The 144,179-nt window shown below is 33.2% G+C and overlaps 1 protein-coding gene and 1 long non-coding RNA gene across 2 annotated transcripts in view; one reads left to right on the top strand and one right to left on the bottom strand.

Annotated features, from left to right (window-relative positions):
- The first annotated feature begins 19,700 nt into the window (after nucleotides 1-19,700).
- Stt3B (catalytic subunit 3B of the oligosaccharyltransferase complex) lies at nucleotides 19,701-94,642 on the top strand. Its single transcript, XM_035367955.2, has 17 exons — nucleotides 19,701-19,907; nucleotides 22,603-22,711; nucleotides 32,251-32,360; nucleotides 39,859-39,947; nucleotides 40,064-40,152; nucleotides 48,884-48,949; nucleotides 49,054-49,153; nucleotides 64,059-64,157; nucleotides 64,268-64,414; nucleotides 67,803-68,006; nucleotides 71,428-71,657; nucleotides 72,687-72,874; nucleotides 74,823-74,994; nucleotides 77,098-77,271; nucleotides 77,565-77,678; nucleotides 78,291-78,497; nucleotides 93,987-94,642. Exons 1-17 carry the CDS (start codon nucleotides 19,729-19,731, stop codon nucleotides 94,065-94,067), a joined length of 2,358 nt encoding a protein of 785 aa, XP_035223846.1. The 5' UTR covers nucleotides 19,701-19,728; the 3' UTR covers nucleotides 94,068-94,642.
- A 49,206-nt stretch (nucleotides 94,643-143,848) lies between these two features.
- Nucleotides 143,849-144,179, bottom strand: part of LOC146993201 (uncharacterized) — an 8,184-nt gene continuing 7,853 nt past the window's right edge. The window contains exon 4 of the long non-coding RNA XR_015038515.1: nucleotides 143,849-144,179. This exon is cut by the window's right edge and continues 59 nt beyond it. This is a non-coding gene — a long non-coding RNA (uncharacterized LOC146993201).

Below are 144,179 nucleotides of genomic sequence, written 5' to 3' on the forward strand. Positions count from 1 at the left end.
ATAAGTTCTCTTTAAAATTTCATTTCCAGATATTGACATCTAAAATCTATTTCCTTTGCTCTTTTTTATCTTTTCATTCATTATTATATGCTTTTCATTGCCTGAATCGAGCAGCTTGGCGACTTTCCAAATTTTCAAATTTGCATTTTAAAAATTTTGAATATTGCCAAATAGCACTGTATAGGTAAATCATGTTATTTTTTTACAATTTAGATTCTATAGAATGTTAGCAGTTAATTTTTTTTTTCTGCTGTTACGTATTTCTAGATGAGTAGATTCACAGTTGTATACATTTCAGAAAAACTGAGACCTTAAAAGTTAGAAGACCTCTCTTGTAAGTAAATAATGTAGAACGATGTTTGATATAAAAAAGTTACGGGGGATCACGATCTCTTTAAAAATGATATGTAGAATCGTAGTACGAATCAAAATTTTGAAAACATTATACAGCCATTAGGTATTTATTGGAGGAGGAAACATCAGCGATCCTTCCCCGTGATTTGAGACAGGACTTGCCGCGCTTCCAGTTAGACAACGAAGGTATGAGGTAAGGAAGGAGAGATTGCCGTAAAACACTGCAAAAAGACTGTCAAATAATGTCAGTATCATTTTTCACTAAATTCGAAAGAGAACAAAGAGCTTAATGTTAAAATAAACGACATTGTATATGTCAAAAACTAATGCTAAATAATATTTTAAAACTCATAATTTTTAAATGTAATAAGAAGCACTATATTGTCGTTAAAGCCTTCATTTGCTTAAGTAATATATAACTCTAATTTTAAATCTAAATTAAAGATTTTACGTCATGTCGAATGGCAACATTACTGAAAGCCAATAAGCGCTATCAGGCTGCGTGGATAATAATTTGAAGATCTTATGCTGCTTGCAACGTCACATTATTTTGGAAATAACAGAGAGTTTTTATATTGAAATTATCACTCCTGAATAATTTCGGAGAAAAAAGAATATGAAATATTTAAATGAATAAAACGTTTCTTCTTTTAGTTAGCATTATTTCTTATATTGCAACACATTCTGAAATATTGCTTAAAAAGTTAAGGAAAGATGCATAGCAAAGCATTTCTTAAGATAGAACAGACTCGTTTTGAACATGCTTCTCATTAAAATAAGGTTCAAAATAAAATCATCAAACTTTTTAACTACTTTGCTCATAGATTCTAATTAGATGACTAGCGTTGCCATTAGATAATTCCAGAAATAATAATTGAACGTATACATGAGAAACTTTGAGCTTTATTTCAGCAGAAAATTTTGAAAAATACTGCTGCTAGAATAATTCTGAAGTTTATGCTGATTAAAAAAAAGAAAGAAAGAAAGAAAGAAAACTCTGCCTCTTTAAAAAAAAAAAAAGGCCAAAAAGCAGAACTCATCGACTCATTGAGACATACGGGTTACTAATTTGAGCATACGCGAACAAAATACGATGCTTAGAAAATCAGGACCCCTATCTAATCCTCGAAGCAGGTCACGTATACTGATATGTTTATGAGACAGTGTTACCAAGTTTTGAATCCAGATGCATAAGTATACAATGCGGTTGCTATGAATAATATGATGCAAGGACAATTTAATGATCGATTTTTTTTTTCTTGATTAGTATTGCTAAAGCATTTCGTGCAAATGTGTTAAGACGAAGTACTATGCTGTGTTTGTGTGGCGAAGAGCTACTTAAAAGATCCGTAAGTTTATTCTTTAGGTTGATTGGTCTGTGGGCTGATCTGCGAAGAAGAAATAACAACCCAATTCATTATTATTTAATAAGAAGAGAAACTAAGAGTTCACATCTTTTAATAACTTAAATGCTTTCTTTTCTATAATGGAATGTAATTCTAACAAACATATTCTAACACTTCGTGCAAAATTATAGCGGGAAATTTGAGACTAGCTTCTGTCACTTTCACAAAGTCATTCTTTTTCGCATAGCAAACTTGGCCAAGAGAGATTTTTCAAAATATAATTTAAGCATTGAACTCAAATATCTTAAATTTTAAGAAAGCAATTGGCACTTCCTCATCAACAGCAGCATATCTTTTTTTTTTTTTTTTTTTTTCATGTTTAACTGAAATGGATCCGTTCCCAAATTTATGAAAAATAATAAAGCTGGCTGGAGGAAAAAACGCATTTTATTTTGACATAATAAATAGAGGAATTAAAAGGTAATTTTACGCTTATTTCAATAAAAAGGAGCTCGACCTAGTTCGAACAGGAATACAAGTCCATTTTCATGTCATGAGAAGGAAAAGAAGTACGGTGCTTAAATGGGAAAGGGGAAAAAAAAAAGACAGATGTACCCAGTATTATTTTTTCAAGCACTTTTTTTCTTAAACGTATTTAAATTTCGTATGAATAAAATAATACATTTAACGAAAATGTATGAGAGTAATATTTGGAATAATTATATGATCAGAATCTCTTGAATTTCGGATGACATATCATCGCGCTTATCAAAACACTGTTTCTCAAATTATCTCACTTAAATATCCTTAGAGCTTAAAACTGACATTCAATAAATTTTAATCCAAACACATTTGTATGAGATAAATATCCAAAATAACCTCTTCAGTTTACTGCGTAGTTTCCATAGACTTCAATGCCATTAACCCTTAGATCAGCCATGAGCCAAATTCTAACGAAAAAACTTTATATTTTGTCATAGAATTGAAACCTTTCCTGAAAGGCATCTTTCAAGTCATTGTTGTCGCTATAATTTTAACTCTGTTCGCGCTGATTCAGTGTTTGGAAAAACAGATAAATTCATTTAGAATTAGGTGAGTAGTGTACATGCTGAAATCTATGTTAATGAATGCTAAGTTGGAAAAATTGAGCTTTGCTTGTTAGAGCACTGTCAACCGCTCTTCGTCCAAAATTGTGGCTTATATCATCTTCCTTATAAGCTTCTAGGTTTTGAACATGTGGGGTCAAGGACATCCACTCAGCTTCTATACCATACTCTTTTGTTTCGTTTATAGGTCATAGTTCTAAATTCACGTCTCATCTGTTGACCACTAAACTGGAATATAAAATATTTTCATTGATGTTTGTGGACAAAAGGCAGTCCTTGAGAATAATTAATCCGATTTTCCTTCATTTATGGCATCAGCATTTGAAGTATCCACCTAATACATACTTTCAAAATCCCCAAGTTTAATGCAAGACATTTTCAACGACCCAGCTCTGACGCCCATTTTCCTCGCAGTTTCATAAAATATCACATGTCAGTTGTCTGTCACATATTCATTTTCTATCACATATTCATATTCATTTTCAGTTATTTATCTTCGGTGCGATCATGTCTAGGGTCATCCTAGAGTGAGGTTTTTTTTCTTGTCTGAACATAGGAAACCACCATTTTTTGACAGTGGCACAGTAAATGTACATATCACTCTAGGTTGCAACTATTTGTTCGTTAACATTGGCTAATATTAAGCCTTCCTGTTGTCAAGATTTCAGTCACTGAATGATATTAGTGTTTCGAATTTGCAGATATTGCTAACTAACAATATTTCGTACTTCATGAAAATTAACTAGTAATTCTCAGTGGTTATTTGCATTTGTTTCCGACTCCAAAAGGATCATAAAATAGTTTCCAAGCCTTTTGTCATTCCACAAGTGTTCAGTCGTAATTAGAATTTAAAGAACACTCTGCATGCTCCTTTTTTTCGTTCAAAAAATGCTCAAAGAAGAACTCCGTTTACTATATCACTTTGAGCTTGTACTAAATATCATTGTTATTTTTTTATAGCAAAACAATTCTATTTCCAAATCTGTTCGCCTGATAGTATTACACTAGATATGAGAGTATGTCAGAATCTAAATTCCTACAGTTTTCTCCTCTTTAGAAGATTCTCTATGCGCATTTAGAGTGTCAAATTTAAAAAAAACAAATCTGATTCTTTTCCTCATTATTACTTCTTGAAATTTCCTAGTAATGAGCCCCCACGTTATCGTGCTTTTTGCTGCTTCTAATTGAAATTTTACAAATAAAGCAGTTTAAATAACAGATGATGATGCAACTATGAAAATATTAAAGATGGATCATGATTATTTCAATTCTCCTTGTTTAGACTGTGAATCTGGTAAGTAAAAATCGATTCAGGTAAACATTTTTAAGCACTTAATGCTTTATTCCATTCTATGCAAAAAATATCTTTATTAAATATTAGAAAAATCAAAAATTGTGCGTAAGAAAAGATAACAATACTGACATTAAAAAAGAGGCAGAGATAATGAATGCTCGCCAAAAGCCATCAATTCTAGAGACAGCTTATGCTAAAGTATGCCCCAAAGCCCTTTTCTAACACTATTATTTCTATTAAAGATAAATTTCTAAAATCGATACAAATGGAAAGAGGATAAATGTTTTCAATCGAACTTTGAGGAATTTGGAACAACTACAGTTGAACTGAACTGACTCCGTTGATAGATATACACATAAACACGTTAAAATAAATGAAAGCGCTCTGAAATTTATCATGTTTGTTTAACATAGCGACACTCAAGCGCTAATCTCAAAATGCTCAAAAAAAATGCTCAAAGAAGAACTCCGTTTACTATATCACTTTGAGCTTGTACTAAATATCATTGTTATTTTTTTATAGCAAAACAATTCTATTTCCAAATCTGTTCGCCTGATAGTATTACACTAGATATGAGAGTATGTCAGAATCTAAATTCCTACAGTTTTCTCCTCTTTAGAAGATTCTCTATGCGCATTTAGAGTGTCAAATTTAAAAAAAACAAATCTGATTCTTTTCCTCATTATTACTTCTTGAAATTTCCTAGTAATGAGCCCCCACGTTATCGTGCTTTTTGCTGCTTCTAATTGAAATTTTACAAATAAAGCAGTTTAAATAACAGATGATGATGCAACTATGAAAATATTAAAGATGGATCATGATTATTTCAATTCTCCTTGTTTAGACTGTGAATCTGGTAAGTAAAAATCGATTCAGGTAAACATTTTTAAGCACTTAATGCTTTATTCCATTCTATGCAAAAAATATCTTTATTAAATATTAGAAAAATCAAAAATTGTGCGTAAGAAAAGATAACAATACTGACATTAAAAAAGAGGCAGAGATAATGAATGCTCGCCAAAAGCCATCAATTCTAGAGACAGCTTATGCTAAAGTATGCCCCAAAGCCCTTTTCTAACACTATTATTTCTATTAAAGATAAATTTCTAAAATCGATACAAATGGAAAGAGGATAAATGTTTTCAATCGAACTTTGAGGAATTTGGAACAACTACAGTTGAACTGAACTGACTCCGTTGATAGATATACACATAAACACGTTAAAATAAATGAAAGCGCTCTGAAATTTATCATGTTTGTTTAACATAGCGACACTCAAGCGCTAATCTCAAAATGCTCAAAAAAAATGCTCAAAGAAGAACTCCGTTTACTATATCACTTTGAGCTTGTACTAAATATCATTGTTATTTTTTTATAGCAAAACAATTCTATTTCCAAATCTGTTCGCCTGATAGTATTACACTAGATATGAGAGTATGTCAGAATCTAAATTCCTACAGTTTTCTCCTCTTTAGAAGATTCTCTATGCGCATTTAGAGTGTCAAATTTAAAAAAAACAAATCTGATTCTTTTCCTCATTATTACTTCTTGAAATTTCCTAGTAATGAGCCCCCACGTTATCGTGCTTTTTGCTGCTTCTAATTGAAATTTTACAAATAAAGCAGTTTAAATAACAGATGATGATGCAACTATGAAAATATTAAAGATGGATCATGATTATTTCAATTCTCCTTGTTTAGACTGTGAATCTGGTAAGTAAAAATCGATTCAGGTAAACATTTTTAAGCACTTAATGCTTTATTCCATTCTATGCAAAAAATATCTTTATTAAATATTAGAAAAATCAAAAATTTCTTCGCAACTTAAAACGCAAAACTTCTCAAATTTCATTACAGAAAAAAATGCACAATAAAATATATCACTGATGAATTATGAAATCGTTGCCACATGTTGGATGCAAATACTACAATGTATAACAGGAACTGAACAAATAAAAAAAATAATTTTTCGCAGATGACCAGCAGCGCCTATAATTAACGCGAACGCGCCGTTTCTAAACGTTCTTCTCCGTCTACGACAGTCTGGCGACAATAATTTTCTGCTATTTCATAACAACAGTGTCTAACAAGTTCCTCTTTTATGTGTAAAGAGGGATATTCTTAGCTCATAGTGGAGATTTAGGGCTCTATGAAGGATGTTGACCTATGCATAAGTCAAGCTTTGGAAACGAATGTGGAAAACCTTAGGATAAATGTAGGCGTGCATATACCAGTTACAAAAACATATGATGTAGGTATACCATGCAACATGTGTACATTTGCGAGTTCATTTTCTCTTCGAAATAAGCATAGTTTGAAACTGAATGTGTAGCAAATTGTATACATACAGGTTAAACAATGAATTTTTCCACGACAAATATAAATGGCTTATGCACTTCCAATTGGGAAACTTGAATGATTTCAAATTTTCTCAGCAGTAGCAGTAAGTTTGAATTTTCAGCGGTATTAGAGGTACTGACTTCAAAGATTAGGACTTATGCAATATAAAAGCTTTATATTAAATCAAAAAGCTGTCCAGCCGGTATAGTAGTCAGTGACCCTGACTGCCGTAGCGATGGGCTCGGGTTCGAATTCCGGAGAAGGCATGGTTGTAATAGTCCGTCCCTTCAGAGGAGGCAAGAGTAGCCACCTATTAGGTGCTTCTAATAATAAATTTGCCACCACTTCCGGCTCTTGTAGTGGCGCAAGGTTGGCTATTAAATAAAGCGCGCGGCTCTTAAAAAAATCTTAGATAAAAAAATTACAAATTGTTAAGGCTCGTCTAGCTGATGCATCTGCATCCAAGACAGCAGAACCTAAGAACGAAGAGCGCCATCTAATCGTAATAATTCTTACAAATCTGTCCAAATGTAACTGAGTCAACAGTCCTTGTTTGACAATGCAGCCGGTTAATACTTAAAATTAACACCGAAATAGTTGCCTCCTGAGCTCAAACAAAGTGTTGGTTCTGCAGATAGTGATAGACGCGAGACAGATACCTTAGATACCAGGTTTCTCCATCCTCCGTTACCTTATATTGGAAAGTACAAGGCATATGACGCGTTTAGGCACAAACACAAGAAATAAGACATGAAGGGAAACTTAAATTGCTTACTTACAGCATGGAAGAGAAGCCTTTCTTTACAGCAATGTTTACAATATTTGATCAAACACAATTGCGTTCACCAACAGTAATACATCCCTGGTAGCGTCGATAGAAGGATTCGCTTTACAATTTCAAACATATGAAGTATTTTTTGCACACGTCTACTGGGCAAAAGATATTCGGAAGACAAGGACCTTAACAGAGTCAACTGGGTCACTTTTAAATGAAAATTCTGCAGATGTTAACATAAGAAGTAATCCAGACTCGATAAATCGGGCATACGAGAGACCAACGTATTGGAATACAAAAGCCAATCCTTTGCCCCAAAGGATTGGCAACCCGATAAGTACTCAAATGGGCCGGCATCCTGAAATGGATCAGCACTTCATCATGCTGAAACCATAGTCAGTTATGAATGGCTGTTGGAGCAGTTTGAAGCAGTTTGGGTAAAATCCTCTTCCCGAAAAATGAGATATCTGCCATCAAGTCAGGTTGATATAGTAGATAGGTGCAGTCAGGAATTACTTCACTTTACGCTCCCACAGATTCATAGAGAATCTTTCTTGGAACGCATGTGGATATGAAGGATGTGTGTTTGAGGTTACTCACGCAGGACAAATGAGAAGGTCGGAAATACCCTCGTGAATAAAACGTGTCTCATGAGTGAATAGTATATATATATGAGCTGAGAAATCTGAATGTAATGTATTCTGTTAAAAACCATGGTAAAAGTCTACGTGCAGTGCAGTGTGTTGCTTTTCGTTTTCAAATCTTGAGTTCTTTAAAAAGGGAATGGGGTTAAGCATTCTTCGTTTAACATACTTCAGGTGGTGGGTTGACTCACAATACATGCAACAGCTCTTGTGCCTCTATTGAGGCTGTCTTCCACAAGTTTCACGAAGAAGTCATCCATGTACACTCATGTCCATAAATTAAGGATAATTCATGCGGAAATCGAAATCTAAAATAAATATATCACCTGTAAAATCACTACACACATCTTCAAGAATCATATGCAAATTTCAGGAAGTAACTAGATGACACCGATGGTACGTCACAATGACGAGAGTGTAAGAGAGTGATATATAAGGAATACAGGCAAAGAAGTAAAATTGTTCGCAGGCGCTTTATAAGCATTTCAGTGCAATAACCGAATAGTTAGGACACAAAGGACGCATTTGGATGATTTTTTACGTGGTAGAATTATCGGCCGTCTGGATTGTGTGCGTACCCAACTGGAAGTATCAGACGAACTTGGAATTGCCCAAGAGTGTCATCTCCAGGCTTTGGCAACGATTCCAAGATGATGGTAATGTGAGCAGACGTTACAGCACAGGTCGCCCCAGAGTTACAACGCCGAATGAGGACCGGTATTTGGCAGTTACTGCCAAACGAAACAGGCGGAACACAGCCTCAGACCTGTCTCGTCAGCTCTCTTCAGCCACTGGTACGACAATTTCAAGGCAGACCATGTACAGACGCTTAGGGCAGATTGGTCTATATGCTCGTAGACCTGTCAGATGCGTTCCACTTACTGCAACTCACTGTCGCCTGCGGTTAGCCTTGAGTAGAGAGCATGCATTGTGGACACCGCAACAGTGGGCTTGTGTGATGTTTTCCTAGGAGTTCAGGTTTAGCTTGCAGTCTGATTCTCGCCGGACTTTCATATGGAGAGCTCCAGGTACCCGTTACCACCAAGAAAACATCATTGAACGATACCGTTACGGTGGTGCAGGAGTACTCGTTTGGGGTGGAATTATTCTGGGTTCCAGAACTGACCTGCATCTTCAAATTGGAACCATGACAAGCCAAATCTATCGGTACGTCATTCTGGAACAACATTTACGTTTGTTTCGGGGCGCCATGGGCGCACAATTTGTGTTTATGGATGACAACGCCCGTTCTCCCAGTGCAAACATCGTAAACGAATGCCTTCAATCGGAGGATATCACCCGTATGGACTGGCCAGCATTCTCACCGGACTTGAATCCAGTAGAGCACGTGTGGGGCATGCTTGGCCGACGAGTTGCAGCCCGTCAACCTCCTCCTTCATGTCTACCGGAACTTCGGAGAGCATTGCTTTTGGAGTGGTGTAATATCCCCCAAGATGAGATCGATAATTTGATACTCAGCATGCCTAGGCGTTGTACGGACTGTATTGCATCGTCTGGGAGACATACAATGTATTAACAATCATACCAACCATGTAATATTGGTTTTTTGTAAATAGGTGTTTTTTGTAATTTGCTCCAGGGAGAAAAAATCGCTAATTTTTTAATAATATCAAACATATAGCATCTTTTTTTGCTCTTTACCTTTTGTTTAATAAATAAGCTTTACAAATAAGTCAAATTTGTTTTGCTTCTAATTCTTCCTTTGCCTGATTTTGCATTATCCTTAATTTATGGACATGAGTGTACGTACATTATACAACTCTCCGTTGACTTGTGTTTTGCCTGCTGACGATGAAAGAGTTAGTTTGACAAAGTTGGGGGTGTAACTGTTCAAACATTTGTGGTCCGACTTTCGTCTGCTGAGAGAGTGTTCCCGTGACATACCTACAGCTGCTCTGCCCTTAACATGTACATCCCCATACGTTAGGTGTGTGTTTGCCTTCTTGGCATTCTTAGTTTTCTATCACGGACAAAAACACAGTCACAAATGGCATGTTCTCGCAAATGCATTATATTGACAAGTGGTAAGCCAACTACTCCTCTCTGTTGACAACATTACAAACTAGTGTCTCCATCGACGCTGCCAAGCGAGGTCTATTAATGTTAGTGAACGCAGTTTTGATTATTCCTTGTGCCTGTGCATCGACGCATCACTTGTGCGGAGAGATTTCAATACAAAAAGTGTTTGTTGTTAGGTATGCTATATCACACCTTAAAATTTGTCCCACGAGTTCTGAATCACTCTGTATGGGGAAATTTCCTTCAGGTGCATATGATCTGGAATTTCTTTGGCCCGACTAAAGCATAGAGATGGGCTGGTGAAGGTTTGGACTACAGTAGTCTCTGGAAGTTTCTGTAAACACTGCTTGTGTAATCAGAAGAGAAAACTGCAACTAAAGATGAAGGATCTTTGTTTAATTTCCCTCAAAATCGAAAGAGTTTTATTCAAAATCTGCAACAATCTAAGTTTTCCTTTTTTGCCTAGCTATAAAACAAAAGAAGTTTGCTTTATCTTTCGAATTTAAACCGTCTGTAACGTCTTAACAAACTGAATTACATTAAAAGTAATAAACGCTTTTAACAATTTAAATTTTATTTCATATTTTATATCATTGTTGTAAATTGAAGTATATTATTATTAACGCAGTGATACTGTAGCTATTAAAAGATGATCGTAATACTATATATTGAGTGCCTGCATATCTGATGCAAAATTATTTTTTACGGCTTTTTCCTCATATTTCATTATTTTTGGGCCAAGAACTGAAAATGTTAGAAAGCAAAGTACATAAGATCAGCTATCAGCTTAATAACTCTCATTTTCCCTTGCTGATCAATCAAGATCTGTATGATCAAAAGCATAGTGATGCACTGAAATGTTGGTCTTTTGGTGCCTATTATACAAGTTTACAAGCTTTACAAGATTTACGAGCCGAATGCTTCTTTAAGCATGGACAGAATCAGATTAAATTAAGTTAAAGATTTTGCTTCTCTGCTTGGTAAAACATATTACCTCCAATGGGTTGTAGTGAAGAATGTAATTCATAAAAAATTCAGATCACAAAATGTATTTTTCCTCTTTCGCTACTCTTCTTTTCTCCCTCCAACCTCTTTTCACACTGATAATATCAGTACCTGCCTTCGTCAACATAAATGTTTTTGTGTGGAGTTTGAGAAGAAGTAATTTAAGTTGAGTATTTTCCCAAAATCAGTTAATCAATGTCCTACATATCACAAAGATTTTTAAATGTTACGAATGAGTTGGTTTAACAGGTCATTATGAAATCTGTGTCTTTTTTTTTCCCTGACAAAATTATCCTAACTTATATATTTATGAGCAAGACAAAACAATGTCTCATTGTGCGGAGACCTGAGTTGTGTCAACTGAAATATTTAAACATTTTTGGTGACTGGCTAAAAACGAATTTAATATATTAACTAAAACCTAGTCAATGATAATTTTGATAACTTTATGTTTTCAATAAATCAAATTTTACTGTAATAAGAGCCCACCAGCAGCCGAGCGGTAAGATCGCTGAGCACCGAGAATTCGACTCGAGTTCGAATCTCAGTGACCGGGTTGGCTGCATGGGTGATTTCGTGGGTTTCCCTATGTATAACGAGCCAGTTTCTCGAAGTTGGTCTTCCCTTAGGCAGATATCTTTAGTACATTCTACCGTTATTAAATAAATAATATCTACTGTTGTAAAAAATTATTATGCAGATGTTAATTTAATCACTGAATATCCTGTGTTGCAAAATAAAGGATATTGTTTATTATTAGAGAAAATGCTAATTGTTAAATAAGATACATATATATATATATATATATAGCCATTACTGAATCCATATCTTCTAGAATAAGATTTCTGCCTGTTTAATCGTAACTTCTAGGAGTGTTTCAAAAGTGAGAAAATGTCACTATTCGCATGCAATAAAAAGAACCCGACAGGATCATATATCACATCTTAGAACTTAAGAGTTTCTAAGAAGAAATTACCAGAGCATATTTTTTTTATACCTCATAATTAATAAAAAGCAGAAGAAAAAAGAGGGTAAAAGGAACTACTGGCAGATTCACCCTTCCTGAACTAAACGACTGAAGATATTAAGCTCTTAAAAATTTACCACCTTTGCGTTTTCTTCAGTTAGTTTGGCTGTCAGCCAAAAGAGCATTTTAGTCGACTCCTAATAACACATATACACGCAATCTCTTTTTTGTTATGTAGAATTTTCCTTTTTTCTGTTCTTTCCGAAGATTTAGAAGATAAATATTTTTTTTTTTTTTTTTTTTTTTTTTTTTTTTAAATTTAGGAAGGCTTTAGTTTTATTGATAGAATCGTTTTCCCATAAAAAACGCGGGAATTATAACTTACCTCTTAACGTCTTAATTACAAGAAGTAACGATGTTTTGTTATGCCATTACGCGATATCATATTGAATTAGATTATCAAACACTTAATGAAGTACTAATGCGTAACATAAAACACGTATTTGTAATATGTTTAGGCACTTTTCAAAATATATTCTTTAATTCTTCTCAGCCCCTCCCCCCAAAAAAAAGATACATCTTGAAGAACCAATCAAGAAAAGTGAAAAATGATGCCGGTTATACTGTAGTTTTGCGATTTTTGTTTGCAGTAAAACACACGGAGGCTGTTCGCTTCAGGGACATATTTTGACGAAAACTTCGTTTTGCAAGCATATTCACGTTATGCATAAGGAATGCCATGTATGCCCCAAGCAGGCAGCCCGCTTCTAACCATGTCAACGACACTGTCCACTCGGTCTCTAATGGGCCGAGTAAGAAAGAAAATCAGTATAATTTAAAAAGTGTGAATAGTTTCTGTTCAAACAGCTACGAAATTAAAATGAATCAGTATTCTGCAAATCGAATATAAATGATTTCTTGCTAAGAAAGAACGCTTACAGTTCACAGACGGTTGTTGTTGTTGTTGACATATGCTCACCTGACTGACCTATAGTCAGCTCAAGCCACGAAATTCCACGTTTCAAGCAGCACAGGATGGCGCCTGTTGTTGGCAACAGCCTTGAGCACCATACAAGTGACAGTTCGACTTTACTCAGTTCCGCCTTCAATTTTCATAGAGAGCACCCGAAGGGGGGACGGATCCGAGGGTTTACCTCCCCTCTTCCCCAACCTTTAACCTCTCGAGGGGACTTTCGGCTCGGCGTATATTTAGAATGCGCTCATGCCGCACGGACACTATACATTTGCAAACACCCATGCCTTCTCCGGGATTCGAATCCGGGCCTTTCGGCGTGGCAGTCAGCGACGCTAACCATTCCAGAGTTTGTGTAACTGGGATGAAATTCTAGAACGAGTTGAAAGAGCATTCTTTCATCAACTCTGATCAGAGGATCAGAGTGAAGTTGAGCGTCTAAATTAACAAGGTAATCAACACTCTGGAGTCTGCTCCGAAAGAGCTGCACCACGTGGGACCCGCCACTATCTTTTTTAAAAATAGACTGGAAATGGTGTTATAAGAATGGTAACAAAAACTGCAGGCTGAATTATGTGCTGCCCTAAGAGTGTTATGGAAGATACTAAAGATACCCGGCTGTCTTTGGAAAAGGCTCTCATGAAAACCACTTTCATGGCAGGCAGAAAGTTATACAGTGATTTGAAAGTTATTTAGTGATTAGCTTCCTCGAAACCTATATGCGTTACTCAACCCATGCCCAGTAAAAACTGTGACTTATCTCTAAGATTATACAATCCGAGAACTCTCTCGGGATAAGAGGACCAAATGCAGATGAAATATATGCTAAGGATGTCCGCTGGTCATTTTTAATAGTATATTTTCTTAGAATTTAGTTTCATTATGCAAGTCCTTTGGTAATGGCCGGATAGACAACTCTGTAAATATAAACAGCAGCATGACCATAGATGGTGAAACATAACATGAGCAGTTCTGTTTGTGCTGTTGTTACATGCTCTCCATCCACACATTCTGGCATTTTCTCAGTCCGTCTACTTTGATTGTGCATTAACGCCAACATCATTTGTAACGAAATGCCACAAAGTAATGTCTAATGATATGACAACTGAACTAACCAGACTCTTCCAGCCCAAATATATGGCCCTCCTCTCAGTATCGCTCAGGTGCTCATATTAAGCTTGTATTCGAAATCGAGGTCCCTTGCACTCTGTAGTGTTTCACCCAGCCAGTCTGTTGTCAAAATAGTCGACATTTTTTAGCTTTATTTTTGATATGCCTTCGGTACTAAGCCTCTTTTCATGCGTTGCGGTGGGCAACTGTTCGACCATTGGGTCTGATTTCTTAACCGTTTGATTTAATCTCACAGTATGTACATTAAGAGTTTCATATGACGTAAACGATGTTCTTCCTCTCCCCGCCTTGTTAAACAGAAATATAAGTTCCTACTTTAGTCATAGATTTCTTCTGTCACTTTTCATAATAAATTATTTTTTTGTTTGTTTGTAGTGAGTCTTCATAATTATAGCTTCTAATTCGTATATACAAATAGCAAGGCAGTATCTTTAAAAGCACTAAGGCAATTTTGTAAGTGGATTAAATGGCGCATCTCTTAGCTCAGAAAACTTATATACGTTTTGCATTTCCTTCATTGTTACTAACAGTTCAGTTTTTAGTACTTGAGCTACTTCTACAATTTTCAATTAAAAAAAGAAAGTAAATTTCGATTGGAAACGCAAACTTAACATTAGTAGATAGCCTGGTTAAGGGCTGACAAGAATAACAACTGCATTCGAAGGCAGTTTTCTATCACTGTCGCCTCGAAGAAACTATAAAACGACAACACAAAAGTTTTTTAGACCTTCTAGCTGCCACAGTTACTCGAAACAGCCATTCTACTGCTAAACGAAGTTTTCACAAGGTTGGATTTTTAAGGGCGGAAACCAATGGTCTTGAATCCACTCATTTTTTTTCATTAGCATATTGCACTCTTTAAACAGAAATGGAAAGATTTCGCCTTCTCACTCAGAATGAACACGACATTTAAAATTTAAATGGCCGTTCAGTGTAAGCAAAAACTCTTTTTCCCTCTCTTTCATTTCTCTTAAAATGCATTAGCTATATATTTATTTTCATTTGTTCATTTATGTCAATCTTCTAGAGTGAAGTGGCGACAAGTATTAAGTATGTTGAATTAAGAGGAGAGTGTTTTTTCAGATGACTATTTAAAGTTATGTGATTTCTGACAGTGCTAAGTAATCATTGGTTACGATTCAAAGTCATCATTTAAATAAAGGGCAAAAGTGTGGTTATTCTGTAAACTCGAAGGGGACGTCACCCAAGTGGAGGTCACCCAAGGTCTGAATATTCTTCAAAAAGTTATACCCAGGATTTGGAGCTACCTTTCAAACACTGAGTTCATTAGTAGATAGCCTGGTTAAGGGCTGACAAGAATAACAACTGCATTCGAAGGCAGTTTTCTATCACTGTCGCCTCGAAGAAACTATAAAACGACAACACAAAAGTTTTTTAGACCTTCTAGCTGCCACAGTTACTCGAAACAGCCATTCTACTGATAAACGAAGTTTTCACAAGGTTGGATTTTTAAGGGCGGAAACCAATGGTCTTGAATCCACTCATTTCATCTTTCAAAAGAATCCATCTAAATTCATATCGTTGTCATATTCAAAGGAGCTAAGAGGAATGGGACTATATAGTGTTTACTGGCAATCCCAGATGTTGGCTAAAATGCGATTCTAGGCATGTTTTGACCTGAAAGAAGCGAGGAATACTTGCCTTCCCCTTTTCATGAAAGGTCCTATTTCCACAGAAGCGGTATCATGTTTTGGGGTAAAATGAGCAAAGATGTTTGCACCGAGCTGTGGATCTTTGATTTAAGTTCTATAAGTTAATAGATATATGGACGATGTCTTGGAACCCCACGGAAGACTCGTTAGTGATGCTGCTGACCAAGAGAATTTGGTAATGGAAAGCAATGATCGTCTGCATTGAGCATCTACGGTGTCAAAGCACTTAGAAACAGAACATATCACATGAACGGATTGATCAACTTACTAGACTTGAGCACTACTGAATTGAGAGGGATACATATATTTTGAATATATACATATATTACATACATTTTGAAGCATGCCATGTGCCTTCTTGGCCCTTGCATGGTCTGAAAAGAGAGCTTTCAGAAGAACAATGTGCAATTCCAAAAGACTTTATCAATAGTTTTCTACATTCTCTAAAGTCAAATTTGAAGTCTGCAATTTTGTCAGAGATGAACATCATATTAATGAACCAAAACATTGTAACCAAAACAGGCAGATCATTACTCGATAATTTCTAAATTTTCCATATCGAATGTCGAGCATGTAATTTATGTTAAATAATTCTTTTGTATAAATCGTTTATAATTTGTTTTCATCAACAGTTAACTTTTACTTTTGTGTTATTATATCAGTATTATTTAAGTTTGGTGACCGGTGTATATATCACGTAACGTAATAATAAAAAGTAAAATATTACGTAATAATAAAAAGTAAAATATCACGTAATAATAAAATGTAAAATATTACGTAATGATGAAAAGTAAAATACTCTTACCTAATAATAAAAAGCAAAATATTAATTGTATGAATAAAATTTAAATAAAATTTAATATTACCTTACGTAATAATAAAAAGTAAAATATTAATTAAATAATTAATTAAATTTAAAAAAAACTAAATTTTGTCAGATATCTAGGCGTTTAGAAATTTATTTGACGTAATAGAAATAAATAAAGGATTTTTAGAAAGTCTGATGATAGAATCAAGTACTTAAGATAATTATTATACCCACTTTTATTAAAACTGATATCAGACGACATTTGCTTAAAAAATAATCGTCAAAGAAAGATGAAAATAGAATTTAATATTCGCTAACTCACTGACTTTCAAAAATACAAAGCGGAAGCCAGGGAAACATAAAATTTATTATCACAAATAGATAAAATAATTTTAATTCCTTTAGATCCTCTAAAGCAAGTTTGTAGCAGTTTTGACAAAAATAAATATACTTAAAATTATATAACTGCAGGGTTTTCTGCAAGTTTAAATCACAACTGCATATTTTGACATAGCTTACATGGAACTGTGAAATGATGATGAAGATAATGCAATTTGAAACGTGAAGGAAGGGGTTTCAAATGTTTAAACTGTCACTTCACAAAAGCACGTCACAAAACAATTTATGTTAAACTTAAGAAATCAGATATAAAAAAGGAATCTGAGTTCCTCAGTTAAAAAGAGAGGTTCCGGAAAACTTAGCAATATTTTCGAATGTGATTTATGGAAATAAGAACAACAAAAACGCAAACTCAATCTTGCCAACGTGCAAAACCATAGTTTAAAGTCCTTTTTAATAGGAATATGTTCCACAGCCCTTCTTGAAAATCATTTATCATTTTTTCACTAACCATATTAGTTTGTATCTAGTTATGTTTGAGCACCAAACAAAGCGTGCGAATCTTTACCAATCAGAATGGGTTTCTATTTTATTGACAATTTTGCGAAGTGAGATAGTTTAGCTGATTATGCGAGAACCAGAGCAGCAGACTTATGACTACGCTTACGTAAAAGGGCTACTGCTTAAAAGGTTTAAGCTTAGTCCAGAAAAATTTTGCATCAAATTTGTGCAATCCCAGAAAGACACTCAAACCACTTGGAGAAATTTTGCTTATGAAGTAAGAAATTATTTTGAAGAATGGATTGCAGGTCTGGAAATTAAAGATTTTGAACTTTTAAAAGATCTTATGGTAACGTACCAAATGAAGCGTCGTGTAAATTTCCAAGTCTGTCAACATTTTATTGACGAATTTTCGAAGATAACGTCCCCAAATAAATTTGCAGAATTATTAGAAGAGTAGGAAAACGTACGTGAACACCGGAAGATCTCCCCAGTTCATAGTTCGAAGTCACAAAAGGTCAATAAAAATCATTCAAATTCAAGGGATTCGCAAAAGATCATCAGTCTGGAAGGAAAGCTAGATATGCCTCCGGAAAAAAAAAAAAAAAAATTGAAATCAGAATGAACGTCAGTTTGTTGTACGTACTGCTGAAAACGCTCATTCGCAGAAATAAATGTTTAAAAATGCTAAGTACAGTTGCAGTGCTTGCTCTGCTTTACTGCGATAAACTTTGAGATAGTTTAACCAAAATAATAGTTTATCCCTCTTCCAAAATCATATTTAGCAGCAGAATAATTTTTAATTTCCAAATCTTGCTCTTGTAGTGTTTCTAGCAGCACACCTCTGTCAATGTTAAAAGGCTCCGTCGCTAATCTAGATCAGTTCCTTAGGGAAGTAATATTTGCATTCATCAGTGAGGTACTGCAAATTATTTTATATTTTATTCTTAGTAGGAGAATCCTTGAAAACCTCCCTAAAACGAGTTTCTTCTAGGATTCCAAATAATTTAGGAAAGCAGGAATAATTGCAGGCTAAAACTTTATGTTCCCAGAGTTGCAACTTATGAGTATACGCTGTGAAGCATATACTGGCTGGGCAGTTGCTCTGCCCCCCCCACATCACAGAAGGGCCCCCAAATCGAATAGAAAGTTTGTTATTATAAAAATTTAAATCTCTCCAAAAGGTTCGCTTTTTCATTACTGAAGTAGTGAAGCAGAGGGGGCTCCCAAAAAAGTTTTTGCGCTGGGCTCCAGTTAGGCTAAGTCGGGCTCTGCTTGTAGTTTCAAGTTCAATGAGTCTAATGAATCGAAAATATCTGATAGAAAAATCAATACAACTTGAACACTTCGCTTTCGGAATTCCATATACTGTTTGATTTTGAATTTCCGAAACTGAATCACTTCATCTTTCAAATAATCTTGCAAACATATTTCCTTTAGAAGGCCCGCGTATTTGTGTATGAATTAACAGTGTTTTATGTTCCCAAATCTTCACAAAAGGCCATAAAAAGTCGAATATTTAAAGCATTTTTTTAACATGACTGATAATTTGGGTACATAATTTTAAGACATCATTGAGTTCGTTTGGAACTGTTTCAGTTGCCAAGGCTTCATGGTGAATAGCAGTAAGATTGGGATATTTTTCTTTGACAATTTGTATGAATCGTGAACGAGATCCAAGCACTGACAGAGTGTCGTCTGTGCATACTCCTGTCAGTTTTCCCATGACATTTCATATTTGCAAAAGAATTCGGAGATTGTTACCATTATATGAATTGCTTTTGAAGTAATCGTTAAGTCTGTAGAAAACAGCATTTCGTCTTTAATTGCTTCATTTTTGCATTTTCGATCGAAAAATAACAGCTAACATTATTTTGCAACGTCTGTACTCTCGTCCAACGTAATGAATCTTGGTACATGTGAAATAATAAAAACACGAAAAACTGAAAACTGATTGTTCAACTCGGATGTATCTACTACAAGCACATTAAGAAATTCCATGAGAAACTGATAACAAATGTATTAATGCATATGATTATGTCATAAATGATGAAAGCAATGTTAATCTTTCAGGGGAAATTCTGAATATTAATATAACTTAACGGGTGGAAGTATTAGTTCTCTACTTGCCTTCTGCTAAAGTTTGTTTTGCTATGTAGATATTTTTGCTACTTAGATATTTGTGTCTTGTGAAATCGCTTTAGGACTTTTAAAAGGGTTTTAATCGAAGAACATTCTGTGAACTGATCAAATCACTGATCACTTTCTCATTAGTCATTCCATTGAGACTTCAGTCACGTTTGACAAAACGTAGGGAGTTTAGGGAAAATTGAAAGTATTATCGGGAAAAAGTTAGTTAAATTATCTGGCAACAGTGTTTTACTTTTGGTTCTTTTAGTTACTTCCGAGACGTGGCCGGTAACATAGAGAATAATGGCACACGGTGCGAAGGAAAACATGCGAGCTCCGCAACATAATTCATTATGGCATAATTTAGGAGGTTATAGTTTATTGAAATTTACAATTTTAGTCTTAGCCTATATCTTAGGATTCAGCACGAGACTGTTTGCAGTAATTCGTTTTGAATCTATCATACATGAATTTGATCCATGGTAAGCTGCATATTTTATAGCAGGCGTGTTCTTTCAAACGTTAATTGTTTGTGCCGGTTCTTTCTTCTTCTTAAATTAGACAATCTGAGCGATTGTTAATGTTATATCCCCTGAAATAGCAATCTAATCTATACATATTCAACGTTTTCTTTGTGTAATTCAGAAAATTATATATTCAAATTATAACGAAAAGTTTATTTTGGTGTAATCAAGCATTCTATTAGTATCTAAGCAATCATTATTATTAAGTGTTTCATATGTTAAAATTTCTGCATGTAATTATTTATTTTCGTTCAAGCGAGCTTTTGTCGCTAAATAATTTTATATTGATCGGTATATTGTTTGTTCTAAGAAACCAAAAATATTTGCGTTTTTTGAATTGGTGTCAGTTACTCAGCAACAAGCTTAAAAAAGGGGGGAGCGATAAATATTGTAAAATAGTAGCTGCTTAATTTCAGTTGTATTTGTAAAAACTTCTGAAAATTCAGTTCATGATACATGATCAGCTTTCAGTAAAGTTTATAAAGACTCTGTAATTAAAATATGCTGTGATATGAATCATATACGAATAAACCAAGTGAATTTATGGTTGGTTAATGCTTTTTTCAGCCTAAGGGAAGTCCTACCTGAAAGATTCTGTATTGTTTTCCTTTGATAATAACTTATATGTGCAAGCATGCATGTAATGTATTAATATATGAAATGTAAGAAGATGCTTTCAATAATTCCAGTGAGCTAAAGATTAACTGAAAATTATGAAACTTACCAGTCATCTTATATTTATACATGTGTGGTAGAAGCAATTTTTTGAAGAAATTTGCCTGATAGCTTCCGTTTGTTTCTCTAGGGTGAATGTATTCTGCATAAGAAATTTTAAAGCAATGGTTTTTCATGTTTTATTTAGAGAAATGATGAAAAGTGGAATGTGTTTTAGTCCACTACATGGTAAATAAATTTTTGCTAAGCTTGTCATTGATGAGCATGGAGGAATGGAACAAAAGTCTTAGGAGAGGAAAATATCATTGTGCCAAGAAATGAGCTACAGCGCCTTTTTCACAGTAGCCAATAACATTTGTATCATAATTAAAGGGCATGAATGAAATTACTTATAATTTTTTATATCCTATTTACAGGGTAATAATTTTTATTGGATCAATTGTTTTTCTGTTTATCATCGTAAGTAAGCATTCAGTATATTCTCAACCACGTTGAATAAATCAAACACATTGTGCCTCAGTATCTCAAGATTTACAGTGTGTCTGTTCTTATAAAATGGTTGCATTAAAGAAGCTTCACATGTGAAAAACATCAACTGTAAGTTCCGAAGGAGAAAAACTGATCAAAGTTAAAAAAAGTGGGAACACCTTTTTTTCTTCCTGATTTTAAGAGCCAAACAAAGAGGCACAATCAGGCAGAAAAAATTAGCTGGAATGTTAAGTCCTAATAAGTTTGAACAATGTGAGGAATATAGTATATGCTATACCAACAACATTTTGAGATAAAATGCTAAAAAAGCTCAAACTGAAATTTTGGCTTTATTAAAAGAAAATTTCATTGTTCTTTAGCCTCTTTCTCATTGCTGTGTTTTCTATTTTTGATAACCGAAAAATTTTTACGAGTGCTATTTTAAAAAAATCTGCTGTTATTTATTGCCAGTGTAAATACACTCATGTTATGAAATATAAACAGCCATCTGCAAAATGAATTTAAGTTGGAACATATGATGGCTAATCTTTGGAATATGGTAACAGGTAGTTTAACGACATTTTGGTAAGGCGATAAAGGTTATTAGCTAGGACTTTAGCAGTGTACATGGATAAAGTCAAGAGTGTGCACAATGCCATTTTTGTGCGATTCTGGGATTTTTTTAAAGTAAAAATAGGTCGACGTGTACATGGATGATACTGCGTATGTGCAATTCTTAAAAATGCAGTAAGCAGTTTGCGATTCTGCACTTTCTCCCAATTTCGCAACTAATCTTCGTCATGATTAAGCACTTTTGTTCCATAAAAGTTCTAGCATAAGTGTAATTCGGCTAGCAAATTGTTGGAAAAAAATGCTGAGTTAAAAAAAAAAAAAATGCCTTTACTTCGTGAAAACAAAATGGCATCCAAACAAAAACTAGCAGGTTGCTGTAGCAGGGTTGGTCGCCGAAAAATCGCCAAGGTACCATAATTCAAACATTAACCCATATGATGTCTGAAAAGTTCTATAGACAAATAAATGCTTGACACATGGCACAAAATTTTTAAATTAATTGACCATAGAAATGTAAAATTGTTATTAAAAAGCAATGGAATATGCACCCAAAGGTAAAAATTTGTTTAAAGCAAAAACTTTCTCTAGATTCATGATCTTTGTTGATTATAAAAGAAGAATGCTGGCACAGGAAAACCTAAATAATAAAATAAATTCACTTCTTCAATCGATGTATGCAATAAATATTCTGTATTTTTATTAAAAAGGTATCTTGTATTTATCTATGGAAAAAATTCCATTAAATTTGCCATGCTGAATTTTCTGAAGATCAAAATAACGTTTATTTATATTATAAATTAAATACATATTGCAGGTGTGTATACGCAGTCTAAAATTGTGGGAATGCTACTGTATCATTAAAACTGATTTTGGTATGAATTAAATTTTAACTTATTCAAAACACCTTTTAATAATTTTTTGTTTTGTTTTGTTCTAGGTTCAATTATAGAGCTACACATTATATGGTAAAACATGGCTTTTATAATTTCCTAAATTGGTTTGACGATAGAGCATGGTACCCTTTAGGACGCATTGTAGGCGGAACAGTAAGTTATTTTATCTTTATAACAATTTGTCAAACATTTTTTCTTCATTAAACTATTATATTTGTAATAAGAAAAATCCACTGCGTGCAAGGGGCCAAATATACAAGCTTACAAATTTGGTAATGGTACTCTGTTTTGGTTCTTGTGCCCCCCCCCATTGGTTGAATAGCTAAAAACCATGAAACATTAGTACTTTCTCCTAGCATTTATGACTATTGCTTGTGCAGGCTGGCTCTGTGAGGCTTTAGTGGCTTCTTCCATATGTGAAATAAGAGCTAGCCAGTTTTTTCTTAAAAAACTTCAGTGAATGCTTCTGTGTTTTTATCATATCAAATGATCCATTTAATTCTAATCAGTGGAATGTGTTGTCCGCATGGCTATTTTAATAGTTTTGCAGATAAAAGTATATTTACCCTTACCCCTTGGCAAAAATTGACGCTTTTTCACGGTACATGGATACCGAGTTGGTGTAATTCTTTGAATTGTTATTTTGGCTTTGTAGCAGCGATTTTAGCGCTAAAATTCTACACAAGCCAAAATAACAAGTCAAAGAATTGCACAAACTGTATCCATGTACTGCCGAAAACATCGCGGTTGATCTTTACAATATGGTAACTGGTAGTTTGGCGACATTTTGGAGGCGATAAAGGTTACTACCTGGCACTTTGGTAATAATGTGAGCAGTACTCAGTTCTGATTGCGCATTATTTTGTGTGAGGGAAATGAGAGATCATGGGATATGTCATGTGATATTAATGGACGAATTACGGTTCTTTAATCGGAAAAGGGGGGAAGTCGGGAAAAAATCTGGAAATTTTGTATTTGGCTTTATTCTGTGTTGTGTGAAACAGTGTTCGTGAATTTTTGGATCCCATGGCCGTAACTAAAGTGAATTCGAAATGGGTATTTATGTATGTATTAATTTAATGTATGTGCTCATTTATATTTTAAGTAGTGTTTTTGAATTTAATTATATTTTAATTAAATAATAGTTATTTTGTGAATTTTATGTTTGTAGGAATTTGGTATACGTTTTAGTTGAAGTAAACGTGCATGGAAATAATTTAAATATCTGACAATAAGTATTTGTAATGGTTGCGGTATGAATTCGTTGGTGACGTGTATAATGTAATAGATGATTTAGAGGTAAAAGTTTTTGGATATTTTATTTATTTTATATGTGGAAATGTTCATATTTGGAAAGGGTAAATACTTTTACGCGATCAGGTAATTTCATATATGTTCTTTTTACCGGGTTTAAAGATTGAGAAAATTGTCATGTATTTTCGTGAAATTTTTCTAATTTATGAGAAAAAAGCAGTGTACATGGATATAGTGAAGAGTGTGCGCAATGCCATTTTTGTGCAATTCTGGGATGTTTTTTTAAGTAAAAATAAGTCGGCGTGTACAAGGTTTTTGTGTATGTGTTATTTTGAAAAACGCGTAAGGAGTATGGTATTTTCCCCAATTTTGCAGTGAATATTTGTCATGATTAAGCAGTTTTGTTAGATAAAATTTCTATGGCGGCGGGGAAAAAAAATAGAGGGTTGCCATAGGAGAGTTCGTTGCCAAATTTTCGCCAAAAAATTGCCAAGTTACCATAATGTAAAGATCAACCAACATCGCCAAATTTCGCCAAGGGGTACCTGTAAATATACTTTAACCAACAGTTTTTATTTCTTCAATATGGATGACACACAGAATTTCTTAACAGCATCCAAAATCTATTTAAAATATCTAAACTAGAATCTGTATACTGCCATCACCACATTAATTCACAAAATTAAAAAAGAAAAGTATCCCTGAGACTGTCGGTAGCATTTCTTTCGAAAATCCCTTTTTATTACATCCCATTATACCTTCCATACTGTTGATATGAGCTCTGGTTTCAAAATCCTTAAGTCTCACTGCATAATTTACTGACAGGTAAACGAAGCCATTTAAATCTTCATTTACACACCAGTCATACAATGTTTTCTTTCCCAATCATTCCAAAATATTCAGAAACTTCAGGTTAATTATACCACTAGCTGGCATTTTACATTGTAAAGCAGAAAATAAGTAACTAACCAACATCCATACCTAAGTAAGGCCTTACAAATATTGGTACTATTCCGTTTTGAGGACTGTAAAATATTGCAGCGAAAATGTTTGCGCAAAAGCGCCAAATCTAGCAAACGCGCCCATTTAAACAGCGCCAAATCTAGCGCACATGCTGATTTCAATTGCGTAAGTTTAGATAGTTCTATATTTCTTAAGATGCCATTGAAATACTAGTTTAATTTTTAAATTCTCTTTTGATATCCTATGGATTTAACAACTTGGGAATTGTTTTAAGAATTGCACATACTCTGTATCCATGTACACATCGACCTATTTTCACTTTAAAAAAAAATCCCAGAATTGCACAAAATGGCACTGCGCACACCCTTGACTTTTTTATCTATGTACGCATCGACTTATTTTCACTCTAAAATTAAAAGAAAAGTGACAAAATTCCAATTGTTTTTAACCCTTGTAAAAAGCGCCAAACAAATAAGTGGGCGATGCTGCACTTTGTCAACGAAAAAGCATTCATTATAGAAAATTATCTTTGAACAACCAACGAGATGAAATTATGCTTTAGCGATAACTCGGTAGCGAAATAGTGATGCAGGAATCCATTCAGTTATGTTTAGCTTTTTTTTATATAAATTAGAATAATGATCTGAAATAGTTTACTCTTATGCTTCCATTCAGTAATGTTTAGCCTTTTTTATATAAATTATAATAATAAAAAAGTATTATATGAAATTAATCTTTCATCTAAATTAAAACAATAATCCTTAGATAGTTATTTACTATTAAACTTCCTTTCTTGCGTTAGGGTTGCCGCAATTATTTTTGGCAGCACTGACATCAAAAATAGTTTGGTGAATTTTGACGGTCCTCAAAACCGAATAGTACCCAAATATTTTCCCATTAGTCAAAATGGCTAATCTTTGGAATATGGTAACAGGTAGTTTGGCGACATTTTGGTAAGGCGATAAAGGTTACTAGCTAGAACTTTAGCAGTGTACATGGATATAGTCAAGAGTGTGCGCAATGCCATTTTTGTGCAATTCTGGGATGTTTTTTTAAGTGAAAATAGGTCGACGTGTACATGGATGATACCGTGTATGTGCAATTTGTAAAAACGCAGCAAGCAGTGGGCGATTCTGCACTTTGTCCTAATTTCGCTCCTAATCTTCGTCATGATTAAGCACTTTTGTTCCATAAAAGTTCTAGCATAAGCGTAATTCGGCTAGCAGGTTGTTCGGAAAAAATGTTGAGTAAAAAAAAAAAAGCCCTTACTTTGTGAAAACAAAATGGCGTCCAAACAAAAACTAGCAGTTTGCTGTAGCAGGGTTGGCCGCCAAATTTTCGTCAAAAAATCGCCAAGTTACCATAATCTAAAGATTAAATGTCAAAATCACCGCAATCATGCATTACAACCAATTACGTCATAGCAGGGTTTCCATAACATTCAACTACCCAGGTTTCCATAAATGAAACAACTTGGCGATAAAACAAAGGGTACCCTAAAATATAGATTAACTCACATTTGGCTTGCGACATCCGAAAACCTTCATATTCACAGCTATAATCTTCATCAACCATGAAATATGGTAGATGGCCATAAATTATAGCAAACGTTTTTAAAAGTATCTGGAGACACATCCTTCTACGATCTTGCGATGCTTTACACAGCAGATTTTATGCTAAAATATTAAAAAAATTCTTGCCATTATTCAAGAAATTTAACACTAATTTAAAAATGCTACTTAATATTTGCCTTTCAGCTCGTGCAGTATTCTGATATCCACAGGTTGAATGATGAGGGTGCGGTTTGGTGCAAAGTAAGATATGGATACATTATCTTTCACTAAAATCTTAATTGAAGTACAAGCTAAACAGTCTTCTACAATTGCGTCATCAGGTAAGCCAAACGAATTCAAATTTTGCTGAGCCACGGGTATGAAAGGATTTTTAAACCAATCATTCATTAACACTTGTGTCATCCATGCTGTTGTATTGGCACACTGTATAACAGGGAAAATCTTTACTCCTTCAAATGCTCATGGTCATGTATTTTTTGTGATTATAATAAGTTTACACTTGGGTGCTTCTGCAGTATTTGCACATGCCAAAATTGTTAGTCACGCTTTAGAATATTTGACACTAGTTAGAATCTTTTCTGTAGAGGTCAACAAGGTATTTCGTGGTATGTATTTTAGGAAAGACCAGTTTTATCAGTGCTGTAAATTTGTTCTGGAGATAACTTTCACTGTTAATGAGTTCATCTGCATATAGTTCATCACCTTCAGTATCAGCTGAAACTTTTTCACCTGAAATTTTTAATTGCCTTATAGCATGGCGATTTTAAAATTTGGTTATCCAACCTGTCGAATATGTGCACTAAGTTTTTAAGTTCACTTCTTCGTGAAGTATTTTGCCTTGAGCCATTAGCATTGGAACCGTCAATGGCACGCCTTCATAGCAACGCTGTCTGACCCATTCAATCATCACTTTCAGCATAACACATAATTTTTCTGTTATTTATTGCGAGAGGAGTGTCAGAATCCACAAAAAATTCAGAAAGTTACTTTTTTCTGTTATGCCATATTCTTTCCAATGCCATACGCGTTGCACAATTTTGAGATGGATATACCTTTATCAATTTTTTCCAGCAATTCCACTTTTTGTTTAATGGAGATCAAGACATGCTTTTGCTTTGTAGGTCCTGTTGCAACTCCAGCAATAGAAACTCTTTTTAACATAATCAAAAGTTAAAACTTTAATTTTCATGAAACTGGCTATAATAGTAACAGCATGCAAAAAATAATAAGCTGGATCAAATCAGAAAGTTTAAGAACAGCACAATCTGCTATATGAAATTCCTTAAAATCAGTAAAGTATGACTTTAGCCTAGCTTAATAGCGTCCGGTATACATTATTGGTTATGTATCATGAGATTTGCGATGAATGACAAGTTGTTCCGCTAAATTTTGTCTTGCTTCCTATCGCACACTGAAACAATTAAGTCTGAATTGTATTAATTGAGTTATTTGTTATACTTATGTCTATTTCTTGCACATGTTTTAAGGCTGAATCTTGAATAAATAAATTTCCCCATATACTTAAGGCTTATCAAGGGCCGGTGCTAGATATCTTACTGCCAGCCTCTGCAGGTCCTAAATTCTTCTACCACGTGCCTCCCTAAGTTCTGAATTTTTGCCACCTGTAAATTTTGAGCCCCAGTGCTTTCCCTTAATTCTAAAAATTTTGTTACTTGGTGTTTCTCTAAATTAAAAAAAAAAAGTTGTCTTCTTTAAATTCTGCTGCCCAGAGCGACCATACCAGCTGTGGTGCTACTTCTGGGTGTATGTGAATAACAAATAAGTTATTCTTAATTAAAAAATAGGACTAAATGTAATCTTTTGGCCTATAAGTGTCATTAATAAAATAAATTTTTAGCATATGAAACGAAATTTTTGTTAAATTTTTCCTCGTCAACGTTTCTTAGCACATTTAACAAATCTGTAATCATCGCCAAACGTAATGCCAACATTAAAAGCTACCATACTCTTTGTTATTCAGTTACTAATAAAAAAAATTGTGTAGACATTGCTGCATGAGTCATTACTCAAGTTGTCGTGTGTTGATAAACATGCGGTGATGAAAGTAAAATATATTAAATAATGATTGGCCAGGTTGGCGTCAGCGATATAAAATATTAGTAAGTGTAAAATCAATGAAGTTTCTCTGTAAAATGTTTCAGTTTTGAGACCAAGCAGATATGCAGCTACAGTACAAAGTCCGAGATCCGGAGTCCGATATTTGAAATTATCCACAATCCTGATGTTAAAAACCGCCAACAACTTTTTTTTAATGCTTTACACATGCGTATTTGATTCCCCCCCCCCCATAAATAAAACATGTGGAGAGTCTCAATTCTTAATTTCCCTTTGGCACTAAACAAATACCTCGTTATTTAAGAAACAATAATTTAGCATAAATTTGTGTGATGAATAATTTGGCTCCCTAGCTGCATATTTGCTTGACATACATGACAAACCGAAACATTCTAGATAGAAACATCGTTGATTTTACACCTACTAATATTTTGTATCTCTGACACCAACTTGGTGAATTATTATATTTTGCTTTCATCGCCGCATGTTTTTTAATACATGACAATTTGAATAATGACTCTTGCAGCGATGTCGAAAAATTTTTAGTATTAATAATTTAATAAATAAAGAGTGTGGTAATCTTTTATGTTGATGTTCCGCTTGGCAATGAATTCAGATTTAAAATTACCTATTATGTATAGGAATATGATCCTAAGCATATAGCCTTAAATATTAGAAAACGCAAAAAAATATGCTAAGAAAATGCACTAAGAAATACTGACGATTGAAAATTTAACAAAAATTTCTTTCCATGTGCTAAAAATAGATTTTGTTAATGATACTCATAGGATAAAAGATAAGATTACATTTAGTGCTATTTGAATTAAGAATAACTGATTTGTTTTTCACATAAACCCAGAACCGGCTCGAGAGCTCGTATGGCGACACTGGCGGGGCAGAATTTAAGGAAGATAAGTTTTTTGGAATTTAGAGAAGCACCGAGCAACAAAATTAAGGGATGAAAATATTTTTGAAATTTAGGAAAAGCAATGAGAGTGTAAATGTTAGCACAAAAAAGCAACTTAAACAACTTACATTATAAGAAATGTTTAATAAAGTCAACAAATAAACATTAAGCTTTTTTAAAAAGTTTTATTACCCTTTAGATCATAAATGCTTCACTATTTCATAAATCAGGATTTCATATTCTAAATTTTATAATTTCTACATTGCCATCTTAAGAGTTTTAAACTGATGATCTAATATCAGGGAAAATTGTAAATCTGGAATCGGCAAAGTCCTGACGAATCTAGATCTCAGACTTTTTACTGTACAAAGCCAAATTATTGAGCACAAATTTTTTTTTCTAAAATTATTGTTTTGTTAATAATGAGGTATTTTATTTAATGCTGAAGTGAAATTAAGAATCCGACTCTTTACATAATTTATTATGAGCGGATTAAAAAAAAATCAAATGTGCATGCGTAAAGCATACAACAAGAAAAAAATTTTCCTTACTAAAAAGGGGGTTGTTGATGGCTTTAAGGTCTGGATATTGGATGTCTGGATCACTCACATTGTACTGTATGTATCGTTCCCCCCCCCAGGTTGACTCAGGCGAATGCCTGGGAAGTACTGGTTAGGATCTGTACCTAGGCAGTCTCAACCACGGGGGCATAACAAAAGACTATAAAAGGCCTGAGGGCTCTCGGGACAGTGTAAGGCTCGGCAGGGACCGTACTGGTACTGCCTTGTCTGCCCTTGCTCTGTGGGATCGTTACATGGAGATTGTTCCAAGGGCGGGGCGGTGGTATTAATCCTGTTTGGCACCCTCGAGGTTGCATTAGGTCAGGAGCCGTCTCGCTCCAACAGCGTTGTATGTATCATTTGGCAATAAATTTTAAACCTAGTAGACAGATTGTGCATTAGTGCTTCCAGTTGACATCAAATATTTTACAGACTGTCTACCATAAGAAAAGCTCTCGCCAGTTAGTCTGCAGCTGTCTATTGCCGTAGAAACGAGCTTTGACCTATTTTCTGAAGGGGTGTCTTGAAGATTTACTTTTCAGTTTGCCATCTTGGCACATTTAAAAATGAAATGGCAACCATTGGTTCACCCCTATCTGAAATACATTAGTCCTGTTGCTATAGTGACCGCCACCTGCCATACACTATGGTGGGAACTGTTCTTCTCGTAGATAGACTGATTGAAAATTGCATACTGTCAGGAAGCTAAACTATAATGATCTGTTCAAAGCTAGTTCTATAATTCTGTTCTTAACTAATCATTAAAAACTGCTGTAAAATAGAAAAATATGCAGTGATCCACATTTATTTTTAGACACTTGTATCACTGAAATTTTATTTGCATAGATCTTGTTCTAAGTATTGAAACCTTGATTTAAATTTTTTCGAATTCTTCCCCCCTCCCTCCAGTTTAAGCCTTGCTTGTTGTAAAATAAATATAATAAAAATATTCCTTGTAATAAAGTAATTTATTCAAAAAGTGTTAATTGGTAGTTCTCATAATAATTTATACACCTTAAAGTTTTGTCGAAATGTTTTTGACATTCTGCCGATGAACTCAAATTTGGACGATATTCCAATCCAACACCAAAAAATCTGAGATTCACCCAATAAAAAATCAAACAAAACCCAATAATGAATGGTATAAAACTAGCAGTATATATAAAAATATTAGTTGAATGCATACCAGAGTACATGAAAAGTGTAATTTTAGCTAAAGAATATCGAACAAAATGTTGAATGTTCTTTATTTTTATGTTTTTATTAAATGTAAACTGTTTATTCAAAATATCTGAATATTAATGTGAATTCATTTCAGTACTTTTTGAATAAATTATTTTATTTACCAAAAATGTTTTGAATGATTTTTTTTAAAACAAACAGGTTTTTTTTTTTTTTTTATGTGATTGATAGTATTTGTGAAAGAAAAATAATTTGTATAATATTTAATAACTGATATTTGCAAATAAAATTGAGCACAGGTGCCCCAAGACAAATGTGAGCCACTGTAAATTCTTTCTAATTATCTGCACTCCCGCTGAAAATTTGCAGACATGTTGGTGGCTTATTTTTTGGGAAGCTAATATGTGAAAGCCAACAGCCCTTTTCAAAATGACAGCATACTAAGAATTCCATACCAGAGCAAACAGTCAGTAAAATTAAAAAAAGCAAAAAAGATTGACAACAAAACAAAATCTCTGAAAACTGGTAGTTTAACCTGGCTTTGCTTCCAGGCGAATGGGCTGCATGAGCAGTTTTGTGGTTTTCTCCGTGTGTAACATAGATGCGAGCCAGTTTCCCTTAAAAAGTCCCTCATCAAAGGCATCTATCCTCTTAAACAGATAGCCGTAGTGTGCTTGACCATAACCACATAAATCAAACCAAGCCTTTTCCCAGAAAGCTTTCATTTTTTTGCACTGTTCCTTCCTTGTATACTGTGATCTATTTTTGCTTAATGTCAGAGAATTTTAAAAACTTGGCATTGTACAGCTTTAGCATTGAGCATTAGCCAAAAGTGATGTGTTATGTGCATACGTGGGTTGACACATACATGCCATTTGGTGATATCCGTTGGTTGCAGCATAATAATTTTGCCATAATACTGCTGTGCCTTGTAAATACTTTTCTGAAATTTTTCGGTGGGGGTGCAGATAATCAGAAAGTACGAAAATATGTATAGCAATAGTTTAATAATTATAAAAAGATAAATGTTCTTCATTTTATGTAATTTTTTACTTTTGATAGAAAATGAGAATAGATATTTTATATACATGCATAAAGGGGAGTATCTCGCATTCATTTTGCCCATGTTTAAACTGATGCGTGTATATTCAGCTTTTCATTTTATTGTTTTTATAGGTTTATCCTGGTTTGATGATTACATCTGGGACAATTCACTATCTTTTAAGTTTATTAAATATTACTGTGCATATTAGGGACATCTGTGTTTTCCTTGCACCAATGATCAGGTATGTTTTAACTTAAAATCTTTATATCTTGCATGTTTTTCAGTTTTGAAGCTTTGTAACCATGCAACTTTTTTTTTGTACTAGATCATTTGTCACCAAATGTTTTTGGGTGATGGCAGGGTTGCCACACCACCTGGAAAACCAGAAAAAGTCGGGGAATTCGAAAATTGACCAAAAAAGTCTGGGAAAAATCAAGGAATTAAAATATTTTGGTCAAAATCTTGAAAAGTCGGGGAATATCGCACGACAATCTCCCTCAAAAAAGCGAGTTCTGCGCCAGTAAATCAGTTTCCTGTTACGCTGTTAGAAAGTGGAGGAGAAAATTCGCCAAAGGATTTGCCGACGAGAATTTTCCCCTCCACGATATGTACACAAAATTGAAGAACACGTTAAGAAGAAATGTTTTCTTTGACTTTTCGCAGTAATTTAAACTCGGATTTTCATCCATTTTTTTTTTCACTCAAAATAACTACTCCAAGAATGAATTTACTTGAATGAAAAAATATTTTCTTTTCCTTTAAAGTTTAAAGAAATTTAAAATGATATTCGTTTTATGAACTCTTGATAAACGTGACTTTCAAACTTCGACCCTGGCTTTGAGCTTTGGCGACAAATATTTCAGGCATGGCCAGTTGTTTCCCTCTACGTTGGGACGAAGGCATTCCTGTTGCAGAGAAGTTTTCCTTCTTAATGATACATATTCTTTGTATAAAACAAAATCGATTTAATCCTAGTATACGGTGCACACGGGATTTGGCGACATTATGATGAGCACTAAACGGGTCATTTTGGTGTTGGCGATAATTTTCAAAATTGTGCCAAGGCGGCAGTGTAAACTAGAATTTTAATAAGTGCTTTATTTGTCGTTTTGCAGCAAAATATATATAAAAAAAAATAGTAAGCAGTCTTAAAGGCTAACCATTTAATATAACTATATTCGCCAAAATATTGTTGATTATTATAATTCAATTTTTAAGTAATTAACATTATTTTGATGTTATTTGTACCATTTAATGTGGCTTCTTCCTCTAAATTTATTTATTATTATTTAATAATACTTCCAAATTTCAGGTAATTTTCTCTGGCATAATCCTGAAACTAATTCTAGCAGTATGATGACGTACTATTATGAAATTTAATGCACATATTTTTTGCTTATGTATTTTTTGCTAAATAAATATGAAATATCTGAATTTATTAAAAAATATCATTAAATATACTTCTGTCTTTTGTTTAGCTGCAAAATTTCTGAAAAAAAACAACATTTTTTAATCCACATTGGGCATATCTGGATCTAATCTCAGTCTTCAGTGGAGAAAACAACAATTATAGCTATAATAGTAATTCTTTGGGGATCATATTATATATATATTATATGCATCATGTGTAATTGGCAAATTTTTGTATTTTCAAGTGGTACCATAATTAATTTACCTCTCAGCACAACCTACACCCATTACGCGGTTAGACTGGAATTTTCTTAAAACACACCTGGAAAAGTCGGGGGAATTTCATTCTCCTGTTTGAGTGGCACCCCTGTGATGGGTATTAAAGTTATGGTGCCTAGTATGTTTATTGTTATCTGATATATATATTCTTTTCTTGAAGATTTTAGTTTGGTTATACAGTACAAAGTCCGTAATCCGGACATCCATTATTCGGAATGATCTATAATCCGGACCTCAAAGCCACAAACTTTATGCATGTGCGTAAAGAATATGCATACATTACGCATGTGCACATTGAAAGAAATGTTTAATAAAGTAAACAAATAAATAATCTTTTTTTTGTGTGTGTGAAATTTGATACCCTTTAGATCATAATTGCTCTTTATTTCATAAATTATGGTTTCATGTTTTTAATTGTATAATTTTTGCATGCCATCTTGCCAGATTTAAATTGATGATCTTTACTCCGGAAAAACCCTTAATCCAAAATCAGCGAAGTCCCGACGAGTCTGGATTACAGACTTTGTACTGTACCTGTATTATCGATTCATTACTATGAATTTGTTATTTATGTGTAAATAAAGTTGACATGGTTGTGTAGACATCCAGGAAGTGATCTTCCTTATTAGTGATCTTTTATTCAGTATGCAATTTATTGTTATGTTTAATGTTCTTAAGTGATTTTTGCGTGTTTATATGTAGTACAAGACATAGTTCTGTTGTTTGTTTCTTGTCAATATTTTTTTTTTTCGAATTTTTATAATTAAATGCATGCTGACATACTATTCCAGAATATTTTGCAGTTATATTCTTTCTATAATTTTTATATGGGTTATTGCCGTGTATATGTTCAGTTGACCATGCATACTACTCAGAATGAGAAGTAAATTTTGAATAGTAATAAATAATGAAGAGTAATAATAATTAAATAATGAAGAGTAAATTTTGTATGAACGAAAAGAATTTAGGAAAAGGATGCAATAGAAGAGTGCAGATATGCAGCCAGTGGAGCTAGAGGAGGAGCATAGAAAGGGACCATATGTATAACTATTTTCGAAGAAAGTAATAAATTTATTGTATTCAAAATTATGCGTTATATTTTTCTATGGCAACTATAATCTGTTTGTTAAAAATGCTTATTTGGAGGATGAAGGTTTGTACTTCTTTCTATTAATCAGTAACTGTAGTTTAGTAGTCTAGGCATATACATTGTTTATAGCCATAAACTACAAGGTATTATATTACATTGTAAAGCATGGAGAAGAATACTCAGCACTTAATTTCTAAAATTAGAAGTGCAGGAGGCCTATAGATTGGATTATTTAATTATGGCAAAGCACACGAGGGCTATCTGCCTAAAGGGAGGGATGCCTTTGTGGAGGACTTTCTAAAGGAAACTGGCTCGTATGCACGTTACACATGGGGAAAACCACGAAAACGCCCGTGCAGCCAGCCCATTCATGGGATTCGAACCTCAAAGGAGGCCTATAGAAGACTGTGAGGAACAAAAGAAAAAATAAATCGATAAAATAACTAAAAATTAAAATAATTGAATATTTAAATTTAAAGAAAGGAAGAGAAATGTAATAAATTACTATTAAATTAATTTTAAATGGTTAAATAAAAAATTATCAGAGCTGGTCTTATTTGGGTCTTCGGCTAGAATTACAATTCCACTCAGAAGCTACAAAGGTAAGGTGGAAAGATCTCGGCTTGACAATGAAAAACTGCGACTCTCAGTTTAAAAATTATTTTATTTTTCTACATAATCTCCGTTGATTTCAGCACACTTGGTCCAGCATTTCTTCCAACATCAGTATTCCATCCCGGAAGTGAGAATCTGGAAGGTTTTGAAAATATTCATCTACGACCCTCTCATTTTCTTCATTGGATATGAAGTGCTTCCCAGCAACAAATTTCTGTAAGTTTGGGAACAGATGGAAGTCTGAGGGTCCCAAATCAGCAGAACGGAGGGATAGCCGAGCAAATCGTACTCCACATTCAGCAGTTTTTCTATCGTTAATGTACCCTTGTGCACAGGTGCACTGTCCTGGCGGAAGATGATTTTTTTCTTCTTGAAGCCAGGCCTTTTCTCGCGAATTTCGGCATCCATCTGGTCAAGAAGGTTAGAGTAATATTCACCTGTAATTGTTCTGCCCTTTGCAAGGTAATCAATTAAAAAGTTACCTTTTGCATCCCAAAATACACTGGCCATGACCTTTCACGCAATGTGATCGACTTTGCTTTCTTTGGTGTCGAACCACTGGCTTCCACCCTTTGCTTGGACTACTGTTTCATTTCTGACATTAACAGGGATCCTTTTCACATCCAAAAATGCACTGACCATGACTTTTCTAGAGATGTGATCGACTTTGCTTGCTTTGGCACCAAACCACCGGCTTCCATTACTATTTGGACTGCTGTTTCATTTCTGGTGTGTAGTGGTGGATCCATGCCTCATCCATGGTGACAAATCACCACACAAAATTAGTCGGATCCCTACTGAATTATCCAAAGATTGCTGCAAAAATTGTTTGCGCATTTGCTTTTGATCGGCATTCAGCAAGTGCAGCACCCATCTTGTGCAGAGCTTTTGCATTCCTAATTCTTTGTGCAAGATGTTTCGCACCCTTTCTTCCGATATCCACATAGCTTCAGCTATCTCATTCACATGTCGTCCAACATGATATCATGCACTTTTTGTATGGTTTCCAGTGTGGTTGCAGTTTTTGGCTGTTCTCCACGTGAGTCATCTTCGAGGGATGTGCAACCACATTTTTAGTTCAACTGCCCACTTTTTAATGATTGACTTGGAAGGAGCAAAGTCCCTGTAAACTTCTGTCAACTGTGGATGAATTTCCTTAGGGGCTAATCCTTCCAAAACAAGTAATTTTATAACTGCACAGCATTCAAGTTTATCCTTTTTAACAAATAATATACAAGACATCTACTGCTAAAATTTGGGTAAACAAACTACTTGAGAGAACAAGTTGAAACTGGTCATATGAACTAATGACACAGTCACCCAGGCAGAAAAATAAAATTTTGCTGATTGGAGCGCTATCTCTGGATCAAGCCGAGAACCTTTCACCTTACCCTCATAAGAAGTAGCTCAACCGATCTCCATCTTGCGTATGATGCACTATTTCAAGGGATGCCAGATATAAAAGCCATTCCTTTTTTGCAGCATATCAATGAAAAAAAGATAAAACAAGTAAAGCGCCACTAAGGGAAATATTGACAATTCTAGAAACAATATGAGGATATGGAAGGAAATTTTAATGTAAAAAAAGGTAGCTTTAAAAATAAAGGGGAAAGAGTTCGAGACTTTCTGATTGCGATGCCCTGTCAATATTAGTCTAACAGTCAAGAAGAAATTTTTCCTGAATATGATCAAATGACGTGAGAATAAACGTAATACTTCTCCATCGAAGTGGCAGCAATTGTCTCCCCGTTTGGTTACATCATTCAGAAAGTCTGCAGTAGAAAGTAACTAGCGTGGATCGTGCACGACCAGGGTATCACTTTTAGTACTTTCAGGAGCACAAAATTTACCTGCTCTCATAAATTCATTGCGCATCCTGGAGGGTAACCCTTTGATATATGATTAGGGGCTTTTCTGCCCTTAAAAGTCTCAAACTTTGTGCAAGTTTTGAGTGTGAGGGAAAAACACTTCTGAATTCAGAAGTTAGAATCGACTTTTAAGGCATTTTTACTATTAAAAAATTATCTGCTAAAATTGCAGTTAACTTGCATAAAAAGAGTGTCAAAGCCCTTCTATTTAGGGCTCCAGGTGCAATTTAAGCTCTGAGGAACTCTATTAAGAAAACAGAATCATGAAATCAATTCAAGGGAAGTTCTGTTTGGTGGAATCATTTGCTTCTGAGCTTCATATTAGTAACTGAGGAATTACGGATGCTACATTCAAGTCTTTTTATCTCGTAATACTTTTGTGTTGGTTTGAATTTTTTGGCCTGTTGTACTAATTTTATACCATTGTAGAGACAGTACATAAATTCTTCTGCTTATTAATGTGTTTATTATATAGACTTGAACCCTGTAGTGTTTGATGACTTTCATCTGTTGAGCTTAAGCTCTGTGCTGAATGTTGCATGCCTCCGACCTGGGCTTTTGTTAGGGCTTTTGCCCCCTATTGCAATCACTGCAGGCCATAATTCTGCTGCTATAGATGCCTGTGTAAATTCAAAAAGATCTTCCCATTCCTAAATTCTGCCATCTAATACCTCTAAATTCTGCCCATGTCGAGCGTGCTAATGTTACACCAAGAAGGCATGCAAAAAGGATGGAAAAAATACCTTATATACTTCCCCTTTTAAAGAGCGACTGGGGTTTAGGGGACCCAATCGCTAATTCCTGGTGGTGAAGAATCATCAGCCACCAACTTTTAGTTCAGGCGCCACTGTAGAGTCATTAGGATTTTTGAAGTAGGGAAACATGAAGAATGAGCAATGTCTTCGATGGTACTCCAACATGGACCTCTGGAATATGTGTCATTTGTGCTACCGTTACACCACGAAGGCATGCAGAAAGGAGAGTGGAAATGCCTTATATTTAATGTATGAACTTAATTTGCATTGTAAGCTAAATAAATTAGTCAGATGTGAGACTGTTGGTTAAAACACAGATGCTATAGTAAGGTTTAAACCAGTAGTCTCAAAAGTGTAGTCTCCAAAGCAATTTAAATGGCCTTTGAATAAATTTTTTGTAAATTATTTCGCATTATTATCATAAGAATTTAAAGGAAGAGTTGAAGATATAAATGATTTCGAGTCCTATTTTTACTGCCAAGAATGAATGTGAGTAATGCCTCTTAACAAACTTTTCAGGTATGAAAAGTTTTCAACGTCAGATCAACTTTCATTTTCGTGAATGGGACTTTTAAAATAACTCCAAAAATCAAGCCACATACTTACATCACCAAAACATTTGTTTTTTTATAAGTTTCAGCATCTTAACAGTATTTCTTGCGCAGATAGCGAATGAATCATTAACCTCATTAGGTTTGAACTCATAATAAAATCGTTATTTCCTGAAAGCTTTTTTAATCATTTAGAAGTCCCACACTTCCATATTATTATCTTAATAATTCTGTGAAGTTTAATTTCTAATTCAAGTTCTTCTTTACTTAATAGATTTTCAATAACTGTTCAAGTAGTTCATCCAACGATTCTGAAACTGATAGAGGATCTTTTATAGCATTTTCATTTTTTTTTAACAGTTTAGTTGTTGAAGAACATATTGTTATTCTTTACTTTGTATGATATACTAATTCAAGCTCCATAGAACAAAAAATAATAATAATAATTCTCACTTACCCTCAAAATGAAAGCTTGGTGCGTCTTACTTCGTGCCCAACGTTTGTGGCAACAGAATGTTTTATTCTTTTAGAGCTTCTCGTTGTGGGTTGGCTTAACAGTTGTAATCCACATGAGCCATACATGAAGCTTGCATTCATGCATACCCCCCCCCCCAAAAATTGAGATAAGCAATTTTTCTCATTGCAGGCTGGCAACTTCCTTTTTTTCAAATCAAACATAAATAAAACATTCTCAGTACAGAGTTCCATCTGCATAAAATTCTCTGCAGCAGATTATGTGCATTGGTCTTTGTTTTTGCCAAAATTGAAAATCTCACTTAGAATGCCTTGATACATATTGATACTTTTTGTTTTTTGCTTATTATAATTTTTTTAAAGAAAATTCATTGCAAATTTTAAAGTGTCAGATTGTATTGTGATAAATTTAAATCAGTCTAAGAAAGTGCTTTATCTATAAGAAATTAAAATTCACATGAAGAATTAAAAAATTATTCATTAAAATTCACATTCTATAAGAAATTAAAACTCATAAACTAATCAAATAGCTATGCAAACGTGTATAATTTTAAGAATTAGACACTTTTGCAGATATGATCATTTATGTTCCATTAGATATACTTTTTGTAAAAAGTGGTGTAATTTTAGGAATAAGAGGTAAATATTTTGTAAAATATCTTCAGTTGTTGTTAAATTATATCTTTCTACCACGCAGTGGATTAACAGCATTGTCAACATATTTCTTAACAAAGGAGTTATGGTCTGTTGGAGCTGGCCTGTTTTCTGCCTGTTTTATTTGTATTGGTAAGCTTTATTTTTTATTGACATTATTTTAATATGCAGAGTAATAATAAATTGGTTCTTTTATTTTCACTTACATCATTCTTTGTTTTTACATGCTCAATTTTGTATTTTTTTAGTGCCTGGCTATATTAGCCGTTCGGTTGCAGGAAGCTATGACAATGAAGGTATTGCCATATTTGCTTTGATGTGTACATACTACTTGTGGGTACGTATTTTCTAATGTTGAGCTTTCTATTATGTTTTTGTTTGTTAAATGATTTAAACCACTTTGTTAAGGCTATCTTAAAATGAGTTTTTTGGGGGGGGGAGGGGAAAGCAGCATTTTTGAGTTTAACATGACAGATTTTTCTCATGGAAGATTTGCATTCCTTTCTTGCTTACTCTCTTTATAAGTAAAAATCAAAGTTCCAGAATTTCGCAGATTCCAGATTTTAGTACATCAATTTAATTCTGTAAGGTGACATGTAAAAATTATCAAACTGTAAATAAGAAATAGTTGTTTGTGAAATAATTAAACATTTATGACTGTGAAGGAATGAAAAATTACAGAAACTTAATATTTGTTTTATTAAATATTACGAGGGTTGGAACTTTAATAGTGGCAACTATTTATTTACAAGGAATACAAAAGTGATTCATGTCACCATGTTTTACAGTCCTTCAGTATAGTCGCCAGCATTGTATACAACCCGTTTCCAACGATGTGGAAGTCGCAGAATACCTGTAGCAGCGCCTGTTTTGTTGATAGTTTGAATGGACCGGTCTACTGCCGCAAGAATCTCAGGAACAGTTTGGAAGCGAGTCCCACGAAGTGGTTCCTTCATCTTAGGAATTAAGTCATAGTCACAAGGGCTTAGATCTGGAGAGTGTGGTGGATGGTAAAGCACTTCCCAGCCCCATCGCTTGAACAAATCAGTCACAGCTTGCACAGTATGCGGCTGAGCATTGTCATGCAAAATGAGAGGTGCGTTCTGCAGAAAGTGTCGCCATTTTTTCCCTCAAAGCTGGTCGGAGATTGTGCTCCAAAAATGAGCAGTAATACTGCGCAGTGACGGTCTGCTGTGGGGGAACGGTATGCGTTAGGATGACACCATCACAGTTGTACACGAGAATCACCATAACTTTCACATTGCTGGGGTTCTGACGAAATTTCGAACATCGTGGTGACCCGTGATGACGCCATTCGTTTGATTATCATTTCAGTTCTGCCTGGTACAATCGGGCCCAAGTCTCATCCAGCGTAATGATACGCCATAAAAAAGCATCTCCTTCATGCTCATAGCACTCCAGGTGGATTCGGGCAGCATCGTATCGTAGCCATTTCTGCATTTCCGTCAATTGATGTGGAACCCATCGTGAAGCAATTTTTCTCATGGACAGGCATTCCTTCATAATGTGCAGCACAGTCGTATGCGCTAATCCTGTTTGTCCGGCCAGCTGACGAATCGTTTGTCGGCGATCACTGTCCATTAGTGCGGCAACAGCTTGCACGTCTGCATCACTGACACTCGGACGACCTGGCCGCAGCATGTCTGCCACGTTTTGGCGTCCTTCATTGAATGCTTTCACCCATCTTGCTACGGTTCTGTAAGGCAATGCAGATTCCCCGCAAGCCTCTTGAAGCCCTTGATAACACTGTCGTGCTGTACGACCTCTGGCACATTAAATTTTTATCCAACATCGTTGTTCTTGTTTTGAAAACATCTTGACAACACTTACTTTAGACCGCGAGCTAATACAAGGATCCGTTCTTCGCGTCACTCCGCATGCGCGTGACATAGGCAGAACGAGTCTTTTTGCTGAGAGGTAAGGTAGGTGTGTAGTTCACGTGTGGTATACGCGATATTCTTTGGTTTTGTTGTGTAGCGTTTTTTCAGCTGCGTTGCCACTATTAAAGTTCCAACCCTCGTACTTTCTATACAAGTTGTTTTTTGTGCTAATAGTTTTTCTTTAATTTTATAGATAGCCTTAAGATTTTGTTCATTTACGAAGTTCTATTGTTCAAGTCCTATAATTGTCATGCCAACCATTAAATACATTTTCAGACATGTGCTCCTATGATCTTGCACAGCACAATTTATTGTAAAATATTTCAAATATTCTTGCGCAATCTTACCAGTGCTCAGAAAAATTTAACATTTTAAAAGAACTACCTTATATCTGAATTTTAGTGCACACAGTACTCTAATATGTATTGAGTGGATAATGAATGTACAGTCTGGAGGAAAGAATAAAATGGAGATGTTATCTTTCAAGTCAAATACGAGCCAAACAGTTGTAAATCAGCCGATCTGGATAATTTTTGCATAATCTTGCCAAACCTTGGGTATGAAATGGCATTCAAACCATTCGTTAATGTTTGTGCTATGCATACTTTTTAAATTTAGATGATGAGGGAAATATTTACTGCCGTACTAAATCTTTACTTACTTTTAATCTTTACTTAGCGTGTATATATATATATATATATATTTTTTTTTTTAAAGTAAAAGAAAGATTACGCTTGGGCATTTCTGCAGCATCCACAGATGCCAGAATCATTAGTCTCACTTTGAAATCCTTGAAACTAGTCTGGTACTTTTTTTGCAGAGATTGCCAAAGTATTTCAGTTCATAAATTGCCAGAAGATGCCTGTTTCATCTTGTTAGAAATGTGTTTCGGAGAAAACATTTCACAACCATTTAAGGGCCAAAGTGTGGTTTGTGGCTAAGAATACAGCATCAATATATTGCCATTAGCCAGAATGTGATGTGAACCTGGAAAAAATTCAGTCATTTGGCTTTGAACCTGTGTAGAATTACCAGTATTCTATGGCTTTATTGACTTCTTTTGAGGCAGGAGGAAAAGAACAACAAATATGAAATGCCATAAAATTACCAGATGTCAGAAATTTTTCCCAGGGTTTTTAAGAATTAGTATAATATTAATATAAAATAATATTCTTATGTATTAATATAAAAATGATAAATGAAAAAACTATGAACCATTAATTTAAAAATTTTTTTTTACATTTGAATTTAAAAGATTTTTGTAAGAGTAACAGGTGAAAAATATAATCGAATGTCAACAATATTTTGGTCTTTTTTTATCTGTTTAATTTAGGCACAATTCTGTTATCAGGACCATATAAAACTGCAGCAAAAATGCCAGATCTAGCTGCCTGTGTTAGTTAATATTTTTCTAAATGTGTGTGAATTTGGATTGCATGTAAATTTAAATAGTTCTACATTTTCAAGTTGCTATTGAAATACTGATTTAATTTTTTAATTCTTTGATAACGCTATGGATCTAATAATTCAGGTCTTGCCCAAGGATGAAAAGTCTGCAGTAGAATTTTTTCAATGAAAAGGCATCATTCGTGATAGAAAATCATGCTTTATCAATAACTCAACAACAAAATGTTGCAGTAGAGAATCCTGTAATGAGAAAAAAGGATTAAGAGCACAAAATTAGTTATGATCGAAAATCTCTTCCCTGCCTTTCAGCAGGAGGTTCATCTATTTTTGGGGTCAGGAGATGTGTATTAATTGTGAACTACATTTCAAGATAAACACAATACGACTGTAGACTGAAATAGTTATATGTGGGAGGTGCATGCCTGAGCTTTTAATTGCTCAGCTTTGTTGAAAATCGACGGATGTGACAAGACTGTTGAAGTAAATAAAAGCTTTTTCACTCAAAGAAAGAAATCATATTCTTCTGCCACATTGGTTTTTTGTTGGATTATGCAGGGAATCAAATGGATATTTTTCAGTCAGTGTTCCAAATCAGTCGGAAAATAAAACTGTATTTGATGTCATTAAGCCAAATATCACAGAAGGAAGCATTTTTTTGGGTCTGTGAAAACCATGTAAGTCAGATGAATTTCGAGATGCCGACTTTGAGCATTTTATTGTTAACCACAAGTATGAAAGCCCATGGACCCATCGTGGTCCCAAAAGTGGGTGTCATACACAAATGATAGAGCGGTTGTGGGGCAGTGCTACATGATGTGATAAATGTATCAAGGTAAGGTAAGGTAAATTTGGCTGTCCTGCTTCATGAACTTAATCACATTACAGGTTCACTCCCCCTTGGCACTGCTCAACAGCACCTCAATTTTTATTTTGTCTGAATTTATATGGAGATGTATACAAAAATAGGTACTTTTTCATTTTGTCAGCATCAGCGATAAGTTGCCAATAATGGTACAACTGATGCCAAACGGAATATCCCCGCTGGTAACCTTTTACGCCTCATTTTCAAAACAAGTCGCAGCCATTTCTTATCAGATTGAGTTTTTTTCAATAATGGCATAAAATTACATAGAATTTTTACCAGATAGCTCAATTTTATGCTTTAAGACTATTCGTGGTAATTAAGTCAATTAGGAAGCAATCACACCACTCACCCAAAGGTGAAAATATAGTAAAGGCAAAGTCAAAGGTTAAATTCATCAATTCTAATGGTATGCACCAGCGAAGTAAATACATTTACATAATTTCTAACGGATTTACATAATTTCTGAGTAAGCTATTCGTACGAATTGAAATAATTCTTGCATTTAAATTTGTATTCCAAACTAAGATTTAACTTGAAATTAATGTAGATAATTACTGAGAGAATTAGGTTTTTGTAGCATAGTTTACGTGAGATGAGATTTCTTGGGGTCACGTGATACAAATTGGTGCATCGGGATGTTGAACCGTGAAAGCGTAGTAAATTCTTAATGTCTTTTTACAAATTTATTGTCTTTATTTATTGGCTTTTTACAAAATTTTAAACGATATTAAAATGTTTATGCCTTCTAAATAAAAAATTCTTAGAACTAACGTTTGTTAAACATTTCTTATATGTATACTGTATGTTGTCGCCAATAAAGTGTGCTTGGCGAGATTTGTTCCGGCAAAACGGAAAAGTACCGATAAAAAATATGAAAGCAAACTTCTAATTTTAATTGGCTGTAACCTCTTTTATTTTTCATTTAATTTGTGGACTTATCTCTCTCTCAGTCTTAAAAATAGCGCTATAAATCTAAACTGCGTCATTCAAATTAATCATCAATTTTGAAATTAATCTTTCATCTAAATTAAAATAATGTACTTACATAGTTATTACAAGTAAAAGCTTAAGAATTCTAGATATGCAAAAATTCTGGATAATTGAACATATAAAAAAGTGCAGTTCATGGTAGAAAAGCCAAATAAATTAAGAAATTTTCGATCAAAAATTATCAGAAGAGTCATTTTGTTTGTTATTGACTTTAATATCAAATGCATATATTTAAATCATGAGATATTGAAAGAAATAAGTGCATTTTAGACATAAATGCTAAAGTAAGACGTCATATTCGATTATGAAACTCCATCAGCCATGAAAATTGGCAGAGACCTAGCCAAACTTAGTTGCCAGATAATCTGGTAGAAATTTGAAGGAACAGATCACTCTTTATTTAGCTAATTAACATATACAAGTTATGGGCATAAAATATAAAAAACTGTAATCGCTTATTACAATTTATTCCATTGCACAGCCATTTTTTATCCATTTAAGTCACACTTTTCTTGATGCCAGGATCCCATAAAGTTGAAAATAGTCTATCGCAGGCCATTCCGTTGAAGACGAGTTCCAGATTTTAATATTTTTTCAAAATGCTGTTAAAAGACAGATAAATAGCAGTTAATTTATCTTATTTTATGCAAAATTTAAAACAGCTTGTTGAGATGTTTATCCAGTATTGATGCTAAATAACACTGTTTGGCGACAATTTTTATTTAATTTGATTTGTAGACTTATTTATGATTAATAATAGAGTTAAAATAATATATATATATATATATTTGCTTAATTTTATGTTTAGAAAAGTTTCTAAAATTTGAAAATATTTTGCTCAATTAAGTGTCGAATAGTCAGGCTTTTACTATATTATGCTTCCTTCCTAGCATTAGGGCTATTATAATTATTTTTTGCTGTTGATGGTTTGACGATTCTTTACAGTTCCAATAACAGAATTGTATCATAATTTATGGAAAAGTGGAAAAATTGTCATACCATTATTTTCTCAAAGCGTTATTTATATTTTTAATGGCCAACTGCTTGAGTATAGCGTAAACAGTGCCTGTTTATTGGAGTAAAACTTGTCGTTTTTGTAAAATGAATCTGTGCTTAAATTATGAATTCTTCGCTCCAACTTGCTAGAGATTTCTAATAGTTAAATTTGATATGGATTAAATATCTCCTATTTGAAGATTTTAAAATTAGAGTGATGATTTTTTCTTTTATTGAAATAAATCTTACTAGCTTCAAAATTTTCTAATTTTATGCTAATTTTATTAATTTAATTTTGCTTGCATAAAAAAATCTAATTTTATATGTTTAAAAAAATTAAAGGTGTAATTAAATGTGTAAGTATGATCAGCTGGTATAATAATTGGCAGTTTGGTCTAATTTTTCGAAGTAATAAATTTAATAAAAGTATGAACTCCATTTCACTGTGCAGGGTAACTATTTCGTTATGCAATATTTATGAATTGTGATTGCATTGCACATTATTTTAAACTTTTTATGGATATCTGACAAGTATCTGCTTCTTATACAAATGTTTTCTTTGCATTAGCTGTTCACAAGGAATCAAATATGTAATGCATATTTTAAAATTCTGTAATTTGTTTTCTTAGAATAAAAATATGATGGAAAAATAATATTAAAATGGATTCAGTAATTTACTTTGGATGAACTACGCATTATAACTTTGTAATTGTTAAAACTAAAGGGAAAACGTTATTACACAATTGTTGTAATACCCATCAGGCTCTATTCTCACCTAACTAAAAAAATTATAAACACTTCTTCATATTTTCTTTAATGTTTATTCCACATGCACATTAAAACTATATTATTAATGAGAGAAATATGTACATTAGTTATGTAATTACATGTTAATTTCATTTTAACTAATGGCTGCCATGAACCTTCTTCTATTGTGACCTCTGTCTTTCACTCAGAAATAAACTTGGCACACCTCAGACTGAGAGCAGGCACTCCTTACGTATTTCATTAGTTAGCATTACCAATATATTACGGCTGTTTTATTGTGTGTCATTTGTATTTGAATTGCTGCATGTAAATTATCAGAATAGCTATGCCACTCATTTATTATAACTTCAATGTATTCATTTATTACAAAAGAATATGTATATATTGCATGGTGTAAAAACCAAAAGATCAAGAAGTATAAAATTCAGCAAGCAGAGGACACCTCAAACCAGTTTCTTCAATTTTTTATTAATGAAAAAGCTAGTCAGATCATTCTAAATTAAAAAAGCTTGTTTGATTTAGTCTGCTGGAAATGCATAATTTAGAAGGGGTTTTTCAGTTAATAGCAGCACTGGACAAAGATCGATCATTGCTGAGGAATTTATGCATTATTTCAGTTCAAATTTGCAAAGATTAATTTGTTTATGTATTCAAAACTACCAGAAAATTATTAGGTTATATTACAAAATCACATGCAGAATGTTCTGCTTATGTGGAGCTATGAAAAATAGATTTGAAGCAGGCAGCAGCAACAACAACAAAAAAAAAGGGGGGTGAAGTTGGTGAAGAAGCCTTTTCTGTTATAAACTGGAGGGAGAGAATTTTTGAGATAAGAGCAGGAAGGAATTGCAAAATGATGAGAGGAAGTTATTATATAACCATGATATTGCATAAAATTTTTTCAGTGAAGTGTCTGGGAAAAAAAGTAAAATTAATTGGTGTATATAATATAGTGGCAAATATATATATATATATATATATATATATAATGTTATATATATATATTTTCTGTGCACACAAATTAATTGAATTTTATACTCAAAGAACAACTGAAGTTGAAAATTTCAAAATGAAACAGGAATATGGATTAGGAACATTTTCCAATTGTTCCAAGAAGCTTTTAGTTTTGCTTTTTCATAATTTTTAAAAGATGCTGCATTTTTTCCATGTTACTTTTGAAAAGCAGATAAGTTTGCAAACCTTCCATTATATATAGAATTTTCGTAAGTTTTCAATCATTTAGCTAGTGATTTAAAGTTTTTTTCAGGAATTTTTAGCATGTTATTTAATTTTTTTATGTATATAACTATATTTTTTAATGAAATCACTTGAAAAACAAAGAATGTTAGAAAAAGAAGTATTTTAAGACTACTTTGACACTGCATGTTACATAATATGTATATATTGTTTGTTTAAATATTTTTTAACTAAATTAATGGATGTTACTTAAATGAAAGAAGAGGAGTGTAGAAATTTTTCTAAGAATCTAGGTTCTTTATTAAATTTCAAGTTGTATCTTCTCTTAAAATACAATTTCGAATGCTCTAATATTTTTGAAAAGTTGTGTATCTTAAAAATTTTTCACATTTTCCTAGCCCTTATATTTTTGCTCTTTGTTCTCAAAAAGAGGGACTTATACTGGTTTCTGTAGAATTTCAATGTACTGCAGTTCGATACATGAGTCCTTTTTCCTTTCTAACTCAAGTTCTAAGTACTTCATGACCTGTAGAACCTTCTTTTTCTCTATGCTACTATTATATGCATTGTTTACTGCATCCAGCAATCTCATGAAATGATAAGTATCTTTATTCAGTCCAATCATCTTTCCTTTTCCTATTTTCCTATTTTTGGCTTTGCATGTTTAAAGAATGCAGCAGATTTACTGGTGGAATGCTAAGCTATTGAAGCTGTCTTTTTATCCTTTTGAATAATGCCACTATATTTGCTTGTGTTTGCCAGTATTTGCTTATGTGCTTAGATTATTGATATTTACATCTTCTGTGATAGTATATCCATCTTGCAGATTTTAAGTCATTCATTATCCCTTTCATAGTATTGCAATTTCTATTGACAGGAATGTAGATCTGTTTAGATCAACTGTTCTTTTAGATTGGGCCAATGCTTACATTTACTGATTGCAGGTAAAAGCTGTGAAAACCGGAGCCATATTTTGGTCTGCTGTATCAGCATTATCCTATTTTTATATGGTGAGTAGGTCCATTATCTAATATAATAAAATAAAAATAAAATAATTTTATTGTAAAGGTTATGTATGTGTTGGCATTGTATAATACAAATCACCGATTGTTAGGTTTCGGCTTGGGGAGGCTATGTCTTCATTATCAACCTCATTCCTCTGCATGTCTTTATGCTGCTGTTAATGGGAAGATTCTCTGTTAAAATATATGTTGGTAAGTGCTGTTATATTGTTAATGAAAAATTCTTCTAATGTGCTAATTTCTGTTTTTAAAATTTTTAGCCACCTGGAATAACTCTAACTAACAGCCAAGAGTTTTCAGGATAATTCCTGGTCTTTTTTTTTTTTTTTTTTTTAAATCATTCTGAAATTAACTCACCAAAATTGCAAAAAATCAGACTGCGAGTCTTATTTTTCAGTGTTTTATGCAATTATTTACACTGTAATTCCCCCAGGCCTGTTGGTTAAAATTTTGAAAAATAACATTTTCTGTGATTTTTGCAAAGATCTGTGTCATTTGTGAAATTTTAATTTTCTTTTACCTTTGTTTTAACTACAGATTATTACAGTTATTAAAAAGGAAGTGTAAGATTTTACTGCTGTATAGCAAATTGTGCCACATGTTATGAGTTAGTTAATTTGTGGTCCGTGGCATAATTCTTGATCAGTGCTGCATTTACTTTATCAATTATTTATTACATTGCAACCTATTTTAAATTTACTTGAATCCAAATCCTGGAAGGTCCTTGAATTTCACAAATCTCTCAATATCAAAATAATGATTATTGCAGGGGGAAAAACTTTTATTTGTAAGTTTTTAATTAAATTCAAAGTCTGCTTAAGCCAAAAAAAAAAAAAAAAAAAAAAAAAAAAAAGTAGAATACAGTTTTTAAAAATACACAAAGAAGAATTCTGATAATCTGTGATGATTAATGCGGGAATACCGTGATCCACATTCATTTTTTTAGTGAAAACAAAATTACAATATCTAGAAAATTCAGCTTTGCTATTTTTTCTTCATATATATTAAACATTTTAAACAAAAATATATTATTATGTATCTGATATATGTTACAGAAGAAGGGAATTTTTTAATGTTGAAGTTATTTAGCATTTTTGTACATGCATCAGCATTATCTTTTTTATTATATAAAAGTGTTTATTATATAATTTTTATTATATAAAGTGTATCATTTATATCAAACAAATTTTTTGTTTGATATAAATCATTACTCTAAGGTTGCTTTTTAAATTTAATTTTGAATGTATGTGGTTGACATGTGTTGTAGAGACATTAGGTTAATTGGAAAAGCCGGAGAGATGAAAAAATAGCAACGCCTTCACCAGGAATCGAACCATGGATCTCTGAAATACCGGCTCATTGTGCTGACCACTACTCTATGAAGGCATGCTAGGAAGGGGGGAGAAATACCTTACAGTGTAAAAAATTTATATATCCATAACTTTTCAGACATAATGTTCTAATTTAATGCCCATTATAGCTGGTTTATCTTTGACACAACTAGTAAGCTTGTTTACATCAGTGGTGAATATAACAGTTGTAGATTAACAGTAACAGTTGTAGAGATTTTTCCTGTATTAAAAACGCAATTATGGAAATCAGAGACTGAGAAACAGAGAAATAAATCTTCTTTTAATAAATGTAGAATTTCGATTCTGCCTCCTTTTGTAAGTTGCTAGTAATGTTATTTATCCAGTTGTACATGTGTGGAACCTAATGACAAATTTAATATGAGGATTCAGTTTAAGGAAAACAATAATGCTGGGTGTTTTGTAAACAATTTACATAATTGTCTATATTACTGTGAATATAATTTTGGTGGTTTTATGCAATGATATTTTGTATTTTTACAAGCATTTTCTGCTTCTTTAAACCATTTCCCTATTTCTGTATCTCTTTTTCTTTCTGTCACAATTCTCTCTTGTACTACCTCTTTTTTTTTTTTTTTTTTTTTTTTTTTTTTTTTTAATGTGTGAATAGTTATATTTAAAGAAATATATATTTGTATTCAGTAAATCCATAGTAAAAATTCAAAGTATCTTTTGGTTAGCTATGATGTGCAAATGGTCTAGATTTATATAGAGAAAAATTTTAGCGAAATGTGGAGAGGCTGCCTATAATCTGTAAAATTCTCTAATCTGCACAGCCATTCATGCCAGTGTGTACAGATCATCAGAATTCTACATTGTTAAAAATTTTTTAATGAAATTTAGTAATTGAAGTGCTTTATTGAAACTCCTGAAGGCTGAGATTTGTTTTGTCAACGTAATTGAATCTCTATCTCAAAAAAGTTTTTCACTGAATTGTTTTGCATCATTCAAAAATCTCTCTATATTTAGAAACAATTGTATCAAATATTAGTAATCGTTACAAAATTATGAATGACCAAAAATATGTGAAGATTTTAAGTTTTTTTAGTCTTAAATCTTCAAGATATGCTGGATTTTGAGGGTTTGAAATTCCCATTCCTACTAAAAATAGTACATTCTGATTATCAGCATCCCCACTGGAAAGACGAATATGTTGGCCACTTTTGGGGAGCAACTGCAAACTTGTTGGTGTCTTAATTTTTCATCAGTCTAATGAGCGAGAGTGAGTCATTTTCAGAATGGCAGTGCAATGAAGAATTCCTCAAAAGAGCAGCCAATCAATAAAATTTAAAAAGCAAAAAACATTGATAATAAAACACTTATCTTTTTCAAGAAACCCTTCTATGATTTTTTTCTTGCTGTTGTTTTCACCATGTACACATCAGTCTGTTTTTACTAAAAAATAAGATCAAAGGGTTTCACAAACTCTGTGCTGCACCCCAGCCAACAATAAAGTGTATAACTGTTGTAAATGAGATACGGCTGTCTTCAAATCGATTTTCAGTCTGTGTTCTGGCCCAGCAGTGGCCAAGTGGTAAAATCACTGAGCACAGGTAGTTGTGTCCAGAGTTTGAATCCCAGTGAACAGGCTGGCTGCATGGATGTTTTCCTGGTTTTTCCTGTGCGTAATGTGTATATGAGCCAGTTTCCTTAGAAAGTCCTCCATAAAAGCATCCCTACCTTAAGATGGCCCTTGAGTGCTTTGCCATAGTCAAATACAGAAAAACCAGTTCTACATTCTAACACTTTGAATGCGTTTTTTTCACATTGCACTCCCATAAAATTTGGTCATTTAAGAAATACAACTTCGTAGATTGTGAATTTTTACATTCTCTGTTACTGGGCAAAATGCCATGTTTTTGCGAAAATTCAGTGCTTTCAGTTTCATAAGTTAGTTGGCAAACTGCAAGCTTCCATTACAGTTTGTTGTGAGAAAAGTAAATATACTCAATATTAAAAAGAAACAGTGTAGAAATACATTAACTGATGGTTGAATTTCAAAAGTGTAAATAAACATATGTTTGATACATTGGGGTATGAAAATAACCTGGGTTGCTGTTTTTGGTGATGTTGGTTGCTGCCTCACTATTTTGTGACACACTGCACTGCCTTATGAATATTTTTTTGAGTTTGTGGGTAATGAGAAAGTATAACATAAACTGTTGTCCTCCAGATTTTTTTTAGAATCTTAGATTGGGCAAACTAACTTTCACAATTACAAGTGCAATCAATCCATGCTCAGTTTATAACATTGAGTTCTGAAGAGCAAGGCCTTAAGAGAAGATTTTATTTTGAGTTATGTGGTGTCAAGAATATTTTATTAGTGAAAAGAATTATTTTTGTCTTTTAACTAAATATAACTTTAAAAAAACAAAAATAATTCTTTTAACTAAATCCACATAATGTAGAAAGTTTTTGAGTATTTTAATATTTAAATTTTGAAAGTTAAATGTGGTTATAGTGTTGCTGTGTTTGTGACATTCAGCCATCTTGGCAACTTTCTGGAAAATTTGGGTTAACATATTTTCGAATCCCTGCAGTAGACTTTTCCAAATTTCCAGAAGCCTATGTAACACTATGTGAATATGGCTCTGAGAACTAAGACAAGTCAATCAGAGAACCAGAAGTTAAAAAGAGCTGCATTACTCTGAATGATTTTGAAAGTATTCAGCATTTCTTGTGCACTTGGGAAATATTGTTTAATATCCGTATTCTTGAGTTATTCACAGCTCTTTATTTTGTTTTGTGCTTGTTATTTATAATAAATTGTCAATTCTTTCTGTTCAGAGTAAATATTCAAAGAGACCTATAGCTTGTGACACTATGAAGGAAACAGCAAGCTTTCAAGGCTCGTACTGGAGCTAGCTTGTAAAGTTTTCTACATATATAACTCCTAATGAATGAGTTGGCTGTCTAGCTGAAAAGTGAGCAAGAAATGGAAACGTATTTAAAAAGATTTTTTTTTTCTTTTTTAATTTGAAATGTTTCATCCAATTTCTGAAGTTAATAGAAGAGATGCTGTTTTAAGAGTAGTGAAAAATTTGATTTCCAACTAATAGTTTTAATGCTTTGTATGCTGAATTTTAATGAGTGAATTTAAAATTATCTTAGTCCTAAGTCTTATTTTTATAGTGAAGACAAAGAAAAGTATTGAACAGTTGTGTAACAACTTAATTCAACTGTCAAAGACAGAGCTGTCTTTACTGCTTGATTAGAGAATAAGATACTCTTGAGTTTGATCCCTGGGTAAACTCATTTTTTTTTTTTTTTCTCTTCAGTGATTTAACACATTAATTTAAACTTTAAAAGACTGGGGTGTTTGGAAAAGTTTTGCTTAAAAGGACGGGTAACCCAAATCCATTTCCACCCCCTTTAGCTGCCATTGTAAAGTGAAACTGTTACTGTTTTGAAACTTTTCCTTAAAGTCGCCTTTGTTAATTCTCAGATAAGAGACTGGGGAATCATACAGAGGAATTTTTTCTCTTTTCCTTAAACTAGGGAAGCATATGATGGTGAGATTTTGTAGCTAAGTAATTGTTGAATAGTAGATTATTGTAACTTTTGACTTTGTGTAATAATGAAAATACGCTTTACAAGCAAATACCTCTTAGGTATGCGAAAAATCGGTACACAGTCTAATCATTTTTTATTTATTTTCAAACTGAATTTAGTTTAGAATTACATGTAATGAATAAAAGTTTTAATTTATACTCGAAAATGATTTTTAACTATTTGTTTCTCGCATAAATCGGCAATTTGCATTCATTTTGTTAAAACATTTTGTAACAGCTTATACTTATATATTCAGAAATTCTCTTGTATTTTTGTGATATTAGTTTTGGTTTTTTTTAGGTGGGGGTTAATTTATTGATTCCCTCCCCATTGTATCGTAAATATTTCATCTTTCAACTACATTATTGTTCATTGTAATTCCTTGCATCTTTGTGATAAAAAGCTCTTTTTTTCCCTTTAGCGTGTTCTTTTTAATTGTTCTCCTTAACTATAAAAAAAAAAATTTTTTTTTGGATTATATTTTCATTGCATTGCAGTACATTTTGCATGTGTCAAACAGCAATATTAAATACTGATGCATAAGCAAAGATTAAAGTTATAGAAATCATTTAGCAGAAATAATTATCGCAATAGAAGCACTCTAAGATTAAGTACTGTGCAGACATAGATGACAAAAGTTTTAAACTTAACCAATTTATTAATGATATACAGTACGAAGTCTGTAATCCGGACTCGTCGGGACTTCGGCGATTCCGGATTAGGGGTTTTTCCGGATTATAGATCATCTATTTAAATCTGGTAAGATGGCATGCAGAAATTATACAATTAAAAATATGAAACCGTAATTTATGAAATAAAGAGCAATTATGATCTACAGGGTATGAAATTTTACAAAGAAAAAGCTTAATATTTATTTGTTTACTTTATTAAATATTTCTTTGAACGCGCACATGCGTAAAGCATAATGTATGCGCATTCTTTACGCGCATGCGTGAAGTTTGGGGCTTTAAGGTCCGAATTATAGATCATTCCAGATAATGGACGTCCGGATTACAAACTTTGTACTGTATATATAAAAATAAAAATACAATAAATAAATTTTAAAATTTTATCAATACCAGAAACTTAAAGTTAAGAGTGTAACATAATCATTGTCAAAAATTAAATAAATTTTATCAATACCAGAAACTTAAAGTTAAGAGTGTAACATAATCATTGTAAAAAATTACACTTAGTTAACTATTCATTAAACCCCAAGGGTTTTTCCTTTAAAGAATATTACACTATTTATTACTGATACAAAAAATATATTACCTGTTCTATGAATATTGGCATTCAATAACTCGCGAAAAACATATCACAGAACAAAACTGCACAATTAATTTGAATTTCACTTGACTAAAATAGGTCTATGCTTTTGGCCAAGAAGGCACTTGAAAACTTAAACCTTGAATTTACTTGAATTTGTAAATACTTCTCACTGCAGTTGTTCACGGGAAAATCACAGCTTGGAAAAACATCGCCGCTAGACCTGAAAAACACTGGTGTTAATAATGCTGCCTTTAGCAGCTGCTGACCGGAAACCACAAATTGAGATTTATCACCGCTTAACCTTGGAAAAAGATGCTGCTCATGGCAGTTGCTCACCGGGAACCACAACTTGAGATTTGTCGCTGTTTAACCTTGGAACAGGATGCCGCCCACGGTAGTTGCTCACCGGGAACCACGATTTGAGATTCATCGCCGCTTAACCATGGAAACAGGATGCCGCCGCCCACTGCAGTTGCTCACCAGGAATCACAACTTGAGATTCGATGCTGCTTAACCTTGGAAAAACCAACATAGCCCAGAACCAAGTCACTGAAGAGGCACTTAACACTGGATGACACGCATCACAAAAATATGTCCGAATGAGAGCCGGAACAGCACACAAGGAGCAATGGAAACAGGAACAAGAAGGGCTAAGCCCCAAGTTCCTCTTTTGCCATGATTATCAAGCAAAATGCATGATTTGTTCCAGCTGTCATCAAGTGATTGCACAAAGGGCACAGAAGGTAGACTGAATTTGAACCGTAGGTCCAAGAGGACAGGAGCTGATGGTGAAAGGGGCGTGACAGCTTGTCACATGAGCTGTAAGCAGACATGGCATTGGTCAGGATTCCCAGAGAAATTCTGCTGAAATAACATATTTACAAAATTCAAAGCAAGTAACAAAGAAATAATAATTCAAATAAGTGCAATTGACAATCTTGTGTGGTATTTACAACTATACAAATACCAAAGTTCAACAAGAAAATTAACAAGACATAATAATAGAGAGTCTGTAGGTCACGTGGGTGGTCACACACCCAAGTGAAGGCTCAGACGTATGCTGCTTGAGTTTGTAACTTCGCAGGAATGTTACAACAGTAAAGTAATCTAAGTGGGAACGTCATGATTTTTCTTTAATAAATATGCAGCATAGGGATGTAAAAATCTGTCCTCATCTAAAATCTCATAATTGAACAGTTCGAAGTCTTTGAGATGATCGCAGTTAACTGCTCCATGATTTTTCTTAAATAAATATGCAGCATAGGGATGTAGAAATCTATCCTCATCTAAAATCTCATAATTGAACAGTTCGAAGTCTTTGAGATGATCGCAGTTAACTGCTCCGTTAAAGAAATTAGTATTGATTTTTTTTGGATGAAATTTTCAAGAAAATCAAGATTCAAATCATTATGCAACTCTTGATTCCGAATAAAATATTGTGCATTCGTCATGATGCTGAGGAATTTATTTTGCACTGTCTGAAGCTTTTGTATGTCCTTTGTTGTTGCAGCGGCCCATGTGCGTATGCAGCTGCAGCGTACGTCATTATCGGTCTTAAATCAGTCTCTTTTCTTAGAGGCTCAGTTTGGAATACTTCCCAGTGATTGGATAGAGGCATTTCATAACTCTCAATGCTTGGTTTCGGATGTTTTGGATATGAGTATTCCAAGTTAGCCGGCTGTTAATTGTGATACCAAGGTATTTATTTAGCTTTACTGACAATCGGCACAGGTTTGTTAAAAAAATACAAGTCCTTCTTGGGGGGGGGGGCATTTCTCTTTTTCTTTTTCACAATGAGGAGCTGCACTTTTTGTGTGTTAATTCGCACTTTCCAGCGCTTGCACCAATCTTCAATGAAAGGAACATTGTCTTGCAGTGTTTTTATTGCATGATTAATATTTGCTGACCTAACTGCAAGAGCAGTGTCGTAAGCATAGCATACTAGAATTGCACTATTATTGTAGTGGATTATCGGGAAGTCAGCAACATAATATAAATAAAGAATCTGCCCAAGGACAGAACCCTGTGGAATACCGCTTTGCATATATCTCACAATAGAGAGCATGTCTCATATAGAGTCTCTAAACGTTCTGTTGGAAATAAATGAAAGAAGCACAAGGATCATTTCCCTTTCGAAATTTTGATCGATCAGCTTGGAAATTAGTCCCTCATGCCCAGACGCGGTTGAAAGCTTTCGCCACATCTAGCATGAGGATAGCTGTATTTAAATTTAAGTGGAGTGCTTGGCCCACAAATTCAGTGATTGTCACTAATTGTTTTGTGGTAGATAGCTGCTCCGGTTTAAGTTGTCTAAGGAGAGATTTCATCCTCACTAGTAAAATTCTTTCATTTATTTTAGCAAAGCCAGGTGATAGTTTAATGGGTCGAAATCCATCTGGTTGCATATGATCCTTTTTGGACTTGGGGATCGTGATAATTTTTGCAACCTTAAGGGCTAAGCCAGAGCGATGCGAGATATTTATACATGAAGTAGACACGACGTCATCTCACGGCAGCCAATCAGCTGTCGGCACGACTCTGCTTTCCAGATGATGTAACTTCGAGTTTCGTTTTTGCATCTTAATTAGGCTGGAACAGTCCATTCTTAATACAAGCAGTGGCAGTGAAAACAAAGAAAAAATAATTGCTATATCTCTTAAAATAAAAACTAAACCACATGTAAAAGTTAGAATTATTTCAAGGAGGAGAGATGATGCAGAAAAGGGGTTACAATAAGTCATATTTGCAACAAATACAAAAATTACAGTAAAAGGGGGAAATATAAAGAAAAAAAAAACTTTTTGATGACACTGAAAAATTGGTGAAATTAATACTAATACTGTACAATTTCAAGTGGCCTTTATTAACTTTATTTATTTATTTATATAGACCCACCAGAGGTCAAGCAGTAAAATCAATGAACACTGATAGCTAGGTTGGGTTCACATTTTGGTGAACTAGCTGGCTGCATGTGGCGTTACGTGTAACATGAGTACCAACCATTTTCCCTTAAAAAGTCCTCCAGAAAAACCCTTCTTCCTTGGGCAGATAGCCCTTTGTAACTTGGTCGTAATCCAAATATTCTGTCTCTTATTTTTATGCGCATATAAAAACTAGAGTTATCATGAAAAGATACTTATCCTGTTAAAAGGAAGATTATTCTGTTAAAATGGTCATTTCTGCAGGAATTTAGCTCATATTTTCATTATGCACAAGAATGTGAGGAATACCAAAATTACAAAAGTTATTAAAATAGTATTTCTTGTTATTACTTCACCACATTCAGTCTATCAGTAAAATATGAAATAAGATAAATTAGATAATATAGATAAAATTAGATAGTATGCAAAATTATGCTTACACTGTTTGCCTATATGGAAAAATAACATTTTTAAGGACTATAATTATTATTTCCACCATTAGGGCACTACACGGAAAGGGAGGGGCGCTTCATGGAAGATGTTTTAAGGGAAAGTAGCTCGTATGTACGTTACACATAGGAAAAACCTTGAAAACGTTCATGCAGCTAGACTGTTCTGCAAGACTTGAATCCTGGTCTGAGCGGCTTTTATCGCTCAACCACTGATGTGCCTTTGTTAAGGACTTTCTGCATGAAACTGGCCCTTATGTTCATTGTACATGTGTACGTGAAGGAAGAAGCTTTATTTAGCTGCGGCGTAAACTAGAACCTTCGAGAACCACCAGTGTATATCCACTTTACTGATATGCCATTAGGTGATATTCAGTTGACCTATGGCATGACCTGACTGTTATCAATACGGACACAATTTCTTATAAGAAAGAAAGTTGGAGCAAAAGAATACATATGTATATATTTTAATTATTAATACTCATTTTGATTAACTCCTAGAAAACGAAGAGTAAATGCTAATTTAACGAGAGATTTTTTAAAAGTTAAATCTTAGTGAATGCTGCAAAACTGTAATTTAATACATTTCTCGCATTTTGCTTTCTTGCCACATTTTGGATTTGCAAATATTTATATAAGAAATATAGAAAGCAAATATATAAGTAATTATTGCTGATCTCATAGAAAGTCTTGACTTTATAAGTGGAATTAGTCTCTTTCTGTAAAATCGTCAATAATTGTAATATTATTGCATTTTGTCTGTTTGTATTTTTTAATAAATCTTCTATGCCGAATGCGAAAAAATATAAATTAATATAATATTTTAATTTAAATATGTGATTTTCAAGTAGATGTATACACATAGATATATGATATCTATGCAGAGTTGTCATATGTACATGGTATTTACACATGCCTACATGTATATTCTTTTATCCACGTGTGCATAAAATATGCATATATCTGTGTACATACATGTACACAATTAGCATACATACATGCTACACATTCACATTTCTGTTGCATATGTACACACACTTCATTTGCATATGTATATACCATATGCATATGCATATCATTATGGCTAGATTACTTATGTAGAATTCTAGAGAGAAAGTTAATCATGAGAAACACAAGTGAAAGCTTTTGCCTCGAGCTAACGCTGTACTGTTGAGTGAAAAAAAAAAAGAGAATTTACAAACCCCCATATTTATGAGGTGCGAAGGTCATCAGACAAGCGGCAGAGGAAAGTTATCTCATAGTGACTTTCTCCACAGCCTAAATAGTAGGGGGGGGCAAGAATGTTTCTGGCTGAAATGTCAGCCACAGCCGTCTTTGAGACTGCAGCTCTGGCCATTTTTTAGGTCACCCGTCTTCTATGCGTTAAGTACTATATTTTCAGTACATAAAATGTAGATCAGGTTTAAAAATTAGGGGGAGGGGGAAAAACCACAGTTTGGTGTAGATGCTGAATAAAACTAAATTTCAAGGCCAATTAATTGCACACATGTTTTTTTTTCCCTTTTGAGGGAAAAAAAATGCAGAAAATGGAAGGAACAAAAACCATTTTATACCAAAAGAAATGAGCAGACAAAATAAAAAAATGAGTGTTGTGCAATCTTCTAAGGAAAACAGTAGTGAAACTTGAAAAACTAAATTAATAATACTTGAAAAATAGTAGAAATCTAAAAGGATTAAAAAGGAAAGTTTGATTGGAATGAAAAAAATTTTATGGTTAATTTTTGGACCCCCTTCCCATGATGCTTTTCATGATCAAAGCAATGTATCTTTTTTAGTGAAGGACATAATTTTAATTCAACTCTTCCTAATGTATTCATATATCTGATATTTAGTTTTTCAAGTTTCATTACAATTTTTCTAGACAGATACTCAATATGTTTACAGATCCTTACTATTTGTTCCGCTTTGATTGTTGCTTATAACATAAAATGGTTATGATTACTCATTTTGAAAAAATCTTTCTGTTTCTGAAAAAGAGGGACTTTGGTCTGATTGCCTATGAAATCTATGCAATTTGTCAAAGTAAGATTGCATTTTCACTTAATTTTACATTAGCATGTTTCTTTTGATGAAACAAGTTATTTTATTTCTCTCTTTGATCATGCATTTCATTCCATGCAGTGCTAATTTAATCTTGAAGCTTAGCACCCTCATTTTCCTTATGATGATTTTTATTGCACAATTCAATAACATGAACATTCTAACTCGTAACTAATGATCATCACAATTCCATGCTTTTATCATTTCTGTTCATTATTACTAAATAAATTCAATTATAATATCAAAATAGATGAACTACATTTCAAGAAATCTCAGAGTTTCAATGAAAATTGCTTTCTTGGTTCTAGCTAGCATAATTCATTTTTATTTATACCCAAAATTTAGTCTATGTGCTAGTTTAGCAGAATTATAAAATAAAAAATATTTACTCATTTTATCATAACTTTGTATGCATAAAAAGGGATACTGGCTGATAGTTATCACAGAAATGACTCCAATATTGTAATAATTCTTGATCCCTAAAAAATTATCATTATTAAAATTACAGTGCTTTTACACTGAAGTAAACATTTTACTACAGCTATTCTCAACCGCTGATATGCAAAGAAACAAAGTATTTTTAACTATTAAATTCAAAAATCTTGTGAAGAAAAAGAAAAATTGATAGAAATTTCCTGTGCTCGAACTTTAACTGAAGATTTCAAAAATAACACACTTGTTAGCATTTGGTAGAAAAAAGAATTTAAAGCCATTTCAAATAAAGCTTTAAAATTGTTATTGCATTTTTACACAACCTATTTGTTTGAATAAGTCTTTTCTCCCACATTTTATTTGAAAAAGAAATACAGAACAAAATTTAAATTAAATCCTAATTTAAAGTGAAATAAGACCGCACTTAGAGAAATTGATCTCTGTTAACAGGCCCAAATTTCAAACTAAATTTTGGAATTAAAGTATTGTAACTTAAATTTTGATAGTTAAACTGATATATATATATATATTTGTGTGTGCACATTTAATATAGCCAATAGGTTGTGCAAATGGCGAAATATATTTTGTTTTAATATTTCTATTGAAAATTAATCATTGTAAAACGTAGTGGTGGTACTAAAAGTGTTTCAATTTTTGTTTAGATGGTATGCGTTAGTCAAAAGGTTGAGAACTGTTTTATTATGTAGGCATCTACACTGGTGTGCAAAAATTAAGGACGAAGTCGAAAAATTAGCATATCAGCTGAACGAAGAGGCAGAGCGGACAGAAAGACCAATCAGGAGATTAAGTAAGGTGATGTACGGTAGCACATGCGCAGATATGCAGATAGACGTAATGGGGAAGTGTCTGAGTAGTATAAAGCATGTTGTCGGTGTAAGATCAGTATTTCTGGCAAAGAGATTGCACGCCGTATACCAGTTAAAATCACACCGAGTTGCTGCCTCAGCGAGAAATGGCGAATAATCAATCTGTTAGATGGCATCTGGATGCTTTTACCCGAGGTCGAATTATTGGGAAGTTGGAGGAAGGCCGCAGTGTGACAAGTGTGGCTGCAGAGTTCGGAATTGCTCACAGCATCGTTTCACGACTTTGGAGACAATTTCAAACTAAAGGAACAGCTATTCGGGGGTTTAGTAGTGGTCGTCCACGAGGAACCACACCCGCAGATGACCGGTATATTGCCTTACAGGCCAGAAGAAACAGGCGGCAGACAGCGGGAGAAATCGCTAGACACACGACAGAGGCGACTGGACGACCGATATCGCGTTTTACCGTGGCCAGAAGACTGCACGGTGGTGGTCTGTTTGCACGATGCCCTGTACGGTGTGTACCTCTAACGCCTGCCTATTGGAGAAGGCGTTCTCTGTGATGCCGGGAACACCGAAATTGGAGAGACAATGAATGGGGACGAGTACTCTTTACAGATGAGAGCAGATTCAGTCTGAGTAGCGATTCTCATCGCATATTCATCTGGAGAGAGCGGGGAAGCCGCAATCATCCCTCGAACATTGAAAGGGACAGGTTTGGAGGTGGCGGTGTTCTCGTTTGGGGAGGCATCATGCTTGGTAGTCGTACAGACCTTTACATCTTCGACGCAGGTTCAGTCAACGGGACCCGTTATTGTAACGAGATTCTTCTTCCATATGTGCATCTTTTTAGAGGCGCTGTGGGTCCGTAGTTCCTTTTCATGCACGACAATGCACCATGTCATCGCACAGTAGCTACCGAACAGCTATTAGAGAGTGAGGATATTGAACGTATGGATTGGCCGGCATGATCTCCGGAACTCAATCCCATCGAGCATGTATGGGAGTTTCTAGGCAGACGCTTATCAGCTCGTACCTTACCACCAGTAACGATTCCGGAGCTTCGATTGGCGCTGCAAGACGAATGGGCAGCAATGCCTCAACAACTCATTGACACCCTCATTCTCAGCATGGGCAGACGCTGTGAAACCTGCCTAGCAGTCAGGGGAGATCGTATGCCCTATTAAAGACCGGATGTTTCTTGCTGGACACCCATCACAGGGATGTTTCGGCCTTCAGTCGCATTGCGCTCCATGCTACTTTTTCAATAAAGCTTCTTTCTATCCCTCTGATTTCTCTTTTAGTAAGTGTTGCTTACATTACTCATGTCCTTACGTACTGGGAATCTTATGGCATTAAATGTGTTGATTTGGAAAGCTTTTGTACAAAGTTGTATTGAAAAAACTGTCTCGTCCTTAATTTTTGCACACCAGTGTAAAGGCATTTACTCCATGTGAAAATTGAGAACATTACCTTTGATTATTTAGATTAATTTGCGTGCATCCTTAATTGTCAAAGTTGATATTAATCTCTCTAACATGATGTGAAAAGCTTGAAATACAACAGTATGCTTGGCTGTTGATATTGACACATTTTATCTTAGCACGTAATTCGTAAGTAACCAAAACACCCTGTAAAACTCTCATGAAACCACTTATTTTTTCACAGTTAAAAAATCATACTTTTCCCCTCAATCATTGCATAAAACAAATACTTAACAATATTTTTACATTTTGCTAATTTACAGAAAAGAGAAACCCTCTTCATAAACCAAAGGAAGTGTTAATGTTATGCATTTTGTATTAGAGAAGTGGTGTAACGTAAACTTATTGGAGTGGAAAATGCTGTATATTGTTGCGAGCCGATAGTTTTTGCTACCTTAAAATCTCAAAGCAGTGTTTTAAATTCATTCTTATTTTAGTAATTGTATGTAAGATATATTTATTGCTATGAAAATTAAATACAAACAATGATTTGGGTTTATTTGTTATGATGAGCTTATTGATACCATGTAGAAAATGTTGCTGACAAGTTCATGTTGATATCAAATAGTACAGTAAAGGAGAGTTCTCAGTAAAATAATAATGGATAAATATGAGAGTTGAAAAGCCTGTTGTATCTTTTTGTATAATTCTCTGTATTTTGATGATAAATTAATGTATTTTATATCTTTGTTACTATTTTTTATGTAGACATTTTTTTCCCTTCTGTAGCATACACCACATTCTACATTCTGGGCTTGTTATTGTCAATGCAGATTCCTTTTGTTGGTTTTCAGCCTGTAAGAACCAGTGAACATATGGCATCTGCTGGTATGTATTAAAAATTATTTCCTGTTGTTGAATTCCCTTGTATCAATTTCAAATCTAAATATGTATTTTTTAACTCATTTATAACGTCTTTTTTTCTTCCATTTATGTAGGTGTGTTCATTCTTCTAAATGCGTATGCATTTTTAAAGTATCTTCAGTCATTCATGACGCAGTCAGAGCTTAAGACTGTGTTTGTTTTTGCAGTAATTGGCACTGGAATTTCGGTGTTTTTAGGCGTTGTGATTCTAACATATGCTGGTAAGACATCTTAATATTTCTTTCATGAAACTAGAAGATTAGCTTGATATCTGCCTAATGTTATGAATTTATTGATGTTACAAGGCTTTCCCAAATATATGGACCATTGCTATGTCATGATTTATAGTTATCTTCCACTTGTTAGGTGTTGCCACTGCAACAAACATTGCACTGTCATACACAGTTGATTAATACTCCATATATCACTGGTGATGTTTCGTAATGTTCAATGGTGTCCTTTAGTTTCAATGATCTTATTTATTTCCCTATATTAGTGCTACACATCTGTGACCAGTTGGTTGGTGACTAGTGATAGTCAACCTATAAATCCAGTGATTATCAAAAACTTTGAGTGGCCATGTCATTCATTCCCTTTAGAAATCTGTTTAATTTTTGAAGCCCCCCCCCCACAAGTGACATATCTGTTGATTCTAAAGTGGCCAACAACCTGTGGTTCATTGATGATCAACAGTTTTGGGAGACAGTGTCCTTCGACTTAATTTTGATTTAAAAACCTAAATTTACCGCAGTGCTGCATAACAGTTATTTATAGGTTGATTGCAAGTGGCTGTAGGCCATGAGTGACCAGCAGTTTTGATATGCACTTTATTGTTTCAGTTTAATTAAGAAATACATCTGTGCACTACCTCACACTGGTGACTTGTGGATTGATCCCGAGTGACGTGATTAACCCAGAGGTCATTGTATTCATTAACCTGTAGCTCACTGCAGCCTTAATGTTTATTGCTGTGTTTCAGGTTAAAGTCTAAACATATTTCACTGCTTTGCTCCAGTGACTTAATGATTGACCATGACTGTGTTGCTAATGACCAGCAATCATGGTGGACACAAATATATCATAATTTTTTTTAAAAATTAGTTTATTGCTCTCTCTCACGTTGCTAACCAAAGGGTGACCATCAGTAACTATTAACCTGTAGCTTCCTGTGTCATTTAGTTAAACTTATAAATTTACTGCATTATGTCATACTAATCACTAGTTGGTTAACCAACAACCTGAGCAGGCATCAATATTATTTGATTTAATTTAAATTTAGTGCACTATTCTGCAGCAATGACCTACAGGTTTTACCATCTGTATCTACGTGCAGGTCATCAGTGACCAGTCCCCTTTATAGTTACTTTTTTTTAAAAAAATGCCTAAATGGTTGTAGTTTTAAATGCATATAATTTATAATATAAACAAATTATAATTTTTGTCAGCATTTGATGCATTATTTTGATAAAAGATGTTTAACTCCATACATTTTGCAATTGTTACAGAATCATTTTTTCCCCTGTTTGAATGTATACTTTTATGTAACCTTTGAGTATCATGTTTTCATGGATCACATTAAGAAGGTGTGTTAACCATTTATGAACTAATGGATCATTTAGAAAATTCTGCACTTTTATACTCACGGGTAAAATTAAGAGAATATGCAAATTACATCTATTTTTACAAAAGGTATTGAATCAAAGGTATTAATTATGCCTCTGAAGAATTATCAAGTATGCAGAGTCAAATTCATAAGTGTGCACATGTGTGGTTGGGGAGGAGATATAAGTATACAAGAGCTTTTTGGCGATTTGTACGCTCGTACTTCTTCACGACATTCGTTGCATTTCTCCTAAGAGTTGGGATGTTTTATAAGGTATCAGGTAAAATGAGTAGCTACAAACATATGGAATGATGAAATGAGATTGAAAATTGTTAGTAATTGGAGGTAAGTAAGATCATAAGTGCTGGTGGCTGCATGCAAACAGTTTCTTAGCACTTGATCCATATCGAGATGACCTGGATGGGGCTGAATGAGTATCATTATTTGGCATTTTCAGCATGGCAACACGACTGCTACAGCTTAACAGCTCTCACATGTGCTGTATGCTGTTACTGAAACCCAAGTTTTATGGTCTAGAGTTGCTTGAAGGTTTTGTGAAATAGGGCTGTATGGCAGAAGATCCACTAGTTGTGTCTCACTCAACAAGTGAGTGCATTTAGCATAGTGCAAACAACATGCACCTTGTACCAAACTTCAGTGGAGCACCATGCTTTTTACAGATAGTCAAGACTGAACCTGGACAAGGATTCTTATCGTACCTGTATCAGTAGAGAGCCTAGAACACAATACCATCCGTCTCTTATGAGAAAAAAAAAAAGGATCATAACCATGGTGGAGGTATAATGGTTTGAGCAAGCACTTTTGTTGGATGGTTGCATACATGCATGTGTTTGACAATGGCTCTCTGATTTATATTAAGAATCACTAAATGAAGTAAGAAAACATTTCCGGGGCATTCATTAAAAAATTATTTGAAGAGTATTAAGTGAAAATGTATTTTGTGAAATGTATCAAAGCTGTCAAAATGTATAAGGAATAGTTGAGTGTCTGGTGGTGAAAATCCCATACTTGCATGGAATTTCAGAGGGAGTTTTTATATGTCAATACAAGCAGAAGGTGACAAATAGTGTGTATCACCTATGCAGTCATTACACTTTAAGCAAGCTTTTAAAAATAGGGCAAGAAGACATTGAAAGAACAACAAGCAATAGTTTGTTTTATCATGGAAGAAGGGAAGATGTACTGAAATGCATTGACAGTTGGCAAGGATATACATAGAGCACTCTTATCTTACTGCAAGCACATTAGAGAAGGGGATCATCTTTGGCATAAGATATGCAGTGTTATGGACCAAGCACATCACAGGTGCCATTATTGCAAAAGTGAATGAGTTCATTCAGCATGATGACCATTGTGTAACAATAGAGAAATTACGAAGAGCATGTACTTGAGTGCTGGAACTGTTATAATTGTTAGGAATCGACTGAAGTTTTACTGTTGATTCCTGAAAACTATAGCAGTTGATGTGTACCCAGTGAGTGAGGAAGACAACAGGCTTTCATATGGCTTCAGCAGTATGCATCTGAAGATGACTTCATAGATAGTCACCTGTTTTAAGAGCTGAGAGAGAAAGCTTTCTGATGGCAATGATTCCAATCAAAAAATAACATAAAGGAGAGAAATCAGAAGTGATTCCAGAAACAAATTTAGGACTTTCTTTATGCTTAATATCCTGCTGTGATATGTATCTGTATAGTAGTGGTAAATATTTTTTAAAAATGTTAAATCATTGCTGTTAACAGAACTTTTGTCTCATTTCCTTTTTTGAATACCTCTGATGTTTTAAATACCAAAATTATGTGTGCCAACTCACAGGGAATCTCATGACTGGATAAAAACAATCGTGCTGCTCAGTTAAGGTTTTTTTTTTTCCTGTTTTGACATTTGGCTTATTATTATTATGTATATACATAGATATTTTGTATTTTTGTTAAATATATGTCGTACATACATGCATATGCACACTAATAATTAAAAAATTATAGGTTTTATTGCTCCTTGGAGTGGGAGGTTCTACTCCTTATGGGATACTGGATATGCAAAAATCCACATTCCTATTATTGCATCAGTATCCGAGCATCAGCCCACCACCTGGTTTTCATTCTTTTTTGATTTGCATGTTCTGGTTGCAACATTTCCTGTTGGATTATGGTATTGTATTCAGAATGTTAATGATGAGCGTGTTTTTAGTAAGTATCATAAAATATTGAATTATTTTTTGTGACTTCTCTTTTTTCTTAATGCAAAACAAAAAATGGAACTACTCTTATATATGCCCTCGGTTGGCAAAAAATTTCCATGGCACCATATTACTATCTAAAATTTTGTCTAAATTTCAAAATTTAAACCTAAAATGTCTGCAAAAACCACATTTTTAACACATAATTTGCACCAAAAATCCACACAAAAAGAAAAAATTTAGATAGCAAAAACGTAAAGTTTCTAACCGAAAATATTTGACAAGAACCCATGTACTGTTTTATCTGTTTTAAGTTTAAAAAATTAGAGAATTGCCCAATCTATGCAGAGAAGGTATCTAGGAATTACGCACACCTCGCTAAAATAAACTAACAACAATAAATTTCAAACAATACCATGTGCACAGCATTCTGTTTTAACTTAAAAATACATCAGCGAATTGCACAATCTAGGCACTGCACACAAATCAACAAAATAAAATAAATTACATGCAATTCAAAAAACAACAATAATGACAGAAATTCATACAAAAAAAAAAAAAAAAAAAACAATGAATATAACATTTTACAAAATAGGAACAAAAATAAAATAAAATGCACTTATTGTGAATGCTTCTTCAAACAGCAGAAATATCAATTTCAAACATCAGATAAACGATTCAAAACAAAAAACACTTTCATCAAATATTATATAAACAAATTTTCAATTTATCCCACTCAACAGTTCTTAGAATTTCCACAAATTTGTTGAAAGGATCTTCTCCCATTTTAGAACAGTAATGGAAAAACATATAAACCACCAAACAAAACTCAAAATTGCATTTCTTATTATAAGTAGGCAACATAGTTTTAACATGCTGCCACACACTCTCTATCGTATTTATATGACAGCCACATTCACTACCCAAAAAATTAATACTATGATCACAAATAAATATTTAAAACATTCTTTTCCTAAATCCTTGTAGGATTTCCAGCCATCCAAAAAAGTAGTTGTACCAGGCGCGCAACTGAATTTTTGCCACCATGTTTTTCACTGCAACATAAACCATTTCAAAATGCCCACCAACCAGCAAGTAAAACCACTACAGCAAAAATAAGTATCTACGTTAGAAAGGTTGCCATACAAGCAACATCGCCCCCAAAACCATCGCAGAACACGCAATCGTGCAAAAAACCAGCACAGAACACGTATCATCACATTTGCCAACTTGAGGGCGTAGTGGCATTCACAATTTTCTTTTTTCACATTAAAATACCTGATCATTTAATGTTAAATTTATGTGAAGAGCGTCCTTCTCATAAAAAAGTACCATTATATAAAAGCAAATTTTTGTTGCTTATTTAAAACTGAAACCGAAAGAAATAATTATTCAGTTATTCAGCTGGTATTAGCTTGTCAAATATTTCATAGTGTCATCAGTGATTTGCTTAATTAATGATATAAATATTTTCTATTAGAAGTAGTTGCATCTCATTTTTTTTTTCATTGGATGAACTTAATTTATAATTAACTGAAGTGAGAATAAAAAATATAATTAAAACCAAATTTTTAATCATAAATGTGAAATCAAACTGCAGTTTCAGATGTATTTTGTGCAGATTTTGTTATATCAGCTAATGGTTAAAAGTGGTCTCTAGTATATTTACAGTAGGTTCTCTTGTATAATGTACATTTCTATGTTAATCTGGAGTTGCTATTAGACTAGAGAATCTCACAATATTTTGTTCAAACGCAGTATTTCAACAAATTTTCATTTCCAAGAAGTTTACGTATTCAGGCTGCATGATTAGGTTCTGTGAGCTTTCTTTTTGATTGTGTTACTCATATAAAACATGGTATCTTTATCATTCATATGATCATGATATGACGTTTTTTTCCAATTGTCATAAAATATCTTGGGTGCAACCTGTCATTCAAACTAGTTCAAGAAAAATATGTTTCTAGGAAAGTTATCCATTGCATTTCATGTTTGTGGGTTTGATATAGGTTTAAGGGGAGGTTTTTCAGTATGAAATGTTGAATGTTTTAAGACGAAAATATATATTTCTGCTTCTCTATAAATACATAATGATAAAAAGAATTAGCTGTTGAATCATTGCATGTATAGAATTGTTATTATTTAAATGGAAATGGCATTCGGTTAAGCACCACCATTTTCCAGTTTTCTGAAGCGACAAAATGTTTCATAAGCCCCGGAATAATGGATTATCAAAATAAAGCTGTAAAATGTAAAGAAATAAAACAGAAAAAAACTATGTATTCTTTTTGCCAGTATATATATTAACTTAGAAACAAAGAGAGGTTAAATTAGAAGTGAATTTAATTTAAAAACATAGCGTAAATGTGGAGAATTATGAAAAATCATCTTGTAGGTGTGCTTGCATGATAGTTTTGTATTTCATGTGATAGTCAGGTACAGTGAAAAACAATCAAAGCAAAAATGTGTTATCCCAGTTACCGAGGCAAAATAAAATTTGACGGGTGCCAATAACTGCATTCTATGTATTTAACATAAATTGAGTAGTGACAAAAGCTTTTATTTATTTATTTATTTTTTTTTGGTACATATGAAAATTTGTATACAGTCACTAATGTAAGTGAAAGTTAGGTAAAATTGGTAGCTTGCAGATGTTGTGAAACATGATGTGCATTAAAGATGCATGATCTAAAGAATTTCTCAAAGCATGGCAAATCTTATAAAAAAATGGGGCAGTATCCCCTCCTCTTGATTATCTGCAGATATCTAATACTGACTGATATAGTTTTTTTTTTATCTCTGAAATCAGCTGTATATGAAAAATATTATCTTTCTTTCTGCCAAGAGCCTGCTTTCCAAGGGCTTTCTTGTTTTGAGACTGTCAAAAAGATATCATATGTGATCAGGAAATGTTATGGTAGATACAATATTCTTAAACATTGTGAAAAAACATTGCAAATGTTATAAATATAAGTATTTTTTTTTATTTTAAAGAATTATTAATATTCAAATATGAAGACATGAGCTTATTAAATGTTCATGCAGGGGAAAAAAGGAATTTTTTTCCCCAAACTAATACTTAATGTCATGCCACTTTATTTCAATGGGAAGTAACATTTGAAGGGAGAGAAATTAGAAACTCTTGACTATAAAAACATTGGAAATAAGCATTGTGTCTATTATAGTATGTATAATTTTGAGATACATTTTTAGTTTGGGGGATAAAATAATAGTGTTTGTAAATAAAGTATTTTTTATAGCAGTGCCACTTGCTACTGATCAATGAAAGGAGTTTATTTAGTAGATACTTTTGAAATAACACCTAAATTTATAAGTAAGAGGTCTGTCTTAAAGTACTGGAATGTAGCTTTTGAATATGAAAAATGTGTTTAAGTTGTAGATATAGTGCTCAGAATTTTTGTATATTTCAGTTATTTTGTATGCCATTACTGCTGTGTATTTTGCTGGAGTGATGGTTCGATTGATGCTTACATTAACTCCAGTTGTGTGTGTTTTGAGTGCCATTGCATTCTCACAAGCAATGGAAACATATCTTCAGGATGATGAGTGCCCTAAAACATCTTTGTCTTCAAATGATAGTGATTCAGAGGAAAGTGATGGAACCCCTGACAAGAAAGGAAAAAATAATCTGTATGACAAGGTAATTGTTGCCTTAAAAAATGTGCTTTGTCTATTTATATTTTTATTTTATTTTAAAGAAATATGCATAATAAATTTTGTTTATAGTCTTTTACATGAAGGTATTTAGTATTGACTTTAGAGAAACAAGAAATCATTTAGCTAAAAAAAAAATTAAATTATTGTGCTAGAAATTTATGCATCCAGAACTAAATAAATTTATATAATTGATCGGGCCTCTTATAATTTTCTATGTTGTTTTTTTTTTTTTTTTTTTCTATAGTTGCAGTAAATTTCATATCAGTAATGTAAAGAAATTTATTTGATTGATATTTAAGGAAGTATTTTTGTTTCATTAAAAATTCTCAGTAATGGAAAGTTGTGCATTAGTATTTTTTAATTTTAATAAATCTTACACTTCTTTCCATATTTAATTTTTAAAATGTGTTTAAAAAACCTAAATTTTATAGAAAAATGTAAACTGTAAATGCTTTTCTCTTCAGAGGGTTTGTTATTACACTTAATTTTTATTCAAAATTTTGTCTATTTATATATTCATAATATTCAACAATGTGGAAAAAATGTATACATTCTTCCTTAATCATGTTCTAGGCTATTGAATTATGCTGACATATTAAAAAAGTAGTCTCTTTTTCATTGTTTATGTGAAGATATTTGTGTATTTTGTATGTTTCGTTTTTATGGTTCAAGTGCATTTTTTAAGATTTCATTATATAGTAGCTGTGAGAGAATTTTATTCATATCTGAAGAATTTATCTGTCAATAATTAAAAAATTAGCTTTGTAAGATCATACTTAAAAAATGAAAAGTAGTTTTTTATAATTTTAGAATGTTTAAATTAAAGGGTTTTATACCTTATATCCAGATACTCTGGACACTAAAAATATTTCTTAAAATTCGCTTAATTTTTGGTTCAGTATAAATTATTGAGACATTTATCTGTCTTCATAGTATTCTCTATTTAAATTGGGTAATAAAAAAGAAATTTGATGTATTCTTGTTTCACAAATATTATCTGATTATTTTTTAGGCTGGAAAAATACGCAAAATTAAAACTGATCAGTCAAAAGAAAATCATGGCTTGGGTACAAATCTGCGTAGCATAGTTATTGTGGTGCTAATGATGATCTTAATGATGTTTGCAGTGCATTGTACTTGGGTAACTAGCAATGCATATTCGAGTCCTAGCATCGTCTTAGCATCATACAGTTCTGATGGGTTTGTATTTTTGTTCTTTATGTGTTATGGTGTATTAATGTTATAGATTATTAGGTTGTTTTTGAGATTATGACCATGATTTTCATTAAAGTGTGCAATCAAGCTTTAACATATTGTACAGTTAAAAATCACAAGTAGAGCTCTAAATTTATATATTCAGTCCAACAGGCTTATAAATAAAATACCTTAGGCATGCAAAATTTAAAATGAATTCTGCAAAAGATTTTAAAGAAATTTTATGTAGATGTACAAAGCAATGTACAGTACAAATGCATATTTAGTTTTAAACATATTTCATGCTATGAAAACAGGTTTATGCCAAAGAGAGCTTGAAGCGGGTGGAATTTTAGAAGAAAAAAGTCTTTGCACTCTCTACGAGGAAAGATGTTATTTTGGAGGAACAAATTTTGTTTTCTCATGAAGCTGCATATAACTACTAGACTCTGGGATAAGAGTGATATATTGAAATTGCTTCTCCCAATTCAGCCCAGACAGGATGTATAGTTGTCAAGTACAGCAATTTGAGCAACAATTATGTTCTTTGCATCTTCTTATTTTGAAGGTATTCATTCACAGTCACAGTTCTTCACAAAAATAAAGTATAGACTTAAAGCCGCTAAGAAAAGTTGTATGTGAAGTTTCAAGATTTCATCTATATGCCTTTGACCTGCATCCAACCATTTTAATACTGTTCTATCATGCATCTAGTATGCCAATGGATGATCTCTGTCTTTGATGTATTCTTGGCCTTCTATGGTTGTGAACTAATCTGAGTTCACGTTGGATCTTGACTCTTTACTAAGAGTATATGAGCCTAATTGATATTGTAATCAAATATAATTTTTTCTGCACTAAATGAAACAGAGGTTTCTGTAAGAAAGAATGAAGTGGATACACAGTCCATTGGCATTCTTACATAAAATCTGCACTCGCTGACCTTAATGCTTAAGATGATTACAATCTGTTTCTCATAAAAAATCCTCTTCAGAAGCATCCTAAGGTGCAATTCAGTGCTTTGCTCTAATTATCTAAACTGTTTTGATACCAGGGTTCCAGAAGAGAGGAGATATCTTGTTATTAATTCCATTTTATAGTAAACAGTTCTTAAAAGAAGCCAAAAAATAACAAAATCCTTTTATTCCTTTGGGAAGATAAGCCTGGAACAGTCATATTTTGTATAAAATCTACTCTGATTTAATGTTATTTCTGTACCTAATTTTAAATTGGCCTATACCTCTTCCATATAATTCCAATTAACAAATAATAGCTTTCTTACCTTGCTATAACTTTTATTGTTTTTGTCCTGGATTTCTGGTTTTTGTCTCAGTTTTGTGGAACGGTTTATGTAAAATGGGAGGCTAAATGCTTAGGAGTATTCAATCACCAAGTACTTCATAAGGGCCTTTTTAATGATACCAGAAAATTTATAAACAGGTTTAAATTTTACTTATCATGTTACAGCTCAGTGGCATAATGGTTTAATTTGAATTTTTCAATAAAAACTAATACTATTTGTTAAGTTATTTGCATCCTTCTTCCTAAAAGTTATTAAATTTAGTTCTGTATTGTTTGAAAAAGTTTTAAATAATGTTCTTCTCAATTTAATATGGAATTGTAATTCTTAGCATTTTAATTTTGTAATGTTTAAACTGTTTAGTGTTATTAATGAAGGAACAGTTTTTATTTAGGACATAGCATAGACATGTTCTGCCAGCATGCTTATGTATTCTTTTTAAAATATGTTTTCGAAACTTTTCACTATGATGTATATCTTTCATTCTACTAAGAACTCATAAAAATTTAGTAAACATAGTACCAGTGATTGTATTCTTAGAATTTGAAATAAAAGAACTCTACATTCATTATTCATCCCATATTACATTCATTTAGTCATATTTTATGGTAATAACATCTCAGTGTTTTATTATTATTGTTGTTATTATTTTAGATCCCGACTGATTTTAGATGACTTCAGAGAAGCCTATTATTGGATATCACAGAACACTGCAGAAGATGCAAGAGTTATGAGTTGGTGGGACTATGGCTATCAAATAGCTGGAATGGCTAATAGAACGACCCTTGTTGATAATAATACATGGAATAACAGTCATATTGCTTTAGTAAGTGCAAATGCATCTCTGATATTTATGTTTAAAGTTTTATGTATTATCAAGTGTTGCTTGCTCTACATGTGTGTATGTGATATTTTTAATGAGTAGTCATGATGACTGAGTGAAAAGACAACCAGATGACACCAACACAAACGAATTTTGAAGAAGTCCCAATCTTTATTTTCACGCATATAAAACCATCTTAGTAGATATTTATCCAATCATAATGAATTAAATAATTTCTTTTATATACACAGATTAACAGGGATACAATGTTATTTTAGAATAAGTGAAAAACAAAGTAGCATAGCATTGATAGCATGTCTGGGGCTAGGAAAAGAATGACTAAATTTCTTGCGAGCGATATTTATACCAAAGTAGATGCAATTTTAGAGGCAAACTATGATTGGTTAATTTTAGTTTTAGTTACCTTTTTCAAGCAATGTTATATAACATGGAATGTACCAAATCTAGACTAGTTAATTTTGAGGTCATCAATTATTTTTAAAACAGCTATCGTATTTTTGTTATATCCTGCATATATATTAATTAATTGATGTCCCAAATTAAAAGATTTCATCACAAATGCATTATTGCAATATATAAGAAAAGTTTATTTTATACAAGCTTCAGTGTAGCATATAAATAGATATATGCTATTTATGCCTGTACATGTAAAGTTGTGTAGTTGTTCCTCAAATGTGATTATTTCATCTCATTCCAATCTGACATTTGTTTAAGGTTGGAAAGACCATCAAATCAAAATACTTGCATTGAGCAAAAGTTAAGAGAAATATTTGCATGGCCCAAATGTGTACTCTACAAGTTAAAATTACTCGAGTATTTACTTAACATTTATTACAAAACTGTTAAAATATTTACAACTGGTGTAAATATTTATGCAATGGAAAAAATGACATTGTTATATCTCCTTTACTCTGACCAGAAGGAGTTAGTATGATGAATGATCAACAAAAACATTTTAGTGTCTTTTCATGTAATTAATTAAACTGTAAATTAAATCTTGTTGGATTTATACTCACTTTTCACAGACAGCTAGTCTACATAAAAAGTCTCTTTATTTATATATCTGCAGCTCATAATAGAACATTTATTTTAAAAATATGCAAACTTCCATTTCATTTCTCATGTCTTCTCTGGAAAGATGAATACTACCATCAAAATGATCTTTCAAGGTCAATCTTCAATCTTCAATTCTGCAGAAGGTTACAGGTTCCTTTTCAAATAAGAGTATTTTGAGGATCAGTTTTTAAGTTGAACTTATCAATCAAAAATCCATTTGGGTTCCAGTGGCAATGCTTCTTGCTGAAAGAGGAAGAAAGCATGGTATAACATGCTTACCATGTACATAAGTATCCTTCTTGTGAGCATTAGCAATAGTAATCCTTCTTATTTTTGTGCTGATGGTTGCTGTGAAAATAAGATATGAACTGGCTTGCAATTGCATGAATTTGTCTCATTAACAAGGATAAATAGCAGTTTTTGAATGCAGTAGTAAGCCCTTGGATTATTGTATCTTCTAGTTCGCTGACATTTCTACTGAAGAGAAATTATTTTCATGTTCTTGAAATAAAATATTTTGTGGAATAATTGTTTGTGAATGACTGACCTTAACTAACAAAATTTTTCAGTGTTCACTGTGAATGATATATGAGTAATGATTTTGCTAAGATGTATTTTCATGCATAAATGCTTAATAGCATTAGATTTCTGCGCAGCCAGAATATATAAGCTGTAATTTCTGATTTTATTTGCATATATTTTGTGTTAAAAGCACATATATTTTTTTCAAATTCAGTAATTTTGAATTAACATAGACATTTACCTTCGCAGAATTTTTAATTCACAGTTATGAGCCAAGCACACTTTCTGGAAGTATTTCATTTTGTTCACCAATTTAATTTGAAAATTTTTCTATCTGTCATTTATCTCGGAGTTCATAAATTGGGAAGTCAATCATTACCTTTTAATGATTTGAGCATTGTGTCACATAAATCATTATATCTTGCTTACAAAATGTTTTTTAACTTTAACCTTTTATCTGGTAGTTCCTCGAGTGTTTCATCTTATTGTATACTTCCATTTGTTTAGGTTGGAAAGGCCATGGCATCAAATGAAAGTGCTGCGTATGAAATAATGAAAACCCTTGATGTTGATTATGTGCTAGTCATATTTGGTGGTGTGATTGGCTACTCAGGTGATGATTTAAATAAGTTCCTCTGGATGGTGCGTATTGCAGAAGGGGAACATCCACGTGATATTAAAGTATGTATACATAATTTTTAATTATGTATGTAATACGTAATTTTTAAAAATAATAAATTCTGTTGAAAACCACTGCTGTTAAACAGTTATTTTTTTAATGATGTTGGAAATGTAACTTTTTTTATTCAAAGCTATTTTGCAGGTATTTTTAATTTTTTTTATCAAGTTTGCTTCCTGGATATCATTAATGAATTTTCTGTTAAATACTGATTTTTTTTTTTTAAAATTCTCTTTCTCCAATTCTTCATATTTATGTGAGAAATAGTGGTCAGAAATTTTCTGTTTCTTCTTAGGAAAGTGATTATTATACTAGTAGAGGAGAGTTTCGAGTAGATGAACATGGTTCTCCAACATTACTTAACTGCTTGATGTACAAGCTGAGTTATTATCGTTTTGGAGAATTACAGGTAATGATATTCATATTAATTCCTATATTTAAATTGTGCTTGCTGTTGCATCAAAACATTATGGGATATCCTGTTATGCTTGATCTGTAGTTGGACATATATTGTATACAATGATTTTTAAAAACTTGAGGTTATTCTCATTAATGAACAAAATTTTGTGTGTGCTTTACTAAACTGGAAGTAGTAAACGTATAATTAGGAATTTGAATGACTGCATAAATAACCAGCAATTTGGTTGGTACTACTGAAAATAATTTTAATATGCTTATTGCAAAGCGTTTAAAAATATTAAGGCAAATTTTCATGAAAATATTAAGACTACATTTTAGGAAAAGCCTTTTTAAACTATCTCTTAATTTTTTGAGTTCGAGATCGTATAGAAATTCTTATCTAAATTTTTTAAAGAGTTCTGTAATTATGATAATGTTTATGAGATTTCCAAATTTGTAGCATTTTAGTGTTAAGTTTTTTAAGGTTATATGTATGAATGGTTTAAGTCAGCTATTTCTTTTTCTAGAAAAAGATTGAGAGCATCTGCCTTTCTCTGTAAATGTGTATTTGTCTTTTACATTTTGATGTTTGCTAATTAAAAAATTAATATTCTTTGCTTAGCTTGATTTTCGTACACCATCAGGATTTGATCGAACCCGGAATATGGAGATTGGTAATAAAAATTTTGAGCTGGAGCATTTAGAAGAGGCATATACTACTGAACATTGGTTGGTCAGAATTTATCGTGTGAAGAAAGAAAGCAACCGACCTTCCATTCCATATAGCCAAAGAAAAATTAAGTCTCATAATTTATTTATATCAAAAAAGGTAATATTTTCTGACTAATTACATTAACTATCTATATACGAAACCAAAATTAGTTTTGGAAATTTTACTGTTGATCTTATTTAAAATATAGTTTTAAAAATGTTGTTAGCCGTGCAAAGAACAATTGAAATACCATTAAGTGTAATGATTTATGGTGATTATATACTATGAAAATATATGCAGAAGATGTAAATGAGATAAACATCATGAAATCATAAAATGAATTGTGCTGCGTCATGCAAATATTTTGGTTAATTGTCAAGTTCTAAGCTTGATAGTGGTCAGTGATTGATAATCACATTTGAAATAAATTTCTTTGAATAATCAAGATCAACGAATCCCAATGGTGCCGATAATAATTGCCTGGGCTTCATGAAATTTTAAAGGGGCTACAAATAATCAAAGCGTCGATAGCCAAATATACACTGGCAGTTAACCACACAATCAAGATCTCATTGATTACACAAAAATTTGTTAGTAAAATTGATAATTAATCATTTGTTGATACAAAGTATCATGTAATAAGGAAGAAATCATATAAAATAAATAATAAGGGGGGAATGCAAAAATGATTAAATATGTGTTAAAAATTAGTAATAATATTTTTAAAAAAAATAAAATCTGAAAACTTGCAGATTTTATATTACACCCAAAAGGGCATTTTTTTAACATTTTGTGTGTTACCTTTGTTTATTAAATATCATGTTCTTTGCACTTAAAACACATAAAATTCAACAGCAATATCACTAAATATTTAAAAATAGCATATCTGTACCATTTCCGATACACAGTTTCGTGCGTTGGAGATAAAAATGCCCCCTCCCCCCATACAGTGTTGCTATTGCTGGCTTTGAAATCGTTGAGTTTATTCATCAAAAATTCATTAAAGTTTTACAAAATTTGAAACCAATAATAAAACAAATTGAAAATTCGGGTTTCCAAGTGCCCATGTTCTTTTGGAGGACTATATTATTCAAAATTTGATGGCTCTAGGTACCGGTGTGTCTTCACGGTGCGAGAAACATTCATGCATTGATGCAGATTCTTCATTATTTAGTTTCTTTAAATATAAAACATTGCGGTAATATTTAGTGGCAGCAGTTTGAAAGTGAATCAATGCAAAATGCCGTTTTAAAATTAATAGCCCTTCTGAGATAATGTCCTTTGGGCTAAATATATAAAAAAAAATTATGCAATAATTACAAAATAAAAATGTGAAGTGCAGGACCACAATTTGCTTAAATTTGAAAAATATATATTCTGCTTGGCTGATGTATGTCCATTGTTCAATGCCACAGAAAACAAACTGCAAGGAACAAACGTCAATTTCATTGAAGCTAGAAGTTTTCTTCTATTTTTGTTCTAAACTGACTTGTTTTATATTGACACTGAGTCAAAAAATATTCCATTACTTTCATAACTTAATGTGGTTGCCCTTTATTGAATGAAAAGGCTTGTTTTTCCTTATATCTTGTTCTATACAAGTCACTTGCAAAATTTATGGTATGATTTTAACAGGGCTTATTAATTTCTAAAATTAAAAGTGCCGGAGCCCTATAGAAAGACGATCGGGATAAGAAACAAGAGTAAATAAAATGACTATTAAAATCATTAATAATTTAAAAGTTAAATAGTTAATATTTATCAAATTAATTAAAAATTATTTAATATTTATTATTATATCATAAAAATTATTTATTAAAGATTAAAGTAGTAATTGTTGTTGTCTTAACCATATTACACGGAACAATGGTTGCCAGAGCCTACTCAGAGAGATTGGGCTTCTATTTTCTGCCCCCAATTTTGAAGGAGAGTACCCCGGAGATATCTGGGGATCTTCCACCCCTCTCCTCACCCACCAGTCCACATGGGAGGGCTTTCGGCTCAGTGCATATTTAGAGCGCCGCCGTGCCGCACCGACACTATACATTTACAAACATCCATACCTTTTCAAGGATTATTAAAGTAGTTAGAAAATTTTAATTAAATTAAAATTTAATGAGCGATTTTGAATAGAATTTTGTGGTTGAAAATAAAATTTTCGAGGTAAAATATCTACTGAAATTGTTGTTCAGTTACATAAAAGAAGTGCCAGAACTTTCTTATTTTAGTGCTCCTGTGCGCTCCGGCTAGATTTAGGATTTATCACCAAAACTAAGAAGGACCAGAGCCAGGCTCCGGTGCAATTTAAGCTCTGGATTTTAATGTTTACTTCTAAGATACTAAAAATCTGAATGTGTCAGCATAACTCATAGAACTACTGAGCTGTGATGTATCTCATCTTGATATTATGCTGAAAGAAGAGTTGATTGTATTGAAGGAAGATGTTGAAGCACAAGTCTTATCCAGAAGTTATCTAAGATAAATTTCCCAGAATAAAAGCTATTACTAATCCACCATTGTCTTTTTCTCCATCTTACAAGAAGCAAGCTTTAGTCAAGTCAGTAATTTTCTACAAAAACAAGAAACAGGTTGAATATTTTGAATAAGGTGATTTAAGAATCAGTAATTTTATGCTAAATATTGTAAACTGCATCACTACATCAAGCGTAGCCATTGGATTAATTAACATCTAACTTTTATGCAATTAGAATATGAGATTTTTTTTTCTGAAAACTTCTTTATATTTGTATCCCCACTCATGGCTGAATGGTTAATACATCTGAATGCTGGTAGTTTGGGTTCAATTCCAGGCAAATGGGCTGGCTGCAAGATTGTTTTCCTGGTTTTCTGCAGGTGTAATATGAAAATGACTCATTTTCCCTCATAAAGTCTTCCATGAAAACATGTCTCCTCTTAGGCTTTCTAACTGAACTGAACTGCTTATATTTGTAAAATTTGAAACAGTACTAATACAAAAATAAAGCATAAATAAAATAAATCCTTCCCCAAAACTAGTCTAAATCTGTTTAAATTAGTTACATGCAATTATTTATGTTATGATTATGTTGTATATTTTATATTATAGTGATAATTTTAAAGGGGATCAATGAAGAAAACTATTCTTTAAAAGGATTAGATTCAAGAAAAGGCTTGGGAATTCCTAATTTAGATGAAGCCCAGAAATAACAAGTGATTGTTAAATTATAAACATTATCTCAATAATCTGAAACAGATATCTTGCTAGACATGGCCATCTGAAGACAACTGCAGCATTGTTGACCATTATTTAATCAATGTTTTCAAAATGAGTCCATAATGCAATTACTAGACAGCTGGCTTAGGGCTTCTCAGAAACTTGGTGCTCATATAACGCCTGACTAGCTTCACTTGGCAGTGTAAAGCTCGCCTACATACTTGTGTACAATAATGGAACTCCTGCAACATATGTGAACTTGATATGGCCATTTGTCCTAATTCTTTCTAAAACAAGTAAATCATTCCTATACCAACAAATGTTTTTCATGAATTTATGTTAGAAAGTTGCATGCTCCGGACTCTCTCCAGGTTAAAGTCTACCCAGAAATATTCATCTTGCCCCCATCAACAATGAAGATATAGAGTAACATTTAAGGTTGTAACCAGCTAATTTACCTTTCTATATCAAGCCTTGATTTCATTTCCCTGCCAGAATGTAAATATCCAGCACGTGAGATGTTCAAATTAGGTAGAGTGAAGGAAATATTTAAAGGAAGGTTTTTAAAGAATGAAATCAGAGCATGTTCTGTCTGCTTAAAAGCCACGTTGCTAACTTTGATTCTCTAGTGATCAGTATTCTGCAGCGTTGAGTTATTCTTACCCTTAGGCTAGTTTATAGCCAACTTTGGTCAGAGCTAACTTGCACACTCATTAAACTGTAGTCTAATTTCATTAATTTTAGTTCATCCATTACTTAAAAAAGCCAAAGCTATTGACTTCTGTAAGGACAAGTTGGTGCCGTCTATTAAACTTTATCTGGATTAGTAAAATGGTCCTTTAGACCCTTCAACTGTCTCTCTGGAATAAGACCATTTGAGAATCAAAGAAATCATTTGAGCCTCTAGCTCAATGCTCACTGCATGACACCTTATGGTTTCCTAGGCTGTGCTTATTGCATATTGTGTGCAGGTTTGCCGCACTACCTGTAAAATTGGGACCAGTCAGGGAATTTCATAATGCGATCCCCAGGAAAGTGATTTTCGCGCCAACGATGAAAGCGATCACTCTCTTGGCAAATCATGTACTGTGTGAGCATCATTCAAACAGCTGGCATAGAGCCAATTTTCACAGTGCCAATCAGATTGTCTGTTTGAAACGCAAAGCAAGTTCGAGTTTCAAGCATCTTTGGTTTCCAGCAACCTCGAGAATCCAGAGATTCGCATGTGTAGTGCATGTTAAATGAAAATAAATTCCCCACATTCTTGTATAAAACAAAATCTTTTAAACCTTTTCTCCTTTCTTAAATGCCTTTAATTGTCATTTTGCACTAAAATAAAATTTTAAAAAAAAAACAATTATCTAGGCTAACCATTTAATATATCTTCACCAAAATACCATCGACTTTTGTAATTCTGTTTCTAACCCTTTCAGTACGAGCGTGTCATATGTGCATCAGCAGCGAACATTACCTCACGGCCAGTTGTGTCAAATTTAAATCGCCATTTAATTCACTCTACCGGCCGGGTGTACCACATTTGACTTTTTAGATAGAACATTTAATTAATTTTTTTGTTGCCGCTAGGTGTAGCTCTACGCCTGTTATGGGGAAATATATCGAAAGTAAAGTATGTTTACCTTCATTCCTATGAAATGATTTTTTTTTTTTTTTTTTTGGTATTTTGTTTCAGAATGAGAGTGAGATTTGTGGGTGGGTGTTGAGCAATGTAATGTCTCTTTAACTGCGTCATTTGATATAAACAAATGCACGTACTCTCGCTGCATTGAGGTACTTTTTATTTTTGCGATATAGTGGGATAGACGTTCTATCATTAGATATTTTTTTTATTACTCTTATATTTTTCCTTTTTTTTTATTACTGTTAGATTTTTCGTGCTTTGAGATGAATATTTCTAATCATCAGCGAAACGTATCTTTTTTTAATGGCAAACGAAAGCAGTATCTAAACGTAGAATATACACAATTGCCAATTCTTTAATGTTGAGTAATGTAATGGCTGTTACTGTGTCATTTTATATAAACAGATGAACATGTTCTCGATGCTCTGGAATACTTTTAAATTAATTTTTTTTTTTTTTAATTTTATTTTTTTATCGGTTACAGTGGAGTAGATGTTCTATCATTAGAGACTTTTTTATTACCCTTTGAGTTTTCCGGAATTGAGACGAATATTTTGTATTGCTTAGCGAAAGTTTTTTTTTTTTTTAAATGGCAAAACAAAAGCACTATCTGACTGTAGAACATATACAAATGCTAAATGAGTCAAATTTGCTGAGTAAAACAGCAGCAGATATTATATTCCTGTGACTAATGCAACGTTGGACTTTGCGTACACCCATTGCATACTGATGACTACCTGAATGTTCTTCTCGTATTATACCCAAAATTGAAAAAATTGGATGACAAATTTCATCTTTCAAATTGTTTTTCATAGTTAGGCTTAGCGTAAATTGCCCATCCCCACAGGACAACGCATCCGGTTAACGCGCCGTCCCAAAAGAATGCTTCGGTAACAGAGGTGCCCATCGCGAATGGGTTAATCCTGAAGTAATTAACTTTGCTTTAATGCTATTTGTTTCATTTAATTTGTCAGCTTTCTTCTAAATGTATTTACTAGTCAATAGTACTTTCAAATTTCAGGCAATTTTCTCTGGCATCCTTGTGAAACTAATTCCAGCACTAATATGACATACCATCACGTAATTTAGGGCACATATTTTTTATTTATGTATGCTCCTAAATATACTTGTATATAAAATAGTTGAATGTATTTTAAAATATCATTAGATCGATTTCTTTTTTTTTTTTTTTTTCCTTTAGCTGCAAATTGTCTGAAGAAAAGGCATTTCTAAATTCCGATTCGGCAGATTCTAATCTCAATCCCCAGTGAAGAAAAGAACTCCTATTATAGTTACACTGACTACCAATAAGTATTTGGACACCTATGCAATTGACGATATCTGTAGTCCTAGGGTACGCAACGGACTCCGCCGGTATATATCGTGTAGGAAACAGTATCGGCTTTAGTCGCATGCAAGATGCATCGCAGTTCGGAGCTCTCTGATTTCGAGAAAAGTATAATTATCGGGTATCACAAATGTGGACGATCCTTAAGGGACATATCTAGCGATCTGAAGTACCCAATATCGACAGTGGCCTACGTGATTAAGAAGTGGAAGGTGAGGGGTGATTGTTGGAATGTGCCCCGAGTCGGCAGACCAACGAAACTGGGGGATAGAGACCGACGAGTGCTCTTCAGAAAAATTCGGAAGAACCACACCCAACCGATAGCCCTCATCCGCGAGGAGTTTCAACAGGCATCCGGGAGTATTGTTTCAATGAATACCATCCGTAAGGAAGCACATCTGCTTGGTTTTCATGGTCGTGCTGCTGCCCATAAGCCTTTGATCACAAAGTCCAACCGTGCTACTCGGTTAATGTGGTGCAAAGCACATCGAAATTGGACTGTAGATCAGTGGAAACGGGTTCTTTGGAGTGACGAATCAAGGTTCAACCATACCGTTCGGATGGCAGGGTCTGGGTCTGGCATCTACCTGGAGAACTTCTGTCAGAATGCATTGTGCCAACAGTCAAGTTCGGCGAAGGTGGAATTATGGTCTGGGGGTATTTCTCCTGGTATGGGCTGGGACCCTTGGTTCCCATTTATGGTAAGCTCAACTCCGATGCCTACTGCACTATTTTGGATGACAATGTGCTTCCTACGTTGTGGCAGTTTTACGGGTTGGACCCCTGTTACTTTGAGGACGACAATGCTAGTTGTCATGTTTCGACGTTAACCAAGGCTTGGTATGGTGCCAATGGAGTTCATCGAAAGGATTGGCCTGCCCAGAGTCCAGACCTGAACCCTATCGAGAACCTCTGGGACGAGTTGCATTGCCGAATTCAGGGGTGCACTACCTGTGCAAGATCGGTGAAGGAACTTCTATGTCTTCTCCAAGCAGAGTGGAAGAAAATACCACTAGCTTTCATACAAAGACTTGTGGAACGTATGCCCCAGAGGGTCCACGCTGTAATTACCTCTCGTGGAGGCTGTACCAACTATTGATTTTGAATAAAGTTAGTTTTGCTTTTCTATCACAGGTGCCCAAATACTTATTGGTAGTCAGTGTATAAACGTAATTCCATAGGGATATATATATTGAATGCATAGTCGAACGCTGAAACACCTAACGGCTTTCGATGTCCATCATGGCTGTGGTTAAGGCATACAGATGAAGGCAACAAATCTGAATTTTAACAATCACCAGTCTTTATTCCCCCCCCCCATATCCAATTACTTGGTCAGACACTTATTCGATCATAGTTAAATATGATAAATTTCTATGTACATTGGTTTTTAACAAGAAATGATGTAGTTAGTTAAGCAAAGGTAAAGTGACGTGATGTTGACATAGCAACAGTGATGGAAAGGAAGAATGACCCAATTAACTGGCTAGGGTATTTATACTAAACTGAGGTATAAGTAGAGCTAGTCTGTGATTGGTTAATTTGATGTTGTTACGTAGCATAGAAGATTCACGAATTTTTTAGAACAAATGAATTTAGGAGATCACCAAATCTAGAATATTAATTTTGAGGTCACCAATTATTTTTTTTAAACAGCTGTCGTATTGTTATATATAAAAGAAGAAAGGAGAAAATTTCTTTATATATATATAAAGGAAGAATTTTGCGCATTGAGCTGCAAAGATAAATAGGAAATTCTTCATGCTATTGCTTAAAAGCAAATGTGATACTGTGGTTCTCGTGTAAAATTTTTAACACTATGTAAAAATAAATTGCAATACAAAAACTAAAATTTAAAATACAAGAACTATCAAATACTTAACAAGAAAGCCGATAAATAAAAAGTGAATGTAAAATTCAAATCAAGTTAAAAATGTTGATGGAAGGTTAAACAGTCCTAAAATATTTTTAAATAAATACAAAAATTGCTTAAAACAAGCAAAATTACAAAGAAGAGGTAAATGGTAAATAAGCTTAATTCGACATATCAAGGGATGCACAAGGAACTTCGAATCCAGCTAATTCCATAATGCGCTTCGTCAAAACATGAAAAATTGAGACTGCACACGAAAAAACTTTTTGAGTATTAAACAGACAAAAATACCTAATATAACTTAAGTCTCAATTTTTCTGTTTCATTTGCTGACGTGTCCGCTGGTTAAAAGTAAATGAGAAACACATTAATGCTGCAAGAAAAACTATACAAACTGGCATGGTAAGGTAAATGTACAGAATAAAATAAATAGCGATTTGCTATTAGTCAACATATACATAATTTTAATTTTAAGGGAGTACCTACTTAGCTTGAAGAGTTAAAACTTTGTAAAAGAAGGAATAAAAACTTTTTAAATTTAAACAATAAAGCGCATCAAATTGGGTCTTGCTATGATCAAAATTAAAACAACGGAAAGAAAAAATCTTAAACATACCAGCATCTTTAACTTTTTGTAATAAATTCTGTGAAAAGCTATGAGCTAAAAATTGCCGTTTGCCTCCAGAAAAGATAAGAATTCAGCTCACCCATTAGGTGGGGCGATGCTAAAGGGCAAATAAACGTCACAAAGCCATGGCCAATGAGACGTAACAGACAGTGAGTAAAACCTGACTCAAAAATTGGGGGGGGAGGTGATGGCAGAAGATGGTGGTAATTTGATCAAAATGGCGTCTTGCTTGAAGTAAATTCTAGAAAGTAGTTAGAAGGTGAATACAAAATGGCTACCTCCAAAAAGTCGTAAATCTGGCCAGAAAGCAGTTGAAATTGGAAAAATACAGTAATTTGTTAATTAAAGTCGTAATTCTTCAAGCTAGAGGGCTTGCAAGCTACTTAAAACGAAATTGGTCCTTAAAATCAATAAAAGGAAAGGAATGGCCAGAAAAACGTTTAGTAACTAATTTAAGAATATAATTTGAAATTCTGAGCTAAACGTGGAAAGTAAAATTCAAGTGGTGAGAGGAATTAACTTTACGTTTTTACATTAGATCGTCTGAATTAGCATTCCATTAACCACCTTCCCTAGGGATTTAAGTAAAAAATTTCATTATCTAATTCAAATAATCTAAAGAAAACAGGTAAATGCCAGCTTTTTTTAAGGAATTTTTAATGGGTGTTTTTGGAACAAGATTGCTTTGTAAGATTTTAACAGAATGCTTCTTCTTGGAGGTGTTTTGTATTATTACAGATTCTTTTTATTCTAAGAAGTTGTGCATTAATTATATTGATAACCACTTTTTTAGAAATATTAGAATTCCAGTGAGTTTAAGTGTAGGAAAGTTGAAATCTCTGCCTTTGTCGAAAACTTTAAGATTGTAATCTAGAATATGTAAATCAAGGTAAACTACATCATTTTGAACTGTATTAGTGGTATTAAGCTTGAGGCATGTAGGGTAAATATTTGCATTCTCTATTTTGTTGAAGTTGTTAAAGGCAATAACATCATCTTTATAACAAAAGATGTTTTGCAAATACTTGTGATCTTCAATTTTAAGTGAAGGTATAAATTTATTCTTGGTTCACAGATTGCGGTTGAAAAGTCCCCCCCCATAGGTATACCTTGTACTTGTTTAAAGATGTTGTCATTAAATTGAATATAATTGTTAAAAAGTACACTTGTAAGATCAAGTTGCCAATCTTCAGTTGATATTATTGTAGTGATTTTGGGAAATAAATTAGGGAAAGTAAGCAAGCTACTATGAATTTCTTCTAGCGGTAGTATAAAGTTTCTCAAAATCGTACCATTGGATATGCTCTATTTTAAGTGAATTTAATGTCTTAAGAATTTGTCCGTTGGTTGAAATCATCCAGTTGCAATGTTGATCTGGAAAATCAAAATTATTGATAACATCCCGAATGGGTTTAAGTTTTTGTGCAAAGAGATAATCTATATCTTTTAAATACCTTCTAGTATTGTTAACAATGTATCTGAACTTGACTGGAGTTTTATGAAACTTAAGAAGTGCATAGAGATTTGCATACCTATTATTAAATTTGTTGGGATGGATTTTAAGTCTTTTATGAAGTGCTTTAAATTTACTGAAAAGAATTTTAGTGCTGGTAGAAACTTGTTGATAGGTGAAGGTGCTTTGTAATTCGTTATGCAGAATGTCATAATAATTTTTTTTTCATATGACACTGAAATTACTCGCTTACTGAAATTACTGTATTTTTCCAATTTCAACTGCTTTCTGTCCAGATTTACGACTTTTTGGAGGTAGCCATTTTGTGTTTACCTTCTAACTACTTTCTAGAATTTACTTCGAGCAACACGCCATTTTGATCAAATTACCACCATCTTCTGCCATCACCCCCCCCCCCAGTTTTTGAGTCAGGTTTTACTCACTGTCTGTTACATCTCATTGGCCATGGCTTTGTGACGTTTATTTGCCCTTTAGCATCGCCCCCACCTAATGGGTGAGTTGAATTCTTATCTTTTCTGGAGGCAAATGGCAATTTTTATCTCGTAGCTTTTCACAGAATTTATTACAAAAAGTTAAAGTGCTGGTATGTTTAAGATTTTTTCTTTCCATTTTAATTTTGATCATAGCAAGACCCAATTTGATGCGCTTTATTGTTTAAATTAAAAAAGTTTTTATTCCTTCTTTTACGCAGTTTTAACTCTTCAAGCTAAGTAGGTACTCCCTTAAAATTAAAATTATGTATATGTTGATTAATAGCAAATCGCTATTTATTTTATTCTGTACATTTGCCTTACCATGCCAGTTTGTATAATTTTTCTTGCAGCATTAATGTGTTTCTCATTTACTTTTAACCAACGAACACGTCAGCAAATGAAACAGAAAAATTGAGACTTAAGTTATATTAGGTATTTTTGTCTGTTTAATACTCAAAAAGTTTTTTCGTGTGCAGTCTCAATTTTTCATGTTTTGACGAAGCGCAATATGGAATTAGCAGGATGCGAAGTTCCTTGTGCATCCCTTGATATGTCGAATTAGGCTAAATTTACCATTTACCTCTTCTTTGTAATTTTGCGTGTGTTTTAAACAATTTTTATGTTTATTTTTATGTTTATTTTAAAATGTTTTAGGATCGTTTAAACTTTCATCAACATTTTTTAATTTTTAAATTCGATTTGAGTTTTACATTCCCTTTTTATTTGTCTGTTTTCTTGTTAAGTATTTCATACTTCTTGTATTTTAACTTTTACATACAATTTATACAATTTATTTTTACATAGTGTTGAAAATTTTACACGGGAGCCACAGTATCGCATTTGCTTTTAAGCAATAGCATGAAGAATTTCCTATTTATCTTATATATATATATAGTCATATATAATTCGCAAATTTTTGTGTTTTCAAAGTGGTACCATAATTAATTTACTCTCAGCACAGCCAATGTGCACTATGCACATAGCCTGGAATTACTTTGAAACGCACCTGGAAAAGTTGTGGAATTTCATTCTCCTATTTGAGTGGCAACCCTGTTCTGAGAATTGGGTATGCCATTTGCTTCTTATCACCGTTATTTAAAACAAAGAAAAGTATAAGGTGAAAATAAAGTAACAATAATATAAAAGTGTTTTCCACTATCCTAATTGCCTGAATATTTTTGATTTTTAATGTTTGTAATTTTTTAGTGAAACCTTGCAAAAAATATGAATAAAAAAGGTTCAGTTGAGAATAAAGTTTGTTATACCTATTTTCTTGCAGTTAGAGGTTTGCTAGAATTGTATAAAATAACATTAAGCATTCAAGAAAAACATAAATGTTTGCTCATTATAAACGGAGTTTGCTGTAGTGGGATTTGACTATATATTCCTACCTAGAATTAAAATAGATTATTATTCTTTACAAAGTTGTGCGAGTTGTGTATTTTCATTTCACATTTATTATTATATGTGTTTAAATGTTTTAAATATTTCTTTCAAAAATGCATTAGTAGATTTTCTGCTATTTCTCCTTGAGTGATAAAGTGGAAATTTAATTTAATGCATGTATTAATTTAATGCTTTGAATTCTTCAGTTTTTTATATGAGGGATTTTTAATAACCATAAATTATCTCATTAAAAAACTATGTATTCTGTGCTTGTTTTTTAAATTATAAAGATGTTTTTAGTGCTTTGATTACTGAATGTTTACTGCAGGTTGAAACATGTGTAATGGTATTTTAAAATGATGCTCCACCTATGTGTGAAATTGTCGGATTATGCACTGTAGGTGATTTTATAGAAATGATACTAACAGTTACTGTGAAATGCTTTGTAGATAAAAATGTTCAATGAAAACATAAATGTGTTGCTGTGTTTGAAATGAGAACATATTTCGCAATAAATATTTTATGGGACAAGTGCAAGAAGCAACAAAACATGATTATAATTCAATATGTCCATCAATTCTTAATGCCTTTCCTTACAGAATGAAATAGATTCCTGCAAGTTGTGCAGTCCTTCCATTTCTTCAGTGATGCAGAAATGCCTTGAAGAGATCTTAAAATTGTGCACATAATGATAATTTTATCAACTGCATATAAGTAGAACAAGAACTTTCTTTGAATGAAGACAACTTGTCAAGGAGATTGGCTTTTGCTGATTTGTAATCCAAATAGAAATACTAGTACAGAATGTTTGTCAGAGTGGTATTTGAGGCAAAGCTGTATATATGTGCTTGGAGATTTGTAATCTGAATAGAAATATCAGTACAAAATGTTCATCAGAGTGGTATTTGAGGCAAAGCTGTATATATGCACAACTTTCAACTGTTATGTATAAGGTAATAATTTACCAAAGATTATTTCACTTATATTAAATAAAAACAAAAAGTTACTGCACTGTGTTTACATGAATAACTATTATAGTGGTATTACAAGACCTGAAAAGTTATTGAAGCAAAAATTCAAATTTATAGAAGAGTACGAAAAGGTAGATGTTTTTCCAACGAAACTAAATAATGTGAAACTGAAAATGTAAAATTTTTCTAAATGGTGCATTTTATCGAGACTGATATTTCAAAATTAATTTTCCAATATTTGTCTTGTATCTCAGTATTAGAGAACAGAAAAATTGACCAATTATGTATGTGTTGATGTGCATGTAATACTACCCTTTTTGTTCCTATATATCTTTTCCTATGATGGGCTTACATAAATTTCTTTTTTTACCATTTCAATACATTTGAATTCCTTCCTATTTCTTTGCCCTTTCTCATTTTCTTTTGATCCTTAACTGAACTAAATCACATGCAGACCGAATTAGCACATCATTCACTATAATAAAAATAAATGGTTTATAAATGCTTGCAGTCTGTTATGTGCATTTTTTTAATTGTGTTATGGTATTTGACTGTTTTAGAAAAGGTTTTACATTGAAATATGTTTAACATGAAATAATACAGTAGCTCCTACAAACTACTATATATTTTTAAGCATTTGTTTTTCTCTTAACACGAAGATTTCCCTTCTGGGGAATGAACAAAATATGAAAAACACCAGCTGCGCAGGCAAGATTTAAAAGGGGTGTAAAATGACAGAGTGGTAGTTTTACAAGATTCATAGAAAGGAGGCTAACTTGACTGTGAAATACCTTCAGAATGCTAGGAAGAAACAATGAAATTTCTAAACAGATGGGTATTACATTTTCTGCAAATCTAGGATGGTTGGGATGTTTAAAAGAAAAGAAATAAGATGTTTATGGTGAAGCCAATCAAGTTTTGCCGACCATGACAGCAAATTGGCTTCAGTCTATGTTGGCTTTGGTACTGAATGAATATGAAGCAAAAGATGTCTCCAACATAGGTTATTTTACCGCTGCTTACACAGTAAAATTTTATCTTTTAAGGGAAAATCGTGTTCAGGAGAGACACTGTCTGAAGAACGGATTACAGTATTGGTAGGATGCAATTTGGATGGTTCTAAAAAACTGCTACTATTTGTTACTGGCAAAAGTCTGAAACCATGGTATTTTAAGTATGTAAGAACATTACCAGTCGAATATACAACAAACAAAAAAGCATGGAGGGGTAGCTACGATGTCCACTGATTGAATCATAAAGTTAGATGAGTAATTCTTACAAGAAAAAGCATAAGGTTGTAATGATAATTGATAATTGTCCGGCTCACCCCAACGTTGTACTGAAAGCTATAAAACTTTATAATACAAGTGTCTTTCAGCCTTGGGATCAAGGGATTATACGAAACATGAAATTTTTCTATGAGAAGCAAATGCTTCGAAAATATTTACTCGCTATCTAAGCAAATTAAGATTTCTCGATCAGTTTATTGGATGCTTTTGATATGTTCCACTCTGCATGGAATTCAGTGACTCCAAGGATGATTGAAAATTGCTTTCATCATATAGAATAATCAAAACTAGCAGATTCTTCGGTGCCAAAAGAAGTAGAGAAGGAGATATTGAAACTGAGCCGACACTTAATGAAGTGTTTGAGAAAGTTTGTGCATTATTGGACTGTCCTACTGTATCATCGGAAGAATTTGTTGCAGTAGATGATGATAATGTGTGTACAGTCCCAACTATGGCAGACAGACATTTTGGAGTTTGTTCAAAGCTAAAAAAATATCATTGATGCAGATTCTGATGACGAAAATGAAGTGAATAATGTAGTTCCTGTGTCATCTGAAATGAGGAACATCATGAAAAGTATGTGCCATTATTTAGATGCACATTCCAATGGTGAATAACAAAAGGGATGACATCAAACAATTTGTTGACAGTTTGATGCTAAATATGACAATGCCGAGAAAAATATCAGAATATATCCAAAAACTCAATAAATGTTTTCTTATACAAAAAACTTGAAAATTTTGTATTAAATTTCATTACATTCTTGTGGATGTTTTTGTTTCATTGATATTTATAGAATACATCTATGTAAATAAAATGTGCTCTAATAAACTTTGTTTTTGTAAAATCCTTTAACATGAAAAAAATATTTCAGTCTCTTCAGTTTTCTGTGAAATGATTTTCATTGTATTTCGTGTTTTTATAGACCATGTATTAATTATCCAAAAGGGCAAATGAAGGTATTATTCACTAAATGTACTACGTATCTTATTTGTGTTAGTAATTTTGTAATAGTTTCCGTGTAAATATGTAAATGTTCTGTATCTTCAGTTATATTTTATTTTTTGTATTTTAAGTGTGTATTTGTATGTTAGTTATATTCTTGCATTTTTCTGCTTTGAAAAGTATGTTGTTCAGTATTCAAAAATGCAAGTGAAAGTGTTTGCTGAATCAAAGCTATGAAACCTAATTATTTCCTCTGTTAGTAATTTTATAATAGTTTGTAAGATTATGTTGAATTTTTTTCAATTATAGTTTAGTTTTTATTTTATTTTAAATGCATACAAATATGTCAGTCATTTATCTAATGTATACAAATGTGTTTCTTTGCAGACTTCTATGCGAAGGAGAGGAGTTATAAAAAATAGGCCTGTGGTTGTGAAAGGAAAAAAAATTAGTCGAGTTTTAAAATAGTTCTTTTTTAAAGTGGAGAATGTGTGAACATTTGCCTTTGCACCCAGAGGGTGTAATGGTTCACTCAAAGATCAGTGCCTCATGACTGATGCTCGAAAGAATTTAAAACGAGCGTGAAATTCCATTTGTATAAAAGGACCACAAAGGAACTGTGTTTTATATTTCATAATAAAGAAGTGCTGCAGTTGTGTTTATATCATTTAGCATCAAGAAAATTTATATTGGTTTTGAAGTTTGAAGATGGCATCATCAGTGTTTTAAAACTTGATGTATTTACATCAATATTTTTGTTTTGGCAATATTCCTAAATCCATGCTCTTTCTGAAATAATTTTGAATGGCAATTAGAACTTAACATGAAAAGCAAGTATTTTTCATAACTCGAAATAAATCTGTCAAATTTCTTTAACCAAAACTGCCATTCACATACTTGTGCACAATTAATTTGATATTGATTACAGCTATAATTCAGAATTTTATATCTTGCTCTGTAAAATTTATCATGCTTTTCAAAATACTAAATTTATTGTATTACTCATGTGCACAGTACAAATAAAAAGTAAACTTTATACTGTTGTTCTTTGCTATCCCATTGTATCATTATAAATTGAAATCTGAGATACATATAATTAGTTTGCTAATTCCCCCCTCCCCTTCTCAGTTTTAAGTGCAGCATATTTTTATTATGTTTTAGCCCTTTGTGAGCAAAAAATGTATGTTTTTGGGTTAGCCAGAGTAAGGACAGTAATTTTATTTTATATATATTACAGCAGGTATCGTTAAATAATGTTTTGCATCATTTCTAACCTCAACAATTTTTTTAAATCCTGAAAAATGTGGTATTTTTCAGAGCACTTCCCAATGTGGAATACAAGTTTTCCAGTCTGTGTCTGCTGTGTGACAAGTATGAATAATCTTATCAGGAGCCCTTGTGTGTTTCCACCACACCTGTTAGTTAAGCTCAGTACTTCACATTTTCATTCCTTCATCTTTTAATTTGTTAGATAATTTTCTACATGTTGTCTACAGAAGAACTTGCAAAATCTTGTTTAGCAACACATGGTGATGTTAACTAAATGTATTAAAATTGACTGCAAAATGCAGATGTTTATAGTATTCATAATAATGCTTTATGTGCAGATAAGCATTACAGAATAATCTGAACACATACACAAGGCTGTTATTTAATTGAAAACTTGTAAAATGCCAATTCATTGTACTGGAGAAAGTAGATCTCTAGTTAATTAGAAATCCAATTGTAATATCAAATCACTTGTTCTTTCTTGTCAAGGGAAAATTCAACTTGTTGACTTATGTGTTTCTTATTTTTTTCCCCGAGATTAAATATAATACAGGAGGATATATTGTAGTTTTGCCACTTTAGGATGCATTCTTTATTTGAAAGGAAGGTGTAACGTCAGAACACCAGTGTTAGGTGAAAGAAAAGACAGGTTGTCTTTTAAAATATTTATTTTGAAAACTTAATAAGAAATTCTTGATTAAATATTAAAATAATTGATTCATTACAGCCATTATTCGTGCAAAGGTGACGCTAAAATGTGTCTGCTTTCACTTGTTTACAGCATCAAAAGCTTTTACACAAAGCCCTCTCTTCGTTTTTATTACTACCTGGAAAAGAAATTTAATTAATCCCTTATGTCGGGAAGCCACACCATGGTTGTTTCCACTGTACCTTTCTTCCAAAGGTCTGCTGTCCATTTTGTCTCTGACAACAGATATCTCTCATTAAGCACCTGGAAGTCCGAGGGGTGCATATGTCTGAACGTCACAATTCCTACCCTTCCCGGGGGGTGTTTCAGAATTCCAATTCCTCGCACCTTACCACAGCAAGTCTTAATAATAAAACTAACTAATAACTATTTGCACTAATATTTTTTTTCACAATGCTTTGCTAAGTACCAAGGATAAACATAACAAGAACTATATTGAGGCCAATAAAAACATGTAAACAACATAATACTAAAACTAAAGCTTATTTATACACATACTATAAAAGAAAGTATAGTTTCTGAAATATGTAATATACAATATACATTCCAACTTTAATGTTAGTTATATTTTTAGCCAGGCTGAAAAGGGAAACCTTGCAGATTTTTAATTCTCAGTTTGTGAAAATCTCTCAATGGTAACCCAACACCTGAATGAGAACTACTGCATTTGACCTCAAATAAACATGTACATTTAATTTGGCTTTAACATCAGAAAAAACTACTTCATTACAAGTTGGATTTACATCATTCAAGAAGTAGCTATATTTAATCCCATTTGACCCTTCAGTATCAGGGACTAGTATAAATAAATGATGAACTGGGGATGCTCCTACTTTCCTTGGTAAATTTACACTACTCAGTGTCTTGGGCAATTCTCCTACGGAATTTTTAGGTGTTTGCAAACCTTTCGAGTCTGGTTGGTACAAAACATCATTTGGCATATCTACAGTTTCTTGTTCGTGCTGAACTGAAAAGGAAATTCTTAACTTGTACACATTTCCCAAAGAGTTACTGTGATCATCTAATGCGACAAAGTCAAAAGATGGTTTTACAACGTCACTTTTATTTTGTAGGTGTGCTACAAAAGAATATTTTATTGTAGGCAGTGACAGTTCATTCATCTTCGTTTCAGACAGAGAGAAATTGGTTTTCACTATCTGTTTTGTTTGAGACAAGACTTCACCCTTTTCTAGAATGGGGGGGGGAACTTCCCTTGAGAGTTCGAGTTCGCTGCGTTCAGACTCTAGGGGACAACCTTTCCCGATTTCATTTCTTGATTGACTTGGAGCTCGAGTCTCCACCGCATTTACTTGAAAGAAAAGTTTATCATTTTGATCTGCCGCTAATTTTTCGGCGGTGCAATTTCCTAAGACATAACAGCCTTCATTCAACTCATTGTGAATGAACGCTGCCTTTGTCATTATTCATCCAAATGTTCCTTCTTTTACAACGTTTGCTAAGGGTAAACAAATTGGGGCCTCATCAAATGGTTGTTCGACCCAGATCGTCTCACCCGTCAACATCGAAGGAGTGGATGTTGCATATTATGCCAATGCATGACCCGGTCTCTCAAAACTGGGAGATTGAATCTGTTCACTTCAGGATCAAATTTTGGCATAATTTTTTTTTTTTTTTTAGATTGTAACGGCTTTCCTTAATTCCATTTTCTTCATTCCCACCATTTACAGAGTCATTCGCATTAGCGGCTAGTAATCTTAACTTCGAGAATTCAAATCCCATTTCTTCTCTCCTAATTCTATCTTGCCTCTCTGCAATTCTGTCCTGCCTTTCTGCATCTTTGCTCCTGATTCTATCCTGCCTCTCTGCATCTTCTCTCCTAATTCTTTCTTGCCTCTCTGCATCTTCTCTCCTAATTCTTTCTTGCCTCTCCTCTCCTCTTCCTTCCTAATTCTTTCCTGCTCCTTTTCTCTCTCAAGCCTCGTTGAAGTGATATTTTCTAACGGGCATTTCACTAGTTCCTTCTCATAGGATTCATTTCCCATAATCAGCTGTCTTAATTCCAGTATCCTAAGTTCAGGCCTAACTTCTTCCCCTAACTCTTCAGCCAAGGATTTAAGATCCTCTTTCCTAACTTTTACTAAGAATGCCATGATATAAAACAAAATTATGATAACAACCTAACAATTTTAGCTCTCTCACACTATATATATATATAAAATTGATTTAAACAAATATCATTTCATAAAGAGAGAGTAAAATTGAACCCTTAATTTTTTTTCACAACATATTTTACAGATCTTAAACAAAAACAAGACAGTTTACACTATAATATGCACATTATGCGTTCAAATAAAAATTTGTCTACTTGAGGACTTAATGATACTATAAATAATATTACCCTCAAATGCTTTAAATTCAGTTGTGTAAAACACTCTTGTTTATGATAATACAATATACTTTCATCAAAATGTGAGGTATATTAAAATATGCATTCAAGGGTTATATATCTACATGCTCATAACTAAACATTAATATGACAACTGTTAAGATGAAAAATACTGGAGATTTCTAGCATTCCCCTTTTACTCATTCAATAGAAAAAAACATTTTTTTCTCTCGGTTCTTACACAAATAATGTTTGACACACCTTAACTGAAAATTCTAATATTTATAATATTCAAAGCGTTTTAGAAATAAATGTCAGAATGCCACCTAACCTTAGAACCTTCAAAGTTACAGTAATTCTTCTCCTTTACACATTCAATTATATAAGCTTAATTTGAGCACAACACATTAACTTTTCAGACATTAAAAAAATCTATTAACACAGATTTAAATTCTAAAATTTATACTTTCTTGTAACATAAAACCCAAACAGCACATTTCTTTAGGCTTTACAGAAAACAAAGTTGACTTTAACCAGATATGTGAACTTGTATACTAAATTACAATAATAAATTAAATTACTTTACTGCCTCAATATAAAAAGCCAAGGTACTTACCTGCCTCACTAATATATAGATGCTAATGATTCCGACACTTTTCACTACTTTACACCTTCACAATAATCTGATGATCTTCAGCAAGAATACACTGCACTGAACATCGTACGTTGCACTGCACTAATTTTCTCAGGCACAATGATGATCACACACGTATCACTTTTTCACTACAGTACACATTCACAATGATTTGATGATTTTCGGACAATGAATGTTCCACAGCTTGAGTTGGATCCAGGAGACTGTCATCCATAAACTTTTCCGTAGGTTTCCTATCCATACAGCTTAACGATGAACTGTATTCAAGAAACTGTCGTTCCTCCTTATCTGGACTGGCATCCGTAAACTTTTCTGTGGATTGCCGATTCACACAGCTTAACGATAAACTGTATTCAGGAGACTGTCGTTCCTCTTTATCTCGACTGGCGTCCGTAAACTTTTTCATGGATTTCCGATCCACACAGCTTAACGAAGAGCTGTATTCTCTTTTTCAAACTGATGTTCATAACTTCGTGGAAATTCAGAACCTGATGGTCTGTAATCTCTGCGTGGATTTTCTCATCTGAACCGCTTCGGAGACCTCGAACTGATGTTCGTCACTTTTCGTGCTGCATTTCAGAATCTGACGGTCTGTAATATCTGCAAAACACTGATGATATCTGGAAAATGACTGTCCCACAATCTTGAGGAGAATTTTCAGAGCCTGACGGTTTGTAATTTCTGCATGGATTTTTCTCATCTGAACCACTGCCACCATTTTAATAAAGCTAACATCAGAAAGCCCTGTTGGGTGAAAGAAAAGACAGGTTGTCTTTTAAAATATTTATTTTGAAAACTTAATAAGAAATTCTTAATTAAATATTAAAGTAATTGATTCATTACAGCCATTATTCATGCAAAGGCCGCGGATGCGGCGATGACGCTAAAATGTGTCTGCTTTCACTTGTTTACAGCATCAAAACCTTTTACATAAAGCCCTCTCTTCGTTTTTGTTACAACCTGGAAAAGAAACTTAATTAGTCCCTTATGTATGGAAACCACACCAGGGGGTTTCCGCTGCACCTTTCTTCCATAGGTCTGCTGTCCATTCTGTCTCTGACAACAGATATCTCTCATTGAGCACCTGGAAGTCCGAGAAGTGCATATGTCTGAACGTGGCAAAAACTACCAAACTTCCTGACAGAAATTGCCACAAAACTTTTGTGATGAAACATGGAAGGGAGGGGAGAAAAAAAAGGTTTAAAGTATGGTTATCACTTGCACCCCCAAGAAGAATAAATAATGTGGCTTTGATGCTTGCAATATTTGAGCCATAGATTGGCAAATGTAATGTATCTGTGAGGTTTCAGATATTCTAATCTGCAAATTTTTGCTGCTACTTGTATTATTATACCACTTGTTTGAACAGCTGTGCGGCTTCTAGCAGTGGCTGCCGATTTCTGATAGTTTGAACCTAAAGGGGGTTATCACATCTAGCGACGGTCTCTGCTAGACAGGACTTTTCTAAAAAAATGAGATTCTGGTAGCACTGGGTTAAACGGGAGGATTCCTAGGAAAAAAAAAAAAAAACGGTTCTGCTGGAAGCGAAGTCCTGCCTAGCTATGGAAACGGTGTCCCAGCTACGCAAGATATTTTGAAACTTTGCTGGAAAGTTTCGTCTGCACCTCTGTTCCGGGTAGAGTAATTCGGGACTTAAGTAGTAGGCTGACTGTATAGTCTTTTTTTTTTCATGTGTAATATGAATATGAGCCTATTTCCCTCACAAAATCCTCCATGATGGCATACCTTCCGTTAAGCAGATATTCCTCGCATGCTTTGCCATAATCAAAATAAAACTAAACCAGTCTTTAATATGTACATTTTGTTCCAAAATACTGCTTTGTTAGTGTTTGATCATGCCTGTGTCATACTACTTAAGCAATAATCATTGCCATGCGTGTCATATGCCAGGAAAAATGTGCCTGATCGTACAATAAAGTTATAAAATTGGCCTGTGGCTATAAATGCTGTAGGCATGCCCTGCACTTAAGGTTTTGGGCAAATGTGGAATGCTCAATAGCTCTTCTTGTTAGGAATTATTTTATGTAAATAAAGAAATGTCTTAATAATTTTATTTGAGTAAATTTTTATTTTATAGAAATTTCTTTAATTTATTAATGTTAAAATAGGACAAAATGGTATGTTTAGTTTTATGGCCTGTATTTAAGGCCCAAAAAAAATACTTTTTTTAGTTAGTCTTGATGGTTTAGGCGAGTAAATATTTATTTCCTTGTTTTTGTAAAAAAGGGATTTTGTATATTATTTCAGAAAAACTTAAAAAATTCAACTATGTTATTTTAGTCAAAATAAAGTCTTATAGGTAAGAAATTTTAGAAACTTGTATTATACTAACTATGCATTTGCTTTATTTAAAAAAAAAGAACCTAATTATCTCCAAATGTGCTGTTGTTCCATTTAGTACATATACAGTGGTGGCCAAAATTGTGGACACTTTTGGAAATTTTTATGTTTTTGAACTTTGTATGCTTATAGAAAATGTTACGTTTCGCAAAATGCAAACTTGTATATATCATTTTAAAGAGAATTTATTACTGAATTCAATAAAATTCAATTATTTGCACAAATTTCAATTATTTGCAATACAAAAAAAAAGTTATATGTACTTTAATATAAATAAAAAACACAGTTATGAAGTGGTTTGTAATGTCTAGCTTTCCGGGACAAAATAACTGTTCTTGTTCTGAGAACAAATGAAATCTTAGTAACTGCCAGTAGAAGCTGACACTTGAAACAATTCATTTTTTTGCTTTGTTCTGTAGAAGGAGGACCTGTTTCTTATACACTGCAATTACAAGTAGGAATTTTTGTAAAAATTTTTAATATTTAGTCAAGAAACAATGACATCAAATAAAAGAGTAGATTGGACACCTAGAAAGAGATGTAATATTATTGTGTTACGAGAAAGTGGTCTTTCCTATGCTGAAATTGCAAGACAGATGGGTGATTCAGTGACTACATCTGGAGTCCGAAAGTTTTGTTTACGATATCAGGAGACAAATTCTATATAAAACAAAGAAGGAAAAGGCCGAAAAAGGTGCACCACATCTATTGATGACAGAAGAATAAAAAGATTATGTGTCCAAGATAGAAAAATGTTATCAGTGGCCATCAGAAGTGATCTGAATGATGCTGGTGTTTCTGTCAGTTCCAGAACAATGAGGAGAAGATTAACAGATGTTGGACTGAGAGGTAGAATTCCACGAAAAAAGCCTTAATTTTCAGCAACGAAAAAAAAAAAAGACTATAGTGGGCAAAGGAACACATTAATTGGACAGATGATCAGTGGTCACAAGTTATATGGAGTGATGAAACTAAGATATCGTAATTCGGTAGTGATGGGCGAAAATATGTAAGACGTAGAATAGGAGAAGAGCTACATCCTGAGTGCATTCAAGCAACTGTGAAGAACCCAGTTAGTGTTATGATTTGGTCATGCATGTCAGCAGATGGTATTGGTCGCCTTCATGTCATCGATGGGACACTGAATGCCAGAAAATACATTGACACTATTCTAGAACCAAAACTTCTACCTTCCATCAGACATCCCTTTCTCAACAATGCTTCGTTTATTTTTCAGCAGGATTCTGCTCCTTGCCACACGGCCAAAATATCGAAAGAGTGGTTTCGTACAAAGAGCATTAAATTGTTGTCATGGCCAGGAAACAATCCTGACCTCAATCCTATCGAAAATTTGTGGCACCGTTTGAAAACTCTTATCCGAATGAGGCGCCCATCAAATAAAAGGGAACTAATTGAGGTTATAATTGTTTCCTGGCATCATGTAATAACGAAAGAAGAGCTTAAAACTCTTGTCAGCTCAATGAAACGTCGATGTGAAGCTGTAATCAAAAATAAAGGGTACCCTATTAAGTACTGATAACTCACTGCAATCATCGCTATCTAATGTATATCGGTAACTATTGTTTAACTTTTTTTGTATTACAAATAATTGAATTTTGTGTTTTGTATTGAATTCAGTAATAAATTCTCTTTAAAATGATATATACAAGTTTGCATTTTATGAAACAACGTTTTCTATAAGCATACAAATTTCAAAAACATAAAAATTTTCAAAAGTGTCCACAATTTTGGCCACCACTGTAATATGACGAGAACCAAACACTGAACAAAAATAATGTATTGTTTCCTTTTCTTAAAGCTAATATATCAAATAAAGTATGAAATCAAGAGAAATAGGCCAAACTAAAAATTAGGCAAAGCAACAACCTTGTGTATCGCATAGATATTAATTTGAACTATTGATTTCAAGGGCAAACAGGTACAGGTCCGGTTGTGGCTTCCTTCTTTGCAGAACTGTTTTGCTTCTGATAAACAGGGGCCTGTACCTGTTTGACCTCGAAATTGATACAGTTAAAATCTTGGCCAAACTGCATGGGTTTTGCCTAATTTTAAATTATGAAATTCCCAGAAATGATAAAATTAACATCTGGTTGATTTCTATTATTGTCTGTAAAAAAATTGTTTTTATTCATTATCGATTAATTGCAAAGTGATGTAATACACTGGTGTGCAAAACTTAAGCAACAGCAGGGTTTTCTGCCATAACTCCACGAGAAATCAACTGAGAGACATGAAATGCAGAAATGAAGGAGAGTATTATGTACGTAAAGGATGACGAAAGTATCGGAGCTGAAAAAGAAATACAATGCATACGGTATGGAATCAAACAAAAACAAGCTTTATTGAACGCATAGTATCGTGACTCATGATTGTCTATCCAAGAGGAAGAACAACAAGCAGATGTTCTTTAATATGGGATATGCCCTTCCCTCACTGCAATGGTTGCTTCGCACCGTCTCCGCATACTCGGAACCAGCTAATGCAACATTTCTTGCGGTAGGAGTGCTCATTCCTCAATCAGCATCTGTTTGAGTTGTTGGGTGTTCTCCGGAGGATGTAAGCGTGCGGCATTGCGTCTCCCCAAAGCATCCCACACATGTTCGATGGGATTTAAATCTGGGTAGTACGCTGGCCAATCCATTCGAGTGATATCTTCACTTTCCAGTAGCTCCTCAACAGCAAGAGTCCGATGTGGCCGTGCATTGTCATCCATAAAAATTAAGTCTGGGCCAATGGCACCTCGGAACAGACGCACATGAGGAAGGAGTACCTCCTCACAATAGCGATCCCCGGTTACAGACCCTCTGTCGAAAACGTGGAGCTCAGTTCGCCCGTTTAGCATAATGCTTCCCCAGACAAGAACTCCAGGACTACCGTTACGGTGTCTTTCCTTGATGTTACTCGGATAAAACCGGGTCCCGACCTCTCTCCAAATCAAAACGCGTTGAGAATCACTTCTTCTGCTACTGAACTGACTCTCATCCGTATAGAGGACACGACTCCATTGATCAGTTGTCCAGTTTTTGTGCTCTCTGCACCACTGTAAACGGTGGCGTCGGTGGCCAACTTTCAACGGGAGGCAGCGTTCAGGACGGCGGGCGAATAGGCCCCCTTTCGTGAAGGCGTCTGGCCACAGTAAACTGCGACACTTGTCGCCCCGTTGTTGTACAGAGTTGCTGAGCAATGGCGCTTGCTGACTGCTGTCGGCCTCTTTTCGCCTGCAGGACAATCTATCGGTCATGCCCTGCAGTTTTAGTCCTCGGGCGGTCAACACCAACCTTTCTAACAGCTGTACTCGTGGTTTGGAACACTTTCCAAGCGCGCGAAACGACATTTTTGTTGATTCCGAACTCTGCAGCTACACTGGTGACGCCCCTCCTCCAGCTTTCCGATCATTCTTCCACGTGTGAAGTCGTTCGGGTGATTTCTTCTAGCCATATTTCACGAACTGACTCACTGGCACTTGCAGCGAATATGTTGAATTGCGTCTCCGTCCTTCCTTTTATTCTACTGTTGAGCTGCGCGCTCCGATATCACGCGTTTTGTGTACGCTCACGTTGCCTCTGACGTTTTGTTCCTGATATTTGCATACGCATGACATTTCTGCTGACTTGCGTGTTCATTTACTGATCTCCAGACCTTCTTTTCTGCAATTTCATGGCTATCTGCTAAATTTTTACATTGTTGCTTAAGTTTCGCACACCAGTTTAATATTTTATATGCTATAAAAATACATTTGCATAAGTAATTTTTATTTTTCAATTGTAAAACACATTTTAAGTGTATTGATGACATTAGTATATGTCTTTCCTTTTTTTAGACTGTTCTTTTTAGGCATCTCACTTGATAGAGCAGCAGTAATCACCACGTACAATTGTTGCACGGTTGATTCTGTTAAAGAATTCATTCACCTTGTTCATCAAAAACTGCTTCAGTAGTAACAAGAAAGAAATCAAACTCCAAAATCTTTTGAATTAGGGCTTTTATCATTTATAAATTTAATATAGCCAAAGAAATTGAGCCCAACATCCATGAATAACAACCACACTTCCTTTTTTTTTAGTATTTTAAAAACTGTCTTTTGCATGAACTTTCAAATATTTGGACTGATAAATACTTCACTTCTTTTGCCTTTAAATTCAAAAGGTAAGATATTTCATATACGTAGGTAAGTTGAAATATAAGTTTCCCCTGTCGACTGTGGTCAGAGTTGTGTATGAAAGTCAAAAAATAGAATGAGACATTAAAGATATGACATACCTTTATTTTATTATTCTCGTACGAGTACGTTGAGACATTTGTCATATCCCTTGATAAGCTTCAAAAAGTCCTCCAAGAAAAATTCACGCTTTGCATATGCTTTGCATTTGCTTTGCGTTGAACGGCTATGGGCGAAAGGCGACACAGCAGGAAAACGCGCAAGTCACCGATACACCATTGGGTAGAGGTCGCTGCAAATCAAGCAGATGGCGCAGTGCCTGCGCAAAGCGGAGACCAGCCTCTCATTTGAGCCCCGGTAGGTATGGAGAGAAGGTGCGTTTTGAATTCGTGGTCAAAGGAGGAAGTGAAAGCGGTTATCCGCTATGAATGGGCACGTGGAGTATCAGGAACAGAAATTCATAACCGCCTCGTGGAAGTCTATGGGCCAGGTGTGATGTCGAAGCAAATGGTGCGGAGATGGTGTCGCACATTCAGTGATGGACGTCAGCAAGTGGAGGACATACCGAGAGCTGGACGGACGCGCACGGCCACTACAGATGCAAATGTCAGGAAGGTGGATGACATGATTAGAGCGAACCGGCGTATCACCATCGATGAAGTAGCGGAAGAACTTGGAATCTCACATGAGCGAGCTCAAAACATCATCCACGACATTCTTCGATATACAGAAAAGTGTCAGCACGATGGGTGCCCCGACAATTGACCTTGACACACAAGGAACAACGTATGGGGGTCAGCCTGGAACATCTCGTGCGTTACCATGAAGATGGCAATGACTTTCTGTTTCGGATTGTGACGGGGGATGAAACGGGGGTCCACCATTTCACGCCAGAATCGAAGGCCGCATCTATGGAGTGGAAACATCCGTCATCACCTGTCCGAAAGAAGTTCAAGATAACTCCCTCTGCAGATAAACTCCCTCACAGTTTTCTGGGACGCCCAAGGAGTTTTGTTGCTGGACTTTTTGGAGGTTGGAACCATCAATGCTACGCGCTACTGTGACACCCTGTCGAAATTGAAAGAGGCGATTCGGAAAAAGCGGCCTGGCCTTCTCACATCTGGCGTTCTGCTGTTGGATGACAATGCCAAACCACATTCGGCGACGGCAACGCAAAACCATATTGCAACTCTTGGTTGGGAGCGCCTACACCATCCGCCATACAGTCCTGATCTCGCACCAAGCGACTTCCATCTGTTTCCGGCTTTGAAGAAAAATCTCGGGGCAAGGCGCTTTGGAAGCAATACTGAAATGAAACAAGCCGTTCAACGCTTCTTCCGTATGCAAAGCCCTGATTTTTTCCTGGAGGGCTTTTTGAAGCTTATCAAGCGATATGACAAATGTCTCAATGTACTTGGTACCTATGTGGAAAAATAAAGGTATGTCATATCTTTAATGTCTCATTCTATATTTTGACTTTCATACACAACTCTGACCACAGTCGACAGGGGAAACTTATTTTTCAACTTACCTCGTAAATCTTAGTGCCTCGGTCCTTATTTTTTGTAAAAATTTTCATACAGTTCAATTTATTTTGTAACAGTGTAAAATAAGTATGCTAATATGGCTTCTGTAACACGTTATGCTCATCAAAGATATGTTTGCACTTTCAGCTAATGGCAAGCTTGGTGTACAGTGCGTTTTCAGTAAACACACATTTCATTGGGTTTGGACACACTTATAAGAAAAAGGTGAATGTGAGAACATTTTTAATGCTGACACGGCATATGCTCCTGCTATAGAAGCTGGTGTAGCTATTTATTAAAGAAAATATTTGGAAAATTCTGCCCTTCCCTTTTGATGATAATACACTGAAAACAAATTATTATACACAATGTTCAATGTCACAATTTGCACTGATAACAGCACTGATACCTGGGAAAGTATTTGATGGCTGTTAGATATGACAGTAAATGTAACCCATTTCAAGTCTGTTCATAAATTTTATTTATCAATAACTATTTAGAATGCTCAAAAACTCATACCAGTTATGTCACTCAACGCTGCATAGTACAACTTAACCAAAAAGTTTACATCGTTGCCACTCCTATGCGGCTTAATTTCATATTCATAAATTAAAACAACAAAAAGTGGGGCTACGAAACTTTATGCTTAATCCAACATTCTGTCACTTTCATGAAAGACATTTTATTAAAACATCAAATTATACAATTAAAATTATTTACAATAGTATCGGCATAAAATTAAATCTTGATAACTAAGAAAGCGTTAGCTTTTAAAAATGACCCAAAATAATTAAACTGTGTAGGTTGTTTTCAGATTAAATATTTGAGTTTCCCCTCAAAAATAGACCAAAGTTCAAAATCTTTAAACCTAGAAGGGAATTGGACAGTTCTCCATCCCTTAGTAATAACGTTTTCATCTCTTAATGCAAATAATTTTTAGGCACACTTTTTTGTTGCATTAGATCTGGTAGGTATTTGATGTATACCGTGCTAATGTTCTATCTCTGGTAGATATACACATTGGAAATGACTTTTTAGAAGATGTCTTTGTTTTCACTAGTCTAATATTACTGTCCTTACCACAAAAGAGGAACACAATGTGACACATTGGTTAAAACGATCTCTTATGTTTAGGACTTTTAAAATTATCAAAATTTTCTCATTCTCTCAGTTTGGTCTTGAGGCATGCTCGAGCAGTTTTTAAAATACGAAATAGACTTTAAACCTCTTAAATAGTCTTTAGTAAACGATTCTTATGTTTTTCTTAGCTTCATTAATTTCGCAGATAATTCTCACACAACCGAATCTGCTTAGATTTCCTTGAATTGAATAACAACTTTCTCTAGTCTGTCTTGCAATTTTTCTGTAACTCAAAAACCAAGCCTTTTCATATATTTCATCTACTAGAGTCATTATACCTCTTTTTTTCTCGAGAGCTACTTCATTAAATAGTTTTCAGATCGATCCTTTTCTTAACCATGAAAGCTTCTTCCTCCAAAAAGAATTTATCAGCTTTTTAACTAACAGGACAAGTCTGCTGGATTCTCCAACCACGGTACATCTCTCTAGTCTATATTAGAAAGCTTTTGAATATTTTTTACTCTATTCTGAACAAATACTGTGCAAAATTCTTTGTGCTGAACCCAATGTAAAGCAGTGGGAGAAATGTCAAAAATATCCATTGATGCATTGAAAATTCAAAGCTTTCTTCTTGAAAAGTTTGCAAGAAGAGCACCTAAGGTGTGAGCCAATAGTTCCAATGAAGGAATGGATAACTTCTTCAGTACTGCTATTCTGTATTTAGCTGGCACAAGTTGCACAGAAAATTGTTAATCTTTTTCACTTCTCAGATAAATGACTGCTACATAAGAAAGACTAGTTATGTCACAAAATATATGAAGTCTGGTAGATAAACAGCTACTGAATGATATGTATCAAGGAATTTGTACAAATTTCAACAGATGAAATCAAACGAGTTAATGAATTTCAGCGCTTTTGGCATCTCGTCATCCCAAATTAATTTTGATTTCAAACTTTTTCGAAGTAATAGCTTGAAATAGAGTTATAGGACAAGAAAAACCTATTGGGTCAAAAACCTTCTGGGAAACAGAAAGACTAATTCTAGTGAACGACTTTTCAGATTTTATCATAGTACTGACATAACAGAAAAAGTAGTTTACTTTTTTATTCTATTTCAGTCTGAGGACAGATGATGGTTCAGATCCAATTACTGGTTTATCTGAACTGGTAGACTCTTAGCTGTAGTCTTGCTTCATCCATTATTCGTGAAAATGTGTATGTAAAATTTTCATGTTCAGTTTTTCAGTCCATTGAGGCAATGCATTTTCAGTAATATCTCTAAACTTTTCTTGTTAGTAGTGGTAAAGATAAATTAGAGAGCACAACGCTCAACTGAATGTTACTTTCCCGATCCTCCCAATATCGCAAAATTCTTACACAATTTCCTAACTTATCTAATCATTTTATACATAGCAAAACGAACATGACACAATTCCTTATAACGAAACTAAAGGCCAACCAGTCCACTCCAAAGGAAGACGGCTTCGAGACAAAGTTTATGATGTTGCAAAAAAGAAGTTCGAATGTACGTTAAAACAGAGAATTTGTCGACCCTCTTCAATAAATAACTGGTTATCACCTTTACATTTAGTACATAAAAAGCTTACCGGCATTAGACTAGTTGGCGATTACAGAGCACATAATTATATAGTTTTTGCTTCATATCTTATTCCACATGTACAAGATTTCCCTTTCACGGCAAAATAGTGTTTTCTTTAGATATTACACAGGCTTATTATCACATACCCATCTATGAAAGCAACACATCTAATACAGTGATAATTCGATCTCTTCGGGTTTCTTTTAATTAGAAAAATTTCACGACCTCACCGAAAAGCTAGTAGGAATGCTAAGAATAGAATGTGAAATGTTTAAGCGTGGTCATGACAAGTACTCCACTTGATTGAGCTGAACTGTACCTAAAGACCTGTCTTTTCGTAAAAACTTCTGTTGCTGGAGTGGTACTGTGAAGACAGCGAATTTTAATAGGTTCTGTGCATGTGGGCCGTTAGACTTAGACTTCCCATGTGGTTTCACGAGGACCACGTGGTCAGGAATGCTCCTTCCGCTAAGCCAGCTCCCCATAGGAACTCAGAGACGAATTGACACCTTAGTGTGATGTCACGAGTTGACGACCCAACAGTGACGCTAACGTGACTTGCGCATCCTATAAAAGGACAGCCTGTGGAACAACAGAGATCCATACTATCCAAATGTTACTGCGATAGCTCTGAGATCCATTCAGCCTAATGGAACCATCAACATCTTACAAGACTTTAACCAGGAAATGGAGGCTTCATTCCTTTAACTTCGAAGCTCTGATTTTTCGTTATAGTATATGATAATACAATGCATTGACGTAAATAAGTACAAAAAATTTGATTATACAGGGTCCGTTAGTGAATCATTTTTCATGAAACTTATTATCAATTTTTTTTAAACAGATTTAAGACTTTTACAGATTATTTTTATCTTACACATGTGTGCTAATCTATATTATTTAACTTTAAAATTTACTTCATTCTTTGCATATGAGACTTGGAATTAGAATTAGCATATATAAAAATAAGTTATAGTCTAAAAATATATGTAAACATTTATTCACCTGTAATGATTAATGTACAGGAATTTGTATGCATATAACTTCTCAAAAGTAAAAAAAGCGTTATAAGCTAACTGAAGATTTTAAGCTTTATTCATAATTTGGGGTAATAGGTTAATTAATTTTGGATTGAATTAGGATTATTCATTTATGGGAAAGCACACGAGGGTTAATTAATTTTAAGCTCTTCATAATTTTCACTTGATTGATAAGAAATAGAAACGTTTTTTCCTCAACATTTTTTGCAATATGATATGTGAAGTTAAAAACAATAGCATGAGAGTATTTTATGGTTATTTATTTTCTGAATCTCATACATTGCAAATAAAGCTGAATAATTTTCATGTAAGAGAAATTAAATTCACATTTTTTTCTTATTTCAATGTATATTAAAATTTATTATTCGACTTTTTATGCATATTATGCTCAAGAAGACAAACTATCAGTAACATCAATTCACAAATTGTATTAAAATATTCATTTATAAGTAGCATTTTAGGAAGTTAAATCTAGCAGATTATAATACAGGTTTACTGAGACATGATCAGGTGTTTTAACACAGTCAAATTTTCATGATTATAAAATTTTTCAAGAAATATTTTTAATAAATTAATTATTATGATTGTTTAATGGAAAATTTAGCGTACATGATTGCATGTTCTAATCTTGTGAATGAAAACTACGAGTAATAATAATTTTTTTAAAATTAAAATATGTATACAAAATTCAGAACGTATATCACTATATATGATTTTTAAATTTTTTTGTGAAACTTGTAGAGACATTAGACATTTTTTTTGGAAGCAGGCAAGATGAAAAATATGCAACCGCCTTCGCCGAGAATCAAACCACAGACCTCTGGAATACACGCCCAGCGTATAGACCACCATACCACGAAGGCGGGAGAAATACCTTATTAACTAAGCATTTTTGATTTCTCAAATCAAATTTTGAAAATTTCTGAAATATTTATTCAAAGTTTTAAGTACCTGAAAGACCTTATTTTTTATTCAAAAACCAAGTTTTCAGTCCGAATTTCTTGCTATTCCAGTTTTTATGTATAAGTTGCATTGATTTCCTTATTTTTATTATTTACTACACATAGATAAAGGCAAAAACCATGTTTCTGTAAAATAAAATATATTCTATGTATTCAAAGTAATTTCATATCAGAAGTACTGTGAGATAGTGGTAGTGTTTCAGAATGTTAAATATTGTAACATGACATCGAATTTCCAATATTTTAATGTGGATGTAATTTTCTGAAATATATATTTCGTTAGATTTGGAAAGAAAAACTATATGTCCAAACAATGAAGGTATGATTGTCTTTAAACTGTGCTTTTTCTTTCAGTGACGGTCTACTTTGATTCATAATCTTCTTCATCACCAATAAATGTTTTTGTAAGTACATAGGTTAGCAAATCTAAAACAGATGTATATGTCAGATATTTAAAATCACAATAGCATGTTAAAAAGTAGTGTAAAACATTTTTTTCAAGAGATAATATTAACCAGAAATCTAAAAATTTACCTCAGCCATAAACTTTACATACAGCAAATACCAATTTTCAGTTTGCAAATAAAATAAGTATATAATTTTGTGTGTGTGAGAAGGGACCGCTTTTTACTAGAGCGAAAAGTCGCTCCTTCGAGGTTGGTGCCATTTTGGCGTTAGAGAGAGGTGGGATATCACTCCTTGGGAGTCGGATACTACTCTTTGGAATTTAGAGTATTTGATTGCCTTTTCGTAGCTGCACGGTGACTGCCATTCGACGCTGCTGCCATAGAGGATTTTGCTATTTTTTTTTTTTTTTCATGTTTCTGATTTCTTGAAGTATCTTCTATTGCACAATTATGGAAAGACGATCCATATTATTATTTATCAAGTTAATTTCTTCTTTTGCTGATATTTTTCTGGACTTTTTAATCATTCCCTCTCTTGCCGACCTTTTTCTGGACGGACTACACATATTATCTTTTGCAAGAGAGTCATGAATTTTTTGCTTATACAATCTATTTATCTGATCCCAATTTGAGAAAAATTCCGAATTTTCTTTGCCTTTCAAATACAGGGTCCGTCAGAAAAATGTGATCACATCTTCATGAAAGATCTTTATTGTCTGTTACTGCTGAATTCAGTTACAGGTTAATATGATAACACATATCACAAGTTATATTAGGTTTAATACAAACTTCCTGCACTGTATCAGTACAATTACTTTTGTTGCTCAAAGTACTTCAGTGGTAGCCATTAGGGAACGAACCCATAGCACAACAACGAGCGGCTGCTTGAACAACTTTAATCATTGCGTCTGCGGGAAGTGATCCACATGACGTTGCAATTTCTTAACGAGGGTTATCATAACCGATTTCCTGAGTAGTAATATGTTTTTTAAAAACTGAAATATACGGATAAAGTTTATGTGCGGATCAATCAATTAGCATATATATATATATATATATATATATATATATATATCATAATAATTAATTTTTAAATTTTAAAGATTTTTCAGATTTTTAAATTTTTAAAGCAGATTTTTAAACAATAGTTAAAATTTAAAATATTAATTTAAATTCTAAAAAATATTTTCATTGATGGTTTTAAATTTGTGTTCCTTGGATGGAAAGTATATCCAAGTATATTTATAGTATATGGAAGGTTTTCTTATTATAAACTATAATGAATTATTGGTTTATTACTTTGCAGCTTTAGCGCAAATTATAGGCTTTTTAATTTACTTTTAATTGCTTTATTTTGAACCAATTTGATTTGAGTTTTAAATACGCTTTTTATTTGCAAGTATTCTAGTGATAATTTTGTTTATTTTGTATTTACCTTTTTCATTGCACTTTATTTTAACTTATGTTAAAAAAAATTTTCACAGGAACCACAGTATCACAACGACTTTTAAGCGGAAGCATTAAGAATTTTTCTTTTTACCTTGTTTTCTAATTTTTGCAGCTCAATGCGCAAAATTCTTAACCACAAAGGTCTTTAGTTTGTTCTCCTTTGTTTAATTATATATATACATATGTATAGAATAAGCAAGATATAAAATATCAAAGAGATAAAATTTGCAAAATTATAGTTTTCATTAATAACGCTCAAACACGGCAGCTACAGTGAATTGGCCGCAATGCTGCAACCATAACGAGTAAACGTATGAAATACAAGTAGTTTGGAGAATTTTCTAAATACCTCATAAACAAAACTATATTGCTAAAAAATTAATCATGGTAAACTTATCATTTAAAATACAAAAATAACAAACTAACTAAAATATATATTTGATTAATTGAATAATTTGTAATTTTTAAACGTAATAAAATTGCTTTAAATAAGAATTAAACATTTTTGATTTGCAAAAGAAATTTTGTGAGAAGAAAACTTTAGAATTCGCCATACAATATACAAAACAAAATAAACTTATAAAGACAAATTATTAGGCAATAATATCCTGTGGTTATAGGTTTGTTGGTTCTTTTAAAGGAATTTAGAAGCTATGAGACAAGTATATATTAATTCAAATACTACTTGAAAAACTGGAAATAAAATTAGTTAATTTTTTTACATAAAAATAAGTTCAGAAAAAAATTAAAACTGTCGTTTTTAGAATATATTTTTTTATGCAAGTTATCACAATAACTATCATAACTATACATATTATTTATTAATGCCTTAAATCAAATTTCCATAACACAAATTGTTTCTTGCATATTCAAAGTAATTTACGCAAGGAAAACTAGAAAACAACTTTGAGTATTTTGAAATATTAAATATTGAAATGTGATATTAAATTTGAAATATTTTAATACGGATTTATTTTTTAACACAGTTTAATAGGTTCAAAAAGAAAAGCTCCCAAAATATGATCGAAAGAATATTCAGATAGTGCCTTTTATACTGTTAATTATAAAGATACCTGTTATTGATCGAAAATCTTATTCTTCAACAATAATATATGCTTTCCCACTTACATAGTTTGTAAATTTAAACAGTTGCATGTCAGGTAACGTAAAATTACATAAGTGCGAGTTAAAAAGTAGTGTCAAACACGTCTTGAAGAGGAAGTGTTAATTAGAAATCTAAAGTTATACTTCAATCAGAAAACAAATGCAATTCGATATAATCAAAGAATAAATAAAAATATCTTAACTTCTTGAAATGTGTCATTTGATGCGAAATGCGCTATTTCATGTTTCGCGAAAATAACGAATGAAAACGTTTCATTCCTTTTGAGAAATACAGGAAAGTCACTTTTTACTCAAGTGAAAAGTCTTAGGAGAGAGGTTAGAGTCATTTTCCCCCGATGATGTTTTGGATGTTACTCCTTCAGCAGTCAGAAGTTATCCTTTTGAACTAAGGATGTGTGTGAACTTAGGACTCCAAATTGTCTTAAATGAGTCTAGTAGTATCCTTGTGTGTAATAATTAGACAATCCTTTAATAAGAATCTTGACGAAATTTACGCTTTTAGAGTAAATGATAACATATTAGAGAGTATGGTCGCCAAATAACTTATTGGCGTTCAGAATATGCACATTTACTAGTGTTATTAATTAGTTACTAGTGTTAAAGAATTAATTTTTATAGTAGTAGCGACTTGACGTGACGTGAGTAGAATTCCAGTACTATAATTTCGAAGGTCAAAAGAAGCCCCCCTTCCTAAATTGAAAGTTTTTCAATTTAGGAAGTAGTGCAATAATCAGTAGTCTTAATTTCAATACAGTATGTATCAGTGCAAAGGTTTGAAACATTGAAACCAGTCTGGACGACGTTTATTAAAACAAACTCTAATATTTTGAAGAAAAGCGAAATTCATGTGATGGGCAGTTTTAGCAACAAACTTAACTTATAACAAACTTAACTTATAATAATTTTTGAAAACTCAAGTCATAACTATACATTACTATAAAACATTTAGAGGACTTCATATAACTATTATTTAATTTTACTTCAGTGTTAACAATGGAAACGTTCAACGCATGGGGAGAATTACCAAAATCTAACTTAAAGAAAACAAAGCGAGAGAGCAGATTTACGATCTCGAATGTTCCCTAAAACTTCAGTTTGAAAACTGCGCAATATTTACGTAGCACGATGAAACGGAGTATGTCTATATATTAGTAACAATATAATAATGAAAGTGAAGACTGAAAAATAAGGAAAAGGAATTAACCGTGTCTCTTCATTCTAGTGGTTAATATGTTGGACTGCGTAGCTTTGAAGAAAAATTTAGGAGACAATTAAGAATATGAATCAACATATCCTCCTCCTGTTCTTACATCAATCTCTTTGCATATAGTGTATGCTACGCAACTATTCACTTCCTTTGCCCGGAATTCAATACTACATCATCCATTTTCAGAGCTTATTAAGTTGAATCATCTGGAATCGTTACTTTGATAAAGACTATATAATACTGTAGCTAATGGTTGCAATAAACGATCATCACTCAAGGAGAAAACGCGTCTCATGGTATCTTATTTACATTTGAAGGAGCCTCTTCTTTTAGGCACTGGGGCCCTTTGTGCCCCGCCCATCTGAAGACGTTCTCATCCGCGGAAAACCGCTAACGATAGGCAACAAAGCCACCTACTTTACTTCCTTCCGCCTTTCATAGGGTTACTTTGTTGACTGGTGGAAATTGCGCCAGTTGGCTCAAATTGTACTGTTGGAAAAACTTAAATTTTTGCTTGATAAACTAAGAAAATAATTAACAGAATAATGTATCACTAGTTGTTATATTGTATTTGCAAATAAAATAATAAATGTAAGACAAATTTAATACGATTTAACCTAAATTTTAGGAGGAATGCTGTTTTCCTATTATTTTTCTGTGAAACAAGAAAATCATCGCAGGTTTACTTTACATACACTGAATTAAAGTGATGAAAAAAATCGTGTATCGAAATTTTTCTCAAGTATTCACCCCGTTCTAAATCTTATTTGATTGCTTTTGGAATACGTTTTCCTTTAATGCGTATGACTCAAAAGTAACGAAGTCTTTCCGTTTTACACATGCTTTGATAAAAGAATGGGACAGCGTAATAAGAAACTAAAAATTTTCTATTTCATTTTATAAATTACTCTACTCTTTGATTAAAAAAAAAAAAAAAAAAAAAAAGCAACCAAGACTAGAATAATGTGTATGCAATTTTTGAGCAAGTGGCTGCCGATCGAGAAGATCGAAATTCTTTTCAGTAATTTACAAATTTAGGAAAGAATATAATAATAACGATTTGGAAAACATAGAGTGAATTTTATGAATCAAATTATTCTGTGATTGAAAGAAGTGTATGTAGAAGACAAGAATTTTTGCAATATAACGTGCGAGTATTAAGAAAATTTGAGAAAGCATAGAAAGCGTTTTTTTCGTTGAAAACTAAAGAAAAGAAATCTTCGTTTGCCAAACAAAGATTTTTAGGAATAACTGTTGTTTGATCGAAAGCGAAGTTTCGTAGGTTGTTTCCTGCCTTAAACGATAGTTAATTAGGTTAAAATTTTAAGAATAGATGTAATCTTATTTTGCTTTCAGTCAAACAACGATTCTTTCTGAGTATCCATACTCAGAAAATTAGAAAATTACGCAAATCCAGTGGATTCTGTCGATGCCAATATAACATAATAAGCTGGCTAAAAGGGTTTAGAACATTTAAATGTTATTTTATAATGGCCACAGTCAGGCATTATAAAATATGCAGTGAGGCTACCTGTTGGATGTCTCTCCAACATACCAGCATTAAAAAAGAAGAAAAATAAATAAATTAATTAAAATCTGTATTTTAATTTTCATTAAGGAGAAAGTTTATGCTTATTTACATTTGCCAGTTAAGCAGACGCCGAAGGTTGTTCGAATTCGTCGAGCATTTGAACGTCTCCTTACCAAACACACTGCATATGAGTCTGTATTCATCTAGCATGCAAACTAGCCTCCATTAACCAGCAAGCTAATCGTGTAATCTATAAACAGAAGACATTAAAGATGGATAAAGATAGCAAATATGAAAGCAGAAATGGATGAAGGTATTCTTTAACGAATGGTAGTAAATTTTTCATAGTAGCATTTTCTAAAGTAAAAGTAAGTGTGATTATGGCAAAGCCTCGAGGGCTATCTGCCTAAGGGGAGGGATGCCTTCGTGGAGGACTTTCTAAGGGAAAATGGTTCGTATACACGTGACACATGCGGAAAACCATGAAAACACCAATTGATGCAATTATTATGAAGATCAAATTGAAATGAGTAGTTGAAAGTGAAATTGAAACATATACAGAAAGTATTCCTGTTTTTGAAAGTTAACTAACAAAGGGAATGATCGATCTTAAACTCGTCGGTTTCGTGCAAACTTTGCATAATTTTGAAGGAACTTAAAGGAAATATCGAACACTTAGCGTTCACTATTCGGAAAAGCGCTAAAAAAAATCGCGTAATTTTTTAAATAATTTTCAAGTAACATTGATAATTGCTAAAAAAAATTTGTGAAGGGGATTTTTTAGATAGGGTCATAGAAGAGTCCTGTATAGTGTAACGAGTATTTATTACCAGGTTTTAAGTTATACACGGACATTACGTTTAACTTTAAGAAAATTACAGAGCCAAAGTCTGATACAACCTATCAAGTGGAACGCTTGGCTTTTACTGAAGTGTTTCTCTGACTACTCACCAGAGGGCAGCCTTGTTGTCACAGTTAGTCCAACAGTTTATGTTAAGGGATTGGTTACAGTTTTCAAATAACATTATTCAGTAACTTTACTGTAATCACTGATAAACTTTTTGGCAATGCCCTGTACTTCAAATGAGAAGTGCGCAGTTCGAATCCAGGTGGTGGTAGCGTTTTCAGTATTATTAATTCCTTCAATATTATCATATTATTGGAAGACAAAATTGAGAGCATGATATAAAAAATTATGTAATATAAAAATTTCGTACAAAAAGTATTTTTTACTTAATTTGTTGGGCTTTTGCGCAAATCCTTTTATAACACATAAACTAGACTGATAGCCCCTTATGGCGCGACCGTTAGGTTCCTAATACATTTATGCGAACTTGAGTGTTAGATATTAAAAAAAAATAGTATAAGGAACACGTATACTCCCCTTAAACATAATATCATTATTTACGTAATATACACGCTACATCTAACTGCTTAAGGGAAAGGATGCCTTCGTGGAGATTTTTAAAGGGAACCTCGCTCGTATACACGTGAGAAAATCCACGAAGACGCCCATGCAGCGAACCCGTCCGCCTGGAATTGAACCCAGGTTAGAACTACCAGTGTTTAGCGACTTTATCGCTCAGCCGCTGGTGCGCCTGTCTCTAACTGGGTTGTACAATAATAATCAGGTTTACCTTTTCCGCATTCCAGGAAAAATTAAATTATTATTTTTGTTGATTGAGTACTTTATGAAATATTATTATCTTTACAAATAAAGAGATAATTTCTGACACAAGTGTGTATGCATGTGAGCATGCATGTATGCACATATATGTGTATGTCTGGGTTTTGTTTTGATATAGATATGTGCGTGTGTGTGTATTCATGTGTATATAAACGCATATGGAAAATACGACTGGAAAGAGTTAATTATGTAATTTCGAAACATATGTAATTTATGATATTTCTGTAATAATTTGCATATAAGTTTTTCCCATTATTTGTAAACATGTTTGTCAAGTTTATATTCTTAGACAAAAACAATCAACGGTATAGCTTTGTAATTTCTTGTTATTTAGGTAATATATTTTTAATTCTCTTCTTAGCACTCAGGTGGGTGACCAATTTCGTACCAACTAGGGGAAGGAGGGAATTAGATCTGGGGGGGGGGGAATACTAAATTTATTTTTGGTTTTATTTCACTCTTTTAGAGTATTTTCCGGTATATACTGTCATCGATGATCTTAAATTGTTAAATTAAAAGTACAGATGAACAGAAAAATGTCAATACCCTCAGTCTAGCCACATTTTCAGTTACTTCTATTTATGTACAGGCATTTGAATTACTTCATACATAATTTACATATAAATATTTCATTTATTTAATATGTTAGTTACACACATTTTTATTATAATATTTCATCTTTAAGAAATAGAAAATTTTTTTCGCTGATTAATATTTAAATTTTTCCTTTGTTCAAAAAAGGTATGGGTCTTTAAGGAAGCTTGTTACTTGATTTCTTATTTTACTCTTGTTCATTGCCACTCTTGGCAATAATTTTTTTTTCAGTTGCTGCTGACAATGAGGGACACACAAGGCAGTCTGAACTAATATTGGAAATTAAAGAATGTTTATTCTGCTTCCAATCAACCCCCCCCAAAAAAAAAACATAAATTTTCGATCCCTATTCAGTGCTTCTGTACTCCTCAATCGATGCCATTCTCAATCAACTTCTTCATAGTTCTTTGCCATAAGATTCGGAAAAAATGGCGTTACATTATGTAAAAACAAGCTGATTTTTACATTTTAGAATTGAGTACCGCTAAACTTTTTAATATAATATCTATGAAATTTATTTATTTGAAAATTTTATTAGAACTGAGCACAGAAGCACAACTGTTTCCCGTTATAGCCTATCAATGTCTCTATCGGGAAAGTCATTGTCATCTAAGTTTCAGAAAAGCTTCTACTTTTGGCTATTTTTTGTGTCTAGAAACTGAGCATTGGTGGTTGGATTTTATAGTTTTAATTGATGCTATTTGTAATACTTTAAGATTTCATGATTATTTTCCGTTCATTTTCTGCTGATGAAATTAGAAGACAAGGGATATATTCAACTAAAAGCAGTATTCTAAATTTAAACTCATTACTTTGGCTGTACAAATGATAAGAATAAAAAGCGTGCGTTAATTAAGAGATAGTGTAGTTCAGTTGACATAGCCTGTTAAATACCATCTTCTATTGCACTCAAAAGTTATACAAACTTATATTCTCTTTCATATTATTTTTACTGTTATTACTCGGAAGGAATAAAGGGATTGATCTGATTATAAATATATTGTACAAAACTAAAATTTTATAAAAATGTACTAAATCGAATTCGAAAGGATGGCGGTAGTCATCTTGAAAAATCAATGATTACGTAACAAACACATTTTTTTAACTGCAGTCTTGCAGGATTTTTATTATTTAAGTATGTGTACAACGAATACAGAGAACTCCTGTATAAAACACTTGTTAGCTCCTAAAAAGTACCATTTATGTGAATCCATGTTACAGAACGCTCCAGAGAATAGGGTAATATAGCGCACAAAATAAATAGCGCACAAAGAATAGCGTACAAAATAAATAGCGCACAAAGAATAGCGTACAAAATAAATAGCGCACAAAGAATAGGGTTAGGTTAAAAAAAGCTCAGACAGCCAATAAGCAAATGTAGCAAACATCATGTATTTATAACTGAAAAATACTATTCGTTAAGATGACAGCAATTATTGTTGAATTGTTAGCTCTTTATTCAGTAGTTTTAGGTGCAGAAATAATTATACTACTATCTCAGATTGTTGTTTTTATTAAATGCAAAATTTTCTTGATTTTTTCCCCCTTGAAGGGACAGTAACTTTCAATAACAAAATTACCTACTTCTACTATGATTTCAAAATCAGTTACCAGACTAACTTATTAAATTATCTTTAACTGTAATTCTTATGGATATTTCCCATATTTTGCCTCCGACTCATTTCTTTAAAGAGTCCAACAGCAGTCGGATAGCTTTTACGGAGTTCGTTTTCCTTTATAACAGGCTGTTCATGTGTACATTTTCTGATTAAAATCATCTACATGATCATAATTTATGACTCCTACAGAAAAATCAAAGTTTAGCGTCAAGAAATGTATTTTAAGCGACTTCTTACACCTTACTGCTTTATAGATTTTTCAAGAAAACACCAGTTAAAAATGTTTCCTTTATGCACCAGATTCTGTCTTACACAATGTAAACTTCCTACCAATGGCAGAGTGGTGAAGACCGCTGAATGCTGGTAGTTTGAGATGGGTTCAAAATCTGACGAAGTGGCTGGCTGCATGCTTTCTTTTTGTGGTTTTCCCACGTGTAAAGTGAATGCTGATATTGATACTGATTATGAAGTTGCTTATGTAGCTCCAGGAAGTTGGTTGGAGATACCACAAGCTTTTCCTATGACTTGCTTAAAACAAGTCCATGTGAGCCTTTGTTTAATGTTAATCCCTAGATAACTTACACTATTTACACGGTTAACAATTTCTCCGAATAATCACACGCTTATTAAATTTTGTACTGTTGTCCACTATACGGCCGATTTTCAAGTCGTCATTAATCAATTTGTTTCTAATCCGGTAATGTGCATTTAGAATTCTTCTCAGAATCTTATTCTGTTATCTGAAGTTAGTGGAAGCCTGCCTTTGAGGCTGATGTCCAGGCTGCAGATGCGTAGCATAGATTTGGCCTTATAATGCACATGTATATCCTTCTCTTTTTGTTGAGAGAGATAGTCCAGAATAATTTTCAAAGAGTACAGAAAGTTGGTTGGAGATACTACAAGATTTTCCTATGACTTGCTTAATATGACAAGTCCGTGTGAGCCTTTAGTTAGTGTTAATCCCAGATAACTTACACTATTTACACGGTTAACAATTTCTCCGAATAAGTTGAACTTATTCAATGCTATATTCTGAATTTTGCGCCTCCTTACCAATATGAGCTTAGATTTTGAGCCGTTTATACAAATTCTCCTTTTTCTGCACCAGTTCTCGATAGATAAAACAAAATCCTGGAGTTTGGAGATGACATTATTGGGTTGGATGGAACTCACGTATCGTCAGCATAGCAAGCTAACATAAAGTTACGAAAAACAGGTAGAGGATAGGCGCAAGACAGGAACCCCGGTGTACTCCTGAAATGATCATTTAAAAGGCTGACTAGACATTTCCTTGATTAACATTAATTCGGTCTGTAAGAAAAGAATTGAGGAGAAGAACAGTTTCCCGTTTGGAGTTCATTTTAATCAGATTGTAAACCAAACCATTTAAGCCACACGCGGTCGAATGAGGATTGCCGTGCATCACTTATGGTGCAGAGCTGCTGTGCTAACTTCATCTAGCCTTGACTAGTTGCTTTGAAGTAGACGGTTTGTTTCCTGAATTCGTACTGATCGGAGGAAAGTAGCTGAAGATATGGATTCATCCGTTTAAGTACGGATATTAGAAAGCAAACGTATAGGGCAAAAATTCTCCACTTTGGTGCTGTGTTTTCCAGTGTTGGCGAAAATAAAGATCTTGGCACTCTTCTAAGGACTGGGACAATAACTTAAGAGTTACGTAGGCGAAAAAAAAAAAAAAAAAAAAAAAAAAAAAGATAATTGCAGTGAATTTGGCAATAGTTTTAGAAGATAAATTGCGTAACAGGCTTTTGGTAATTCCGTCAAGACCCAGAGCCATTTTATAGCCCAACTCACTTATTGCATTTTAAATTTCACCAGGAGTAGTGAGTTCAGATACAAGGCTTGCTGAGGGGCACAGACCCAAGAATCAACAAATTCTTCAACTTGTGTGATAAATTCGGGGTCTAACAGTATCACATTAGGGGGGAATTGTTGTTCTAACTCTTAAAAAAAACACTTAGTCAATGTTTGCGTATGCATGTGTAACGTGAATACAAGCCAGATTCCCTTAGAAAAAACCTGCACGGAGGCATACCTCCCCTTAGGCAGATAGCCCTCCTTCTTTGCTGTATTTAGTTAACCTAAACTTACTCAGTACATTCTTCAAATTCACGGTCATTCATTGTCTTCCTTGAACTGAAGATCAGCAAAGATTCTTTTCTTAACTGCGGCTTACTTAATTATGGGAAACTGTTTATATAAAGCAAAACTGTTTTCTTTAAAACTAATTTGGTACGAAGAAGTGGCAAATACTCTGTCTGAGGCCATAATAATTTCTGCACTCATGTCCAAATTTACCTTTACATACCCCACAATAATGATATTCTATGAAATATCCAGTCGACAGAATATAATTTTCAGGGAATGTGCAAAAGAAAAGCCAAATTAGAATTATATAATCAAAAATGATCGTAAGGTTTCTAATATGCAAATCAAAGCTTTACGTCATCTACCGGTTTGCTCAAAATGAATATCTGAGTGAATTTTTGCAATATTTTGATTTCGGTGTGTAAGGACTCAAAACGATTTGTTATGGCTCCGAAGCATTATTTGGAGAAACCTGTGAAGTAGCGAATGATCGGCTGTCTAGAATCAGGGAAGTAGTGAGATGTGTGAATATTTCAGAACAGTCAGTTTCTAAGCTAGGGAAGCAATTTCAGAACTCTGGAACTGTTGTAAGAAAGAGTAATCAAGGTCGTATCCGAATAACAACTGCTTCTCAACATTGACATCTGGGAATAACTGCATGTCGTTACAAGAAGTCTACCGCTCGACAGTTAAGTTCAGAGCTTACAGTTGCTACTGGAACTGTTATTTCACAGTAAACTGTATACAGAAGGCTGAATGAAAAAGGACTTTATACAGAAAGGCAAGGGTATGTGTTTCACTGTTTTCATAACAAAAGCGAGATCGCTTTAATTGAGGTAAAACATCAAGACTGGCAAGAACAGCAATGATCCTATATTTTCTTTACTGATGAGTCAAGGTTTCATTTAATACCTGATTCTAGTTTCACTTATGCAAGTATGATGATATGAAGAGGAATAATGATCGATGGACGTACGCTTCTATTCGTTTTGAACAGTGGATCCGTACCAGCTATGGATATCGGGATGAAGTCTTAGAACCTTATACTATAAGACTTTTCAGGAGATGCATGACTGTATAGTGGTTAAGGGAGCCGATTGCGATATCGAAGGGCCTGAGTTTGAATCCCGAAGAAGGCATGGACGTAAATTATCTGTCCCTTCATAGGAGGTAAAGGTGGCCGTCTATTAGGGCACCTCCATAATAAAATGACCACCACTTTTGGCTTTAGCATTGGCGAAAGCAAAAAAAATGGCTAGTGCCCGCCATTTAGAAAGAAAAAAAATATGGACGATAATGCTTGCCCACATCGAGCAAATCTCGTTCACGAATTCTTTGAAAGTTAAGACATTGAGCGAATACCTTGTCCAGCAAAATCTTTTGATCTTAAACCGGCAGAGAACTTATTCTAGCACTATCTTGGACAAGTAGTTGCACTAAGATAACCTCCTTCGTAGGGGAATTGTGGGAACAAGTTAGGACAGACAAATGGAGTTTGATATAACCTTACAGAGATATCGTCCACCTTATAATTCAGAATTTTTAAAAAGTAACATTTATCTGTATCCCTACCATCTCATTCAAACATTTTGTGTATCCATGCTGCTGTCCAAGGAATAGAGCTATCATTCTCAGATCTTCATAGACATACCATTAGTGTAATTTTTATTACTTAACAAATGTTTTGTACTTCCCTAAGATATTTATAATGTGCAATATAATAAAGTAGTACTAACAGATCCTTGTTCTATTATAAATTAGAACTGCTTTTAAACTGGTCTTCGAAGAGTTTTGGAAAAAGTTTCCATTCTGTAGTACTGTATTGGTACTCTAGAGTTTTAAATAGTGAGTGTACATCATAACTGTATACAAGCTCAACATTTTTGAAAAATAAGTGTTTCAGAACGCTTGTTATTTCTGGAAGAAACTATTGTTTTCACCCTAAGAGATTCTGTCTCCTTAATTTTAGCATCAAAATATCATTTAAACTAAGAAGAGGGAAATTTAGAATGGAAACACAAATTTTTATTAATTTATGCAGATCTTTCTTGCAAAAGTTAAGTATTTTATAATAAATTTTTAAATTATTTATGAAGCTTTTTTATATAAAAAATATAAGAAAATTTATTTCCTTTGGCTTATTAGATGAGTCTAAAAAAATCTTGCAAGATTTCTAAAGGAGAGTTGAGAAAAATAGTCAATCTGACCTTTCAAAAATTTTCGTGCCATCAAAGTATAGTTCTTGAATAAATTTAGGGTGTAAACTTTACCTTTTAATTTTGCCTAACTTACTCAAAGGTTCGGAATTTCCTTTAGATGGAGGCTCATTGAAAGGTATCCTAATGTTTACTTGTTTGAGCAGATTTTTAAGCATGATCCTGATCAGTTAGAATAATTACAATTCCATTATACATTAACAAATCTTAAAATTAAATGACTAACAACTATTGAATTGAAGGTCTTTTCGTTTGAGCCCCAAAGTGTAGAGTCTAGGGAGACAGATTTAAGGTGGCCTTCAAATTTTGCTATAATTCCTAAAAACATCACCTTTCAAAGCGAAAGGCTGCCAAATGAGGCAAGTCACTAAACGGCGCCAAATCAGTGCTGCTAGCGGCGGCTTTCGGAGACGAATGTGCGTGCCTGCGGCGGCTTTTCATGCACTTGCTGCAGAGCTCTTTTCGAGTTTGACACTCCACTGATTCTTTACATATTTATTTTACCCTGAGGAATGGAGGGGGGCAGAGAAAGAGTGGCTAAAAGTACCATCCATCACGAGGCCAAATACATTAACGGCACCGCCCCTTGGTCGCGGCCGGAAGCCCTGGCACGTTCCTCCGCCTGCCTTGTACGATGTCATCGTTTGTTTTATGTATTTCTTATTTCATCTTTTTCCGGAATGCATAATTCAGGCATTTTGGAAAAAGGAAAGACTTTCTATATGTGAAACTCACGAAGGATGGTTGAGCTCATCCTAAAATGTAACAATACCTTAAAAATACTTTTAAATTTCTCTTTGATCCTTACTTCAGATGGGACGATAAAAACTTCTGAATGATACCTTGTTCCTAGGCTGCATTTTAAGCAGATTCATAGATCTTCAAACAGCTGTTAAATCGCTTGTCTTTCTCGCATCAGTCCAAAGTATCTAATTACGATGTTTGATCAAGGTAAAGCTTGCCCGGTTATCCACATGAAAGAATACTTTCATAGAAAGCTAAGGAAATTAATTTTAAAGCTAAGGAATCATTCTAAAGGAAATTAGCTCATATTTACTTTGCACAGGAAGAATATCAAGAAAATACCCGTGCAGTCAGCCCATTCTTCGGAGTTAGAACACTATTCAATTGTTTAGTTGTTGTATTCACTCAGGCACTGGTGGGCCTATCCATTGAAGAATCCAAATTCAAATGCAATTTTCATTCAACATTTTTTTGTGCTAATTAAATTGACGACGTATAGGATTTATACTGATTTCATTATTGCGGTATCTCAATGTAAAATATAGCTTTAAGTGTTCTAAATAAATGCATCTCAGCTTTTCAGATCAAATTTCATACTAATTTCACCATTATTAATTAGGAAGTTAATTATGCGGGTGAAAATTGGGTACAATGTAGTAATTCGAAAACAAGGGAAAGAGATTTTTGGATCTACTTTTGTAGATGTAGGAGCTTTTTTCTATATATCTCTTAAAAGCCAATTTGAAAGTTTGTAACCTTTCAAGTTCAGATTAACTTGTTTCAATAGAATTCACTAATTTAGGAAATCAGAATTAATTTAAGAAATAATTTAAGACGTTGTAAAGATTTCGAACAGAGGGAATGGAGAATATAAGTGGAAAAGGTACTTAACGAGGATAAATATTTTTTCGGTTGTGGGATTATGAGATTACCTTAAATTCGAAACTATTTTTAAAAGTACGTACCTGTTAATATACTTCATTTTAAGTAATTTTAAAATATTATTTCAGTACTTGAATAAAATTTAGGTGGTAATTGACCAATCAAAAACTGCTGTTACCTATTTAGTAATTAAGTTACAGTTTTAAATACTGAAAATGTACTTGCATCTACTGTCTATACTAGAGAATTAAAATTAAAGCCAATTTTTATTTCATGCGCAGTTTAAATTTCTTAATTTCTCGGTATCGCTTACAAAATTTATTTTCTAAAACATACAAGTATGAAAAGGGAAAGGATATTCAATATATATTTTTAGAGAGGAAAATAAAATGTGCCTTCTTGTAACCTTCAGAAATAGTTTCTTCAGTCTTCCAGTCTATCAATGAGGTAGTTTAATTATTACTATAGAAGAAAATAATGATGGTAATAAAAAAATTAAAAATAGTTAATAGCCATGAAAATGCGAAAAATAAGCAAATTAGCTATGGATTTAAAATTAAGAAGGCATACTAAGAATAACATGTATCACTTGAGCTTAATTAATTGAACCTTAATTAATTAATAGCAAGCAAGTTTCTATTAAAAAAACCTATATTCCGTTTTCAAGGGATCGTAATTTTAATTACAGCAAAATCCTCGAGAACTCACTTTCTCTGACTAGAATATAATAATACTTAATGAAAGAAAAACTGCTTGCGTTGTATCTTAGCGACAGTCCCAGAAGCTCCATGCAGGTACTGAGTATGAAACCCAGATTAACTTCTAGATTTCTAAGCATTTTAACAGTCGATCAGTCAAATGGAATTTCCGTGAATACAAAGGCGGAAGTACATGCAACGATAATTTTCTTGTGAGTATAAATAAAATATCGAAATGTAAGACAAGCATTAAATATCACTCAATGTGCAGAATTTAAGAATAATAATAATAAATGTAGCGATTATTGCAATTATAACAATCGGAAGCATCAGTGTTAAAGACAGCAGTTTCCACAAAAGAAGGATGTCTAAAAATATTCCCACCTAGAATCATGATTAATGTATCCGTTTTAAACTGATTTCCTATTTGATTTAGTGATTTTAAAACCGGAATATGTATAATATATATTTCGTGGATATTAATCTTTTGCCCAAGATGCGATTAAAACAGAATCTTTTGGATAATTGCCTTTTAAATTATAGTTAACTATTATTATTATTAACTAATTGTAGTTAACTATTATTATAAATTATAGTTAATTACTTCAGAAACCGTTTTGAGAGGAATGAATGTTTGCGCCCATTTGTTTACTGAAGAATACGACGTAGTAGATAAAGAGAAATATCTTTTACCAGACTTTGGATTTTTGTTATCATAAATATAAAATGAAGAATCTGTGAATATGGGATTTCATAGCATAGCGCACAGACGGAAACGTCCAGAGCGACTAAATTTGAAACATACCAGTATATTGTCCATAGGATGAAGTGTGCAGCTGGAAGCAATTGTTTTAAAAATTCAAATTAGATTTATTTTATTTAAACTGAAACTTTTTTTTTTTTTTTTTTTTTTTTTTTGCCAATTTTTCCTCACACATCATGGCTTAATGAAGAAACTAAAAAATCTCAAAATTTTCCTCTCTTTTAAATGAAGTTTATGACGAATCTTTAATATAAATAACCGATTTTTGGCGAATTTTTCGGAATGACGCATTTTTTTTTAACCTTTTAACGTCTATTATTTTAAAATTCCAACATCCAAATCATGTTTGTTATAAAGTTTTGAAATTTTCACAGATTATAAGACAAGTTTTTTACCTTCTTTTAAAATAAACGTGACAAAATGCATTGATCAGGCGATTAAATTTTTTTAATACTGCAATATAATTTTAAGAGGAAGGAATTCTCATTCTTCCTTAGGCATCATGTGGAAACAAGGTTTCAAAGATATGATGTTATTAGATATCCTACTACTTTTCTGGGTAAGGAATCTTCCCTTATACATTTGTCTAGTATTTATTTATTCGTTTTTCCGATTTGCTAGAAAGAATTATTTATAAAGAAATTAGGTGTATTGTATGAATCTTAGGAAAAATTTTTTTAAAACAGATTTTGCATTTATTATTCATATTATTTTATTAATCTCATTTTACCTCTCCGCATTACTGCATTAAAAAAAGTTTAAAAATTAACTGATGTTAAAAATCATTCGTAATGAAATCTGACGCGTCATTTATAATTTTTCCATTTTATAAGACCGCATACACTTTTTTTAGCATATCCTTTTTAATAGCTGATTTTTTTCTCAGATTCATTATGACATAATATATTATAGTCCTTTTTTCAGGATTTATGTTCAAAACTTAAAAATATATACGTTATAACATTCTGAAATTTTCACAGCTTTTAAAACAAATTTCCTTCCTCTTTAAAAATAAGAATGATTAAAGGAAAAAAAATTGGTAATTTTGTAGAATTTTTCTTAAAGTTGTTTGCGTAAATCGCCAGACCGAATGAGTGCGACACTGAAGGATGGCAACGCAAGTAGCTTTATATTTATTAATAAAGCTTTAATATTTATTAATCTTCATAAATATGAAAGCTAATGGTGAAAAAATAAACTTAATAACTGTTAAATAATTAACAATTTTGTCATTTTTGACCAATGCTTTTATAATAATCACCATCATTTTTCGCATGAATCAGTTCGTGCAAACTAAATTAATTTTTTTCTTATAATTTGAGTGCAAGTGTTAGATAATGCCAGATATATGACACTTAATATATCCATTTTTGTGGTTTAATTATCTGTTGCAAACCCGTTAGTTTTCTCATAAATCTTGTTAGTAAACTAACTAAATTGTTTTAGCTTGATATTCAGGAATACTAGCTTGTATTATACGTAATAAATTTTCGAGTGTCATCTCCGTAAAACTGGAAAGAAACACAGCAATGACCCCTAGCAGTTTTACATTGAGTATTCATTCTTTTCTGATAATGTTAGACGGTATAAAAGACCTTAAATCAACTTTTAAAATGATGCGGTACATTAGTGCCAACATGCAATGTCGTGTAGTGCTAAAAAATTATTTCAGAATTTCTAAAAATCCCTTGCTTTTTGTATCATAGTTTTTTCCTCAAGGAAGGTTTACTAACTATCAAATTCTTTTTTATTTACACCAGGAAAAAGAAACAAAAATTATGCTCAATACTTGAAAAGCATTTTTCTATCTCATTTTCTCCCCAATATATAAAAGCCTTATTTTATTTTGATCATTAACAGAAATTTTAAATTATGAATAGTTTTAAGTTAAATTTCATTGATTTGTAAATATCGAGAAATTTCGCAGAGCAAGTCAGCAAAAGTTAAAATCTCGTCTAGTCTTATGTTGCTTTAATATGGTAAAAAAAGCATATTAGCACCAAACAGGCATTCTTCAACACCTTAGAAGTTGGCGTTGGTGTATTTAACTATGGCAAAGCACACGAGGGCTATCTGCCTAAGGGGAGGGATGCCTTCGTGGAGGACTTTCCAAGGGAAACAGGCTCGTATACACGTTACACATGGGGAAAACCACGAAAACACCCATGCAGCCAGCCCGTTCGCGGGATTCGAACCTCGGACCGAACTACCAGGGTTCAGCGACTTTACCGCTCGGCCGCTGGTGGGCCAACACCTTACAAGAAATAATGATCTGCGCCTCAGCTCAAGCTAATGTTCAGAAATATCCAAAATACTGTGCAAGCAATGTTGTTAGAAACATCCATGTGTTATAGCACTAAAATATAATATTACACATTCTTTACATTTATTGTGAAGTGAGTCTAACGTGAAGCTCTAGTAATGGGAATAATTCTAAATAATAGTATTGAGCCACAATATAGGAAACATGCATTTAAAAATTATTCTGCAATTTCATTGCAGTTTTTATTTTGAAGAGTTTTGAAGAGCTATACCATATTTATGCTCCAAGAGATTTATGAATTCATGCCTTTCAAGAAAAAAGAATTCTAAGACATCATTTGTGTAATTTTTTATTACAGAAAATATGAAATCATACTATGAATGTTTGCTTTCCCATTCGCCTAGTTAAATGGAATAATTTTTAAGTAAGTGATTGAGAAGACGGATTTAATTTTTATCGAAGAAAGAAGACTAAAAAAAATTGCAAAAAGTACATTTTCAAAAACTATTTTTGGTTTTGATTATATTAAGATACATATAAAAGTCCTAGATCAATTAAACAATTTCCAGAGGGCTTCAGAAATTTAGAATATTTTAGAATACTTAGAATATTTTTAAGACATTGTTTAATCCATAGATTAAGTATACTTAGTGGGTATTATTGTAGTGTTTCAACTGAATCTTCTAAGTATACTTTACCAGCATATTCAACAAAATTGTGAAAAAAAATCATGCTAATATCTTCTGATTTCCTAGACTGCCCTTCAGTTGAATATTTTTCTAACAAACTGTTTAAATGCTTGGCAGGGTAACAATCATTGTTGCATTTTTATCATTCAGGTTTAAATGCTTGGCAGGGTAACAATCATTGTTGCACTTTTATCATTCAGGTTTAAATGCTTGGCAGGGTAACAATTATTGTTGCGCTTTTATCATTCAGTACTAACAGAGGGGTCTTCAACCCGTAGCTTGCCGAGCCTTTTCGTTAAAGTAAAAACGAAGCAATCAATGAAAATGTCTCAGATTCTTTATTTTTTATTAAATTATTCCTATAGAGAAATTTACAAGACGTTTTGATATTTATCTCAGCCACCTCTGCTTTTGTTGAGGATCAATATATTTTAAGCACTTCTCCTCTTTGACTTTTTTTGCCTAAAATAAACTCAAAAAAAAAAAAAAAAAAAAAAAAAAAAAAAAACCATGCCCGGGGTCTTTCTTATAATTTCATATACATCATGTTCAAAAGTGTATTGGGGAAAGGGATAAAATGAGTAGAATTCTGTTTCTCCCAATGTTGCCATCAGTTGGCAAAGGAACAGCTTGACAATTGACGATAAGCAAGGTTTGTACAGTTGATTTAAGCTAGCTTGCTCGTTTTAGATTCTGAATTTCAGAAACGTTTTTGTTCTTCGACTGAGTGCACAATGGCAAGCTGTGATAATAAATAAAAACAAAACAAAAAATGGTGTTGAAGAAAAAGTGCGATTTTTGAAGAAAAGTGGTCATCTGTTTACTTTTTCGTTGAGCACAAGAGCAAGGCAGTTTCTCTTACTTGCGACAAGAGTGTAGCTGTAAGGAAAGAATATACAGCAAGGGGCATTATGGTGCTATGAACAGTGAGAAATATTCTGCATTGGAAGGACATTTTCACAGCAATATACTCAGTGACTTAAAAAAATCAAAGCTACATTGTCAGCAGGCTTTTTTTCTCCAGAGCGAATAGATTCCGAAAATAGTGTTCGTGTTAGCTACATGATAGCAGAAAAAATTGCTAAACATGAGAAAACTTTCCTTAATGGAGAATATGTAAAGAATGCCTTCAGGTTGGTTTGGTTTCTGTAATTACGGCAAAGGCTCGAGGGCTATCTGCGAAAGGGGAAGGTTGCATTCGTGGAGGAGTTTCTAAGGGAAACTGGCTCGTATACATTCACACATGGGGAAAACCATGAAAACGCGAATGTAGACAGCCCTTTCGCGGGATTCGAACCTCGGACCGAACTACCAATGTTCAGCTCGGCCGCTGGTGGGCAAGAATGCCTTCAGAGTGCAGTTGATGTGTTTTGTCCATCACAGGGTCAAGGTTTTTCGAATTAGTTTATTTGGTGTGAAACTAACGAGATGTGTGGAAGATCTGGCAGCAGATATATTCAATAAATTAAAATCAGATGCAAGACTTTGTGTTTTATTCTCCAGCCATGAATGAATCAATGGATGCAACATATATTGCACAAGCAGCCATTTTTATTCGTGCCGTTGAAAGAAACTTTATGATTGTAGAAGAATTAACCAGTGTCGTTGCACTTAAAGATACGACACGGGAATCGGATTTGTGTTCGAGTCTGAAAAAAACCTTAGTTAAATATGAGTTAGACTGACAATATGTCTGCCATAACCACAGATGATGCTATTTTTGACTGGACAGAAAACAGGAGTAATAAAATTACTCAAATCAGATGCGCAGGCATGTGGAAATAGTACTAAGAGGGCATTCTACTGTATCATTCACCAAGAAAACTTGTGCAAGAAGGTTTCTCAAACTTTGAGCATTTGATGACGGTTGTAAAAGTGGTTAATTTCATCCGATCCAAAGGACTTAATCACAGGTATTTTCAAGAGTTCTTGAGTGATTTGGTATTTGAACATAGTGATGTCGAGTAAAGCGGGAGTACTTCGGTTGAACCAAGGAAAGAAGTTTCAGCGCCTGTTCTGAACTCCTGCGTACTGGGGAAAGGATTCCCCCCCGGTAGTCGTTTATTATACTGGCACGGATTTGTAACTCGGCAATCTCGGCACCGGGAGATAAACAGTGCTAAATAAGAATTCCATTTACTTTTCCAAATTAATGAAGTTGGCGAATAAAATTACAATATGGAATTCGGACCATTATGTATAGTGCATTTCAAATCTGAGAAAGGCATTCAAAAACGGATTTTTCCAACTTCAGTGAGAATGAAATTTTCATGAGAATGTTCTCCTCGCCATTCTCGGTAGACATCGGAAGTGTTCGACCTGAGCTTCAATTAGAATTTAGAGATTTCCAGTGTGATTCTGAAATAAAATGCAATTTTTTTGAAAATCCTACAATAATTAATTTTATTCTAAATACGAGTCCGAAGACAAGTATCCAGGAATACGTAACATTTGGAGGATATTTTACGAATCGCAACAGAACAGATTCTACCGGATATCAAAGCATTACTGCATTACTAAAGCAAAAATAATTCCAAGTTTCTCATTAAGTCTGAAGTGATTTCCACTTCGCCAGTAATAGGATTTTTTTTTTTTTTTTTTTTTTTTTGTCAATGAAATTTGTAACATCGTTCTGTACAATGTATCATGACAGCTTCATGCTCTTCATAATTAAGAAAGGTACAAAGCATAATGATTCGATTTGCAATGAACTTAAAAAAAAGAAAAAAAAAAAAAAAAAGGAAAAGAAATAAAAAAAAGAAAACCCCACAAAATATTGGATATCATAAAAATCTGTTATTCCATTGCTCCTCTTAATGTAATTGTAGCCTTATAAACCCTCTTCTCTTTTATAAACTTTGTGCTTACGCTACTTATTTGACAGACGTGTGGCCCGCCGATCTTTATAAATTTATGGATGTGGCCTTCGGCTATGAAAAGTTTGAAGAAACCTGATCTAACAGCTGTCGCACCTTCGCTGTAGATTTGATTCTAGCTTGGTAATACTGCTAGTTATCCAGATAGTTGGGAATAAAAATACTGATATAAAAATTATTGCACTATACATCTTCAACAAACACGTAAATAAAGGAGGCAAACGACGCCAGGATAAAATTTATAACAGTTAGGTATTAAATATTTCAAATAAATCCATACTTAAAACTAATTCATTTTTTATAATAGTCTATATTTAGCAACTTAGGATTTCAGAATATGCAAGCGACGCCGCATTAAGAGCACTCTAGCCTTTTAGAGGCTCACCAGCGGCCGAGCGGTAAAGACGCTGAACACTGGTAGTTCGGTCCGAGGTTCGAATCCCGCGAACGGGCTGGCTGCATGGGCGTTTTCGTGGTTTTCCCCATGTGTAACGTGTATACGAGCCAGTTTCCCTTAGAAAGTCCTCCACGAAAGGCATCCCTCCCCTTAGGCAGATAGCCCCAGTGTGCTTTGCCATAATTAAATACACCACACCTAGCCTTTTAGAGGTCCCAAGCACTTAAATGATGTTGGGTGTCTCCATATATATTTACACCTGTATTTTATTCCCATTCCTTCTCGTTCGGTCTTGATTTAACTTCATCATACATTCCATACAAAATTTGTGGTGCCACCTTTCCTTAAGTCCCTAAGTATCTTTTTATAGTGCCCCCTTTAATCGATACTTTAAGTACGAGATTATTTTGCTTAATGTTTATACCAGCTCTGAATGCAAGCCTTTCTTCATTCCGGCCAAAATGAAAATTTTCATTTGAATTCCAAAGCCTTCGATTTAAATATTCAAATTTACATGAAGTTCGTTCAAACTAAACAGTTGGCAACCAAATATTTATTGCAGCGAAGACAAACTCATGACCTGTTGAACTCCCTTGTTGTAATCAGAATCATGAGAAGAGAAAATGGTTACAATTGTCGTTGGCAAAGACTTGAGGCACCAAAATGAAAATATAACTTTTTACCTCAATACCATTCCAGTTGTATAAATATACAATAGGGTTTCGTAGATAATCTTCACCATAACTTTTCCGTAGTCTTCACTGGGATGCAAATTAGCTGGTATAGTATTTAAATCGAGGGTTTTGAATGTTTTAGGTGCAGAGCTTTGGCAGCGTCACCTGCAGTTTATGTTTTGTCACGCAGCTCTGATAGTGAAAACCCGGATTTAGCCATTCTGCTAGCCGACGTCAAAAAGCGCCATTTAAATAGCGAGCCAGTTTAAGTAGGCCAATTTTTGAAGTCTCCGACTATGTTACGCTTAATTTGAAACTTTTTTATTTTAATTAACCGCAAGTGAAAGTTTATTTGTACGCACAAGTTATGTTTTGTGTTCATTTAAAGATTTAATGAAAAAAAAAAAAAAAAGTTATTTGCGACCGTTGTCATAATACCTTTAGATAGAGCGATATCTCGCTTTCAGAAGGACTTTCATTTAATTTCTAAACGATTAGTACCTTATAATTTTTATTTGGAAATCACAACTCCTCTTCTTCTGTCACTAATAATATGTCTTTCGGCCCCATGAATTTCACATGTTACTAATTTAGCAGATACGGTAGTCCCAAGCGTTCGTGTTTTGCCAGGGATTTGGGATAGGCTCATCAGTTTCAAGAACTGCCTTTTTTAGCCTTCATACGAAATGACAACACTCTAGTGCCCAATTTTTATGTAATTTTATTCAAATCCAGACAAAAATATAAAAATCTTAAGATTATGGCATTCCTTACTCCGTACTTATCATTTTATCCGTATAAAACATGAAGAATGTAATACTTACGGCTAATTAAATGTTGATTATAAATCCATTACAATTTCGATAAAATACAAAATAAACAAATAAAAATAGAATGGCTGATTAATATATTATAACAAAAAGAAAAAGCAACAAATTTCATTCATCTTAATCCATAAGTTCAGCGAGTTTGCATTCATTCTGTGGTACCCCTTAAAAAATTGTTATTACATCAAAATTTTGTTAATGATATAACAGATTCTTACTCGCAGAGAAAACATATAAATCTTATATAGTTAAAAAAGTACTGCGTAAATTTTAAAGTCGCTTTTGTGATATTCTTCTACATGCGGCGGTCCTAGATGCGTTCAGGATGGAGGAACGTTATAAATTTGTTTGATGAAGAGGGAAATCTACTATGGGAATCTTTGGGATGTTAGAAAAGAAAAAAGAAACGTGAAACCTAGCCCTCTTTTTTTTCCCTCATCAAGCTTTTAAAAAATGTCTCTCCTACCCCCCCCCCCTCCCGTCAGGCAAGAAAAGAAATAGTTTGTAAGGCGAAAATAAGAGCTCAGATGCTAATTTATGTTATTTTAAGGTTTATGATACATGTTCTTTGTAAAATTTTGTTGCACTTCATTCCCAATTACAGAAAATTTAATATGTTAATGACCAATAAGAAAAGCCATTAGGCTTTTCGATGATATTCACTAGGAGCTTTTCAGGTGGTATCAAGCATAAGTGTAATGTGAATAAAGCAACAAGTGCGAAGTGTGGCATTAACTGGCACTCGCACGTACAGTGTCTTCAGATAAAGGTTTGAGAGTTTTAAGGCATTTTAATGCCAAAAAGATCACATAATTCATCATAAAACTTACACATGCTGTGTACATACATCACTTCCTGACCAAATAATGTGTTAAAAGAAGGCAGATCCAAGAACAAAATTCATGTATGTGTTACCGTGAAAGACCGAAATTGGAGAATGTCGACTTTCACCGGAGAATATCAACATTCACCAAATACGTCGGTGGAAGACCGAATATTTCACTACATTCTTGTATATTCGGACCCTCACCGGTGTATATTGACAATCACAGATATGCTCTGGTGAAAGTCGAAAAGAGAGGTCATAAAGTGTCATAGCAGTTTAAGTTGTTGCAATAAATAAGATTTGATGGTGTTGGTGTATTTAATTATGGCAAAGCACACGAGGGCTATCTGCCTAAGGGGAGGGATGCCTTTCGTGGAGGACTTTCTAAGGGAAACTGGCTCGTATACACGTTACACACGGGGAAAACCACGAAAACGCCCATGAAGCCATAAATAAGATTTGAATCCCATAATTTAGTAAGTATTTTATTACTGTTATTTTATTTTCTCATTTAGAACGTACTGTATAATTAAGTAAGTTTTTAACTTCTATTATTTTCCTTTCTCATTTTGAATGTATTGTGTGTTTTAGGTTCTCATGTTCTTAAGTTCTTATTTCAAGTCTCAAGTGCGTTTATTCGCGACTGAATTACGGAGAAGAAAATATAATATTGTTATATGTTCAACATTCACCATTAGTACATGGTGAATGTCGACATTGACCGGTGTAAGTAAGAAATAAGAGTATTTGGAAAATATTTCGGACATACACCAAGAGACTATGTGAATGTTGACATTCACCGGTGAAAGTCGACATTCTCCAGATTTCGGTGTTTCACCGTAACATATGCACCACGAATAGGTCATGATGTTTTCTCAACAATAATTATTATATTATAAAACATATTTACAAATCATGGATAAGTGTTAGAATTCAAGTAAACGAGATTAAAAAAAAAACTGAAAACAATGAAAAGTTATCTCCGGTACCTAAAACAAGCGTAGTTAAAATGCCAAGAAAAGGAAAACATGACGAATCCTATTTCGAATTTGGTTTTACTTCTTGTAATTATGATGGAATTGAAAAGCCATTATGCTTAATTTGTAAAGAAGTTTTGGCTACAAACAGAAGGAAACCACTAAATTAAACCGGCATCTCAATACAAAGCATGATGCGCACTGTAAGGAACCTAAAGAATATTTGAACGACTTTTGAAATCATCGAATCAGCAAAAATTTGGCTTTGAGAACTTTGTTACTGCGAAAGAAAAGTATTTACTTGCGTCTTATGTAGCATTCTATTTACCTGCGAAAAATGAAAATGCCTATTGAATTGGAGAAAATCTAATATTGCCAGCTGCTATTAAGATGTCCGAAATAGTTCATGGGAAAAGTACGCGGATGAAATCTGTAAATTTCCATTATCCCATGATTCTGTTTCCAAGTGAATTTCGAAAATTAATAAAGATCAACATCAGCAGCTAATAACTAGGCTGAAAATGAGTCCTAAGGAATCCAGTTGGAGGTATCAACTGATATTACCAACTTGGCTCAAATTTATATGTATTTTTGAAGGATGTATTCATTAGGAATATTTGTTTTGTCGATTTTTGGATTGACACAGAAGAAGAGAGGACATTTCTGTAAAAGTTAATGAATTTTTCATTGAAGAAAGTTTGCAATAGAAAACTTGTGTTGGCATTTGTGCAGGCGGTGCTAAAGCGATAGTCGGTAAAAAAAAAATTGGATTTCTAGCAAAGGTAAGGAAATTGGTAGCGAATATATCACGTTTAATCATTGCATTATACATCGAGAGGCCCTGGTGGCCAAAAAAATATCAGCGGAGTTAAATGTTGTGCTTCAGGATAGTGTTAAAGTAGTTAGCTTTAATAAAAATCGTGCTCTGAACAGTCGGTTGTTTTCAAATCTTTGTAAAGACATGGGTTCTGAATACAAAAGCTTATTTATTACAAGCAGAGGTAAGGTGGTTTCCAAAAAGCGCCACAGTTTAAAAAGGTTATTAAAACTAAAAGATTAAAGTTCTTCTCTTTCTAAACAAACAGTAACCTGATTTTGCGAATTTACTCTATAATAAGTTTTGTGGCTACAAAAACTATGTTATTTGAGTGACATATTTGAAAAACTATATGAACTAATTTCTCGCTTCAAGGAAAAAGTTTCAACACATTCATATTCAAATCAAATAATTGATGCTTTTGTTAGGAATATCACCATATGGAGAAACATGGTGGAAAAGGGTTTGCTAGAAATGTTTGTCTCAACAAGTGAATTTTTAAGTGAAAATGATGAAACAGATGATCAAAAAGATGAGTTGTTAAAAGTGATAAATGAGCATTTTCAGTGTCTTAAGAAAAACTTTGAGAAATATTTCCCTTCAAATTTTAGTGACGAAGAACTAATATGGATTGTGAAACCATTTGGAATTAATGTGGAAAATATTATTCATTTTCCATTAAAATCACAACAAGAACTTGCCGAGTTATCAAATAATTCGGGTTTGAAAATTGACTGTATTAGCAAGTCCTTAGAAGATTTTTGGCTAGGAGTCGCAAAAGAATTTCCAACGATTTCTGGAAACTGCCATAAACTTTCTTTTATCCTTTTCTACGACTTATTTGTGTGAAACGACATTTTCATCTTTAACTGCCATAAAATCAGAGTGTCTATCAAATGTACGGAATATTGAAGAAGTGCTTCGTCCTGCGGTGCCTACTATTTTGCCAAGATTTGATAATATAATTAAAAATAAACAGGCACATCCTTCCCATTGATACTTAATCCTCGCATATGAGCTATTAGAAGTAAGGGGGTTTTCTTAGTAATGACCTATTAAGTAGCTATACTTAATGCACAAACTAAAATAAATGTTTGAATTAACCCAAGTAATTGAATTTATTTTTTATTATTGTATTATATTTTTAATTTTGTTGCTTATTTAAAATTTTTACGTTGTTCTATTTTTTAAAGTTAAAAATTAATGATCTGAAACTTGCAATAGTATATAACAGTACAAGTTAGGAAGCTGACAGTTTCATTCACGCGTATTTCGGATTTGCGCAATGCTTATGTGGTCCTACAAAGTTTGCGTAATTCATGAGCTTTGCTGTAATCAAATAGGCCAAACCAGAAAATATGCATCATTTTTTATTTTTTCGGCAAATTCTGAACAGTTTTTTTTTTTTTTTTCTTCAAGTTAATATGTATAAAAAATTCCGAAATTCAACCAAACATCTCTTTCGTTCATTTCGCCATTCAGTTTGCATGGCACTAGATATTCTTTCACCGTATGCTGATGTTGCAGGAATTGAAAACGCATGCGAACTGACAGGGAAGACGAAGTGACTGCTAAGCAGTGACTTTGGATTTGGATACTATAGATTATTCAATAGACTGGCTTTTGTTGGCATTTTCAAATGTGACTAAAATTACGTCTCAATGGGCTGGTCTGTCATTATGAGTCCTGAGCTGTGGTTCCCAAAACGAATGGAACTGATGAGCGAAAGGGAGGCACCTGGTCTGTGAGAATATAAAACATCTACAGGTTTAATCCTAGTATCCGGTGAACACGGGATTTGACTACGTTTGGCGACTTTATGATGAGCAGTGAAAACGGGACATATACGATGAGTAGTTAACGGGTCATTCAAAGAAAATATATAGTTAAACATAGTATATACTATGTATATAGTATATATACTATGTGTGTATAGTATATATATAGACGTTCTTTGGATCATTTTTGGTGTTGGCGATAATTTTCAAAGTCGCGCCAAGGCTGCACCGTATACTAGGATTTTACCCATCTACATACAAAACAACTCTCTGAAAAGCCAGAGTTTCGAGCGAGTGAAGGAATACAAATTTCATAACACTGTAGAGTATAGTACATATACAGACCATGACTCTAATTGAAAAGTCAGTAAATTAAATATTGCTGAATAAATGCAAAGAAACATGATGAGAATATTTACGTAAGAGCTTAACGAAACACAGGAACCTCGATAGAAAGGTTGCATGCTGTATGACATCACTGAGCCGCAAATTTTTTAATTTTGAAATGAAGACTTGGTCATTTTTCTAAAAAAGAAAAAAAAAAGTTACAATTATAGGAAAACTGATTAATGAATTGTTCTTTCCAAAAAATATGTTTCACAACCTATCTGTGTAACTAAACATAATTTAAATTTTGTTGTTTAATGAAATGTATATGTTACGGTGAAACACCGAAATATGGAGAATGTCGACTTTCACCGGTGAATGTCAACATTCACATAGTCGCTTGGTGTATGTCCGAAATATTTTCCAAATACTCTTATTTCTGACTTAAGCGGTCAATGTCGACATTCACCATGTACTAATGGTGAATGTTGAACATATAACAATATTATATTTTCTTCTCCGTAATTCAGTCGCTAATAAACGCACTTGAGACTTGAAATAAGAACTTAATAACATGAGAACCTAAAACACACAATACATTCAAAATGAGAAAGGAAAATAATAGAAGTTAAAAACTTACTTAATTATACGGTACGTTCTAAATGAGAAAATAAAATAACAGTAATAAAAAAACTTACTAAATTATGTGATTCAAATCTTATTTATTGCAACAACTTAAACTATTATGGCACTTTATAACGTCTCTTTTCGACTTTTACCAGAGCATATCTGTGATTGTCGACATACACCGGTGAGGGTCCGAATATACAAGAATGTAGTGCAATATTCGATCTTTCACAGACGTATTTGGTGAATGTTGATATTCTCCGGTGAAAGTCGACATTCTCCAATTTCGGTCTTTCACGGTAACATATACAAATATTTTTTAACAGGGTGATTAAAATTTACTTACCTCTATCTTAACAGCTTTTTAAGAATATATGGATAAAACTGAATGCAAACAAAGTTAAGTATTTAATCGATAAACTTAGTTAAACTTCAAATATTAGCATCTTGGAAGAGAGCTTTCACTGTCATGGCGAAATCCGACACCAGGAATAGCTGCTTGAGGGTAGCGCAAAGAGGATGACCGCAAACTGGATGCATTATATTTCTATATTCTTATATTTTTCATAAACTTATTATTTAACTGATTATTCACATTAAAAGATATCACTCTAAATTCGAAAGAGTCCTATCCGACTCTAAAGGAGTGATATCCCACCTCCCTCTAATGCCAAAATGGCACCAACCTCGAAGGAGCGATATTTCACTCTAGTAAAAAGCGGTTCCTTTTCACACAAAAACAGGAGTGACCCTTTCTTCGTTCGCTCTTCTTCGATAGTCAGATATCGCCCGATATTCGGGTGAAACCACACACATTACAAGGAGTTATAATAATAGTCTGCTCACTCCTTGATGGTGCGATTTTTATATAATTATTTTATAGGCAAACTGAAAATTGGTATTTGCTATGTAAACTTTATAGCTGATGTATTGTTTTAGATATCTGGTTAATATTATCTCTTGAAAAGAATATTTTACACTACTTTTTAACATGCTATTGTGATTTTAATTATCTGATATATACATCTGTTTTAGGTTTGCTACCTATGTACTTACTTAAACATTTATTGATGATGAGATTTCTTTCCAGATCTAACGAAATATACATATAAAAAAATTACATCCATATTAAAATATTGGAAATTCGGTGTAGTTAACATTCTGAAATACTTAACACTATCACTTTCTCACAGAATATATTTTATTTTACAGAAACATGGCTTTTGCCTTTATGTGTAGTAAGCAATAAAAATAAGAACGCCAATGCAACTTAGATATAAAAACTGGAATAGCAAGATATTCGCAATGAAAAACTTAGTTTTTGAATAAAAAATAAGGTTTTTCAGGTACTTAAAACTTTGAATAAATATTTCAGATATTTTCAAAATTTGATTTGAGAAATGAAAAAATGCTTAGTTTCATAAAAGAAATTTAAAAAAATCATTTTAGATGAATCATATATATATATAGTGATATACATTCTAAATTTTGTATACATATTTTAATTTAAAAAAGCAAATTATGCTTATTCACAAGATTTGGGCACGTAATCATGTAAATTGTAAGCTAAATTTTCCATTAAATAATAATACTAGTTAGAAAAGTAATTTATTAAAAATAGTTCTTGACAAATTTTATAATGAAAATTTGAATGTGTTAGAACAGCTGATCATATATGTGTCAGTAAACCTGTATCATAATCTGATAGATTTAACTTCTTAAAATGCTACTTATAAGTGAATATATTAATACAATTTGTGAATTGATGTTATTAGTAGTTTGTCTACTTGAGTATAATATGCATAAAAAATCGAATAATAAATTTTAATATACATTGAAGTAAGAAACAAATGCGAATTTAATTTCCCTTACATGAAAACTATTCAGCTATATTTTCAATGTATGAGATTCAGAAAATAAGTAACCATAAAATACTCTCATGCTATTGTTTTTAGCTTCATATATTGCACAAAATATTGCAAAAGAAATGTTTCTATTTCTTATTGCATAATTATGAAGAGCTTAAAATTAATTATTACCCCAAATTATGAATAAAGTCTAAAATCTACAGTTAGCTTGTTACGCTTTCTATTTTTGAGAAGTTATATGCATACAAATTCCTATACATTAATCATTACAGGTGAATAAATGCTTACATATACTTTTAGACTATAACTTATTTTTATATATGCTAATTCCAAGTTTCATTTGGGAAAAATAAAGTAAATTTTAAAGTGAAATAATATGGATTATAGCTCACATGTGTAAGCTAAAAATTCATTTTTCATAATTCTGCTGAAAATTATGTATTTCATTTATTGATTAAATCCGAATAGGAATCATTACCATAACTGCAGAATTATAATAATTTCAATGAACGAAGTATTTTAAATATAAGTGAAAACAAGCAATGCATGAAAAACTCTTTATTAGGAAATATATGTACATATATAAAAATGGAAAATATGACAATAAAATGACATTAAAAACATGAAATGTAATGCATGTACAAAATGCAATAAATTCACACTCAAACATGTATTTAAAGAGTCCACACAAGCTCTAGGAGTGCTGACATTATACAAAAGGCTTGCCACAAAATTATAAAAATTTGTTGATGTATGTGCATATTGAACGCTAAATACAAAATTAGTTTTAAATAGAATGTCAAATGCCTTCATGGCATGATTTGGGCATGCTATTAAGTAATTTACTGCTTTAATATAGAATGAACTTGTAATA

The sequence above is a fragment of the Stegodyphus dumicola genome, chromosome X1, assembly GCF_044657685.1.
Source record: "Stegodyphus dumicola isolate Sdum_Otavi_A_Nest chromosome X1, ASM4465768v1".
In the NCBI taxonomy this organism is placed as follows: Eukaryota; Metazoa; Arthropoda; class Arachnida; order Araneae; family Eresidae; genus Stegodyphus; species Stegodyphus dumicola.

Bases quoted from the DNA above. Each gene is read 5' to 3' on its own strand.
- Stt3B (XM_035367955.2), top strand. From the start codon at position 19,729: ATGGCACACGGTGCGAAGGAAAACATGCGAGCTCCGCAACATAATTCA. The intron at 19,908-22,602 runs GTAAGCTGCATA...GTTTTGTTCTAG, and splicing joins ATACATGAATTTGATCCATG to GTTCAATTATAGAGCTACAC. The intron at 74,995-77,097 runs GTAAGTGCAAAT...CCATTTGTTTAG, and splicing joins ATAACAGTCATATTGCTTTA to GTTGGAAAGGCCATGGCATC.